The sequence below is a fragment of the Phoenix dactylifera genome, chromosome 2 (assembly GCF_009389715.1).
Source record: "Phoenix dactylifera cultivar Barhee BC4 chromosome 2, palm_55x_up_171113_PBpolish2nd_filt_p, whole genome shotgun sequence".
Taxonomy (NCBI): Eukaryota; Viridiplantae; Streptophyta; class Magnoliopsida; order Arecales; family Arecaceae; genus Phoenix; species Phoenix dactylifera.
Window position 1 is genome coordinate 20824917 of NC_052393.1, and position 144179 is coordinate 20969095.

General features: G+C 39.8%; 7 protein-coding genes across 20 annotated transcripts; 5 read left to right on the plus strand and 2 right to left on the minus strand.

Annotated features, from left to right (window-relative positions):
- The first annotated feature begins 9398 nt into the window (after positions 1-9398).
- LOC103718564 (ABC transporter G family member 14-like) lies at positions 9399-13989 on the plus strand. The gene is made up of 5 exons (XM_008807451.4): positions 9399-9643; positions 9783-10620; positions 12385-12576; positions 12690-12868; positions 13152-13989. Exons 1-5 carry the CDS (start codon positions 9503-9505, stop codon positions 13800-13802), a joined length of 2001 nt encoding a protein of 666 aa, XP_008805673.2. The 5' UTR covers positions 9399-9502; the 3' UTR covers positions 13803-13989.
- A 169-nt stretch (positions 13990-14158) lies between these two features.
- On the minus strand, positions 14159-20709 carry LOC103718565 (RNA polymerase sigma factor sigB). Its single transcript, XM_008807452.4, has 7 exons — positions 20330-20709; positions 19813-19973; positions 18093-18689; positions 16923-17153; positions 16695-16835; positions 14836-15036; positions 14159-14725 (listed from the first exon to the last, which is right to left on the minus strand). The coding sequence occupies exons 1-7, from the start codon at positions 20415-20417 to the stop codon at positions 14444-14446; spliced, it is 1701 nt and encodes a 566-aa protein (XP_008805674.2). The 5' UTR covers positions 20418-20709; the 3' UTR covers positions 14159-14443.
- A 178-nt stretch (positions 20710-20887) lies between these two features.
- On the plus strand, positions 20888-34352 carry LOC103718562 (uncharacterized zinc finger CCHC domain-containing protein At4g19190). The gene is made up of 7 exons (XM_026809072.2): positions 20888-21208; positions 21351-21413; positions 23068-23219; positions 23372-23491; positions 24444-24645; positions 32458-32572; positions 32652-34352. Exons 1-7 carry the CDS (start codon positions 20987-20989, stop codon positions 33677-33679), a joined length of 1902 nt encoding a protein of 633 aa, XP_026664873.2. The 5' UTR covers positions 20888-20986; the 3' UTR covers positions 33680-34352.
- Positions 34353-36600: 2248 nt separating this feature from the next.
- Positions 36601-41634, plus strand: LOC103718563 (upstream activation factor subunit UAF30-like). Of its 2 annotated transcripts, XM_039123653.1 has the most exons (3): positions 36611-36990; positions 40998-41115; positions 41318-41634. In XM_039123653.1, the coding sequence occupies exons 1-3, from the start codon at positions 36757-36759 to the stop codon at positions 41326-41328; spliced, it is 363 nt and encodes a 120-aa protein (XP_038979581.1). In that variant the 5' UTR covers positions 36611-36756; the 3' UTR covers positions 41329-41634. The 2 variants fall into 2 exon arrangements, with proteins under 2 accessions (XP_008805671.1, XP_038979581.1); XM_008807449.4 differs by lacking the exon at positions 40998-41115 and having other exon boundaries at positions 36601-36990.
- A 4105-nt stretch (positions 41635-45739) lies between these two features.
- On the plus strand, positions 45740-52053 carry LOC103718560 (F-box protein SKIP31-like). 2 transcript variants are annotated; one of them, XM_008807444.4, is made up of 9 exons: positions 45740-45919; positions 46020-46190; positions 46284-46357; positions 46458-46533; positions 49461-49571; positions 49769-49943; positions 50031-50155; positions 51230-51290; positions 51542-52053. In XM_008807444.4, exons 1-9 carry the CDS (start codon positions 45839-45841, stop codon positions 51610-51612), a joined length of 945 nt encoding a protein of 314 aa, XP_008805666.1. In that variant the 5' UTR covers positions 45740-45838; the 3' UTR covers positions 51613-52053. The 2 variants fall into 2 exon arrangements, with proteins under 2 accessions (XP_008805666.1, XP_008805668.1); XM_008807446.4 differs by having other exon boundaries at positions 46023-46190.
- A 3226-nt stretch (positions 52054-55279) lies between these two features.
- On the plus strand, positions 55280-69825 carry LOC103718559. Its single transcript, XM_008807443.4, has 3 exons — positions 55280-55587; positions 61304-62218; positions 67378-69825. The coding sequence occupies exons 2-3, from the start codon at positions 61304-61306 to the stop codon at positions 69256-69258; spliced, it is 2796 nt and encodes a 931-aa protein (XP_008805665.1). The 5' UTR covers positions 55280-55587; the 3' UTR covers positions 69259-69825.
- Positions 69826-80901: 11076 nt separating this feature from the next.
- Positions 80902-119116, minus strand: LOC103718558 (protein PTST homolog 3, chloroplastic). Of its 12 annotated transcripts, none has more exons than XM_008807434.4 (14): positions 118876-119115; positions 118634-118765; positions 116063-116208; positions 115767-115976; positions 114399-114482; positions 114244-114295; positions 109706-109760; positions 109558-109608; positions 109378-109479; positions 108155-108274; positions 107026-107150; positions 98428-98479; positions 81472-81604; positions 80902-81299 (listed from the first exon to the last, which is right to left on the minus strand). In XM_008807434.4, the coding sequence occupies exons 1-13, from the start codon at positions 119034-119036 to the stop codon at positions 81506-81508; spliced, it is 1389 nt and encodes a 462-aa protein (XP_008805656.2). In that variant the 5' UTR covers positions 119037-119115; the 3' UTR covers positions 80902-81299; positions 81472-81505. The 12 variants fall into 12 exon arrangements, 10 of the variants coding, with proteins under 10 accessions (XP_008805656.2, XP_026664870.2, XP_026664865.2 ...); XR_003387803.2 differs by having other exon boundaries at positions 80952-81335; positions 98428-99944; positions 118876-119116; XM_026809069.2 differs by having other exon boundaries at positions 80952-81335; positions 116063-116139; positions 118876-119116.
- Positions 119117-144179: the final 25063 nt, after the last annotated feature.

The following is a 144179-nucleotide window of genomic DNA, read 5'->3' on the forward strand; positions in this document are numbered from 1 at the left end:
CTCACTGGAATTACCCTGGTCAAGATTTTGCTAAATTAATCACAAGACATTATCTCCTGTTTTCAGGAGGGGTCAATTCCATCTTGACTCACAACTGACTACGTAAGTACTTGACTGCACCCAGTGACCTTCTGTCACTGAATTAGAAATTCAAGTAGTCCAGTACCAAAGTACAGTAAGTTGCTTGCTAGTCACAAGTTGCGGTCTCAGGTCAGAGGGCCAAACTTATACCCATATCCACTCGGAACATCTCTTGACAGTAGAGCGTTCCGGAATTGGTCACGTTCAGTGAAATGTACTCCTACACTTCACCTGTGTGGCATACCAGTGTCTCCACACTCCTTGGTTAAGAGGACAACCAACGTATATGTCACACAACGACCTAATCTCGATAATGCTGTCATCCTAGTAACAACATATCATTTGGTCGTGAACTGGTTTAAGGACTTGAAGATAAATCCTCCTTTATCATTAATAAGTCCTAAGGACTTCATCATATAAGAGTTCATTTGAAGATGTAAAATGATGAATAATGCCAAATAACACTTTATTTAATTTGTCAATTCATTTATAAAACTCAATCATCAACATACTGACGATTGACATTTAGGATATAATTTCCAACATTTTCTTCATGCAGACTTAAATCATGGACCTTTGATAGCTCAGGACACCTGGAGCCCCTACTTTGCTCCAGCAGCGACTTATAGGGTGTTTTTTTCCCTAAGAGCCCCATCCCTCGAGTTTCCTCAAGATCAATTTTGACGGTTCTGTCTTGGATGGAGGTAGGAGGAGAGCGCTGGATTTGTCATCAGGGACCCGAGCACCAAGGTGGTGGTCGCAAGTGGCCGACAGATCTTCGATACTTCGATTCCTGAAGCTGAGCTGAGGGCGGCCTAGGCGGGTCTGTGCTATGCGCGGCGAGTGCTTCAGATTAGCTCGATCATTCAGAAGGAAGCCTCGTCTACCGTGATCAACTGGATCCGAGGAGGGCCGCATGATAGGGGCATACCCCTTGTTCTGAGACATTTGGGCTATGGTGAGTGATGTTGTAGCTTTTTAGGCCAAGCATGTGTACCGAGAGGCTAATGAAGCAGCTAACTGGATGGCAGCATATGTGGTTAACCACTCAGGAGGCACCTTGTGGGCGGGGGAGAGGTTATGCCTCGGCACTTCGTGATTTGTTGTTTGCTGACTCCATTAGGTGTATGTGTACTCATGAAGTATGAAATACCTGTTTTAGCCGCACAAAAAAAAATGAAGGATTTCCATGTGCCGGTCTTAACTTACATACAATATCTATATTATGTTCATCATAGCTTCTTGCAGCAAAATTCATCACCAACCTGCTGATCACTTTACGTCAATGTTTATCATACTTTTACCTTTTTTGAAAAACATCTATTTAAGAAAGAAACAGAGAAAAAAATGAATTCCCTTTTAGATTTAAAAATAGGAATCTAGTAGGAAACCAAACAACTGTTAATTTACAAATTACATTCCCTTTTAAATATTTAAAAATACTAAAACAGGATTTTAAAAACTTCTTTAGAAAGAAGTAGTATACTGAAATTCCTGGGAGGAAGGAGGGGCGACCTTCTGAAGACTTATGGTGCCACCATCTTGTATATAGAGCCATCTTATCTGATAGCCGTCCATTTCTTGATCCATGGGTGGCAGCTTTTTTGGCATTCCTCGTGCTCCTGGCTGTAGTTGAACAGATATATATAGCCTAATGTACATAATGGGACGATCTAGTCTTTCCTCTGCTCACTTTCCAACTACGATGAGTAGATTGGTGGATATCCATTTGATTAAATTTCCCTTTCTTTCACCGAGTAAAAAGAGGGACCGGAATCCTATATTCATACTTGTTATGGACCCTTCCATTGTAAGTCATAGTTCTACCAAGGTCCTTGTCTCCTTCCATATATAATTAGGAATAGTATCCTAACATGATTAGAAAACTTTTAGAATGACTCAGAGTTCTTTGAACATGAAGTCGAACTAAATTTTTAACTGATGATAATTTAAGTCAAATAAATTAAGAAAACAAATCTGTCCTTTTTTTTGGAGATATCTTGTAGAGGCAGCTCTAATAGAAGCATTGGTATCAATCCAGCTTGAGCGCACAAACTAAAGGATTCAACAATGATCATATTTTGTCTATGATTACTGGAGTGCTAGCTCAAGGACGAGTCTCAAAATGTGAAACTGAGGAGAGGTTGGAATTGAGGTGGTAGGTAGTTCATATTGGGGGGATGGGAAATTCAATATAACAAGCCTTGATATACATGTAGGAATCCAATTCAATGTAAATGCTCTAGATGTGTATCATTTATGTCACCTTTCTCTCTCTCATTATTTATTTTATGTGGGACTGAACTTCATATATACTTGATTCTCAACATTATCCTACTCCATATGTAAGGCAGCTCAACTTCTCCTCAATTCCGATCTACTACTTTCCAATTAAATCCATGCTCAATCATTCTTTTGAGTGCACCAAGTGTTAGTACTTCAATCCTACAAACTTGCTCTCTAAAGGACATGCTTCTCCAAGATGCCATATTTTATTGTACTCTTACAAGAATTTGCTCGCTTAAGAACCATGTTCTGGTCACTGCGACTCGACACCAAGGTCGAGTTCTCGGAGAGTTGCTAAGGATGTTCATCTAACTCGATTCCATTTGTTGGAGAGACAAGCAATCCAAAATCTATAGTAGGCTTTGATATGCATATGTTGGAACCTAATTTAATTTAGAATGATAAAACTGTTAACTTTAGGTTCAATCATCTATGCCAATCCATCCCCCTCCCACTAAAAATTGTCGACGTAGAACTAAATTATCCCTAATATTTATTGCCAGACTCTGATTGTATAAAAATGATCATGTGTGAGTGATTTGGTGAGAGTAAAATACAAAGGGCATTTGCAGGATTAGCCTTGGCTTTGCAAAGGGCTGTGTTATTCTTTCCCTAACGTACATGTGGTTGCCAAGAATGATGCAATCGGATGACCAAACAAAACCTTAATTAACACAAGAGTTGTGATTGATTGGAGTAATGAATTTGAGACCTTAAAACTCTAGTCCTAGCTTGTATTGTCACAACTCAAGACCTCGTCCGAGAAGGCTAGTCGAAAAGTATTATTTGTGTTCCTTAATTCTGTATAAGTACCCAAGATCTACGCAACGAATAACTAACGTAAGACTAAACATACAGCCACCCGGAACCTCACATACTCTCACTAAGCTCTAGCGTCATCGCTAGGCTAAGGATCCAAATCTATTCAAATCCAATCGCAAATACCACGATCAGCTCATAGTTAGCTCATACATACTCGTGCTATAGTGTTCCGTAATCCACATAGGTCATAAATCGGATTGGCTCTGATATTATTTATTATAACTCACAATCTCATCTAAAAAGACTAGCCGAAAGATATTATTTAGATTTTTTAATTTTATATAAATATATCCAAAATCTATACAGTGAATAATTAATATGCTTATATAGTTCTCGACCTGTGCTACGAGGATTAAAAAAAAATGGGATGAGTCGGCCGCTACATGCCAAAAGACAAACTAAAGTGCAAAACAAAGGCTAAAGGGAAAGAAGTGGTAGGGCTGAGTTCGCGGGACCCTCCACGTCGGACTGCTCCTGCTAATGATTTTGTGGCAGGCTCGGTCGACGTCACGGTGGAGCATAAGTGGGTGGCCATGAGAACGCCCACAGGGCCAGCCACGTGTCATCATATCAACTGAGCGAATGAACAAAGGAAATGGAAAAACAAATGGCAGCCACTTCGATCTCCAATTGGGGCCTGGCGCCCAAGGCCCCGCCAGTGGAGAGCATTCAGTCTCCTCATCGCTTTCCTTTCCATGTCTTCCACAATGTGGTGCTTTAACAAGTTAACTCATGGCATTCCATATCTCACTGCATAATTTTTTCTGCCATAAACTTCACCCATATCATCCATCAACAACAATCACAACTTTCTAAGAAAAAAAACAGATTTGCTTGCACCTTTTCTTGGAACAATACTTCTACTTTTTTTTCCTTCATTATTAAAAAAAGAATGAAGAATTTTTAATTCAACATATATATATATATATATGCACCTATGCGTATCATTTAACTTGCTAGTTGTAGTAGGTTTCTCACAGCTTTGATAGGAGACAATTTAGCAGGCTCAAGTTCAACCAAATGGATGGTAGGTTTGCATTATGTGTGTTATTCGATAAATTATATCTTACTTTATGTGAACCACATAGTCGTGCATGTAAAAAATCACAGCTATTCGTTTCTGCAATCGTGCACTGAGATGAGTGCTTGATGAATGAGGCTCACAGCAATACGCGGCTATGATTAGTTACGTGCACGATTACGTGATACACACTGTATATGATATAGTTTTTCGTATTATTCTTCTAAAACCACAAAAATCTCAAAATGATAAATAATCAATATATATATATATATATATATATATATATATATATATATATATATATATATATATATATGCGCGCGTGCGTATCATTTAACTTGCTAGTTGTAGCAGGTTTCTCATAGGTGACAACTTAGCAGGCTCAAGTTCAGCCAAATGGATGGTAGGTTCGCATAACGTGTGAACCATATGGCTGTGCATGTAAATAATCACAGCTATTCGTTTTTGTACTGATGCATCAAGATGAGTGTTTGATGAATGAGGCTCACAGAAATATGTGGCTATGATTGGCTGAGTACACGACCACATGATGCACACAGTATATGATATAGTATTTTGTATTATTCTTTCAAAACCACAAAAATCTCAAAACAGTGCACCGGCCTGCGAGGTGGCCCCATGCTCCCAAGTGCGCCAGGTTTTTATAGTATGAATGTTAATAAATGAATCCATGATGCCCGTTGGAGTCGACTATTTGTGCCTTTAATCATTTCTAAATCCAAATACGAGATCTGGTGGGCAACCTATGATCTCATATTCTAGAATGGCTAACCGGGTAGGGCCATCTGTTGAAGATGATTTTTCTTTTCACTTTTCTATGGAAAAGAAAGGCTATTGTAATGCTGAACCACTCTTAGATATTATCAGGCACTTGAGAATCAATTGTCAGTTTTTTTGGCAAAAACTGTTTGCTTTGTCTTTATTCTTTCCAATCTCTCTCTTCCACTTGCTTTTTCTTATGCACAGGAAAAGAACAATTCTCCCAAGGTATGAGCACATAGCTTGAGTTCTTTAGCACATAAATACTCCTCCGAGTTGCCTTTTGAAATGATCACTTACTGTTTATGATCTCCAAAAGATTCATATCAAAAAAACAAAAATCCTTCAAAGATTTTTTTGAGTACAAGCATCTCTCTCCTCCACTGAAGAGAGCTCTCATTACTTGTTTTATTTGCACCACAAGCGTCTCCTCCCTCTATCTAGATGCATGCCTCTTAAGACTTTTCACCAAGAGAAGCTTTTTGAGATTATATTCTTTGGAAAAAGTTACAATGTGGGTCATGTGCAAACTTCTAGATATTGGATCATCTATGCTCATAATCTATCACTTTCAACATAGAAGAGCAGAGGCTCCATTATTTCACACCCTCCACGCTACATGGGGCCATTTGGTTGGGTAGCCGAAACTAAAAAGTAACTTTACCCTAATTAGCTGAAATGATTAAAGAGATGCAGGCCTTGCAATCCAAGAACATAAAGTGCACTTAAAAGGAAAATAAGTTTCTTCCAAGATCTAGCAAATATATCGTAATTAAAAGGTTGGAAATGTAGCTGGAATTATTCAGCAATTTTGCCTGAAATAATTCTCAAAAAACTTCACCAGCTGATTAATAACCCCCTACTCCTGGAAAGACAAACCTAGATACCGGCATTCCCCAACATATTTCTCAAAAAAAAAACAACAACAAAAAAACAGTTAATATAATAATATGAGAGCAACATAACATCTTAAGCAATAAAGACAAACTAAAAGACTGAATGGTCATGCTTATTGGTAAGTACTTATGCTGCATTCCTTAACCAGTTATGTAAAAGAATGAACAAAATTGTGAGAAGGCTTGCTAGCCCCAAGTGTTGATAATATAACAAAATAAATATTTAAATTTACATATTTTACATGTGGTTGTATATATGCATTTCTTTTTTTTTAAGGAAGAAAAATGGGTTTTTTCATGATTCATTTCATGAGTTAAGGAACAAATATTAAAGCAATTAAAGTGTTCATTATAACAACAGAAATCTGAAAGGAAAAGGATTCTTAAATTACATTAGCTTTTGGAACATTTTGAAGGAAGCAGTAGCATGCCACTTGAAATAGCAGTGCTTGATGCCAGAGACCGTTCCTTGCCAACTAGATAATAAAATCAACCTTTCACTAATGAGCTTGGAGCAAAGAGATCAATCCATGAAGTCCAAACGAGAATATGTTTTGAGGAAGAATCCCATAAAACCTTTGAAAATGTGCAGTCCAAAAGAAGATAGGAAGCATGTCATGTTCGCATTAACAAAGAAAACTAATGGATGAAGGCCAGCCCCTCTTGGCTAGATTATCAGTTGTCAAATCTTGTTATTGATAGCACCACTCCATTCCCCGCACATAGCACTAGCATAAGGTGATCGGCAGGTTGGTACCTAGGAATCGAGTGGTTATTGGTTTGACCAGGTCCACCTTCCAGCTGGTAAACTAGTTCAATCACGAAGCAACATGTACAGTGACGAACGAAAAAGAAAAGAGTGTGATATATGTCCGTTTGTGCATGTTGCTCATGGTTGGACTGGTCCACCAACTCAACAGTGGAATTGGTCCAACTAACATTACACCTGAGAATCACCTAGCACGTATTTGACCCTTGTTTACAGCACCAATTCCCAATTGCCACAGGGGACTGGTGCTATGAGTGGTGAATGGAGTGTTGCTGCCAAGTAGCACTCAACAGAAAATTGTGGCTTTATCAGGAGCACTAGAGATCTAGAAGTGATCAGTACCTAAATTAGAGACTCTATTAGAGTTTACAAATTTGTAAAATGAGTGTACTGAGAGAACTATAGAGCAATTTAACTTCCAAAAAGTCTTATTAGAGGAGGTAGAAGGTGAGAAAGGATCAAAAGTATCCAATATTAGAGATAGAAATCATGAAAGAAATTGAATGTCCATTTTCCTTCTGAAGTTCAAAATCTATCTTTCCTGAGTTCCAAATAACTCAGACTAAACATGAATTAATTTATCATGATATAACTTAAAAATATTAGGGGAAAAAGGTCCATGAGATGAAAAGAATCTACCCACCTGCCAATCCAGAATCTAATCAAATTACCATTGCCAAGAGACAAGTGATACAACATTTAAAAGCATCTCTAATGTTAAGAATTCCACTCCAAAACGTAGAAGCATTTTGAGGTTCAGCATAATTATCCAGTGGCTTCCTCCTTATGTAATCTACAGCTCAAATAATATCTTTCTATATTATATTATTAGCAGATAAAATTCTCCAATCCAAGACAGGTATTGTTAAAATCATGTAAGTTTAGCACAAGTATATGTATATATGTGTGTACATGTATGTGTACGCTCGTGTGTGGGGAGAGGGTGATAGACTACACACAACAAGGGAGAAAAGGGCATCTACTTCTCTTAACTCCAAAATCAATAACGAGACATTCAAATCAGAGATCTATATGATTGATCATGATCTATATCAGTAAATACCAAAAAATAAAAAAAATCACGTATTTGGTAGTCTCAAATCTATACATCACTTGGACATAAAAACAAAGTTTTTTCATTGTGCTGGTATGCTAAAAGATATAATAAAATATTTAAATTGAAATTTCACATTATTGATCATGATCTACACATGCTAAAATATATATATAAAGTGAAAATCAATTGATTTTGTTATTCAATTCATAACAAACCATAGTCTCATATCATTTTAACATTCATTTTTATATCTATTTGATGTATAGGTTAGATAACACAAAGATACGTGATTTTTAGTTTCTAAGTATTTTTAATGGTATAAATAACGATCCATAGTGTGACTTTTTGATATAAATGTCTTGCTATTGTTTTTGGAGTCTATACGAATTGATAATCTCTCCTCAAGAGAGGAGAAAAATCCATCTTATATAAATATTATTTTAAAAAAAATGGATATAATATATGTAACTAGTATATTGTTGGTAGTAAATAGCCGTGCCCATGATGGTACGAATTAAAATCCTCAACAATAAGTAGCAGAAAGCACATAGAACTAGGGGCTCCAATACCTTTTCTCAAAGAACTATGATAATCTACATCAGCAAGAAATATCTTTTTAAATGTTAAAAATTATTCATGACCAAAGGTTTTGCGGTTTAGTAGATAAAAATCTCAAAATATTTACACCTCCAATTATTACCCATCAAGTTGTGTGAAGTTGAAAATCAGGAGATCAATATGGTACAATCATTGGTTAGCATAGGAGGGAACAATGAGTTGAATAAGATTGGGTTCACGTAAGTTTAGTAAGAAAAACAATATACCAAATCTTGAGCGATACCTAACCAGACCCGACATCAGGTGAAGACCTCTCAACCCATAACCATGGGTCATTTCTTGTCACCAGTTTGATGCTAAACTAGTATATTTTGTAGGACTCAATCATTAATAAATATAAGTCAACACATCAAATCTAATATTTATAATTCTTATCAGCTAATTTTGAAATTATTTTGAATAATTGATACCCGAAAAAATCAATCTCGCAACCTATACTATATTGTTTCAAATAAAACTCTACCTTCAAGACTTGAGTCGGATGACCCATGCTTGACTCATTTAAAATTCGAGTCAGAAAATCCGGCCAATACCCAACCCTAACTAAAAAGATCTTGATCCAAACCCGAATATAGGATCAGGTTGGGTCGGGTTTCTTGGGGTCCGATCGATATTTGCCACCCATAAGTTAACATATAGTATCCCCACAATTGTTGGAACAAGGCCTGTTGATCATGATTATGACATATACGGATTTAACCCTTTCACTCTACACTTAATCATTGTTATTCTACCCCATTTGGGAGGTCAATTAATCACAGACAAGGTTGAAACATGGGCCATCCTTGCATAATCCTCACATCACAATACTCCCTCCAAGTGGCCCTGTCCTCACACACTCTTTCCAATTCATTAACCACACAGACCCACGCCAAGCCAACTCCCATATAACACGTATATTGTTGTACTTCATCATCTTCCATACATACCCAAAAAAAGTGTTGGCTAAGCATGCTTGCCTCCCTGATGCGAAAGTTAGTGCAACTAAGCAAATTGGTAGGTCCCCCTCTCTCCATCTCTCCCATGTATATAAGAGATTGTATTATGCACTCTTCCCAGCTAAAAACTCCAGCTCCGAACCACCATATCCCACTAGAACAAGACCTGTTCCTCTTCCTCTTTCTCATCCACCACCACGGTATCGCCGGGCCACCGGAACTGACAGAACCATGCCACCTCACGAGCCCGAACGCGGCGGAGGCGATCCAAATGAGCCTGCAGTCAACACGACCGTCGTCGCATGTCCAACCCCTCATTCAAATCCTCGTCATCTCCCGCATGCCGGCGTGGTGTTCCCCGTCATCCTTAAGGTATTAAGAATATGCATGCATGCATGCATGCATCTGTGGTTTCGTATAGTTGCATAATATATTAAATGATAAGTTTATGATAAATTGTTTAACGGTTCATAATCAATGATGAATTATTTCTACTGATAACTGTTATCAGTTTGAGGAGGTGGTGTACAAGGTCAAGGTGGGTCGCCACAGCAGCAAAGGTCCAGGGCTGTGCTGTTGCTGCGGCAGAGGCGGCGGCGGCGGCGGAGGTGGCCCGGCGGAGAAGATGATATTGAACGGCATCACGGGGGTGGTGTGCCCGGGGGAGATCCTCGCCATGCTGGGACCCTCTGGCAGCGGCAAGACCACGCTGCTCACCGCCTTCGGGGGCCGCCGCCTCTCCGGCAAGCTCTCCGGCAAGATCACCTACAACGGTCTCCCCTTCTCCGGCCCCATGAAGCGCCGCACCGGCTTCGTGGCTCAGGACGACGTGCTGTACCCGCACCTCACCGTGGCCGAGACGCTGGCCTTCACGGCTCTGCTCCGCCTCCCCCGCTCGCTGGACCGGGCGGAGAAAGTCCGCCAGGCCCACCAGGTCATGTCCGAGCTGGGCCTGGCCCGGGTGGCCCACACCATGATCGGCGGGCCCCTCGTCCGGGGCGTCTCCGGCGGCGAGCGCCGGCGGGTCAGCATCGGCCAGGAGATGCTCATCAACCCGAGCCTGTTGCTTCTCGACGAGCCGACATCAGGGCTCGACTCGACGACGGCGGCGAGGATCGTGACGACGCTGAAGCGGCTAGCGACGGAGGGCGGGAGGACGGTGGTGACGACGATCCATCAGCCATCAAGCCGGCTGTACCACATGTTCGACAAGGTGGTGGTGCTGTCGGCGGAGGGAAGCCCAATTTACTACGGCCGCGCCGCGGCGGCGCTGGAGTACTTCGTCTCCATCGGCTTCTCGTCGCCGCTCACCCTCAACCCCGCCGACCTCCTCCTCGACCTCGCCAACGGTACGCTACGCTTCCTTCATTGCTCGTTACTTGTATCATCTTTCCACCACCGTCGGACCGGTAGGGGCTCGCTAGAGTTCTAGAGTGAGTGAAAGAGAGGGAGTATGCATACTTTCCAGCGTGGGGGCCCACGGGAGCACCCAAGGAGGGGGGCCCAGCGGGAGCACCACGAGCAGCCCACTAGGGGAATGCTCGTTGAACTGGGGACGGGTGGGGACCCGGCTCAGGTTGATAGCTGACCTTGAGCCCCTCATGCACTTCCAACATCGTCGTTGGTTTGACCTGGCGGATTAGTTCATGCTCGCTTCTTACCATGCCATCTGAGCTCAAGAGATGGAGATTCTCTTCTCTTTGGGTAGAATCGATTTGGTTCTATCAACCACCACAAGTGAATATTAGTGGAGATCGAATGCGTAATTGACCATGACAGGACATCGATGCACAAACAACAATAAGAGATTGAACAGACCCTGCACAAAAATGGAGAGGATTAATCCAGCCTTGTGAACTAATGATAAAGATTGAATAGAGCAAAAGAACCGAGAGGAACAGATGAGGAGAGTCAAAGATTTTTAGGTTAGCGAAATATTCCATCAAGAAGATTACGATATCTCATAAAATATAATTGTAAGACTAACATCAGTAGAAGATAACCTTCTTCTTTTATCTTAAGTGAAAGTGATAAGATGTCTAACTTTTCTCGGGAAAAAATATCAATAGCTACCACGCACCTAGGTTAGGGCAGGATGGGAGAGTTAATTAGGCACTGCCAAGATGGACCACAAGAGAAAGAGATGCTTTCAGATGCATGCATAAGAATTTCCTTTTTTGGCCACCATATCCGTCATCCGTTGCGCACTTGTAAAGCCGCACCTTCTCTCAGTAAGCGAACATGGCGTCACATCCCAAGAAAAGCAAGGATTGGGTGCGATGTTGTTGCTTTAGGCGCAAAGCTGACAGCGGATACGAATCCCAGTAGGTAGGCTTGAAATGCACGACATCAAAATGATGACCGTGCCCCCCTAATAATACATGTTCTCACTTCTATGCGGGAACAAACAAGACGAATAAAATGCGGGCTCACATGCGAGGAATTATACGGGCATATATTTAATTCCATATCAACTGTATATTAGATAGATCTTAAATACTTGTCCTGGGCAAGAAACTCTAATAACATCTTTTAGCTAGCTTTTTTAGATGAGATTCTGAATTGTGACAAATAGTGTCAAATCAAATTCAGCCTAGTTTATATGAACTAAAAGGTACAACGGCACATGTTCATTTAGGTTAATCATAAGCTAATCATAGTAGTTATGATTAGATTTGAATGAATTTAATCTCTTTTTTTTTTGTGCTGGAGCGGGTGCATCATGCTTGGCAAGTACGAATATACTCAAAAAAGTCAAAAAATAACAAGACTCGGAGTGCTTCGGATAGGTCCTCCGCTTCCAGCCATAGGGTCTCACCAGAGTGGTTAGCCACATATGAGCCTATCCAGTCGGCTGCCCCGTTGGCCTTTCGGTACACATGCTTAGCCTGAATGGCCAACCCCCCACACACTATAGCCCAATTTAGACCGACTTAAACAAGAAAAATATGTGAGACCCATATTCATTATATTATCTTCTATGAGAGTTGGTGTGACACATCACACATGGTTACACAGTGAATTGTTGGACCAACTGCATGGGTCTAAAGAACTATTCATTTTACTTGATCTAATGCTAACTGAATGACAATGTATGGTGATACATGGTTCAGGGATTGCACCACCTGATTCCCAGCAAGCGATTGAGGGTGGAGAAGCTCTTGGTAGCATGGAACGGGAGCCGAAGGCCGTGAGGGAGGAGCTCATCTCCGCCTACGACCGCAACATCGCCACCCGATTGAAAGCTGAGCTCTATAGTGTGGATCCAACCAACTACGGCTACACCAGAGATGCAGCCACTGCTGGTGAGCTTTCCAAGTAAAATTCTTGTTTTGCCACTGAACTCATGCGTAGTAGAACCATGATATCCCATCGTCTACATGCTTAATTATATGATTGGGGTGGCTGATGCATGCAGCCAAGAGGGAGCAATGGTGCACAAGTTGGTGCGAGCAGTTCAGGGTGCTGCTGAGGAGGGGGCTCAGGGAGAGAAGGTTCGAGGCCTTCAACAAGCTAAGGATCTTCCAGGTCCTGAGTGTGGCCACCCTCGGAGGGCTCCTTTGGTGGCACACCCCACCATCACATATCCAGGATAAGGTAACCAACCCACATCTCTTCCTCATTTTCTTCTTATACAAGATACTTATACAGGATCAAGAAACCCAAATAATACCTTCCGACTAGCTTTGTTGGATGAACTCCTAAGTTGCGACTAATAGTATCAGAGCATATTTGGCCCATAATCTATATGGACTAGTGGATACTGCCGCACAGATTCACTTGGACTGACCACGAGCCGTGTGCTTATGATTAGATTTAAATAGATTTGAATTCTTAGCCCGACAAAGTACCCACCATGTTGCATGTATTTGTCCGACAGACGGCACTGCTCTTCTTCTTCTCGGTGTTTTGGGGCTTCTTCCCCCTCTACAATGCTGTGTTCACCTTTCCCCAAGAGCGGCCCATACTGATCAAGGAGCGGTCCTCCGGCATGTACCACCTCTCCTCCTACTTTTTGGCTCGAACTGCCGGCGACCTTCCCATGGAGCTCGCCCTCCCCATCGCCTTCGTTCTCATAATTTACTGGATGGGTGGCCTCAAGCCACATCCCGCATCCTTCATCCTCTCCCTCCTGATCGTCCTCTTCAGCGTCCTCGTCTCCCAGAGCCTCGGCCTGGCCATGGGTGCGCTCCTCATGAATGTTAAGCAGGCCACCACCCTTGCCTCCGTCACCACCTTGGTCTTCCTCATCGCCGGCGGTTACTACGTCCAACAGATACCCCCCTTCATCGTCTGGCTCAAGTACTTGAGTTACAGCTTCTACTGCTACAAGCTCCTCATCGGTGTGCAGTTCAGCGAGGAGGACTACTACGAGTGCTCGCCGGGAGTCCTGTGCCCGGTGGTGGAGTTCCCTGCAATCAAGTCAGTGGGACTCAACCACATGTGGGTGGACGTGTGCATCATGGCGCTCATGCTCCTGGGCTACCGGCTGGTCGCTTACCTGGCTTTGCACCGCCTGCAGCACGGGTGAGGAAGAGGAAGTCGCCATGGCCAACTCGCATGCTCTCCACATTGCCCTTTCAGCTACCAGACTCGAGAAAGAGATACACCACAAGATGAGCCAATGAGCAAAGGTTCGTTTTCTTTTTTCCAACTGATGAATAACACTGAGCCAGAGGCCCTCAGTGATGACGAATAAATCAAATGTTTTGAGCTTCCTCCTATGAGAGAATTGCCTAAGAGTAAAATCTACCAGCAAGCAATAAATTTGGAGGAAAATACATGCAGAACTACGTTCAAATTTTGATATTGTAATCGATAAATAGAGGAAGTATGAAGGTAATCTGATATCAGAAATCATGGCACAAGAAATGCTGGATGACTAGCTTTTAAGGAAGAAATGTTTCTGTTGCTTCCGGCAGGCATAATAATAGAGTTTTTGTTGGTAATAAAATCCACTCGATAGAAATGATTCGAAACAGAAATAGAAGTCTGAAGGTACTTTTGACTTTTGAAATTGGTGAATCGCTATGAATTCTTGAAATTTCGCAAAAGAATTACAGTTCTCTGAACAACAGATTCTACATGTTCGAAATCTACCAAATATTGGACATACAAAATGTGGAGGAGAAAAGAACTAGGCAGCTGAGAATTTGGGGGCTGAATGGAACCTTATGAGATTACATACTGCTGCAAATGTCTTGTCCTCTTCTTGTTCTTCAATTTTCTGAAGGCACTGGACTCAATCTGCCGAATCCTTTCTCTGCTCACACCCATCAACTCCCCAATTTCTTGCAGTGTCTTCGTCATCCCATCCTCCAGCCCGAACCTCCATCTGACCACTTGCTTTTCCCTTGGATTTAGAGTATCCAGCACCTTATTCAGATCCTGCTTCCTAAATTGCTTTATGAGTATTTCTTCTGATGTTTCAGCCTCGGGATCTGCTATAACTTCCTGGAAGAAAAAAAGCAGGACACATCAGTCAAAACCTGGAGCAGAAGATCAGAAAAAGAATGATCTTCAAAAATATACAAGAGGATGAGGAAAAAGGATGATGCACAGACCGAAGGCTTTAGGCTTTGGTTGATACCAATCTTCTGGTCCAAAGATCTTGGGGCTTTAGGGGTTAGCATAACTGCATTAAGCCTCTTCATTGACAGCCCTGTTGCCTCTGCAACTTCTTGATAATCAGGATACCTTCCATTCTCACTGTAAAGCTGCTTTTTAGCCTCCCGTACTCGATATGTAGCTTCAACCATGTGGAACTGTTCAAAACAGAATATCAAGAGAGAGAAAAAGAAATGCATACATGAAGAACCAATTGACAATCAACTCTATAACATACAACTTGTTGTCCAATTTAAACATGATTGAGGGAAAACAAATTCAAATTTTAGCACACAATTCAATCTCTAGATTTATGTAACTGAATAGTTTTATTGGGTCTTATTCTATTTGATCTTTTAAAGGATACCGTTTGACTAGCTTTGCCTTGCATCTTTAAGAGGATAAATTATTAGCTTGCCAAGGAACATGGGGAATTTGGAATATTATGAAGATCTGGACTGCTGATAGTGACTCAAATAATTTGAACTTAGCCCCCCACCCCCCACCCCCCCAAAAAAATCACAGCAAAGATTTGTAACAACTCGGTCCAGATTATTGTTATCTCTCCAGCATTTTCTTAAATCGCCTTCAATCCTGGAAGGGCCCTACAACTCAAGAACTCAATCAGGATAACTCTAATCCCACTCAGGGGAGGGGGTTGAGGATTGAGACTTACATGGCTAAATCATGAAACTCTGGTAAGAAACAGATCTCTTTCCTTTTAATAGCCTAAATAAAATTGGTAAAAACAAAGAAAAGAAAACCAACCTTCTACTTTTTGTTCTACTTTTTCAGTTGTAACATCTCATGCTGCACTATCATCTTCATGTGGGCCAACAATTGCTTACATGCTGAAACATGACAAAATAGTAAAGACAGCAGTCACAACTCCCATACATCCTACGTATTTCGCAATCCAAGGCTAATGAGATGCAACATCCTTATAGCACTTAATGCTCCATAAAAGTAGCAAACTGTGTTCAAGCATCATGCGATGCCTCAAGTTGCTCTAATGATGATGCATACAGGTCTGCAAGTCCTTTGCTGTTATCCTCAGCGAGTTTCAACAGAGGTATATCTAACCAAAAGTGAACCATGGACCTAAATATACTTCCTTTGTACATTGCCTAGTGCCTCAGAGGTCTCACTATATTATTTCTACTCATTCCAAAAGCCCACTTCCTCTTATCATACAGAATTAGATGCTGAATGTAAAAAGAGCCTGCAGTTTTCCCAACTTTGTTTTTGAAAGAAATCCCAGGACAGCTCCAAATAACACTTTGCTGCCTACAAAGCACAAACAGCTGTAACAGAATCGCTTCCTTATGATCCTTCTTGCTGTTTTTTTCAGAACCCAATGAAGATATATCTAATAAAATGAAAGATAAAAACAAGGTGACAAGCCTCTATCCCAGGATGAAGGAGGCATATCCTTTTCTCATTTTGGATAGATAAATACATAGGGATTTATCAGAAGAGTGGAAGGAGAACAACATTGTTCATCCAGATTCCAAATGGCAACAACCAAGATACAAAACAGCTGATTGAAATCTTCAAGAAACCATAAAGATCTTCGTCCTACCATTCCAGATGATCTTTTGACTTGTCAGAATAGTAGATTCATATTTGTTCTCTATTTAACTTTTGAGGATACAAACATTTCCCCTTTCTTTTACTCCTTTTTTCCATTTTTAAGTGCATGGTATGCAGAAGTTATCAAATTTTTAATATGAATTATCTACATTCATCCAACTTCAAGAACAATGTGTAATGGTAATGCTGCAATCCATGTGAATAATGTCAGAGGAGAACTTACTGGCAAGCGAATTGTCCTAGATTGCTCTGAAAGAGATCTGCGAACTGCTTGTTTTATCCACCAATGTGCATACGTGGAAAACTTAAACCCCTTTGAAGCATCAAACTTTTCAGCACCCTTTACGAGGCCTCGGCATCCTTCCTGTAAAACAATTGCTCAAAATTGACATACTGAAGCTGGACACAACCATAAAGTTTGCAATCATTCCCAGGCAGAATACACAAGCACCTGAACAAGATCCTGAAGGTTCATTCCTGCACCCTGATAGTTTTTTGCAATAGATATAACAAGTCGTATGTTACTCTTGATCATTTTGTCCTTGCAAAATCTTCCATAACTTAAGCGCTTCCTTAGTGTCCTTTGATCAACTCCGGCTGCTGCCGCCCATTGAGCAAAGGTTGGTTGGCCACCATGTCGTTCTGCAAGCTCCTGTTGGAGTCTTTCCAGCTTTAACATGTCCTGTTCACATTCAGTCCCAAAAGAAAGCATGAATTGGATCCAAAATGCAGCTTGATTGGCAAATATGACATGATAGGATATGGTCCTCCAGGAACAGACCAATATGGAATGTTAGTTGAAATGTTGAGTAAGAGGAGAACTTGAGCATAAGACAAGCATAATAAAGATGAGAATATTATGCAAACGTCCATCATAATTAAATATCTAGAAATGAGAACATAGGAAAGAGATTAAGAGCAACAAAGAATATAGAAGAATGAAAGAGGTAAATAAATGTATATGATGATCAACATGTTCACTTTATCACATTATGTAATATGGACAAGTCCAATTAGCAGGGGCTCTCTATTTGAGGTTAACCAGTTATAAAACAGGAGGAGAAGAGAAACAAAGTCTTGGCTGAAAGTGGGACGAAGGAATTTGGAGGAAACTTTGGTTATGGAGGACTTAGGAAATGAAATGGTGTAGAATCCATAACTAAAAATTGATGGAAGGAGGATCATGTTAATAATTTTAAATTTAGAACTACGATTCTGGTCCATCTATTGCTTAGATCTCTCGATGCACTCAATCTTTCTTACTTCATGGGAATGAATTCTGCTACCACCCTCTAGATACTATTGACGGACAGAGTGATGCATGTTAGTACAAGGAAATAAAAAAAAAAAGAGAAAATCCAAGGCTTTAAGTGATGTGTGCTGATGCTGTGCCAGCCTGGCATTGACACCACACATGACATGAGATCTAGTTCCATGCCAACACTTGGCTTGCACTGGCACCGAACAGTTCTGGATGCTGGTCCAGGCTTGGAATGGTATGTGCTGGTCCATGATGATCAGAATGATGGCACTATAATCGTTTCTTTAGTCATTAAAAATTCCTCAAGAAATGAGGAATACCAGATATGCACTATAAACCTATTAATGTACTAGTGCTTACTTGAATTGCTTCTGACAACTCTAGCTCTTCAGCTGCTGTGAGAAGCTTTGATGTGCTTGTTGTACCCCTCAAGTAACGCAAAGGATCTGAATAATCAACCTCCTGAAAAGTTGAGCGCTTTTTCTTGCTAGTTGATCCAGACTTGACAGGGATAACACTAACAGCAGCCTTCTCTGCCGCCCTTGTTCTTCTAGCTTTTCTGTCAGTTTGACGTCCAGATCTCACAGCTATGCTTTCAGGGTACTGCATTTGTTGGGACTCAAGTTCTTTATGTGTTAAATTGGAAACATCTGTGCCTTGAGATGGATCTTTGGCCTCATGGGGCTCAGTGTCAGTTGGAGTATAATTGTTGGTGGTGCGAATCAATTCCATTTCAGTAAGTCTGACCCTCTCGAGTCGGAGGGCATCAGCTTCAGATGAAAAATCCTCTGACTTTTCCAATTTTACAGATGGATCATTTCCGATAATCTGAGCTGCATCTTTGGCAACTTCAACGGCCGCTCTAGCAAGGGCAACTGCCTCCGCAGCAGCTGCAGCTATAACTGCCTCTTCACCTGTGAGAAGTGTTTCTGTGGCTAGGGTTGCTTCAATACTGGTCTGCACAAATTGAACGAGGAAAAATGAATAAATAAAGAAAAAAGTGTACACATTGTACCTAAATGAGCTGAAGATAGGTTGTTTTCCAAACCCAATAACCTCAAGTTAGAGTTTAAATAAGAGGGTCAAACAAAACATGGGCAGAGAAAAAATATGCTGGTCTTTTGACATGCGAAGAATAGAGCAAAGAAAATATGTTTCTTATAGTGTTTGGCACTGTTATTTGTATAGTTTTGTTACTTAATCACTTTTGGTTAACAGGAAAGCACACACATGCTTAGTTAGGCAATGCTTTACAAAAAAAAGGTGCATAAACTTATATATATATGTGTATGTGTGTGTGTGTGTATATATGAAAGCAATCTAGCAATAATTCTGTCTTGCTACTATCTTTGTAAATAATAAATTTCAGAACCAGGCTGTGGACACCTAATTAATCTATTATTGTGGAGATAGAGTTTTAAACTCTAAATTTGCTTAAAAAATGTACATGCCTTTGATGATATTATCTACAATACAAGATTGAGTCAAAGAGAATTGTTATTCATTGAAGAAATAAATGAGAAAAACTTCTGTCAATATTGAACACTGAAGAGAATTTTCTCCCCCCACATCAGGCTACTTAAATTTTCCATCTTGGAATTCTTCTCGGATTTTGAATTTTACTTCCTTCACACTGGTTTATTTTCCCATTCAAACTACTTACATATTATGGCCAAGTAATTTACAATTTTTCCACTGAACATTGCATAATACAAACCCTCACTAGCATGTCTTTCACATATCATTTTCTCAACCACTATTGACTTTATTAATCAATTCAAATGAGTGAATTTATCCACCACAAACCAAAACGAAAACTCAACCTTGTGAAAAAAACCATCCATTCTCTGCAATACAAGGTTTGCTATCTCAGTACCGAATCTCGTACCGGTGCCACACTAGCATAGTGTTGGTATAGTACGGAGTTTTTTTGGCGTACCGAGTATTTGTACGCCATCCGTACTAGATACCGGTACTGAATCGGTACAATACGTACTATCTGATTCGGACCGATACGGCATACCATATTTGCATACATAAAAACATTTTACAATACTTAAAAGACAAAGTCAACTCAAACCTTCATTGGTGGACCAACGGCTCCTACATATGTCAAGGGTCTTGTAGCATCTAAGGAGGTTGAATGAGCTTCCAAAGAAGGTATACGCTGAATGTCAATCACCGCTGCAGTCAGGGTTGAAACACATGGACTTCGAAAACAAACAGAATCTCTGGCCTTTGCTGCAGAAACAGAAATTCAACATAGACAGAAAATGGTCATCGTCCCTCAATTCTTTGAACGATTGATAGAATGCACAAATTAAAAACCATCATGCATTTAAATCTCCATCAATCTTTTTCTTTCTTCTTTTTTTACAAAAATGCCAATTGTAGATAAACTTAGAGCATGATTCAGAAATTTAATCAGACTCCAAGAGGATATCATGTCATGCTTTCCACCCAACTCACATGAATAATGCGACAAAGAAAGAGCCATTCTGAATTTTCTATTCATCCCTTCTTTTTTTTCTTTAGGAAAAAAAATAAATAAAAGCGCTGGGAATTAGCAAGAGATCAGCTTTCGGAAGACGACTTACAGTTCAGGGAGGGGTGGTGGGAGAGTGGTCTGAAATGGGCGTCGGGGGAAATGGAGGGGCACTTGAACTGCGGCACCAGGCACGCCATCCCCCCGACTCTTCTCTCCTCCTCCTCCTTTCTCTCTCTCCCTTTTCGGATCGCCTTACTGACTGCGGGAGATGATACGAGGAAAAGGAAGACAAAATGATGCTCTGCAAAACTTCATCCTCCGTTCTTATTCCTTCGCTTTTTATTTCGTTGACGTGCGAGAGAGAGAGAGAGAGAGAGAGAGAGAGAGAGAGAGAGAGCGCGCGCCGGGGTGAGGGTGAGAGGCGGAAGGATTAGGAAACGGATAAGGAACAGGGCGAGAAGGCCTGGTTCCAAGACGACGCCGATTTCCCTTGGGCGAGCGCTAGATAGTGGAGGAGATAAGAAACGGGAAACCAAAAAAATTGACCGGCCTCGCCACAACGACCCGACCCGACCGGTTCACGTCGACCAACCTCCACTTAACTCAACCCGGTCCAATCAATGTAAAAATAAAATCCGAGTCGAGAAGGTTTCTCAGCTCCGTGGCTCCGTCGTCTCTTCTTCCTCGCTATCCCCATCTAGGGAAAGAAGAGAGAAGAGAGAAGAGAGAAGAGAGAAGGGAGAAGGGAAGAGAGGGATAGGGAGAGATGGAGGAGGAGGTGACGGGGGGAGGGATGAGGCTGGGAAAGAAGCCGATGGAGAAGGAAGGGGAGGTGGACTACAAGATCAAGGCTGGGACGGCTTGGAGCCACTCCTACCTCAACCAGAAGCCATGGCACCCTTTGTCCTACCCAAACCAGCGCCGCAAGTGGATCGCCGAGCAGACACACTCCAACCGCATGCGCCGCGCCGAGGAGGTCTCCCGCGAGGTAATACATTTGATATTGCCCGTCCCATCTCATCATCTCCATCATGATTTCTCTTCTTCTTCTTCCTTGCCTTCTCTTTATTGTTCTTCTCGTGATATATAATGCTAATCCTGTCTGCTGGCTCTCCTTCCATTTGATACAGTTTGCTCAGGAGCAGGAGTTTTTCCGTCAGACGGCGCTCTTCTCCAAGAAAGAGAAGGAGAAGGTAACAAAGTTTGAATCCATGATTGCTGGACTCCGGGTTATGGTATGCTGGCGTATTAATTGTGAGGGAAATAACTTGCACTTGAAATGAATGACAAAATTACTTTATCAGAGAGGAACATGGATACCCGATCTTTTCTCTTCCTTTATTTCTTTCTTATCTTCCCCCTTAATTATGTTGGGTCCAGGTGGGGTTGGTGAAGATGTTGTGAGGAGGATAAGGAAAAATCAGGCTCTTGTGTTAGGTAAGTGTTGTTTTGGAGATAGGAATGGTGCGCTGCAGGGGTTGCATGATTACAGTAACATGAAATTAGGGTTTAAACTGTCTTATGCAAAATAGGTTTACTGTTTCTAGAAATGAGCAGTTTGGTGGTCTGGGAACCTTTGAATTGTAGGTTAAGTTTAAAATATGAAGGGAACAGGTTAAAGTCTAAGAAGATCCAGGCTGTAGCTCTACGTCTTCTGGAGTTTGATTTCCCGAGCTCCTTTGCAGTTTCTCTTGAATTTTGAGGATGTTGTTCCAGATTTCTTCCTTTCACATGATTTGTCTTCTAGATATTGCCTTGGGAATCATATGTTTTATCACAAGTTCAAGAGCAGTCTTTTTTATTATTATTGTTGTTCTGGGAAAAGCTCTGGCCTATCATGGCTGCAGGAAAAGGCGACCTTCACTGTGTTTTTCTTCCAAAACCAAGTGGGAGAACATTTGGCTATACGACTTTTGTGGTTCACTATTACGTCTATTTGTGGTTCACCAATGAAGGAGATAAGTTAAGGATAATACCAGCGCAATGTGGTCAAACATGCAGGGAAAGGATATGAGGACTGTGAAGAAAAGTGTTAAAAGGTCGTAGGTAGTAAGCTTGCTAGTGAACTTACAGGAGGAAAATCAATTTGATTGGTAATTTACATATGTTCCTTTTTGCTTTCTCTAGTGGTCAAGTTCATCCTCTGATTAAAGAATAGAAATATATCTTAGCCTGGAGGAATTTGGTTGTTTTTTTTGCTTTCCTCGCTACACCACCTTGATATGGAGGTTCTGCTCTTGTTACCTTCTTGTCCTTTTTTCCTATGTAATTAAATCTTTCTTATTGCCATTTGAAAAAAGGAAATAAGAATACATGCACACACACATATGTATGTATGTACATACAGATCTCAAAGATTCTACCTGCTAGCTGTATCCCTTTTTATGCTTTGAAGCTCATAATTTCACTGACAAAATTGAACATGCTTATCCATGAAGGCTTGATAATAACCATACTGGTATCGTGCTTCCCAGTGATTGATCAAACTTCCATGTGTTAATCATCTGATACTGCATCTGTTTCCCTTACTGACACATGCCACATTTTCCTTAGGCAAAGCAGTGAATGCAAGACCATTCTACGGATCTCATTAAAAATTGATTTTTCTTCTATACATTTTATGTATGGTGCTTGCTTCACACGTATTTGAGAAAATTTTTGTTGCTTTTGTGTTCTAAATCCATGCAATCATAAAATTTGATTTGTTATCTTTTGCATTATTAGTGGTCTCTGGATTCTATCAACTTGTTCTAAATAGTCGTGTTACATCTGTGATATTTTGCTCATTAAGGCCATTGGATGCTCCATGATTTTGCATTTATGCTTCAATTTTTTTCTTTACTCCAGCTGGAGACGATAAAAGCTGTGAGTTTTATGTATGTCCGCCCACCTGGTTATAATGCGGAGAGTGCCAAAGCTGCAGAGATTGCAGATGGAAAGAAGACGTCGGATCAAAGTAACAGCACTCAAGATCCAACAAGTGGAACCACCTCTACAATGTATCTTCATGTTTTTCAAAGTTTTATTTTCTGAGATTAGTTTGAAAATTTTCATACTTTATCTAAGACATGCAATAGTGATTTACCAGTTAGGGTATGGATAATGTTCCTTTGCTTCGATTTTCTGCTGAACGTAATATGTGTTCCTCTAGGCCTGAAACAAGATCCGACAAGAATCAGATTGGTGGAGACAGGAAGGCCAGGCCAAAAGATGTTTTCGGTCGGCCTTTACCAACAGAACAAGAATTTGAAGTGTTGAAAAATGCTCCAAGGTATGCTTTAAACGTTCTATTTTTAGTTACCTACAGGACAGAGAATAGCAATCACTATGGGCCTTTTAAACATGGAGTAATACTGCATTAACATCTACGGGTTCTTGAGAAAAATTAGACATAACATAAGCATGAGAAATAAGGATTTCTGAATACAGAAATCAAAAGGTCACATTTTAATTGGAGACCACATGAAAGCTTCTCTAGTGTATGCATAAACTGGTCTAAAGCATAAGAGGCTCAATATCTGAAGCTCCAACTGCAAGTATTGTTTATTCAAACCTCGTGACGGTATTTAACAGCCTGACAGATGCGTGTAGCTGATCTTATGTTGAAATGCACCAAATCTATCAGACGTTTGTTTTGTTCCTAAAATAGACTGTTAAAGAACTTTAAAATTAGTTTCAATGAGGGATAGAGTGAGGAATTAGCAATTGATGAACTACTGATTAGTATGCTTTCATCCAAGAACTACAAATATGCATGGACATCATAGGTTGGTTCCCAGGTTAGATGTACAGTATGCTATTCAAGGATCAAGAATATCTCTAGTGCTGTAACTATCTTGTTTTGTATGATCCCTTCTCATTTCCACTGTGTCTGAATTCCTTCTGCAGGTTATCCAAAAGATATGTGTTTTATCTGCCCCAAAAACTGAAAGGGAATCGTGGAAGAATAGAAAATCATAAAAAATAAAAGATATCATTTATACATGCATGTGTGCTTGTTTATTTAGCTTTCTTCCATGCATTTTTTAAAAACAAATCAGATCTTCTTGGCATTGACCAGTATATCACTACTCCATTTAAAATTCTAATATCCTTTATTTTTTGGAATCAAAAGCCTGCCATCCTTAAGTTTGTTGTTTACTAACCTGTTGCCATGATGTGTATAGCCAGTTGCCTTCTGTATCTCCTTATATGGAGTGCTTGAATTGATGTCTCTTATGCAGGCTAGATACCGGTGCGCCTGCAAGGGTAAAGCCATTTGGAGTTGAAATTCGCAATGTAAGATGTGTAAGATGTGGAACGTATGGCCACCAAAGTGGCGACCGTGAATGCCCCTTGAAAGATGCAATAATGCCCAATGATGAGAGTCGGCTGAAGAGGGATGATCCACTAACAGCTATAATGGCGCACACAGACTCTGGCGAGGCAAGTATCACTATAGTTTTCTTCTCATGGCAAACTTTGTAGCAGATGATTTTCAAAAGAATATAAACCGTAATTTTGGATTGAACATTTCTGCAGAAATTCATTTCCACTAGTGTATTGCCATTGCAAAGAAGTTCCTTTTTTCTTCTTTTTTACATTACTTATCGCCGGGTAGCAATTCCATTGAAATTTCACGTGTCCGTGTCCTCGATTATCGATGGCTTTTAATAAATTATGAAATGTTGCTCCAGTATTGACAGTAAAATGATCTTAGTTACATATATTTTTGCCCGTACATGATTAGCACAGAAAACAAGAGAAACGACATAGGAAGCAGAGGATTTTAAATCTGCCTTTTTGTGATGTGATTTGCAGAAATGTTTGTATGCATTTTTATGACAAATAACGAATCTTTATAAAATGAACTTTAACAAAGATAACTGAAAATCAAAATACAATTTGAAGTCCCTACCCATAAATGTCAAATAATGTTTAGTATCAGGTTAAAAAAGAAAAAAAGAAAAAGAAAAAGATTCCACATAGCTAAAATGCAAAAAGTGGAATATCATGAGTGACTTCATTTTTCTAGTAGTCAAGCAAAATAGTTATGAACAAGAAATCATTTGTATTGCTCTCCTACCGCCGAGTTGGATGTTTAAGGAGGGTTTACCCATGATCACCTTTGTTTAGGACAATGTACTTGTGTTGCACCTGGCGACATGCATCTTCCTCTATGTCTGGTCACATGCCCCTATGCATTTTAACCTGGAAACTTGTCATGGGTGTGAAATATTGATGCAGTCCAATAGATCGAGGGCTGCAAATTGTATAGATATAAGCAGAAACAAATTACGGATCTGATGAAATACGAGTATTTATCTTTTTCCACAGCAAAAACAGCGAGAAAGTAGAAGGAAAGAGAAGATGAAGGGGTCGGATAGAGGAGAAGAAGGTTAGAGGGAAAAGATCATATAATAGAGGGTGAATCTCTACAAAGGAGTTTCTTCATTTATTATAATTCATAGATCATCCATAATTCGTTGCTCCATATGGACCCATATTTATAAAGACTCAGACAACATTAAACAACATTCCCTGATCATAGAAGGAATCTCAACTCATCTAGTATGGATCTTGGATTCTAACTTATATTATTTGACCCAAGATCTGACTCATATTCAACCACAAGCTCCATTGGGTCCCACATAAAAAGGTCATCAAAGACTTTCCAAATCACAATCCTAAAGAGTTTAAAACCTTTCTAACTTAACCTGGACCAAAGGTAGTTCCTTTAGATGATAATTCTACTCACAGTAGCTCTCAAAACCCACTGGAAAATAGTTTTAAAAATTAGTCGGAAAATTGCAAGACAAATACAAATACTTAAACTACTCCTTAAGACTCGATAATACTAGAAAATTAACTAAATCTAATTTAGACCTAAAGACATCAAATGTTTATGTGTCCTCAAGCATCAAACATTGCATCCTCTTAAAAATCGAGGCACGAGGTCACAAGACATATATATGTATATCTGTATATCTATATATACATATATATGTATATCTATATATATATATATATATGTATATCTATACATATGTATATATGTATGTATATGTGTGTACAAATGTATGTCTGTATGTATGTATACATACATATATACACGCATGCATGCATGCATGCATGCGCACACACATATATAGGATTTGAGTACATGCATACTACACCATACTAGTAAGGTGCAGGTACTTGTATGCCGCTTGGAAGTATTAGGTGTTGACATATGTTGGAGCACCTCATTTTGCCATGTTGGAACCAAGAGCCATACCATGTGTTAGTATGGTACCATGTCAATCCATGCTAGACAAGGTCTCGCAATCTTGGTATCGGGTATCATATCGGTACATTACTAGTTTGATACAGTATGGGTCGGTATAGTACGGTATGCACTTGTATAGAGATGGCTCTCAAGCTATTTTTCTCATCTTTATCTCGATGCGGGTCAGTGTGCATCCTGGCTTATCTTGAAACGGCTCAGTACAGATTTGTACGGGTCGATATGACGCTCGTGCTGACCCGAATATGATTTTCATATCAGTTCCGACCTAGTACAGTATAGCACAATCGGAACTGGGTGATTTGGGGCATTACGACAGTCCATGATGCTACATGTGTAAGGTACTTGCAGGGGTATGTACTGCTACTAGTACTTTGACACTCATATATGGCATAATATAAGCTATTGTTTCAATGCCTTTCAAAAAAAGGAAAACTAAAAAGGAAAGGGGGGGAGAGAGATACATATACTGCCTCACGAACAAAATAATATAATAATCATAAGTTTGTAGGTTATTTTAGTCATTCCTTAGGTATATTTGAGGTTACTTAAGATGCGTTAAGATACTTGAGTATGTAGATTATTATGATAAATTTATATTGGAAATATAATGAAACTTTGCTTAAAGTGTCTTGCACTTGAAACTAAGAATCTGTACAGCAACAAAGTATTGGCCCTTTTTGCTGACATGAGCAGGGCCCTTCAATGTAGATTGCCTAATTGTGTCATGTTGTGTCCTGTCATGTCCAAATGTCCAAAAATGCTGACACTTTCAGATATAAAGAAATAGGTAGATTTGTCCAGGTAATTAATCCCCTACTATCCATCAACGATATGCTTTTTCAGCTTGGCAGGCTACCACCCTTTGACATGCGAAAGTAGTAAGAGGAATGCTGTATCATCGAAGGGTCATAGATGTATAGGTCCTGCATATGTAAAATATCTATTGATGTTTGTACTTATGTATGTATATGTTTTTGTAGTTTTGGGAATAACTGGCAAATGAGCATTCATAGAGCTAACCCTTAAGTGTTGATGGTCTTGGTCATGTGTGCTTTTGTATGTATTTCATCTATAGATGTAGTATAAATGAAAAATATAATTGATATACTTTTAGGCTTTTGGCCAGGCTTAGACCAGAACAGCAGCTCAAGATCTTGAAATTTGAGCCCAGCCTACCCAAAATCTGAATTGCAATAGCATAAACAAGGCCCTGCCTAGGCCTGCTAGTTTTGGGATCTTTTTTCATTGTCATTGTTAACTATGGTAGTGATTTTCATCAACTTAGAAAGGTTGCACCTATAGATAAACTAGTACCCTTTACTAAGTGAAACCCAATCTCAAATAAGCAGACAGTTTTGTCTATCACTAATGAACCTTTTTTAGGTGGCAATGAATGTTGGCATATCAAATCAATTGATCATCAATCATTCTTCAAGAAATCAAATTTGGATAGGTTTAAATGGTGTAAGTTTGATTTTATTTTAATAAATTATTATTGACCACTTCTAATATAATTTGGGAATGGCCACGTTCACATGGACTAATTATTCTGATAGTAGTTTGATTAATTTATAATGAAACAAGAGTAATGGATTTTGCAACAGATCTAAACAAATCCCTTGCTTGAATTCTTGATTCAACTTTGTCATAATTTTATGTTGTGCTATCCATGCATTGCACTCAAAAATCTTGAAACTTGGAGCTTCTACCAGCAGTATAGTGCCAAAGAAGACAGTGAAGATGCCATGCCTATGTGAGCTTTTGATGCTCAATTGTCAGCACTTCATTCTATTGTCGTCCTGGCACCAAACTTCAGCAGAAAGGCCATTTTAGATTGTGTTAAATCATCCCCTAGTCATTAAAAGTAATGGCATAATTTGTACTCAATTTATTGCTGTCTTACTTTAAGAAACCAACTTACATAAACTTTTATTTATCAGAAGTGAAGAATAGTTCAGATTAAGTATGCTTCTTTTATGTGATTGTCGTAGCAAATATATAGATGCTCATGTGAATGGAATGCAAAATAGGAAGTCAAAGACAAGTTTGATCCATTAAACATAGCTAAGGAATATACCCTAATTAGAAGATGATTAAGAAAACAATTGAAGTACTTGGAAAAGTAAAACACAAGCTTGAGCCTTAGCCATCAACAAGAGCACCCAGAATCTTGTTTGAGTGTGTGAAAATGTACAAAAAAAGTCTTGGGACCTGGCATGCGTAGAAGGGTAAAGAAGGGTTTGGTAATTCTTGTTATAACTGAGGGCAAATTAATAAATCCAATCTTGAATGCTGTAATAGGTCTTGTTCATAGTTGTGGTCAGACTAATTAAAAGATGATATATCTTGAAATTAAATTGCTGTGCTCCATATTAGACATTAGAAAACGTTCTTGAATCATGATAGTCAAGAATAAGACAATGCATGTCCAATGTTTCTTTCTTTCTATCTCAAATCTATATTGCTGTCATTCGATGGTATCAAAAACACGGCCTACAGAAGAAATCTCAAAACTTCATTTGTTATTTGAAGGCACTTATATTCTTTACCTGAATCTTGAAGTTCTTCGAAACAATTATCTTTTGCTATAGACCTATATTCTTTTGGTTTACCTGAAAGCTGGCCTAAAAACAAATCTATTAGCATGTATTTGTAGTCTTTTTGATATTTATAAGGGGATCTTTTTCCCTGCATTCTTCAGCAGCATTCAGCAATAAGTAGACGTGATTTTAGGTTGTTGCTATCACTAGACAGTAGGTTAACCTCCAGAAATTTATGGAGTTGTGTGAGAGGGTTTCATGTATTTTCCTGCTGGAATGACTGACTAAAAATGTGTTTGGCGATCATGTGTCTGGCAAGTATCTGCTCATATAGGAACTAAACATATACGGGCTGTAATGATCGTAATGAAAACCACTGGTTCAACCTTCTTTGTTACTCTTCTTGGAGAAAATTAAAAGAATAGCTAATCATCTGCTCGTTTGTTGTTTGTTCATTATAGTCAGTTTTCGTGCCTTTTTACCTCTACTGTGTACTACTTGTCTTGTCATAAATCAGCTATATACTTCTTAAATGATTTAATAGGACATTCAAGTTATTAGACCCCAGAAGAAAAAGAATCAGTTTGAGAAAAGAATGTAATAAATATTGGAAATTAAACTAAATTTGCTTTAGTGTATTAGAAGTATTAATTCCTTATATGTATTAAATTAGTACATTAATATATCTTCTAGAGTTTCTGAGATAATATTTCTTAGCGTTCATGTAAGTATTGGGTACCTGTGTTTTTTTGGCTGTTGCGGTGCATTTACATAATGGATATTTGAAGAGCCATTATCTATATAGACCCTTGCCATGACTCATTTTGTAAGGAAGAACAATAAATGAAATGAAAAATATGATAAAATATTTTGTCCTCTCCCCGTCTACATTCATTGTCTAAACAAGGTGATACTAGAGCTTCTTGCCTCCGTTGTCTTAATATAGTGATATCAGAGCCACAACATGCCAGAAAGGTGATCAACAAAAGAAGAGTTATTTGAGAGTAAGGAGGCTTGAAGTGTAGGGACATGACAAAGATGAAGGCAAGAGTGGTTAGGAGAAGCAAAATCAAATTTGTCAAAAAAAAGTGAGGTATGGAAAACAAGAGAGAATAGAAAGGAGGGGAGACAAAAAAAGAAAGGAGAGTGAGAGAGATGATTTTATTAGTAGAAATATTAGTATTTTTTTAACTGCAAAAAATGGAGCATTCAAACTTGTACCTATTTTCACGCTTGTGACCTATAGGATATTATTGAAAAAGTGAAAAGTTGCATGTCAAAGAAAATTTGAGAAAAGAAAGAAGTCGAAGCACTAGAAATTTTGCAAAGGGCAATGAATAATACAAAAGCATGTCAAATATATACAATCTCCGGATCTCCATGCGTTGGAAAAGCTTAAATTCACTTTTTATCATAAGAGTCGAGCATTACTTAATATTGACTAATAAATTTAGATGGAATTTTTTTGGGAAGAAAATCTTGATGAAGATGAGATTGAAAACGAAAAAATTATTAATAATGTAGAATTTAGTAAAAGGATGAGAAAGAAGTAGAAGAAGAAGAAGAATTCAAGAAAAAAACTGAAAAGTTATGTTTATAGATTGAAAAGTTTAAAGAAATCAAAAAAATCAAGGAAGTGAAAACTCAAAAGCTAGAAGAGTTTGAAAATGCAAGAGATGGAGAAACCAAAGAGAGAACATAAAGAAGCAGAAAAGAATTGAATGGGAAAAAGACAATATAGAAATTGAAAAAGCAATATTCAGAATATAGAAATTCAAGAAAAAGGTCAATTTTCATATAAAGACAAAAATTTGAAAATTTGAAAAATCAAAGTTATGTTTTGGAGTGGAGAATTTTTCAATGATATAGGTTGGATAAACATGAGGGCAGGCCTTGGCGTAACAATAAATTTGCTCTATTATGACTTGGGTGTCATGAGTTCAAAATATGGAAATAGCCTCTCCACACATGGGGTAAGGCTGCATACATCTAACCCTTGCCAAACCCCACAATGGTAGGAACATTGTGCACTGTGATGCCCTTTTTTACATATTGGGGTAGCACAAAACCATTTTTTGATCATGAGGAGATAGAGCATGCAAAGATCAAGGAGTATGAAGACCAAGGGTACACATGTACAAAGGGGAAAGTATTTATTCAAGTGAAGATTCTGCTTTGGAGAACAAAGATGCCCCACAAGCCCTTCACATCAAAATTATGCATTTAAAACTATTGGATCTTTTCCAATAGTTGAGGACCTGTAGGTTTCCAAACCCTATTATATTCTTGTCTTCAAGTTGCTGTTACCATGCTTGATGGAGGAAAAATTGGTCTAATGTGCTTCCTCCAGGGGGTATGTTCTTTGAAATTAATGCAATTTTAGGAAATATTTAGATTAGTTTCATAAATGTTTTAATTAGTACAATTTTCATGAATATGTCTTCTGGAGTTTGGAAAACAATATCTTAGACTAAATATAAATATTTGATAGTTGTGTCTAAAGGGTGTGTGAAGAGTCAAAATGTATCTAAGGAAACCTATAAAGTGAGCTATTTTGAAAGAAGAACAAGTGAAATTGGAGAAAAGGTGGAGGGAGGTGTCTTAGTTGTGTCAAGGGCGTGTGAAGAGTCAAAATGTATCTAAATTAACCTATAAAGTGAGCTATTATTTAGGGAAGAACAAGTGATTTTTTTTTTTTTTTTTTTTGGGGGGGGGGGGGGGGGGGGGGTGTGGGCCCTGTGCATCCATATCTGAATAAAATGATATTAGAGCTTTTGGTTAGCCTTAACAATAACCATCTAGCCTGATTCTAGCTATTTGTGACCAGCTTTCTAGAGTGATTAAGAGATCAAGTAAACTATATTGATGATGAAAACTGAGTCTGTTTGATGCTAGGGGAGTGGACCATATCTAGATCCCCAAATATCTTGTGCTAAGTTTTTTTTTGATGAAAATTTTGTGATAAGTTTTAAGTGTACTCAGTTGATGGTTCTGAGCTTGCTCACATCTAACATGCTTGCATGAAAGACATGCATGTCACATAGAGAAAGGAGCCACTTGGTGGAATGGGAATTCGTAAGAGTATTAGAATAGTATATGGTTTGTGGCAGCCATTATTATCCAGCACATTGTTCTCATGAAAATTAATCTACCATCTTCTGGAAGTGAATAAAAGAAACCTTAGATATACTCGTTACTAAATGTAGGCGTTTGCTGTTTGTCAGACAACTGCAGGACTTGTGAATTATGAATGCAGCATTTCATCATGTGTGAATCATAAATATCAGCATATAACCGACATTTTTGTAATGTTGCAGCATAATAAAAGTGCACCTGTAGTTATTTAGAATTTTATTTTATCTCTTTGCACATATGCATGCTTTGGACTTGTACATCTCTTCTCATAGTGAGTGGTTCTCTTGTTTGCAGCCTTTGAAGTGGGAACTGAAGCAGAAACCAGGAATGAGCCCTCCCCGTGGTGGGTTCCAACCAGATGATCCTAACCAGCAGATAGTAGCAGATGACATATTTGATGAATATGGAGGTATAAAAGAATATATATAACACAACGCATATCCAGATCTGTGGCTCAGGCTTTAACATTGCCTTAACTTGATTTACAGGATTTCTGGGTGGTGGAGACATCCCTGCTTTGCTTTCCAACTTCTCAGCAAGCAAATCTAAGCAGCATTCCAAACATAAGAGAAGGCACAAGGACCGATCACCAGTAGGTTATACTGGATCCAAGGGAAATCATGTTAATCATCAACCTGCATCATCTTCTGATTCTGAAATTGACAAGGAAAGCAGGAGGTGGTCAAAGAGCAAACACAAGAAGCGGCAGTATTCAGAATTATCATCACCTTCTGACTCTGAAATTGAAGTTCTGAAAGAAGACAGGAGGAAACTGAAGAGCAAGCATAGGCAGCAACATCATTCAGAGTCTTCTTCTACTGACTCTGAATTTTATGAAGAAAACAGGAGGTGGTCAAAGGGCAAGCATAAGAAGCAGCATAATTTAGAGTATTCAGCACCTTCTTACGCTGAAGTTGAAAAGGAAAGCAGGAGGCATTCAGAGAGAAGGCAAAAGCAGCGACATCATTCAGAGTCTCCATCATCTGACTCCATATTTGACAAGGAAAGCAGGAGACACTCAAAGAGCAGGCAAAAGCAGCGATACCACTCAGAGTCTTGTAACTCCGTATATGACAAGGAAAGCAGGAGGCACTCGAAGAGCAGGCAAAAACAGCGATACCGCTCAGAATCTCCATCTTCTGACTCTGTATTTGACAGGAAAAGCAGGAGGCATTTGAAGAGCAGGCAAAAGCAGCGACGCCACTCGGAATCTCCATCGTCTGACTCCATATTTGACAAGGAAAGCAGGAGGCACTTGAAGAGCAGGTCAAAGCAGCGACATCGTTCAGAGTCTCCATCTTCTGACTCTGTAGTTGACAAGGAAAGCAGGAAGCACTCAAGGAGCAAGCAAAAGCAGCGACATTATTCGGATTCTCTAGATTCTGACTCCAAAATTGACAAGAAAAGGAGGCATTCAAATAGCAAGCAGAAGCAGCAACATTTTTCTGAGTCTCCTTCAGACCCCAGACTTGACAAGGAAAGCAGGTGGCATTCAAATAGCAAGCAACAACAATGACATCATTTGGAGTCTCTATGTTCTAACTCTGAATCTGAGAAGGAAACCAAAAGAGAGCAAGCACAAGAAGCAAAACTTTTCAGATGCAGGTGCTGGCAATAATTCGGACCCAGATTATCTGCGGTAATGAGTAGAAAACCTTTCAGATTGAGGTACTTATGATAGTTTCGAATTGGGTTACTGTTCTCACCAGCACCACACCGACAAACCGATTCAGCATCTCAATCAATTTACTCAGTATCAATATGATGAGTAGGAAATCCAATATTATGTTTTCAGAGAGGATCAGAGGTGAAATGTATTTGCACAGAGAAGTTTTTCTTTCAATTATGTTTGTCAGAGTTTGAATAATTATTGGAGCCAGTCTGCAGTCTGGTGAGTCTTCCAACAATCTATGTTTGCGATCTACTAGACTTCATGCATTTCCAGATCAATATAGATCATATATCCATCAAGAGTTCAAGACTCAGGGACTTGAAGCTGAATGAAAGCGTGCTATTTGTTTCCAAATATGTAAGCCGTCCCAGTAAATTTCCCCTTGTAGTTTCCTCTTGAGAAAAAAAAATCCTCAAGTAGTTTGGCTTGGTGCTTATAGCTGTTCAGGGTGGGCATTGTTAAAACAAAAGATCTAAGCAAAAATCTTCTTTGTTCTCTCTCGCTATTCAATGCTTCAGTTGATCTGGTTCAAATGATTGTTTTTCAAGCTTGAACATGCACTGCCTCGTTTTTTTGTGCATAGCTTCTATGAAGACTTTTCTGTAACTATTGTTTTCCAAGAAAATCATTAGGGGCTCGTTTGGTTTGCGGGAAGCATTTTTTCTTCTAAGAATATGATTCTTGGGAAGAAGATTTCTAGGAAGAGAATACCTGGGAATGTACTTTTGGCATGTTTGGTTAAACATGGAAAAGTGACAGATTTTCAGAGTACTTATGTTTGGTTGACCATCCACTTTTTTAGAAAAGTTATGTGTAATTCCTATTATACCCTTAATAAAAATTAGATCTTTAATGCCTCTTTAATACTGAAGGGTCTTTTGGGGAAAAAATAAAGATGGAGTGATTTCCGCCTCATGGGAAAGTAATTTTTTCATGTTTCTCATGGAAAAAACTTTTCCATAAAATGTGAGAATCATATTTCCATGGAAATACAACTTTCTCATCTCTCTTCTTTGAAAACTCCAACCAAATAAGAGGCATCTCATTACTTTTTCGTTGACTACACTTTCCCTCCTTTTTCCACGAACCAAACGAGCCTTAGGGAGCTAAGGCTTTGAATATCAGTGATCTTTTTAGGTAGAGGGTCTCCAAGAAAAAGAAAAAAAAATCATCCTCCATTAACAATGAACAGGAAATATTTTGTTAATTTTTACATGATTTACGTTTTTAATTATCTATATGGACGGAAAGAAACCAAGATAGCCAGGTTATAAACTGTGCATACGCACGCCTCTGCGCACATACATATACACGCACGTTCATAAACCAAGATGACCAGCCTTTGTTTTTTATAAAAGGTGCAGTCCCCAGAGACATAAACATAATACTTTTCCTTTTTCTCTTTCCTTTCATGTGGGTTTTTTTTATTTTTGGTAACAAATGGAGCTGAAAGCTTGTATTAAAAAGCAAAACAGTTCACTTCGGTTCAAACGGTCTTAGATTCCTGCACCCTATAGATTAAAGCAAACAAACAGATTGAACTATAGTTTCATAAGACCTATTTAAACCAGCTGAAACACCAGAGCTAGAGAATGGACTTAAGTATGAAACATATGTAGAAGGGCAATCCATCATAACAGCATATCTTCAGAATATCTTGAGTATGAAACACCAGAGATAGTAGAAAAGCATAAATATCTTCAGACTATGGATACACTTCATGCGGTACGTAGGCTTGTAGCACTGCGCCTTTTGAACTTCCATCCATGTTCACATTTCGGGTCTAATACGTGCTTGACTCCGAGACTCTACTATAATGGAACATGTTGGAAAAATTTCTAACTAGTTGAGTTGATAAAATCATCAATTATCAATATTATTCACTTGCATTCCATCATGCCCTCCTTAAATTTTGGCCAGGAAGGCTTTGTGTGATCTAGTTCTCCAAAATTCCAGGTATGATTTAAAATAATTATTCATGTTGATCGTAACTTAATTTTTTCTATACAAATTACTGATTAATACACTACATTTGTTATCAGTTTTGATTTGGGTTATTGTAAAATCACCATTCAGTAATAACTTCACGGGCTAATAAATAGCCTACGAAGAATGGCCCAGACCATTCTAGTCTTTTGAGAGCTCCCACCCCTTGATTTTCCTCGAGATTAACTCTAATGGCAGTATTGCTGACGACAGAGATAGAAGTGGAATGGGCTTTGTGATCAGGAATCATGAGTTTAGGCTTATTGCAGCCGGGGGATGGTGCATCTTCGATGAGTCAGACAGTAGTCGAAGTTGAGAGCTGCATGAGAGGGCATTATCTTTGACAAATTGGTCCCAAGGGCGATCTATATTCAGCTTGAGGGCGATGTAGCCATGGAGATTGTCTAAATTCAGGATTGACTAAATTTAGGAGAGTGCTGACAATCACAGATATTCGGATAGGCATTCGTTTTTGTGGGATATATGTTAGACTGTGGGTGGGCTTGCGATTTTTTCAGACTATATATATCTATTGAAAGGCGAACAGACGATCCACTAAGGATTTCGTTGGGAGGGCACAAAGTCTGCTGTCTTGCCTCTTGGTCGACTTTTGCTTTTTTAACTCTTACGAGTACACTTATATGCATACAGTGTGAGACGCCGTGTCGCCGTTGTATAAAAATTAAAATAATAAAAAAAAATTGGCCCGGACCCGACAAGACCAGACTCGAGCCGAAGAAAGGGTAGGTTAAAAATTATAAACACCGAAGAGAAAAACCCTACCAAAGCCCAACCACCGCCCATAATGCCTCCGGGCACCAAAACATCGGATTCGTCCATTCGGATTCCTTTATTTAAACTCCGCGTCGGCAGGAAACCCTTGTCCCGCTTCTCTCATCATTTTGCCTCGATTCTGTCGTTCGCGAGGAGGAGCGATGTCTAGGGTTTTTGGAGGTTGCCGGGCTCTGATGGGGGCGGCCAGGGCCGGGACGAAGGCGGCGGCCGCCCCTTCGGCGGGCACGTCGGCGGCGAAGCCCAGGAACACCACGGGCATCCTGAAGCCGCTGCCTGTCTCCCCGGCCATGAGGAAGTTCGTCGGCGCCCCGGAGATCTCCCGTGCCGAGGCCGTCAAGAAGATATGGGATCACATCAAGCTCAACCAGCTCCAGGTACTCTACTCCGCTTCCCTCTCTCTCGTCCTTTTCCCTCCTTTGTTAGGGTTTTTATCCAACATCTTTCTTGCTGTTTTATTTCTTATTTCTTGATTCTGGCCTTGCATCCTAGGCAATATGTTTGTGAACTAAAATCGCTAAAATGCCGTGCTTTTTGTACTGTTTGGAAGATCTAATCAGGTCATACGTTGTCACGTTTCTTGGTACACTATGAACAGAGTGGCGGATGACATCAAAAAGTCATATTGAAATTGTGGACATGATTCTATTTTTAGCTGTCTTTTTTCTATTTTTAGTTTGCTTGATTGTGTATGACTTGATTGATTTGGGTTACCAAATTTCTGGGTGACCATCGGATGCTAGTTTCTCCTATATGTTAGCGATTTAACTTTGAAGAAGAAAAAGAATACGAGAGAGAGAGAGAGAGAGAGAGAGAGAGAGAATGCAAAATAACCTGAGTTTCAGTATGTCAATGAAACTTAAAGATTTCATCTTTTGAAGCTTCATATTGTTAATGGAGGTGAAATTGCGTGAGAAGAACATAGCAAGATTTAATTCGTTCATAAGGTGATGTGTGATGGGTGAGGTCTTCGGCCTGTGTCATTCTGAGCTTTTCTATGAGATATGTGGACATCTTTTTAGATATTAGGACCATCTCGCTCATTGGAATCTTAAAGTGGAGGTTTTTGTGGTATCCTGAGGACAAGAGACCTTGACCAACCTGTTGTTTCTAACATCCACCTCTGCTTTAGTGCCAACTTTAAATTCTTGTCATGGTGGCAAATATTGGTGGGGAAAAGGGGATTTGATAGATGGATGATCAGGTAGCATTGGGAACAGATCAGATATTGGTAAATACATTGCATCCATTTTATTCAGAAAATATGAATACTGATACAAATAATGATTAGATGAATTATGTTACATTGATATTTGAACCTTGTGTGAAGGGTGCTATTTCACTTTGTGTGTTATTAACTAAATTCAAGTATACAAGCATCCCAACTTTCTTTCATTAAAATGGATAAATGGCTGTACAAAGAACAAAAACAAATATTATCACCCACTTAATTACATGATTCTTTTATAGTATTCTAGTAACTTGGTTAAAGTTACCTCAAGGTTAACTTGTCAGTTTGTTAACACATTTAAGTTTTATCTTGATAATAATACCAGTAAGATCGAGGTTCACTATTTTGATATCGGATTCTGTACCAGTACCATCATGTTATTGTGTCCGTATGCTCAGAATGGGAGTCGGTGTGGCATATCGATATTCGGTACACCTCCTGTGCTACATACCGATTCCATACTGATATGGTACGGTATGGTCAATATACATCGGTAACAAGCGGTATGGCAACTCATGAGTACGATTTTAGCTAGTGATGTTTTAGAAAAGGGAATTAGTTTTTTGCATTCATCAGGTGAAGTATGGTTTTATATATTAATTTCACAATGTAGTTTTCCCAGTCTCACCTATCTGACACTACAGAGAATAATTACTTCTTGAAGATTGACTATTTATAGTTAGCTTTTCAAAAGATGAGACAAGGAAAGATTCATAAAAAAGACTAAACTGTATCACTTTGCAACTTAGGAGGAATTTTAAGTGAAACAAGCTTCCTCTTTAGGAAAACGAATGAGAGTTTTGTTTTCCACGTGCATAGAGATGTGTATTGCAAATTTGTAATTAGATTTGGGGCATAAATTGATATTCAGTTGTCATTAGGCCCCTATATGTGATTTTACCATTTTGTCCATCTGATTTCCATTTCTATACCATCTTAGGATGAACCATACCCGTTGTTCTTATTTTATTTTCCACTTGTACTCTTCACCTCTTTTGTCGATGTAATTCTTTTAAACATTGGTAGACTGCATGTTTTTGGTATGAGTTACTTCTTTTAATGTCCACATTTTGCTTGTCTGGTATGTTGTTTGGTTGAGGAGTTTGTGCTTGCAGATATAATGGATTGTATATCTAGAATTTCTTACTATTTTTTTTTGTTTCTGAAGAAAATGGCTATATTCAAGGTTCAACAAGCTGATACCAAAGGGCATATCGGCTAACAATCGATTCAACATGGCATGGGATTGCATCGTGCTATTCCAGGGTGTGTCGAAACAGGGAGAGCCAAAGAGGGACGAGAGAGAGAGGAAAAGATAGAGAGAGGGAGGGAGAGGGAGGGAGGGAGAGAAAACCCTCACTATAACCTGAATCATATGAAACCAAGGTCGGAGATGGGGAGAGGGAGGAGAGGAGAGAGAGGGAGAGAAAGATTGAGAGACAGACGGAGATGGAGAGAAACTCACTAGTCGAGTGGGTGGAGGAGACGTCAATGTGAGGAAGGTCGTTGCTGATGTCGGCCAGCTGCGGACTAAGAGGGGGGGAGAGAGATAGAGCTCCAAAGGCTCTCGAAGCATCGATTGTTGAATCACGAGTGGGGTTGGGGGAAGGGTTATTAATAATAACAACACTGTGAACTGAACCATTGAAGAAAACCTGCGAACCACGTGGGGGGTGTCGATCGTCCAAGCCTTGAATCAAAGGCAGTCTTGTGAACGGCATGGGGAAAGGGGCCTAACACCTATGAACCGAACCGACCTTGTGAACCGTTCTGACTTACTGTCAGTTCGGTTCAATACGGGCTGAACTGTCCGGTTGGGATGGCAATCCATGATTATATCTACTACTCATATATTACTTATATTTATACTTTCATACACTTGCACTTTGCATTTTGTCTTGACTCAATCATCATAATTGTTTTAGAATTGTCAAATTTATATTCTATATATAAGTAGTTGTTTTTGGCAGTCTTTTAGGAATAAATCTGAAGTTTTGCTTTGGTTTGGGTTGTCATTTTTATCTATATTGATTCATCAATTTGTGTCATTGCATGTTTCCTCCTCTTTTTCGTTATGGAATAAAATGAGTATGAGGTTAGTGCTCTTTTTTAGAGCTGAATATTGTGAAATGAATTTCATAGAATGTTGAGAATAGAATCAATTAATTTTTAAGGAGAATATAATGAGATGATATGATCGTATGCTATAAAATTAAGAGGATGCAATTGAATGAGGTATGCAATTTTTTTTGTGAATAGGAAATGTGGACCTGACCAAAATTTGGTTGTGAACTATGGACTTATACTGATAAAGCTTGAGCTAATCAGACTTTTAAATCTCAACTTAAATAAATGGTGTTAGGTTTGTTGGTTGTGATAATCTGCAGATATGACATGGTATGATGTTTAACAGCTGTAACAACAATTGTCATATAGATTATTTTGCAATACGATATTCTTTCACTTTTTTCTTTTTTTCTGAACTTCTTTGCTAAAACTTCATAATGCGTGTTGATGAAGATTTGACATAATCCATGACTTATTTTATTTGTTATGCTTCTGGTTTCTTACATTAGGTTAGCATGTTTGTAAGCACATGATTGGCTTTTCAATTTTGTAAAAATTATTGAAAGCAACAGTCCTTGGCCTTGATGGAAGTCAAATTTGGGGTATGTGTGGCATTGTTTTTTTTATAGACTTATTCTCAAGCAGCACTTCATGCATCCCATATATTAGAAGAACCTATTCATAAATTTCTTTCCTAATTTGATTAGAAACCACAGTGAAGTTATTCAAGTTGGAGTGGGTGTGGGAGTGAAACAGGTTGGGAGAAGAAGAATGCAGAAATTTGAGCCTGGAAATGCTTTATTAATGTCTTAAGGAACCTGCATGCCTAGACAGATCATGCATGTGCCTCATATTTGAATATTGAAGGTGAGGTAGATGTATGAACTAGTATTGATTATTGAATGTTGCTTGGTGCGTCCTGCTGACTTACTAGATTTTATTAGATATGTGATATGATTATTATTTAAATGCCTCCTTATATTTATTTTTTAAAATTTTGTAATCTAATGGCTGCTTCGACTCCTGGACACCCTTGGGGGCGCTACATGGCTGCTTGCCGCTTGTTTACTGCTTACAATCTTTAAGCACGCTACCTTTGGAGTAGTGAGATTCCGGAGAGATTTTGAAGTTGGTGCAGCACCCTGCATGGACCCTGCATGGCACCTTAGATTGAAAACTTGGCCAGTAGGAATGGATTCAAGGGGTGAGCATTAATTCGTGGAAAGCTAATAGTGATGAATGGGACCACTAGTATTTGGTCGTCTGGGTTGGAGGCTTTGGCTTTTTCCCCTGAAATAAATTGGTTATATCTGGTCTGAAGCACTTATGTAGTATGTGTTCAATATGATTTGAATTAAATACTTTTAATTAATCATGCATTAATCAGATGCATTTTTCAATTGCAGAACCCAACTAACAAAAGGGAGATTCACTGTGATGAGAAACTGAAGATCATATTTGATGGGAGAGACAAAGTGGGGATGTTGGAGATTGCAAAATTGATTGCCCCCCATTTTCTGAAATCTAGCTGAACTATCAGAAACAATGTGTAGTTGTTCTTTTGTGATCTATGTCCAGGCCGTTCCAACAGTCAATGCGGTCTTATAAAATTTGGACTTCTTGTAACCAGGATTTAGTTGAATTCACTACCATTTATGTACAAATTTGGCATCTTATGTGTGTCTTTTCTCTGTCTAAATATTATGATTCCAACTTTGGTTTATATTGCTATACTTGCACAGCAAATTTCTTTGGATGGTGTATCATGTTGCACCACCTAGCTTAGATCGTCACCGTTGCACTCTACACTTGGAGGGGAAATGGTGGATGGTAAACAGGGTGTCAGCATGGAACAACCAAACCAAGCATTGGGATTTTACAGGCGAATCAGGAAAGCTGTCTGATGGCTTCATGCCAGAATAGTCAGGTGAACCGCCTGAGATGGAGTTTCTTGAGAAAAAAGATACAGCATTGTCTGCATTTTTAGTTATATACATGCATTAGATTGGATTTTGTGATGAAAATTCTGTCAGTAGCTCTAAGCTATCAATTTTGACAAGTGCTTATCTTTTTTGTCAGCCATTGGTAGAGTTTTGGGGAGCTGTTTCCAACTTGTATAGTTATATTCACAAGCTTCTGTGCGTGTTACCAGCCCCAAAGGTACTACAGGTTTTGAAATGTCTCCATGATAATGATACTATTAGGGCTTATATTTTTGTGGTCTCAAGAGCTTTTCTACTCTATATGCATGTATACGTGTATTTATAGAGGATAAGCGATGATCCTCTTGAGATGGAGAGAAAAATGTATCTATTCCTTTTGAGTCCAAAATCAAAAATGTCTATAAACCAAATATTGCATGTTATGGAAGTCTCTAACCTAACATTATAAAGATAAAAAAATGGATGGTTTTCATATTGTTAAAGCACTAAAATAAATGATAGAGGAGATCCTATCTTATTGATCATAATCAGATTGAAAATCAAAAAGAATTTAATGCTTAGATCATAATAAAATATGGTCTCGTATAATTTTAATCTTTTATTTTGGAATTAGTTTGATGTATATGTTAGAGGCTATCAATATATGTGATTTTGGTTCCTTGGCATTTTTAATAGTATAGGTTATAATCAACAATTTAGTATGGATGCTTTATTATTAATTTTGTACACAAGTAGATAGCTGCTCCTTATGTGCAAAGCAAGTCCATATCTCTCTATATACGATGTCTAATATGCTCTCAATAGGATAACTAAGATAGTCTTTCGGTCTTTCCCGTCAATGATAATCCAACCAACTTCTAAATTCAAGATGCAACATGATTTGTATTATTGAAAAAAAAATCTAGAAACCAGCCTTCATATATTTTCAGGGGTTCTTAACCTAATTATCAAGTAGATATCGAAATGGATGATTTTAATAAGAGGATACTATATTTTACAATGTTCTAGTCATCAAAATCTAGTGAATTTAAATCTACCAATCTTTTATCATAGATTGTAAAGTGGATTTCAAATTTATATGCTATATCATATATTTTAATGTATTAATATAATTGATATTATTCAGTTTTGCCCCATCTTGATGTATATATTAGAGACTATTAAAATATATATTATGGTTTTACATACTTTTTATACTGTATTATCATGTTTAATAGTTTGGATCTTCGATTTGAATGATCTATCATTGATTTTGAAAGTAAAATTACCATTTAAGCTATCCTCTTGAGAGTCTCTTAACTCTCTCTCTCTACACACAGACATACATACATGGATTTATATGTTTTGTATACACACACTCACACACACATATATATATATATATATATATACACACACATACGCATATATGTACATATATAAATATAAACTCTTACACATATTTGTATATTTATATCTGATAGGAGGCAAAATGGATCGTCCTACTCCAGCATGAAGTTGCCTAATTTCGGCTGAGCAGACCTTAGAGCCAGGCCGATCTCAGCCCGCCAAAAGCTGAGCCGACCTCAGCTAGAGGTCAAGTAGACCTCGGCCCCGCCAAGAGCCAGGCAAACTTTGGCTCTGCCAAAGGCCGAGTCGACCTCAAGAGGGAGGTTGAGCCAACCTCGGCCCTATCTACCTTGATCCCATCGAAGATCCCACCGAGCGGCCAGATCGTGCCACATGGCAGATCCAGAAGTTGGTGTTAAAGGCCGGTTATTATGACAGCTGCCTTGGGAGGCAAGACATTGATGACTTGCCCCTCGCATACCACCAGGTAATGCTTCGAAGTGAGTGTGCACACGACGCATTTAAGAGCTCCCTCGACCACTTCCGTTTGGAATGACATGGCGGACCCTCAAAATAGATCCGGAAAGATATCTTTCGAATTCTCTGCTCGCAGGATGGATCTCCGTGCTGTATGCCGCCTCCAATTGATAGCCAGTTGATCACGAATCAACTCGAAATTTCAGGTAACGGCTGAGACCCTTACCCTATAAAAAGGACGTAGGGAAAGGCCCTCGGTAAGCCAAGATAAGCTATTTTGAGCTACAAGAGGCCATCGAAGGCGTTCAGAAACTCTCCAAAAAGCTCGGCTAACTTAGCCATCGAAGGACCTTCGCCGGAATTCGATGGCCTTCGCCGGAATTTCCGACTAAGGCTTTGTGCAGGTACCCCGGAGCGTAGGAGGTGGCCTTCTTTCTCCATCCCGATCGGTGTCTCCTCGGCTTCTTCCGACATGGTCACCCTCAGGCCAAATTTCAACCACAACAATATCTATGCATGTATCTATATATTATGTGTTTATGCATATTTAACGATAAAATAGAAGAAACAAAAATAGAAGAAACAAACAGAACTTATAAAGTAAAATATAAAAAAAATTATTTCATCCATTCCCATAAATGATCAAAAGATTAAAATACAAATATATAATAAGTCCACATAGATAATTATCATAGAAATGATACACACTTTGTATGCACAACAATTTATCAATACTCCACTTCATTTGACTTTTCTTGGAACTTAAGTGTTACGATACTTAGTGAAACTTTATAAGATATATTTTCATAGTTTTCTTGAAATATTTTAACATGACAAAAATTCATCCTACAAATTATAGTGATTTTGCATGTCTATAGCACTCATGCTGTTCTATATAACCAAATATATAGACTGCTTTTGCTAAGTAACTAAAAACTTATCCATTTTTTTATTTTATATATATTAGCTTTGGTCTTTCAAGAGCATAATCTGTAGATTCCATATATGCTAATAGAAACTTTGGACCATCCATCATTGGTTCAACAATTTCTTGTAATAACATTTAAGAAAAAATAAGGATTAAATGTTTAGTTAGAGTGTTGTAAGCGAAAGGCTATCCAACCAATGTTTTATGAAAGAAGTCCATGAAAAAAAAATATTTTTATTATTTAAAAATAGTTTAAATATATTAATAAAAAATTAACAATAATATATTTTTTGTGTGCATCATCGTATGTGTTAAACATTAGTCAAAATCTAAAACATAAAGAGGTAGTTTTTGCCTTCCTTTACGAAGCACATAGAGGTGCTAGCATTTAACATTAAGGGTTTGTTCTTTAAGAGTTATAAAACTTATCTAGAAATTTGTATTTTTTTGCATAAGTATTTTTAAGGTAACATTTAGACGGAAAATAGTTTATGCATGCTCTTTTATGTATTAGAAAGGGGCTCCAGAAGTTATTATCCATGTTTTTTTATATTACTACTTTTCTAGGTAAGTTGCTATGATTCATCTATATTTTCTATAATATCCTATATATATTTATAATAATAAATATATAATATAAAATAATATAAATATTAGGATGAAGAGTATTTAGGAATAAAAAAAGTATTTTAAAGACTGATGGAAAAATGACTTTTCCATCTTCTAGATGGGTAAGAATTTCTTTTTATTTTATAAATAAATATTACTCAAGAAAAAATAACTTATCCATCTAGAAAAGCACGTGAATATAGATAAGTTGGTCACCAATTTTACTATAATATTTACCCGCCAAAAACCTACCCTAATTGGCTCCAATAGCCGCATTTGTCTCTTTCTATGCTATAAGATCAACATCAAATATCTCTTTTGCAATGGAAAGGATGTGCAAAGACTTCTATCAGTAATTAATATTCACTTTTTCAAAATAATAATGAAAGAATCACAAATCACAAAGGACGATCTAGTGGATGAACGGTGTATGATTGAAAATTTCCTGTACGCAGCGCGCCACCAAAGCGTATCAGCGTTGCCGCCTTGCTGCCACGAGCGACGCACGCGACGGGGCGGTATTCTCACCGCACACCCTCGTCTCACCCTCGCCCCCGGGTTTACGACTCTCTTTGCCCTCTCTCTCTCTCTAGCGCGCCGCGCGATCCCTCTTCGCCCCGATCGGAGGGCTTGCTCCGATCATGGTGGGTCCCGACGACGACGAAGACGAAGTGCTCGCCCACTTCCTTGAATCCGAGATCCTTTCCGGCGTCCCCGACCAGGTCCGTCCCGGTCTTCTCTCCACCTCCTCGCGATTACAGGGTTTGGATTAGGGTTAGGGTTTCTTTATGATTATGGAATTGATGGATGGATGGATCTCAGCAGGAGGAGACAGCAGCGGGGAGGCCGTCGAAGAGGACGCGGATCGAGGGGGAGAGCTCGCTGCAGGGTGGCCGAAGCAGGCCTCCGCTGCCCAGGCCGATCGAGAGCGGCGTCTTCGGCAGGATACCGCCCGAGCTTTTCCACCACGTCTTCAAGTTTCTCTCTTCCGAGGTAGGTGCTTATTAGAAAGAAATTCCCAGTTTGAGCGGAATTTTGGACGGGGGTTTGGTTTTATCTAATGATGGGGTTTGGGTGCGATGGCAGGATCTCATCGCGTGTTCTATGGTCTGTAAGTTCATGAACTTTGCGGCGTCCGATGAGAGCCTCTGGCGCCGCCTGTGAGCAAAAAACTCCTCCCTTTTATGCTCAAGCGTTCTTATTTGAAGAAGAAAAGGGAAAAACAATCTTTTTTGTTTAATTATTTATTTTCAATTGCAGGTATTGCATGCGATGGGGACTGGCTCCTCCTAATGGGAAGTTGCGAGCATGTGCTTGGAAGAAGCTTTATATCCAGGTTTGCTGTTCAGATATCCCTGTATGCAAGAATGGATTTTGTATTGTTTGCTAGAATATAGTCTACATGATCAAATAATTTCTGGTATGAAGCAGAGTTACTTTGTTTCAAGGCATTAGGGTACTTGGTGGAACTTATAATCTTCCGACTTTTTAATAATTCTGTAGGAATATTTTATTGATGCCAGCTCCCATTTTACTTTAGTGTCAGATGTTCTTATACATTCACAAATGAAGGCATTAAATTCTAAGTTATGGGTGTGACATGGCATTGCTATCTCTTTGAGATACATGATGGAGCCTATGGTATGTAAAGTCCTTTTCTTTTATAGTTTTGTCCTTAAAGGAAAAATCTGTCATTCTAGTGCAAATCTTATAGGGACTAAGAAGCAGCTTTACCGTAAACAGTGGAGACCTAGCAGAATAAAATAATAATGTAGGTTGCAAGGGAGGAAGGAGGAAGTTTAGGGAGAAAAATTGAGGAAGAGGGAAAGAAATCAGTAAACTTGAAAACCATCCTAGGTATGTGCTTAGTGTTACTTTAAGAAATCAATAAACTTGAAAAACCATTGAGGAATAATTATTTTCATGTGCAAGAAGTGCTTCAGATGTTCGGTGTATGAGAACTAGATGTTGGAAAAACACTTTATTGGGTGCAATCAGGTTTTTCTCGGGCCTTATCTCGAGCTGATTTAATTTTAGTTCAGATTTGGTGAAAGATATCAAAGAACATTGAGTCCATGATCCTTAAATTTTGGTTGATCAAGATGATGTTGGAGCCCTAGCAATTTTTGGCTATGATAAAGTTGGATACGTGAATGTTGGTTGCTTTGGATGATTGACACAAGGGCTTGAGCTCCCCTACTGATGCTCTGTGCTATGTTAGGATTGCTGGTTCTTAAGATGCCATAGTATATCAAACTTATGTTGCAACAACACAAAATATAGATAAATTAGAAAATAGATTGCATCTGTAATATCTAAGTGGACCACTGCACCAATGATAAAATGAAATCAAGAAGGTTAAATGCAAGACGAGATTGCTTTTGGAATGATTTTTTATACCCTTTGGTTATATAGTGGATCATTTGATGACTCGCAAAGCATCATTGTGTACTACACACCACCATTTAGTCTTGTAACAAAGGATGTATGAGAAATAAATAGACTACATAAGCTTGTTTTATAAAGATCTGACTTTGAAATATAAAGAAAAAGTGATTTTTCCCCCATGTACTCCATGATGGTTGTTAGAGGATCTTTTCTTCACTTCTTTTTTTACAATACATAGAAGCTTGGGGTCGAGATCTACCAGACTGGTATCAGAGCTCGTATTAACTGGTGACTGGTTTAGTACGGTATCAGTATGTACCTACCAAGTCAGGGCATATTGGATCATGAGGAGGGAGAGGGAAGAGAAGGAAAAAGAGAGAGAGGAGGGAGAGGGGGGGGGGGGAGAGAGAGAGAGGGAAAGAGGCTTACCTCGAGGGTGGTTGATGCCGTTGTGGCACCGAAAAGGGGGGAGATCAAGCGAGTGTTCGGTGGAGAGGGGAGGGGGAAGAGGTGGAGGCTTACCTCATAGGCGGTCGATGGTGTCGCAACATTTGAAGAGGTGGGGAGAGAGGGAGAGAGTGAGCGAGCATTTGATGGAGAGAGGGAGGGGGCGGCTTACCTCGAGAGCGGCCGACAACATCATGATATTGAAGAGAGAGGAAAGAGAGTGATCAAGCGAGCATCCAACGAGGAGAGAGCAAACAAGAACACTCTTAAAAGATCTCAAACAATCGAACCATCGAACTAAGAGGGTGGTTATAAACTGAATCGGCCTGATTAATTGAACTGTCCTGATTTGCTGTCGAGTTGGTTTGGTATTGACCGAACCACCAGGTTCAAGTCGGTTTGGCGAAGACTACTTGGGGTGACTCAAATTTTGAAAATCTAGTAGATATAGGGACAACATCATCGTAAGTATAGTGAAAGCATATACTCTGAAGTGAATTTTAATGATCTTGTCGGCAAAGTGAAGAAGGCAAAGGAGAAAACTATTTACGTTTGTTCTCTACTAATTCTTGAGAGGAAAAAAATTGTTAGGCAACATAAAAATCCATCAGTCTAGGTCCTTTATCCACTAGAATATCTGCTTATATAAGAGTGCTCCCTTCAACAAACTGTGTTAAGTATGTTGCTGGTCCAAATTCAGGATGCCCCATGGATATCATAGTCGAGCATCTAAAGACCTCTAAAACTAAATTGCATTAAATAATCAATCAAACATAACTTCTTTTTTTGTTTCTCTTTAGATAGACCAAATTAATTCTAGGAACTATAAGCTCAAGTTTTGCAACCAAAGACTGGGATCCCTTCAACCTTTCAGCACAGAGGTAGATCCTTTTAAACTTAACGCTTATATGGATTGACTACTTGGAAATGACAGTTAATTGTTAAAGCCCCTACCATACTCAAACAAGTAATGTCTTGCCTAATCATGTGATAGGACTAGGGGCACTAAGTCAGCGAGGTGCTTTCATTAGTTGCCCAAAAATGCATTAACTCTTTTTTTTTTCCTTTTGGATTCATGTAAAATATCATATTCTCATCAAGTTCAACTATGCTTATGAGGTGGAAAAGCCTACTTCTACATTTGCTTTTCAAAATGAAATTCCCACACTTGTAATAGCAAAAATTCCACACACACTGTAAAAAGAATGTAAGAGATTTATGAACTTGTCTATTTTGCTTAGTTATGATGAAGATGGAGGATTGTCTGGTCAAATATATTCAATTTTATTATACAATCTAGTAATGGATAAGTCAATTGTGGAAGATATTATTAGAGTATCAATGGAAACATTTGTTTTCTGTTATTATAAATCACTGCATTCACTAAACAGCACTGCTGATCTTTTTACCTTCTTTTTTTTTGGCCAGCGTGATAAAGAGGATATGGTTGAATTTGTGAGAAACACTCCGGCAGAGTTTAAGGAGTACTATATACAAATGCAGGCAGCAAAGAGAAGTCAAGCACCTCTTCTGTCACAAGTAAAAATACACTAACTGTTATTTATGTTTTTTTCATGTTTCAGAGATCTCATTGTTATTTTGCTTGTGAATACGAATATTAATCTATGGCTTTGTACCTCTCTCCAACTGGTTTGGTCCAGTTATAGAGATTGCCATCCCGTCGTTAGAGGTTGGGTTTAATTAAAAGAACTAATTGTAGCCTTGAAATTGTGAAGGTCAATGATGATCAAGTAATACTTGATAGAACGGTGGCTGATCAAGTGTCTATTTGGAAAAGCAGCAGAGGCTTAACTGATGAAGCAGTGGCAGGCCATGCATGTTCGGGAAACACATGCTTGTACTCCCAAATCGGAGATGCTTTTATTTGTGAGAAGACTGGTCGTGTGCATGGTAGGTCACTCCCCTCTATGACATCACTAAAGAATGACGTCCATGGCTAAATTTGGTTTTGTTTTTTGTTTTTTTTTGCATCTGCAGTTTGTGATGATCCTTGCAGAGAAGCTGTCCTTGATCAATCTAGTGGGCTTCTGGTCTGCACCATTTCTGGTCATTGTTTTGATAGATGGCTCTCTCCTGATGAGGAAGCAGATCCTTCAGACATTGTAAGTTGGGAACATATCATACTTTTTCATACACATGTATGTATGTATGTATAAATACATGTATGAATGTGTGTGTATATAATACTTTTGATAAAATTTTGTAGTCCTCCTGAACGATAAGTCAGTAATTACCCATATTTATGTTACAAAAATCAGATCTGCATGGTGGATAGGGACACTTTAAGCACGATCTAATGACTTTAGACTTCTCAACCAATGTTTAACTAATCTAGGTCTTCAATACATGGACCGTGCTTAGAAAGCTTGTTAAGATAGTCTGACAACACCTCACTAGTTGCTTGTCCCCTTTTACTCTTTTTATGTAAAATGGGATACCTCGAAAATTGTATTTCAATAACCCTCCTGGCCTACTCTTTTACGCTAGGAATTTTTTCTTTTTTTAAACCTCGACCTATCTAACTTATGCGTGGTACCTTTATTCTTTGAATTGGACCTTCCTCTTCAAGTATCATGAATGTTAAGACATCTAAATATTTACCAACATGTCCCTTACACATAATTTTAAAGTTTTTATATCTGATGTTAGTCTCGAAAACTAATTGATTCTAAGTGATGAAAAATGATGAAAGTAATGTGCATGTATATATGCGCACATTTGGACTTGGAAGTTGCGCCATGTGCTATCTTTTGTAGTGGCACAATATCATTTTGTCACTAACACTCCAACCTGCAGCATCCTATTACTATTGAGTGAGATCTATGTAGCAGGACCCAAATTGCTTTGCAACTGGTTTGTCTAGTGAGTCTAAAACTGCAAAGAGACCATGTCTCGTGATTCCATCTTGAGTTATTTTAATCTAATATATTTCAACCAACAAACAAATTCAATATTCTTTTTTTGAACAGCTTGCTGTATTAGGTCTTATAGGAATTAAAACCCTATCCTCCAAACTTACTAGCTGATGGTATGGTACTTAATATGTGGAAAAGGTGAAAAGTCTATAAAGCCAACAACATGTCGCTGGGTCAAGGCTTACTAGCTTTCATTCTCTCTAAAGTCCAATCTTATCATATAATTGCTCTTTGCTGACCTTCAGTTTCTTCAAATTTCAGGAGCAGCAACTAGGTGGTGTTACAGATGAAGCAGAGCCTTTTATGGGATCTGGACGTTTTGGTACGAGTTCAACTCTCTTTTTTTTTATTATATATACATACATACATATATATATATATATATATATATATATATATATATATATATATATATATATAGCTTAAAATCTTAATAATGACTAGTTGAGCTGCATAGCGTTTTGTGGCAAAAGCAAAGCACAGTTTTTTCTTCTAATGCTTCATAAAAAAATATAACGATCTGTGGGCATTCATGTCTCATGTTTTTTTTTTCTTTTGGGTCTTTTTTGACAGCACGAGCCTATTTGTTGGGTTACAACTGTGCTGATGAGAAGGAACTTGAAAAGGCATTAAGGTTTTGCTGAAATATTATGAATCCCTGCTTTCCTGATCATTGCAGCAATCAATTTTTATGACGAGGTTGCAAAGTGAGATAAAAGCATAGAATATCATTGTGACAGGACCATCCAGTATATAGCAAATTTATGAGTCCATTTAAGCTAAGCCTCTCTTCCAAAGTGTTTCTTCAAATCAGCGGCTTGATGATAATTGCTGTTACCAGGTGGGATGATTGCATAGAATGCCTTGTAGAATCCTCAAGCATCAGTCGTTAAAGCATGAAAGATAGCACTTGTTTTCATTATCTAATATTATTTGCATGTGCATACTGCTAGTTTTTAGTTAATCTTAACTGCAGAAGCACTGGGGCCTTGTTATGTAAATATTTTTAGGATCAATTATAGTACCATCGGCATATCTGTCAAAAATTAAGCATACCTAATGCAAGCAGGTTTCTTCGGTGGTAATCTGACCTAATCTATTCTGAAGCGAGAAATTACACTGGTGCAGTGTACTAACAGAAATCTCAACTAATGCTTAGCTAGGCTTCTTCCTAGTTGAATGATGAACTAGATATTTTTCGCGGGGCTGGCTCTCCGGTCTAAAGAGGCGTAGTTGATGACTTGAAAGTGCCTTTGGAACCACCAAGGTGGTAGCACGGTTGGAATGGGGCTAAGATTCCACTGGAGTGGCGCAGGTTCGAAACGCGCGGGTGTCGATTAAATGTGGAAACTGGATGCCCTTTGTCTGGTTTGTCCGGTGAAGTCGTCATCTGGTCTGCCGGTACTTAGGTGGTGCTGGTATGACGTATTCACACATGGAAGGAGCTGCCATGGTGTGGCTTTCCTGTGAGTGGGGAGGATATGGATAAAACTTGTCTATCCGTATCGAATATTCTCCAGTGGGAAGAGGGCTCAGTGGGAGTTGCTCGCGGGTGAGTAGTGCCTTTGGAAGTTCTCAAGCTTGTTGTCCGTATCATAAGGTTAGCCAGATGAAAAACACCTAATCTTGCTGCAATTCCTTTAATAACTTATGTTTGCCGTATGTACTAACATTACAGGCGACATCTATGGACTTATCGGACTCATGCAAATCGATTGTCCGAGGAGGGTTTTCAAGAATTTTTGATTTGATTTTCCTGTGAGTTATATAAGCTTTGAGTCGGATGAGAAATATGAATGTAATTTGGAAGGGTATTTATCTAAATTCTAATATCTAGCAGGATATGTATGTAATTTTATTTTTCTATATCAACATATACAGTGGTTCCCTGACCAATTTAGTGCGTAGGGAGAGATCTAGGAACAAAAGATGTTGGAGTTAAATTCTAAGTTCTTGATCATAAATTAAAAAAAAGCTGCATTCTCATGTTTCCCTTTTTCCATGAGACCATCAGAACAGAATAATAAAGCAGCGCAAAAGACCAAATCAAAGAAATTCGGGATAACTCTGTAATAAATAACTCAAACAGAGTTGTTAATCAATCTCCTGTGACGTATTGGAAAAAAAAAATCAATTTACAATTTTGTTTCTCCACCTAATTTCGTATATTGAATACACGAAGGCATTTGACTTTCAGCAAACGCTTCAATCCCCTCCTGAAGCTTTGCCTGCATGTTTCAAAGAAAGAGTACTCAACTAGTAGCGTCGGTGGGTTGGGTCTGTCAACTAAATTAACCAAGATGACTCTGATGAGTGAAACGTGCGTCCTAATTTATTCATTAACAATTCCTGATTGATCTTCAAATTTTGACAGATTCAAAGAATCAGAGCGATGCCATGCCAATTGACAGAATACCATACTATTACCGTTGCCTGTAAATTGTTGAATTAGAGGATGAATCGAATGGGATATCTTCTATTAAAGCAATCTATATATTTTTATTTCCATAAATTTCACAAGCTAATTTGGAATGCTAGGTAAAGGAAGGAGACATTGGTGAAACATTTCTGGTAGGAGACCCAACCACACTATGCATACAATGTTTATTGAACCTATTTAGAACATTTCTATGAGAATTTTTTTGCCTTATATGGCAGTCGGCCCTTAATATATCAAGGGCTTTTTAGTAGAGTCGGCATATTTTGGCGTGCGAGTCAAATTATTGATGCTTTTATCTAGCATCAGCATATCAAAATCGGCAATTTCTATTCTGTAATGGAAGTGATGCCAATTAGACCGTTGAATGGGTTAGGCTGGTGAATCATACCCAAATGTTCCTGCATCTACCCCGTTGGCCGCCATATTTTTCCCCAAAACTATATATAACCAATCGATCTCTCTCATGAATTGCAGGGAGCACAACTTGGAAATTAGTACTGGTGCAGCGACCATGAAGGGGTGAAGTATGATGCTCCTATCTTGGTGCTTGCTACCGTGTTATAGCATCTATAATGGTTGCAAAAGAAAATAATTAATTGATCCACGAAGCCAGCCCTGCTAGTGGTTGTAAAAGCTCTCTCTTACGTAGCTTTTGCAGTAACCATTGGCTGCCCTGGCTTGGCTTATTTGGTGCTAGAGGCAAAAGGAGAATTACAAGACATGCTGCTGTTGGTTGAAGAGGAGACCCTCACAACAATATATGACAGGATTTTGCGAAAGGAACTGCAGGAAGTTTTATAGGAAGACCTCTGTTTTAATGCCATGTGGAAATTATCACTTATCCCAAAAATTTAAGTTGATAGGATAAGGTAGATTTATTTATATATTTTATATTTTCTTACAATAATTTAACTCAACTTTTTAATATTGTACAAATCCGAGATTGCTGAAAATCATGAGTGTGTTAAGAAGGAGGCTAGAATTTGATAAATATTATAAAGATTGTTTACATACTTATAAAAGAAAAATAGAAATGAAAACCAAGGGAAAGAGAAGTGGCCTGGGATCAAGATACCCTACGTACCATCCTGAGAACAAATTCGCTCTACATATACATGCATGCAGGTGAAAAAGCAAAACAGTTTCAGGTTGCCCACTAAATATAGGTGAAAAACAAAGCAAAACAGTGAAAGAAAGAAGGAAAAAAAAAAAGGGAACGAGAGTAAGGAGAGAGAGCTTCTTTGTTGGTGGTTTACGATACATTTTTTTATGATTTTGAATCAGCAAATCAAGATAGCATATTTAGCGGGAAAGTCATAAAGCTTCTTGCCACTCTTTTTAATCTTTATTCATCCTCTTGCAAAAGATGCTTCATGATTAGAAATGAATGAGCAGTTAACTCATCTTTTAATGTCCCAACACCCTCAAACATAATATAATCTAGTTAACTTTATTTTGAGGAGAAAAGAGAGTAATATAAAATTATTTCAGGGAGAAAATGTAATATAAAGTTGGCCACTAAAACTATTTTCTTTTGTTAAGGAGGCAACGAATGGCCAACTACCCTAGGGATACTCTTTGGATGGAAGAAAGAAGTTTACTCAGTATATATATTTTTTTAATTTTTTTAGTTGTATACATATTTATAACTAATAATGCATCCATTTTAATTAAAAAATTATTTTATTATTATTATTATTTTTATGAGTTATCATAATTCTATCGCACCAACTCATCATTATCCGTTCAACGGTTAAATGTTTTTACCCCAGATCACTCATTCGGCGTCTAACCGCAACCGCAGGTGTGAAGTCAAAACCATATGTACGTATTAAGGGGAAAAAACCCATATGTACGTAAAATGCCGAGAGGCACATAGACGAGTCTCTCTCGGGCCATTCTTGAAGTCGTTTCCCGACCCCCAAGCTCTCGACCTCGATCTCCTCCCCGCCCTACCATCTCTCTCGCCCTACTGTCCGCGGTCCCTCTACCTCGTCCTCGCCACCGACGCCGCTGCCGGCGTCGTCTACCTCGTCTTCCAAAGACCCCCAAGTCATCGCCGTCAAGGGCTTCAACCTCTCCTCCGCTGCCGCCGACATCGCCGCCATCTCGCCGTCCTCTACCTCGTCTTCCGAAGCTCCGCCGCCCTCCCGTCGCCGCCCGCGATCGTCCCCAGAGTGTAGCATTCCTTCCCTCCTCCTCTTTTGATTTGGTCTGAAATAGCGAGTTAGATGTTTAGTTTTGAGTTGAATGTGGTAACGGTTGTGCTCGAATTTGGCGAAAGAATTAGGGTTTATGTTTTCGTGATTTAGGGTTTCCGTTTTGCTTTTGGTTTCTTGAAATTAGGGTTTATGCGTTGGTAGATTTTGTTGATCACCAATGTCATCGTTGTGATGACTACTCTCGCCATCACGAAGACCTCGATCGCCTCTTGTAAACTTTTGCTTTCATGGAAATAAAGTAATCAGCCTTCATGTTCTTCCTCGTTATAACTAACAGGTCATAAAAGGGGCAGCCAACGTCCATGGCATTTGTGTTTATTCTAGTACTTAATTGGTGGGGTGGGGCTGCTTGGATTAGTAGACTAGTAGATTAATAGACAGCCTCTAAACAACTTATTTTAATGTCCGTCCAACAAAACTATCTCAAAATTTTCAAGAAACTTCATATTTGAAAGCATTGAGAATTACCTCATGGTTGGGGATCCTTGCATGAATAAAAAATGTTGATAGCATAGTTCTGACGGCCCTAGGGCACCACTAATACCCTCTTTTGCTTTTTCCACAAAATCATTACATATATAGTTCATAATCTGGAACATACAGATCTTGTGGTAAATAGTTGGACCTAAGATCTATATTCATTTCATGCTGAACTTTGGCATAAAACTGGCTAGCACAGGTAAAAACTAGGAATTTAGGATAAATCAGAATTCTGGCATTAAATTGTTAAGTGACCCTACTTTAAGAAGTAGTTTCTAAGGCATGTGATACTTGCTTATCATGTCTCGACATTCCTCTTCTAACTCCTTTTAGATTGCTGATAGAGATCCCTAGTAGGTTATTCATAAAATCATATGAATAAAGATTAGCCAGTCCCCATTTCTCATGATACTCATGCATATGTTCATTCAAGATCAATCTTTCATTACTTAAAATTATACTAGGCACGTGAAGGAAGTTTTTTTCTTTTGTTTCTTAACTAACTAAAATGCTTCCACTTTTTTTCTTTATATGACTAATGGGGCTGGAAGTGGGCCAGGCTGGGCCATGCCTCGACCCGAATCGGTCCTCTTTTTTTGGGGTTTCGGGCTAGGCGTAGGCCCGAAAATTTTTGGATAATCCAAGCCCGAGCTTGACTCGAGCCCAGGCCCGAACCTAGCTCGAACCTGATTGAGCCGGCTTGAATTATCGGTTTGGGCCAAAAATAGGTTTGGCCCGAACTTGATTGAAGTTTAATATTTCATAATATTGCTTCACAAATAAATGAGCTAGTTAAAATTAGGCTCTCCTATAACACAAGTAAATGATATATGATTCATTATTCTTAGCTAAACCCATTTCAATTTATCATTTAGTTCCTCATTTTTCTCTCTAAATAACAACATACAAAAATAAATTGATTCAGGCCTAAATTTAGGCTCTGTTTTGGGCCTTGTTCGGGCTTGGGCCGGGCTCGAGGCCAGGCCAATGACATACCTGAGCCTGGCCCAAAAAATAAATGGGCTTTATATTTAAGCCCAAATCTAGCATGAACATTTTTTCAGCCTAGCTCGAAGCTCGGCCTGAAGTCGGCCTGACCCAAGCCCATTTTCAACCCTAATTACTAATTAAATTATTGTGTCGGAGTGTCTTAAATAGGCATTGCAGATGGATCATGAAAAGGGCAATCTTTATATCCTAGATATGTGGATCAGGCTTGCTTCATTATTTCTTCTTCTCTAAAGCTACTTGATAAACTCAAAATTATCTAATCAAGTATTTAAATGCTGGGGAATGCTAATCTGTACTGACCAGCTGTATTGTGCTAAAACTGGCATACCCTTTGAAACAAAACCATGTGTATGGTACACCTCATTTTTGTTGTTCTGACAACTAGAGGCATTCCATTCGTTAGTACGGCATCGTACAATACTAACCATATCATATCGATAGGGTATCAAAATAGGTATTGGTACTAGTACTCCAAACAGTACAACCATGGTTCAGCACGTACCGGACCGGTCCGGTACTGCGGTGAAAAACGGTTAGGGGCCGAAATCAAGTGGTACAGAAGGTGTACCGGTGCTGACCAGAGTGGTTCCACCGGTACAAGCCTGGTACCAGTGCGAATCAGACCAGTTCGCATTGGTACGCCTTCAGTTTGCCACAATGCCACGCGCGGTAGCCGAAACTCGGCCAAACCAATGGTACCGGTTCGGTACAGCCCGAATCGGTCCGATAGGCCGCCGGTACGCCTACCGGTACTAGTTTGGCAGACATTGAGTACAACCAATAGTTCATGACTCAGTTTCATACAGAGCGTAAAATATTTTTTTAGGAATGAATTTTGTCTTGTACAGAATTTTGTACCTATATTTCTCCAATCTACGACAAACCTATGAAACCAATATTAGTGAAGAAAACTCATGCCAAAAGCTCCATAGTTGTAGAACATTTAGAAACTTTCCACCTTGAGTAAGATTAAAATCTAGAAGATGCAAAAGATACAATCAGAGATGGATGAGACTAAAACTCCTGTCAAAATAAGACTATGAAGAAAATTCATGACCAAAACCACAACAATTGCAGAGGCTAGAGCACTATGAAACTCATGCCAAATGTACATGACTATAATTACACTGCATGAGCATATACCAGCAAAAGCCAAAATGGAATGGAACAAGGCTTAAAATCAGCTAAAAATGATTAACTTTATTTCTCAATGGTTTTCAAGGCATTAACATCTCATTAGTTTTCTCTAGCAATATGAGGAAAAAAGGAAAAATAAAAAATAAATAGAAGATTCCAGCTGCTAAGATTTGTAATCGTTTTTCTCCTTTCGAAGTTGAATTGTTGCCGAACCATTATGATGGCCAAATTCTCATTTTATGACGACCTTTGAAACAGAGAGGTGATTGGATGAAAATTAATGTGGTGTTGTTAATGAGATTATCTACCGCCTCCTGGTCCTTTGCTAATGTTAAGGGGTGATGACTTCAGCATTTTGGTCGCCAACTTGATGACTTCATCATTTTGATTCTTGGACTATTAGTGATGATAATGGACAAGAGTTTTAATATGAACTCATTTTAAGATGAACCTTGGAAGCCTGTGTAGAGGGATCAAGATTCAGATGAGGCAATTATTAATTTTGTGCTTCAAATATTGCCTAGTGGCACAAATAGTGGGAGCAGGAACACTATGCAGGAACTGGCTTCACATCATAACATACTATCCGTGCTTTCACATGGTGGGCCAGGTAACTGCAAATGATGGCAAATATTTTGATATGCTGTTTGGTTAGAAGTTAGGACAAAAAGAAGTTGCCCATCTATGAGGTGTACCAAGTCGGTGAGGAGCATTGATATGTGGTATGTTGGAGCTTTTTTTGACTTGCATACCATATCTTGTGGTTACTTGTCATCTTTATGTTTGCTTTCTTACTCTATTGTCATAATCATTGTTTTAAAGTTGGCCACCATAGCAATTTCGACCTGAAAACACTATGCCAAGTATCATAGTGGCGCTATATGGCGCTTGGTTTTGAAGGACAATATATCAGGCGAAAGTCTGCTATTGCAGTCGCTACAATACTGGTTAAAAGTGAGTGGTTTATTCCATATTGGCTGGATTGACTTCCAATTAGATTGATCCAGTAATTTGTTGGTCCAATGGGATGGTTAAAGCATGGGACAAGCTAGCTATTTCATTCCTTAATCGAATGGAATTTAGGGGAAAAGGGAGAAAGGGAAGTGAATTATGTTATATGATTGTAGACATTTTTCTTTATGGTTGATGCTATATGATTGTGGACATGTTATGAGTGATGTTACTATGTTTGGTGGAGGATGATGTTTCTTATTACATTGTAGACCTTCACATTATTTGGATGTCAACATGATATTATGATGCTAGCTGGATCATATTTTATAGTTTTTCTTGATTTTTTTAATTTCTTGCATGAAGTTATGTAAATATTGTATGTTCATACTTGTAATAAAAAATATTGATATATTTTAGCAGTCTGCTATCCAGTATCTGCTACAAAACCCCAGGCTATTATGTACCTTCTATCCACTTTTTAACACACTGGTCATAATTGCCCATATATTATTATATATTTCTTTGTAATGCAAATGCTTCACGGTTTTTTCTTATAAAAGCGTTTACCTGTCTTCATTAAATGAAGTTGAATGAGCCAGAAAAACCATTAGAGTTCTAGGCCATTACTTAATTATATCATCTTGATGGAATTACCTCTCGCTGCCCTTTAGGAGTTAAGACTATGCTTGCTAAATAATAGAGATGATTCATGTGTTGATGACCTTTGTGGATTTTTTCCTTGTTCTACATGATGTGTACAGGACATTAGGTGCTCAAAAGAGAAAAAGAAGTGTAATCTGCTCTTGCTAAATAAAATTGTTCTAACTTATTATGTTTCAATTGTTGAATGCTTTACTTCCTTGTATCTGTCATTTTTCTCCTTACCTTCTTATTGAGTTATATTTATGATAGTGGAGCCTTAAACCACCAAGTCTTATTCTATCTGGTGGATGGATCCATGCTTCATTGATCAAAGCCTGATCCACCAGGATCCACTTTGATCAAATGTTAACTTGTTGTCAACCTTAACAGAATTAATGCAATTTCTTGATGACACAACTATGGGCATGAGAGGGGCCTAAATGAACCTAAAGGTCTAGTTGGTAGGTAGGAAGACCTGTCGTCTCATTAGTTATTATTTATGCAGTTCAAGCTTATGCAACTGGAAATCAGCTTTACAAAATTTATCATCTTAGAAACAGAGAAGAGGCAGGTTTTGAATGGGAAGGTACTTCCACATCTACATCATGAAGTACAGACTAAAAAGCAAAATTTGAACATATCCCAAATCTTTAACATAGGGAGTGGATTTATCATCAAAAGTCCTCAAGCATCAGAGAAATATAGCCTAATTTAAGAAAAATTAATCCGTTTCCGCATTGTCATCTGCCTTTATACCTTTCAAACTCTTCCTTTTTTCACCTCTTGTCTGATCTTTGGTAGTGTATTAGCATTGTAACTAAGTACATTAAATTGCATGGTCATTCACCTGTACACCTGTTTAAGCCTCCCTTCACCTCACATTTATCCCACTTTGGGTGGTTTGGTATAATTGGATTTGTAGGTAAAGTTATTATCATGTCAAGTACTACTATGTTGATTTGTGTCAATGGAACCCTCATAGGAAAATAGTTTTCGAAGGTTTTTGCCTATATCCTTCCAGGTATATCTTCTTGGACCTTCTGTTTGAATCCCTAAATTGCTTGCACATATTTAAACACAATTACAGTTTGTAAATTTGCTACATGTCTACCCTGGAATGTCTAATTATAGAAGACACCGTTGGCTTGAAAAATTTAACAGTAACATGCTTCAAATGCTCTACAGGCACATCAAAGATGTTCAAACAGAGCAGAAGCTGTTTTTCCATTTTGACTGTAACATAATACTAATAATATTCAACTTCTTGTTCCTTGGTTTGAATTTATCTATATCAGTGATTCATTCTCAGCAGCCCAGTTGCTGTTCTTATTATGCTGAATACAGTAGCTGTGTTTCACAATTACTTCTGCTCGATGGCTGATTTGTCCTTATGCCATTTTTGGATCTATGCAAAATGCAGACTTTTATCTTTTCCCTCTAATTTCGCAGATGAATTCTGTTGAACTAGAAAATGGTGAAGAAGAGACCGCGGAGACATTTTCTGACCAGTTACATTTTCTGGGTTCCCCTGGCATGGATGATGTCGATGATGAACCACCAGTGTGCCCTCGCATAGGGGATCAGTACCAGGTGGAAATCCCAACCATCGCGACAGAATTGGAACGCCTTCAACTAAGATCCCACCAGATTAATACTGAGAACATGCTTGATGACAACTATATTTTTGGACTAGGATTAGCCATTCCAATTATGTGGATTCACCATACAGGTGATCCCATAAAAAATGAACAGAATGAATTCCCTGCTTCCAAAATTGGTGGTAATGAAGCTGGGTTTGCGGACTTTGGAAGGGATAAAGAAAGTCAGATTGATGCTACATGCAGCATAGTGGGTGAACTTCCAGCAGAAGATTCAAGTTATCATGATATACATCCTCAAGGCTCGGCATGTAAAGTTGAGCTACTAAATGACTTGGCAGATCAGGGAAAAGAATCTGGAGGTTTCACAAGCCAGGAATGCAGGGCCGCAAATGATCAGATGCATACAGGTTCTCCGTGGCTCCATCAGAGTAAAGCCAAAGTTTTCAGTCCATTGCCTGGTTCACCGGCTCCCTCTTGGAGCAATGCTGAGGAACAGAGTTTTCTCCTTGGTCTTTACATTTTCGGAAAAAATCTTCTTCAGGTGAAGAAATTTATGGAGAATAAAAGGATGGGAGATATATTGTCCTACTACTATGGAAAGTTTTATAGGTCTGATGTGTATTGTAGATGGTCAGAATGTAAAAAGATACGAAGTAGGAAGTGCATACTTGGACAGCGCATTTTCACAGGTTGGAGACAACAGGAACTACTGTCACGTGTGCTACCAACAGTGTCAAAGGAAGGTCAAGATACTTTGCTGGAGGTTTGTTCCTGTGCCTTCGCTGAACATGCATTGCAAACTATGCAATTATTGCTTTGTGCCCATAAAATGCCAATTTTGCATTTTCCAGACAGTGTAATGTCCTGTAGTTTCATACATATACAGTTGGTGTGTTTTAATGATATTTTTGTCCAATACATATTCAAGGGTCATATATCATAGATTATGTGTATATTTCTGTACATGCACCTATTACTATTGTATCCATGTGGTATGTACTTCCAGAAGTTTCCACTATAGATATACAATAGATGAATCAGAACATATGCATAGATGCTAGTAGTGCTGCAATTCTTTTCTAAAACTATAGAATTTGGCTAAGTTGATTTTTTAATTAATTTCAAGAATGCCTATTGTAGAACACTACTAACAAATTACTAATCTCACAAATCTGTGCAGTAATGAACATTTAGTTCTTTTGATTTGGCATTGAGAATGTGTCTCCAGCTGATATATGGAAGTTGCTACTTCTAAACTCTGTTTTTATTTGTTGTCGATGGTGCCTTTGCACTTTATGGCATTGTCATGCTGATATGTTATTTCGAAAGTTATACTACAAAGTAATGTATACACTGCCAAGATTTGCCGTACCGGTCGGTACCGATGTGTACCATACCAGTACCGAATGGTACATAGTACAGAAGGCATGCCAAGTGTCAGTACGCTGAACTGGCCTCCATATCTAACGTACCGACACAGAAATAGGATGGTATCGGTATGGGGTCCGGTTTCGAAATGGCGAACCTTGTACATCGTAATAATAAAAAGCTTAGAAATCTATTATTCTATCAGTAAGATATAATTGATTATTATGTCAAATTAGAAAGAGAAATAGTTGAAGATTTTCTTCCTTCGGATATGGAAGAAAAACTAATAGTTAACACCCTAAATTTATTTTAGGAAAAAATATAGTTTCACCCCGTCTAATTTGATCGGTTCACATTGACACCCATTGGGGTTTAAAAATTTTTAATTGGGTCGTTCAAGTTAGCATACTAACCCAATGTGATCCTGTAGCCCGTCCATCACCCAACATCATTAGTGTGCTGTCCCAAATGATGAATTTATCCTCTCTAGGTTAACTCTTTGAATTACATCTTTGCGTATTTTTATTTTATTTTCTCTTAAGTTTGTGGTTGGGCATTTTCTTCTCTTAACATAGGTAGAGTTTAAATCTTGACCATCACAGAAGTTTGTTATTGTCGAAGTCTGTTTAGATTTTGTTGGATCAAAACTTGTGATGTTGTCTTTAAAGCTAGTGTTCACTTTGAATGCCATGTGCTCCATGGATTGTGCATGAGCATGAGGGTTTGAGTGCAATTCTTGAGCACGAACCCTCTCTTTACGAGGTCGGGCCACGCGCCTCCTTGCCCTGCATGGTCTTCTCTATAGTGGCATTGCCTAGTCAGATTTTTGACCGTCTTCTTGACCACTCCAAGCTAGCAGTGAATATCAATCGCATTCAATGGATGCCCAGGTAAAACCTGAACATATTGGCATAATGGTGTCCCATCCCAAGATACCCAATCAATGGAATCGACGGATATTTGCTCTACTGATTGTAGCAGAAAGACTCCAAGCAATCCCACAGCCGAGCACATTGCATGATTTTTAGTGCAAGCTTGCAAAACTAAAAGCAAACCTATAACTATTCTTGTTCTTGGAGACGTGGATCACCGAGTCTTGTTCCTAGGGAACCAAGAGATTAGCTCGACGACAACCATCGCAGTTCTCAAACTTATTATTACACTTGGAGAATTTGCAGGCTCACCACCTTTTGTCGCATCAAGGCCTTCCACTCCTATTGTAACAAGTAGCACGTTGACCACGGATCTTGACATGTCCCCTAAATCACTATTGTCGCCACCCAACACCATTGGTTTGAGCTTCTTGGTGCTCTTTCTTCCCTATGATTGTGGAGTCAACCAAATGCACAAGCTCCAAGGGAATATTCGGCATTGCTAGCTTCGCCCTAGGATTTGGCATGGGCCTACTGGGGATTGGTAGGAGTTGAAGCTACTGGACAAAGGCAACACAGCTTGAGCATTGGGCTGAAGGGATTGTAGGGCAGAGAGGTGTGCATGTCGACTGAGCACTGTGCCAATGGGAGAGGAATTGGAGGTGGCATTGGCATTGGAGAATTGATTCAAGTTGTTAGAGGTGGAGTGGATGGAGTTTCCGGGGGCATGGTCGGGGGCGGAGGGATCAAAGGTGGGGTGGTTGGGATCTCTAGGGGAGATAGGCTCGAAGAGGTCATTAGGTTGGGGGCCTACTATGTGCTGCAGATTGGGAGGTGGGGCTCGCTGGACACTTGCGTTTGCAACAAGATGGCCGACAAGGAGGCTTTGGTTGTTTGTGCAAAGGGGGATGGAGGAGGGGCTCGAAGGAGAGGCGAGGGATGGGTTGGAGGGGGACGAAGGAGGAGGTGGAGCTCTCGAAGGCAGTGGCCGGCGGGCTATCAAGGTTGGAGAGGACAGTGGAGAGAGAAGTGGTGGTGTTGTACTGAAATAGAAATAATTGTATGTAAATTTATCATTAAGGAAGTATTAGTATTCTATTTTCTAAATGGAGTTGTTATATAATCATTGCTGTAATGACTTTGAAGCATATATAATGGCACCATAACTTATAAGCTGATGGGTATATAAATGTATAACATTAGCTTTCCTTTATCCTCTGTTATATTCTTTGCAAGTTAATCAACTTTATTGAATACATGACGTCTTTAGATAATTGTTGCTGTTGCTTTATGGTTGCAGTGCTTTCTTAATAGTTATATAGGACCTCTTATTATCACAAATATCTTATTTCTTTTTCCCTTCTCCTTTCAACTTTCTTGGTTCTTTTTCGTCTTTCATGTTCTAAGTTTTAGGCTTGGTGTGTTGGCTTTCACACTTAATCAGTTATACTTGGTCCATCACACTTTGCTATGTCTACCTTTCTTTGGGTTGAGGTTTGTGTATAGGGTTTTATCATTGATATGTTGGCGTAAATGATAAGGTTGCTCCATTGTGACCTGGAGGTCACGGGTTTGAAACATAGAAGCAGCCTCTCCACATGCGAAGGTAAGGTTGTTTACATTTTCGATCTTCCTTGGACCGTACAATTGCAAGAGCCTCAACTCCTGTTTATGTTGGCCTGGAGTCACTTGGGTCCTTTGGTACTTAACGTCATGCTCTGTTCATGTCGTTTGGGCTTAGCAACAGTCTCCTAACTTCCACCATTCAAGTGTTGGATATGCTACAGATATATGTCAAGATTGCTCGGATGAAGCACACTTAGCAACAGCTATCCTCTTCTATGGCTACTTTTGTAGCCAGTATAGGTGCTGATGTTTCTTTTCAACAACAAACATCCATACAGATACTCTTTCTTTAGTTAAGTATTAATGTCGGGACAAGTTCTTCAGTGTTTTGCATAGTTGAGGCAGATTATTTGAGCCACCAACAGTGCCACCACGACCATTGCAGGCATTGTATTTTCTTGTCTTGGTCATTTATACTTCTTTGGTTGTATGTCGTTTTGCTTGGGCTCTTATTTTAGGTGTCTCAGTAAATGACTTTTACCATTAATGGTCTCTCGTATTGTTGGTATTCCACCATGGCTCTTACACTACACTAAAGGTTGTTTATGTATAATGTTAAAAATCTCCTCCTTCCACAACTAACCTTAGGCTGCATATTGAATAGTGGAACGCTGAACTAGCACTTTGAAGAACCAACACCAACAACGCCATTAACTTTATCAGAATTTGGGCTGCATTATGGAAAGTTGAAGTGAAATGCTCTAAAAATTTCAAGTCTTTCATTAGGATCCCTAACCCCACTTATGAGAAATTTAGGCAAATGGACTTTCTGGTGCAAGTGTTGCTTTAAACCTCCAGTCTGACAAGTTATTTTGAAGAAAAAGACAAGTCATTCCCATGTCAACATGTTAAAATACAAAAAATACCCTTAAGTATACCATCAAGCCATCCAACTATTTAGGATTGGCTTTATGCTTCCTCATTGACCAAGGTAACAGAAAAAAACCGAAACATGATATCTCGCCAGTTTACATATTAAATGCTTCTTGAGGTTCTCATTGCACAGATTAATCTATGTACAAAGGGTTTGCTACTTTGCTTAAACCCATTGATTTACACGTTTTCCTCAAATATTTAAACTTATGAATAGATGTTCAAATCCTGTTCAAAAACAATCAGAGGTTGGCAAATATATTTTTGGAAAGAGCCAGCATACAAGGAACCAAGGAAGATTTTTTTCCCCTGGCTTGAACCTCCTTTCCTGGTAGGCTTATGCTGTAATATGAACTGACACTTTTGGTCTTAGTTATTACTCCATTTCCCATCTCATTTTGATGAAAGGCCTTTTTAAGAGTATGATTTCTAGACTTTTTTAAGTCAACACCATCTTTAACATTCAATCAATGTAACAGAAATTCTTGACCTATTTATATTTTATCACTTTATAATGCATTTACTGTTAGCCTGTCCAAGACCTTTTTTAAAGCCAGAATCTTGTAGGTCATGTTTAGCGTAACGAAACTATGTGCTGTGGTTCTTAGGCTTGTGAAAATCATTTAAGAGAACATTTGTTAATCCAAGACACATGGTGAACTTTCTCTTTCCTTCAGCTCTATGCAATTAAGAGAACTATGATAAGGTATGATATTTAAAGACCATGTTTCTTGGACTACGAACAAAATGAAGGGATTCACTACCTGTGCCGGAAAAAGATCTTTGAACCAACAAAAACTATCTTTTTGAAAAAGAATCTGATGTCAATTTATTCAATGATGTAGTTCCTTTAAGAGTGTAAAACTTGAAGGTTTCTTGATTGATTAGTGGGTTTTTCCCCTCACTAGATGCTTTGCTGCTTATTTTTTTTTTCAGAAGTTGTGTATGACTTGTCCATCTTGCTCTTGGAGTTTATTCATTCAAACATGTTATTCCCGCATTTTAATTTTGCCCTTTTTGTTGTTTCTCATCCTGAAGTTATATTTGTACTGTTCCTGTTCATACCATGCACGCCTCCTGACTTGGAAGTTATAAACTCGATATTTTTTATGGTCCATATTTCTTATGGCATATTTATTATATAAGTATGCATTCTATTTATAAATTATAATTATTTTGGCAGGCCATTAAGACATTTAACGAGGGAACAGCTTCTCTTGAGGAATTTGTCGTCACTTTAAAAGCTATTGTTGGCATGGAAGTTCTTGTAGAAGCTATTGGAATCGGCAAAGGGAAGCATGACCTTACCGGCATTGTATTAGATCCAGTTAGAACAAACCATTCAGTTTCTATCCGGCCTGAACTTCCAATAGGCAAAGCATGCTCCTCTCTCTCATCTGGTGACATAATCAAGTTTCTGACAGGTGATTTCAGGTTAAGCAAAGCAAGGTCGAATGATCTCTTCTGGGAAGCTGTCTGGCCTCGTTTGCTAGCAAGGGGTTGGCATTCAGAGCAGCCTAAAGATTGCTCAGTTGTCTCTAAGCATGCATTAGTATTTCTCACCCCTGGTGTTAAGAAGTTCTCCAGAAAAAAACTTGTAAAAGGCCATCACTATTTTGATTCTGTAAGTGATGTCTTGAGCAAAGTCGCATCAGACCCAAGGCTTCTTGAGTTAGAGGTCGAAGGAGCTGAAGAAAGCAGCAGTATCAAGGATGAAAATGAATGGGCTGCAGATAACAAATCAGACCAAAATGGTCTGTCTGAGCATCGACGTCACTGCTATCTCCGTCCAAGGCTCCCAAATTGCAGTTCGCAACTCATGAAATTTACTGTTGTGGATACCAGTATGGTTCAAGGGGAAGGACCCTTAAGAGTAAGAGAACTGAGGAGTTTACCTTCCCCTTATGACCGTTCATCTTATTCAGGACAAACAGGAAGCAATAGCTCATCGGAGCAGTTGGACTCTGATGATAGCTCATCAGATGATCAAGGAGATTCTGATCTGAATAAGTCTCTTGACAAGAGAGTGGAACAAAGCCAGAGTTGCATAATTGATGAAGGAACACAATCTGGTCCATCGGATAATATGGTTACTGTTTCAAACAAAAGGCTACCAATAAATGGGCATGTTTCCAATGATCAATGTGCTAATCTGACCAGTGAAAAGCCACGAATGAAGGATACAAAGTGTCAATTCAGCCGCAGGGCAAAATCTGGCCAACAAGATTATTTAGCCCCCATGTCAAAACGGAAGAGGTTAACTGCCTGTAGGTGTGAACGAACTGGTCGCCGCACCTACTCTTTCCCAAAAGGCCATCAACTGAAGAAAGAGGAAATTCACCATGATTTGGATTCATTGAAAGCAAATGATACCACAAGTGCAGAGGTTGACCAGTCTCGAGGGAAGGTACCTATGAACACTACAACTAATCATAGCCCAGATGAGAACAGCAAGTATGCTTTTAGTGGGGAGCATTATGCTACTATTTCTGTAAGTGAGACCACAGTCAGTAAGGAAAAGCCTCAACCCCGCTCCTTCATTGACTTAAACCTACCACATATTCCAACAGATTATGAGATTGCTGAACCCTTCAGCACAGAGGTGGCGGGCAGCCAGGATTATCTGAACCCAGAGAAAGAGGGATGCCTGCCAGAAACAAAGCAGCAAGATAATGGTTCCCAAGTAGTTGGGACATCTAATGTACTGCTTGATGAGCAGCCTTCCAGGAACTCTAGGAGGCAAAGCACCAGGAACCGACCACCAACGACAAGAGCTTTAGAAGCTCTTGCATGTGGATTTCTAGGCACAAAGCGCAAGGGAAGGGACACAAGAGTCCCATTGTCAGGTAACCTGACAAGAAGGCCATCCCGGCGGGTACGCAGGACTGAAACCTCAGTACCTGTTCCTTCATCTGGTGTCAGTGCAGTTAGTTCTGACATCAAGGAGCCAAATGCTGGACCAAATGAATGGCATGGAAGCAATACAAACGATGAAATCATGCTTAATGGTTCATATGTTGAATCAGAAAGGAAAGCGACTCATGATTTGGTTGGGGTACCTTAAGCTGCCTACCTTTTGTTTCTTTGAAGAACTGGAAATGCAGCACTGTGGTTTTTCTGATGCTGTGCGGTCTCAAGGCACGAGATCTACATTCGTGGGGACCTGCACTTCACAGTGGCTGGGGATTTTCCAGTTGTCTTATGTTAACAAGGTCATTTGGTATGCTATACTAGCTTTGCTCGTCCAAGTTAATTGGAAGATGATTTCAGGGGGCATTCGCATGACACATAATCTCTGGACAGCAAAGGTCAGGGAGTTCGCAAATGCGGCTCATCATTTGACAGAAACTTCAGCATCCTCTTGGTCTGGTAACATTTGCTGTCCATATTGGTTTATTCATCATGAGATTGATAGAATAAATTGCATGGATGCAGTGGCTAATCTGTCTATACAAGGGAACGGCAGTACTCAGCTGATTTCAATTGATTATGTAGCATTAAATTCTTTTGGTTGTGCTTCTCACTGTACAAGTTTGTACTGAACTTATACAATCTTGTAGAATTTTAATGGCTATAATTGCTGATGTTCTATGGGGTCATTGTTATATGAGAGATGGATAATTTCTTTTTCTTTGAGGTTTCAATTTTTCTCTGCACACTCCGTTCGGCCTTGTAGGAGCAGAGGATTTTGACGGTTGTTTTAGTTTTCTTTTGAGAGATTCAGCTGTGCCGCTAATGAAGGCTCAACAAGTGAACCCATTCATTAAAGTGACATTCATGTTCTTTCAGTTGTCAATTTAGATCAGCAAAAAACCTTGATCTATTATGGTTCACCATAAAAAAAAAAAAGCCTTCATCTATTGTGCACTCGCTGGGGCCTCCTTCGCTGACACACAGACTGAGGGCATAATACAGAATGGCGTTTTCGTGTTGATGGCTGAGGGCAAAACTAAAATGACCAGAACTGGGGGTCATCGACGATGGATCACCTGCGTCCACTCCTTTTGATTCCTATATGAAGTAGGAACAAAGGAGGAGGAATTAAAAGATTTAAATATTTTTAAATAATTGGACATTTGAACTACTTAGCAAATACTACAAGATCTGACATTTCTCACGCTTTTGGTAGATTATCTAAGCATGCTTGGCAAGATAAGAGTCATTGGAGTGCACTTGAGAGATTGATGAGGGAGCTCAAAGAAATTGGTAATTATAGCCTTTATTATATAGGCTTCTTGGTTATGTTTGAGGGATTCAATTAGGCTATAAATGAGCCAAACAGCTCGCGAGCTGCTTGAGCTCAACTCGACTCAATTATTATCAAGCTTAAGTTGAGCTCGAGTAGCTTGAACAATTTTTCAACTCGAGCTTGAGAAGCAAAATACTTGGTTCGAAGACTTGTGAGACTCGAATATATATATATATATATATATATATATATATATATATATATATATATATATATATATATATATATATATATATTATTTTATTTATAATATATTATTAAGTTAATATTTTAAAATATAATGTTTTGTTATAGTTTGTTTTAACCATATTTTTTAATTATCACCGAGTTTCAAATTCAAGCTCGAACTCGATTGATAGAGTTGATCTTGGTATTGTTTTTGTTTTAATTGACTTGAGTTCAAACTTGGATATTAACGCTCGATCAATCTCGGATCGAGTTTTGAGCCCGAGTATTTTCAATTAAGTTGAGCTCAAGCCTCTAGCTATTTGACTCGGTTCAGCTCGATTGCGCCTCTAGATTCAATGATGCCAATTGGATCTCCGCTGGGACTGAGAACACAAGTTGATATGTGTTCACTCTAGGACGATGGTTGTCTCTAGAAATCCTCAAAGTAGGCACTTGTGACTTGCTCTACATGGAATCTGAGCTAGTGACTCTGAAATTGTTAGCAGAGAAGTGGAATAGCTAAAAAATCTTCTAATTGATCTATTTTTATTAAGAAAACCAATTCAAACGGTGTCTATTTATTTATTGTGATAACCAAGCTGCTATAGCCCAAGGTCAAGAAGGATAACTCCAAAGCTAGCAGATTTATTAGAAGACTCAGATGTAAATATGTCGAGGATCTCAGAAAGGCTAGCGTGGTCACTATACGCTATATTAAATCTGCTAAAAACCTGGTTGATCCATTTGCTAAGGGACTTTGAGGCTAATCCATGATTCATCGAAAGGGATGGCGTTAAAACCCATTAATTTGTCGTCTGCAGTGGCAACCCAACCTATCTAAATAGATATCCCATGGATTGGAATCTGTGGGTAATGATAAGCTGCAATTGTGAATGGGGGGAGCACTGACATTGGAGAATCCTCTCCTTATGCCCATCCTTATGACGTCAGTGCTCAACTACAATGATATGAACAAGAGCTTTTATTCTGAATGAGTTCAAGACCCAAAGGGGAGCGCGTGTTGCAGGACACGCATGGAGAGCATCTTATGAGTGTGGTTGTGAGGTTGCAACCTATGAGAGTTGGACTATGCTTCAGAGCATCATGAAATCCAAACCGGCACGACTGTGACATGCCACCCAAAAGATCCCGATTTTGCAACCTAGTACTATGAGCTTGGCTTGATAAAACTTGCACAGGGATTCAAGTTCAAGGTCATTTACTCATTTATGATCCCGTGATAGTTGAGACTTGCCAATGCTAGTTGGAGTTCGAAAGACACCTTTCATCAAAAACATAGTATAATGTCACCTAGTTCTTTTCCTTTCAAAATTTCAAAAACATGCGAAGGATTGTTAGAAACTTTTATTTATTTGGTGTATTTTAAGGTTTCTATAGGTTTTTTTAAAAAAATTTTGAATTTTTCAAGTGCTCTATGACATGCTTGTGCATGATACATCATGTGACATAACTTGGTAAGATTAGCCACATGCGGCAATGAGAACAGCATGCTATTGTGCATGCAGGATGCACTTTCTTCATGTCCTGGTTACCATATGCCTTATCTAACTTATCCTACATTTTATGATTTTAAGTATACTAAACTAATAAGATTTGACCTAATTTGATCACATGGTTTTATCTTCTTTTACTTCTATGAGATTATCATATTTTTGTGATGACTTGATTGGCTTAATTTACTAGGCATTTGTTCTAGTAAAGGATAGTTATTCCTTATTTGAGGAGCCTAAATCAAGGAACTTTTGTAGGAGCTTTGCTTTATAAATACGATTCTCCATAAGCCTTTTGAGCCTTCTCTTCTCCGAACTCACTAAAACTAACTGTTCAATTTATTTGGTTTTGAGTGACTGCCACCATGGAGTTCAGCTTTTGAGAACCACCGCTGCTGTCATAGTTCGTGGAAGGGTTTATTGTAATCTTGGAGAAAGCCGCCAAGCAACCCATGCACCTTATGGGAGCGAATCTCTCACTAAAAATAGTGCCTTAAAGCATGCCTCAATCGATATGCTCCTCTCCCTTTTTTTCCTACTACTCTCGCTAACCATTTTCCCCCCTATGTCTTTAATTTTTCCAGCATCAAATCACCAACATGCCATGGCGTGAAACTGGGATGAACCTGCATGTGAATTACTATTCGAAAGTAAGGCTGCTCATCTCATGTCCCATGGACAAAGATGCAATGGCTAAGATCCCAATAGCTGCAGCGGGCACAATCCACGCTAGGCATTGGGGATCCTTATCCAAAGAAAAACTTGATCAAAAAATGCTCGCTCTGGAGAGCGCTTGCTTTAATCTTCATGCGTAATTGGGCTTTTCAGCGAACACCTTGGGCGTGCGATATGGCTGACAGAGGGAGCAAAGAGGAGGGTGGCCCCTCCACCGGAGAGAGCTGGGGACCGCCTCCACCGGGCAAGGTGAAGGGGCTCAGCCATGTGAAGCCAAGGAGTGGAAGGCCCATCGGATCTTAGAGGAAAAGGTGAAAAATCTTCGAGGCACTTCATGACGGTCCTTGAACTGTCGAAGGATAGAATCAACGCTTCAAGGCTAGCATGGGAGAATGTGGAGGACGTTATATGGAGCTTGGGCCGCCTGGTTCTGGTGGAGTGGGAGGCTTGGGAGGTGGTGACGCGCAGGAAGCTTCAATAGGAGGTGGAGGTTTTCCCTCTTGATGATGATCACATGGCGGTGAGGTTCAAATTGGAGGCCAACTGGGACAATGCCCTCTCTGGCGACTCCTTGGTGGTGGCGAGGCAGTTGCTAGCAATGGAGCCTTTTGCTCCTGATTTCATCGCAGGCCTTGATGTTGTTAGCTCAGCAGTGGTTTGGCTTCGGATGCTGAAGCTTCCGGTGGAATATTGAGAGAAGGAGATGATTTTCCAGATCGCCTCTGCTGCTGGTCGCCTGTTGGCTGTGGACGGCATCACCAACTAGTAAAAAATGATGGCCTTCGTGAGGGTCGAGATGCCATCGATGCCACCAAGCCGTTGATTCTGGGCATTCAAATTAAAGAAAAAAATAAGATTTTGTGGTAGCCATTCATCTTCAAGAATGTCTCCAACTTCTGCTTTCATTGTGGGCACATTGGGCATGCAGGCGATGAGTGTAAGTTTCTGGCGCCGGTATTAGCGACGAAGGTTGGGGATCTGTAGGAGTAGTTGAGATCTTCGGTTCTAATGGGGGTAGAGGCGATCGGAGACCTGAGGGTCAGAGCCGAGCTTGACTCCAGCTCGGATGAGCTAGCCCAAAGGCTGGTTTTCGGCCCTTGGTTGGCGACGACAAAGATTTTGTCGTCGAGGGTGGCGGAGAGGCTACCGCGGTTGAGGAAGATGACCGAGTCAACTCCAGAATCGTCTAGGCCGGGTTCGTCGCCACCTTCATGGCTGAGTTTACCCCCCAACCGCCCGAACTTCACTTGATCACCGATGGACTCGGATGGTTGGTAGAAGCTGGTGAAGGTGGTGCATCAGTGTTTGCCCCCAAAGGACCGGATGGCCGGAGAGGGAGCTGACCTGGGCATTGGGTCAACTCAGGTGGGGCTCCAAACCAAGTTAGGGTTCAACCCACTCAGTGACTTGGGTGAATCGGTCGAGGAGGTTGGTGAGGCTGGGCCGGACGATGTGTGGGCTGGCTCAGAAGTGGCGATGACCAACGTGGGCCTGTGTCACTCGAACAAAAGGCCTAGGAGCCCAACGTCTGTGGGGGCAGGCACAATCCAGTGCGTGGGGGACCTGGACTGGCATAGTGGCGCGGACCGAGCCATTGTGGCTGCTAGGCCTTGTGCACCCATGGTGGCTGAATCTGCTAAGGATCATGGGCGGAGCTCTGATGGTGAGCGGGAGCCAGGTGGTGCTCCATCCTCTGCCCAGGCATTGAGTCGACTCTAAAGACCGAGCCTGTGGCTTCGGCAAACCCCAACACTTCTCCGGCATCGTTGGAAGTGTCTACACTAGTTGTTAAGGACTATCAGCAGTCAATCCCTTTCATGGATAGCGGAGCGACAATCCATGAGGTGGTGAAGCTGGATTAGTGGCCGGTCGCGGCTGCGGAGCAAGCCAGTGGGGAGGTCATTTGAGAAAGTGGGCCGGTTGGGGAGCAACCAGACTGTCCTTCTTCATCTGTGATGGGGGTCCACTCAACAGCCATGAGGCGGGCAAAGGAAGCATTGAATTTGGGGTGAAGAAGGGGGCTACCTACAGTGGGCCGACCTAGAATGAGAAGCTTAAGAAGGGCACTTTGAAGAATGAAGGTGTGGAATTATAGGAGGGCGGGCAAGCCCTCCTTTTCTACCTCATTTAGGAGGTTAATTCAGGTGCATAGCCGGGATATCTATTTTTTGTATGAGATGCAACTCTTTGGAGATAGCCTCCTCCGAACTTAGCGTCGATTTCTAGTGACCTGTGATTCCTATGCCATCGAATCATAGGGCTTGTCAGGAAGAATAATTGTACTATGGAAGTGGGGAATAGCCACGGTTGATATTTTCCATAATTGCCCCCAACTGGTTACAATAATAATCTTAGAACCCAATGAGCTTCCTTGGATTTTGTCGGGTGTGTATGCTAGTACTAACTATAGAGTAAGGAGAGCCCTTTGGGCGAGGTGACTAACCTTGTTGCACAGGGTATCCTGACCCTAGTTGCTGGTGAGAGGAGGCAAGGCCTATAATGATAAGGCAGAAAAAAGAGAGTTTCGTGACTTTTTGGTAGCTAATGAATTGGTGAATCTCAGATTCACCGAATCAAGGTTTACGTGGTGCAATAGCCGATTGGGTTGTGTTAGAGTGTGAGAGGGGATTGACAGGGCCATGGTTTTATTTAGTTGGATCTAACACTCTTCCATCTATCAGGTCTGTCACCTTCCTCGGATTGCATCCGGTCATTGCCCTATTCTGATTAGCACTGTCTCCAACACCTATCATCACAGCTCATTCAGGTTCGAGAAGTGGTTGGCGTATCCTTAGTCCTGGAACATTGTCCAGGGGTGTAGGGAGCTCCAGTGCAAGGGGATGCTATGTGGAGGGTCATCCAAAACTTGGAGCGTACCAAGCAGAGGCTGCGAAGATGGAATTGGAAGGCGGTGGGTGATATCTTCAGATGCCTGTAGGTGGTGGAAGCACCTATTGCCGATCTTCAGGGGAGAGAGAAGAGTAGTGGTGCCTCATCAAAGGAGCTAGCTGACCTCCGACAGAAGCTAACTATGCATCACTCTCTCTTGTGAAAATAGAAGGTATTCTGGTAACAGAAGTCCAGAGTCTAGTAGATCAGGAAAGAGGACAAGAACATCCGGTTCTTCCATCAGTCTACTATCATCAAGAGGTAGAGGAACCTGGCCCGGTCTTTGAAGGATGAAACTGGGCAAAGTGTGGAGGAGGAGAGCAAGGTTAGACAAGTGTTGTTTGAGTTCTTCAGATCTAGGTGGACTAAGGGCAGTGATCGGGAGATGGCTAACAACTTTCTTCCCCCAAATGTTGGAGTTGGGACGGTGGAGAGCGCTGGTCTTATTGAGCCGGTCTTGGAGGGTGAGGTATGGGGGGCGACTGGGCCTTGGCGATGGACAAGGCCCCGGGGCCTGACGAGAGGTGGTGGTGACTGTCCAACTATTTTTTAGTATGGCCTTAATATAGATGCTTGAAAGGCAACCTATATTACCTTGATCTCAAAGCGCCAAGATGCAACAGAGCCCAGCCATTTCAGACCGACCAGTCTTTGCACTATCTTGTGCAAGGTAGCAACAAAGAACATGGTGGGCAAGATGAAGTTGGTGCTGCCTAGACTTATCAACTATGAGCAAGGTATTTTTGTGGGGGGCAGAACATTATAGATAATGTCTTGATAGCCCATAAGATGATATGGGATCTGTAGCGGGTCTCATGTTAGCAGAGCTTTATGGGAGTAAAACTCGACATGGAGAGAGCCTACGATAGAGTCAGATGGAACTTTCTTCGGTATGCCCTAGAGAGCTTCGTGTTCCATAAGACCTAGATTACCTGGATTATAGGTTGTGTGCGGATGCCATCTTTCTCTATTCTGATCAATGGCACGCCAACACCTTTCTTGCATTCCACAATCGAGCTACGTCAAGGTTGTCCCCTATCCCCTTACCTATTTATTATTTGCGCTAACATGTTATTCTATACCTTACGGGCAGCCTATTAGAAACGAGCTATGGATGCCTACGAACCTACCCCTGGGGACCGATAGATCTCCCACCTACTTTTTGCAGACGATTGTCTCCTTTTAGCCAGGGCAAGGACAATGGACACAGTGGTTTTCATATGCATTTTGGAGGACTACTGTGCGGCCTATAGTCAAAAGGTGAACCTACTCAAGTCTACCATTTGTTTCAGTCCAAAGACCAAGCTGAAAGCAAGGTAGACCATCAAGGAGCTCCTCGGTATCAGGAAGCACGAGGGGCCATGGAGTTACTTGGGTGTACCCATCACCAGAAGGAGATTTCGGATGATGGAGTGCCTTAGTATGGTGCAATGCATCTAGGAGCGGCTAGAGGGTTGGAGCGCTACTTTGTTATCCATGATGGGCAGGCTGACCCTTATGGATCGGTCCTCGGCTCCATGCTGATCTACCTTATGTCCAATACGGTCGTTCCAAAATCGATGATGCTAAGGATTGAGCAGATGCTCTGGAGCTTCTTGTGGGGCTCGTATGTCGGCGAACACAAGGTGCACTTGCTTCTTTGGGGTCTTATTTGCCAGCCAACTAAGAAGGGGGGCTAGGTATTCAGTCTCTGCCTAGGAGGAGAGAGGCATCGGTCGCTAGACTTGCCGCAAAGCTATTCCTAAAGCCATAGAGCCTATGGAGTGAGGTGATGACAGCCCGATACGGCCCTGAGATTGTTGATGGGGTTCCTAGAGGGGTCGGAGGTGAGAGATTTGCAGGCGTGCTCCTACTATTTTGGCCAACATCAGATAATTGATTGGAGATGGACGCGGTGTGGATCTAGTGGAGGACCCTTGGATGGACACCCTCCTAGTGAGAATCTAGCTAATCATGGTCAACGTTGAGGCCGTGGGTGATTTGCATCTCCTTCACCCAGATGGGACTGGGTAGTCGGACTAGTCATCTATTTGGAGAGCACCTTGTAGAGAGCGTATATTCACTGGCAGTTTCTGGATGCGATGTCTCAGATGTAAGAGTCTGGAGTACTTCTTGCAGTTCGAGGGTCAGTGTCAAGGGTATCTATGACTTGTTCCAGAGTGAGCAGAGTCAGAGGCTGGACTGTGCCTGGATTTGGAGATTTAGTCTTCATCGAGGATTGCGTTATTCTTGTGGAAGGTGATTCAGGGACGTTTACTGGCTAGGGCTATCTTGAGCAGGCGTGGACTTAGTATTTTGCTAATTTGCCCTAGGTGTGAGATGGAGGAGTCCGTAAATCATGTATTCTAGTGTGATCAAGCTATGAGGGTATGGAGGATGTCTGATATCCCGTCGGAGGCACTACGCCAATCCAGTTCCTTTACCCAGACACTCAGGAGGTGGTCTGGTATGCCTCAAACTCGGTATGTGGCCATCAGGGTGACTTATGTTGCTTATCACATTTGGCTGACTAGAAATGTTTGGATATTAGGGAAGAGCAATGCAACACCTAGGGTTGTCATGGAGAGGGCCCGAGTGTAGGTTGCGGAGAACACCCATGCTTAGGGTTGCAAATGGGTCGGGTCCTGAGTGACCTTGATCCAACCTGATTTCTTATTCAGGTCCTAATTTTGGACTCAAACCCGACCCGGTTGAAAATCGGGTTGGATCGGGTTGGGTCCATGCCTACAAATTTTGACCCGACGGGTCATTCGGATCGAGTCGGATCCATGCCTACAAATTTTGACTTTGATTAGATCTCAACAAAAATGTGTAAACTAGGTTAACCCAAAAAAAAAGGATCGGGTCGGGTTCAGGTCGAGATTGGGTGGACCCGACCCGACCCGAAAAATAGAACGGGACCTGGCCTGGCCCGCAGGTCCTAAAATTTGGGTCGGATCGGGTCGGATCGGGTCACGGGTCGACTCGACCCATTTGTAGCCCTACCCATGCTGGTCCATCGGGCGAGCCGTTGATAGCTTGGGGCACCTTGGACTCTTCTTTTGCTCATGCAGCATCTCACACGGTATACATCACCTAGGAGCCCTCACCTCCGAGCTTCCTTAAGGTCAACTTTGATAGATATGTTTTAGATGGTGGCGGGAGGGGTGGTGCGGACTTTGTGATTAGAGGTCCGGACTCTAGAGTGGTAGCAGCTGGTGCGGACTTTGTAATTAGAGGCCCGGACTCTAGAGTGGTAGCAGCTGGTATGGACTTTGTAATTAGAGGCCCGGACTCTAGAGTAGTAGCAGCTGGTGTGGGCTTTGCAGCTAGAGGAAGCCCAATCTTCGACATCTCGATTCCTAGGACAGAGGTGAGAGTAGCTTGGGTCAGCTTGTGTCATGCTCAATGTGTTGTGGACCGCTGCCATCTTGGTCGAGGGTGACTCGGCTACTATGACTAGCTGAATCCGGAAGCATCATGGCATAGCTAGGAAACATTATCTTCAAGGCAAAGCATATTTTTAAGGAGGCCAACGGAGCTACAGACTGGGTGGCCTCCTTCGTTGCAAATTACTCTGGAAAAGTTCTTTGGACCGGCAAGGAAGAGCTATCTCGAACACTTCATGACTTATTTGTATTGACTTTTTTGGATATATTCATCCTAGACTGGTATGAGCCGTTTGGTGTAGCAAAATAATAATAATAATAATAAAAGGGGGAAAACTTACATCACTCCATGTAGATGCCTAGCATCATTTTCATGGGTTGCTAATTCACAGGAGGATCCAATCCAGATTTACAGACTCATATTTGCTTTAGAGCTGAGACCCTGCTCCCAGTTAATCAAGCAGGAAATCTCCTAGGACTTTACCCGAGTCTGGCCCTGTGATGTCTAACTTAATTGATTATCCAATAAGTGGCCCCTCATTAGGATGTAAACATGACATTCTCAAGATTCATATAACATCGAAAACTCTACCTGCTTATAACAAATACAATAGTATAACAAGTATGACAGTGTATGAATTTTGGATAAGTATAGCATACGATTTTTTTTTTTTTTATTCAAACTGGGCTGTCAGCGAATTGTATCAGAATATCGTGGATTTTGCAGAGTAAAGGTATGGTATTGATATCTAACAACGTAAAATAATTTGCAAAAGGTGCACACAAAATTTGCATGATGAATAATATTAATTCCCACTTTATCATTTTAGCTGCATTCTTACCTGTAAAGCAATGCATTTGTTATATTACTTGGTCAACTTAATTATATATTGAAAGAGCCTTCCTTTTTTCACTTTCACATCAATTTAAACAGAGCTTCTAGTTTAAACCATGTCTTATAATGATGGTCAGATTTGAACACCCGTAGAGTGAAATATTTATTTGGTATGTATAATAATGCATCAATTATACAGTTGGAGCAGCAAGGTACTGAGATTGAAAGGATACATGATGCAAGGGTCATATCCTCATTCAGAAAAAGATAAAATCAGTTAATTACCTAAGTAGCATTATGAGGTCGCTGTAATAATCAGTTAATTGTTTAAAATTCAAAACATTTTGATTAATATATATATAATCCAGATCTTCTCAAGTCACTAATATTTGCTTCTCTTTTTGGTAGATAGAAAGGCATCACCATTTGAAAGAGGTTGTTCCTTCTTCAATTTATTTCATCCGACAATTTCAAATTAATGTCATGAGCACCTAGCTTAAAGATTTTAATGCAAAATATTATGGATGAAATTCCTTGACATGTGATGATGAAGGCATCCTATCTCTGCAACAGAATTATAAATGTCAAAGAATAGAGCTAAACAGACTGAAATTAGAGCCATCTAGTTGGCAAAATTCTTATATGTTGGCAAAATGAATCTTGTTCCACATGCCATTTGATGGAATAAATAGAGGTAATGAGCAGCATCTGTAGCTTGAGATCAGGGAATTTGCTAATCACGCCAAGTCCGTCATTTGATTGGTTTTGATCATACTAATAGAGTAGCTTTCCGGATATGAACATTATTATCATTCATAATCATCTGGCACAACTGAATTTCCTTATTCCACCATTGCTAATAGCCTACAATTTTGCATTAAAGTTAGAATTGCCTATAATAAATGTCAAGATAGTGATTGTTCATTCTAGTTTTAGAAACAGTTATTCTTCTGCATTTTATTGTCTACTCAGCTAGACAACAAAATTTAACTTAACCAGTTACAGACCAGAGTAACCAGAACCTCCTCATAAAAGATTTAAGGCTTCCTATGTACATGTATCTATGGACGAAGATTATATACATTGAAGAATACCTAGGAATTGTAATCACTTGACAGCAGAATCTCAAAAATTTTACATCTAAAAGAAAATTACCCATATATTTCCAAAAAAGCTTTTCAATCTTCAAAGATGAGGAATAGCTCCTTTTACCTTTACATGTACGGGCATTGCAAAAAAGAAAAAGTAATTGAGAGCTGAAATTTTTCCTAGAACCAGAAATTCCATCGATAGCTCAACCTCTGATCTGTGGGGCTTGTTGATCCACACATGGCACAAAAACCTGCTTTTGAATTACAACAGATCAATCGAGCCCTATCGGACTATCTTCATTTAAGATTTGAGCTTCAGCTACAGGAGAAAAGGAAGAATATGGAAAGTTGCAACCTGATCAGATAAACATCAGTTTCAAATAACAGGAATTCAGATATACATGCAGTTGGTGCCAACTTGTTCTGGCTGAAACATGATATTCTCAAGAAACAAATCCAAATTCTTCACATGAATGCAGGAATATGCATACCTCAGTGTAACAACTGTGAAATGCAAGGTCCACCCTATCTGTCTACCCTTAGAACATTGTTGGTTATGCTGCCACTGTTAATGGTCTCTCGTTGCGAATCAAATCTCCACTGACCATCAACAATAAATTTTATCTGATGGTAACAAAACCAAAACAAAAATGACCAAGTTTATCCACCTCCAGAATGAACTAGCTTTAAGTGGGCCTCAAGGCATTCCTAAACTGAATTAATATTTAAATAATAGAACATTGTGTGTGTGTGTGTGAGAGAGAGAGAGAGAGAGAGAGAGCGAGAGAGCGAGAGCCAACAGTTAATATCACAGCCAACAAAATATAAATGACATATATATTGTACAAGAGCCAATAAAGCAAACTTTTTACTGAAGAAGTTAAAATGTTATGAGTTGTATTCCTAGAGGTAAATAAGCGCTTTGCAATTATAAGTACAGAACCTATCCTAAGAGATGATTCTTTTTGCCAGGATCTAACTCCCAAGATACACAGTTATCTCTTATCATCACCCTGTTGCACTCTAGTGTAGCTTGGTACGTAAGTATATTAAGGCTCATAATCTCCCAACAAAACAGTAGTTGACATATAACTGCTGCTAAAACTGATGCTTTTGTCATATAACAGTAGTACATATCATCTAGCAGCATTTTTCTTTACTGCATCAGCAATAAATAATTAGCAACTAGTGGCATTTTTAGTAGCTATTGCAAGATACTTCCACTGAGTTAATTGCCGGGTACACAAATTTTCCAAGTCTCTTGATTAAGCCCTTCTGCTTTCTCTTCTTCCCGTCCTTCCAACCCCATCACCTCTCCCTCAGACCATCTCCATGCCTCCATCTTTGTCACTTACCTCCAGCTCTGCTATTATGCAACACCACCTTGTAATGGCTCCACAGTCTCTGCAACTCGACCACCGTTTTCTGGCCAGAGGGGAACCCCAGGAATCAGCTTCAGCATGTTAACCAATACGCTCATCTTCTCTATTGCAGCTGGCCTCCCCAGAGCCATCCTTTTCCTATTGGCTTAGTAAAGAAGTTTATTTATTTATTTATTTATTTATTTTTTATTTTTTTAATCATCCCAGGAAAATGGGTCCAGAATCCAGATACTCAGTATCAGTGAAAATGGGAGAATGACCGACCTGGGCCATCACTCTTTGGAATAAGAAAAGCTGGAAGTTGTGGCAATGGAAGAGTATTAGATGTCAAATACAGCAATCCTTAATCCAATGAGCATTTGCAAACTTTGCTAGTGGCACAATTGAGTCAAATTTCTCTATATTTCGTTATTTCAGAAAATCTTTTTTGTTAGTTTTGTAGTGGGTAATTATATATAGTCTTTTTTGGCATACAGAGGTTATCAAGGGTCTAATTTATCTTGCTATTATAGGAGTCAATTACTACTTAATCTAGCAGTCAATAATCAGTTTGCTTCCCTTTTTTGTGCCCTTAAGAGCCTATATATTGTAAGTTCAATTGTCAATTCAGAAGAGAAATGTATTTGGAGTTCATCTGTTTTCAAAATGGTGATCAGGTAGTCCTAAACCCCGACTTGGGGGCTGAAATGAGCAAATAATGGCATATCCATATTTGCATTCATATTTATTCACCATAAACAAATACAGGTTATGAGACTAAACCAACACTAAATTTGTATCTATGTGAAAACCATTCACATACCAATCTGAATTGGATGTTATTTATATCATATTCATTTAAAACAGATAAAAATATAACTTGTGTACTATTTCAGATATAAATGGAATTGTTGAGTGAAGTTCTATAACAAAAAAACATTAAAGACATAATCATAAAAGATGAGAACATCTAAGGAGCTGATCTTTAATTACTTGACTACAATTTCAGCAAGCACATATGTGAAAACATGAATTAGGTTATGAAAATCTAGACATATAGATGTTCTACTGAAATGTTCATTCTCTGGATATCCAGATCCAGATATGGGGGAAGAAAACTTAGTCAACTCCGTATCCCAAAGATTTTCTATCTCCATATCCAAATCATATCTAAATTGATTGGATAAAAATTTTCTATCCAAATCTAACCCAAGTTGGCTAGAAATTTGGATCCGGTAAGATTTTTGTCCAACAACCTACCAGCCCTTCCTTGAAGTGATCAATCCCCTCAATCTCTCTATGCTTATTTTCTTATATTAAAATACAGTACATCATGTTCTCTGTGATGATTCAGATATTACGCTTACTATCCCACATTGGCAATCATATTCTAAATATTGGAGGTCAGAGTTATAATTTGACAACCAGGTTTCTAAACTTTACTTGGATCTCTTCCTATTGATCTTTCTCAAAGTTCTGCTAGTTACATAACCATTATTGCAAATTTTGGGGGTTTGCTTTATTGAATATCTAAAAGGTTGGGCATTTGATCTTGAATCTTATATCATGAAACCAGTAGCTTCTGCCATGATACTATCCGTACGAGATTTTCTAAATGAATGTCAATTACTGTCAATTGGATTGTAGTAAAATACCTAAAACAAGAGGCAATATGTGAGTGTGCGGTGCAAATTATATTTTGAAACAAATATTGCATTAAGGGGGTGTTTGGTTTTACAGTTTTGCTAAAACCAATTTACGCAAACATAAGATGAAGCAAGCTTTGTACAGCCTTCTCAGAATTTTGACCTTGTAAAAAGATTTAATTGACCAGGAAATCCACCAAGACTCAAAATCGGGGAAATCACTCTTTCCTCTTTTTTCTCCTAGTTTTTTCCCCTTTTCTTTTGTCTCTTCCTCCTCAAAATTGGAAATTCTCAATTCTGGTTCTCTGTTGACCGAATTCTTAAGAATTCTTAGGAATTATTATGAAGTAGCCCATGGATCTTAGTTACCCGAAGTCTTTTTATTGAATCTTCCATAAAAGGGATTACAATCATTATTGCCCTATGACATGGTCTGTTAAATAAAGAATCATATGTTTTGGTCAAGCATTCATGTTCATTCTCAAGATTGCAAAATCTGGTCTTTTTCCGAGTATACTAATAGAAAGAAATCCCTTTTCTTTTTTTCTTTTTCTAGAGTTTTTATTCAACTTATCAATTCATTGCTCAAGTTGTATTTTCTTAGTTCATTGGTATAAATCCAAAAGTTATATACATGTCATATCTCGAAAAAGAGGATCCATCCATCCTTTAAATGTCAATAACCCTAAAGGATCAACTACGGTGATGCAAGGTCTACTATCTTGCATTTAACAAAGGAAATATTTATTGAAGGTGTTGCCCAGATAGACAACCCAAGAGGGGGGATGAATTGGGTTTTAAAATAATTTAGCTATTTAAAACGTTGTGAAGGACTAATTAAAACTATTGCAAGTAGTTTAATTAAATGCTATGTGCTGTGAGTGATATGAGAGGAAGAAGAAGAGAGACAATCAATCACAAACACCAAGTTTTATAGTGGTTCGGAGCTAACCCTTGCTCCTACGTCCACTCCCCAAGTCTCACTTGGGAATTCACTATAACCCCCTTGGATTACAGCCGGTTGTTTTCCAAGCTCACAACCAAACTTGTTGTTTTACGAGCTCACAACGAACTCGGTCGGTTTTCCCAGGCTCACCGACTAGAACCACCCCGATTGTTTTCTCGGGATCACAATCGAACCCTTACACACGTTGGTTTTACACTCGGCTCACCAACCAACCTCAATACCCTTGATTCAATCCTCCGATTGAACCAAGCAGATACAAGTTGTAAATAAAATAGACAAACAGAAAACTAAGCTTCTCAAAAGCAGATGGAAAACAATATAATCTGAAAAGAGTTTAGAAGCCCTCAAACGCTTTTAAGTTGGAGAAGAGGAATTGCTTCTTAAACTTCGGGTCTCCTCTTGAATGTGTAGTCGACTTGAATGCAGGAGGAGGATTCTTTAATTGCTGGGAAGATGTAGGTGGATGCAGTTAATGCAGCTCTTCCCACTTGTTTCGTTGAAGAACAGGTTGCAGAGATTGAATGCTTGAATACTTGGAGTGGAATGGTTGTTCTCTACTTTGCTACAGTCTTCTGTGGCTATTTAAACCAACCCCCACGGAAACTAGCCGTTAGACACCTTTTTCTGCCCGTTCTGCACACTCTGCACAGCCTGACAATGTGTCCGTTGGTGGGTTGGAGTCGACTCGCGCGATCAGGAGTCGACTCGTCTGTAGCGGGAGTCGACTCATACTTTTTCGGAGTCGACTCGGCAACTGTTCCAGATTTGAATTAAAGTTGCCTTCGCGACTGGGAGTCGACTCGTCTTGACCCAGAGTCGACTCGCCAACTTCTGGAGCTGACTTGGCTTTCTCGGAGTCGGCTCATCCCATGGAGTCCGTGGATTTATTTTTGAATTTGGTCCACTCGAGTCGACTCGTCAATCCTGGGAGTCGACTCGGCGCTCAGAGCCCGAACTCCCTATCTTCTGTCTTTTTGGCTCGTCCAGTCTTGGAGTCGACTCGAACTTCCTCGGAGTCGACTCGGCTCTCAGTTTCCGAAACTTGGTCTTCTGCCTTTTTGATGTGAAGCTGCCTTGGAGTCGACTCTAGCTGTCTGGGAGTCGACTCGAATCTCAGAGGCAGTAACTTGGTCTTCTGTCTTCTTTGTGGTCGCGGAGTCTCGGAGTCGACTCGCGTATTGCGGGAGTCGACTCGAATCTCAGAGTTCGAAAAATGCTTTCTGTCTTTTTCCTTGTGTTCCTCTGAGAGTCGACTCTCACTTTCTTTGGAGTCGACTTGCCAACCATCGGAGTCGACTCGCGTTCCACTGGAGTCGACTCGAATCTCAGACCCGAAAACTGCTCTCTGACTTTTCTGCCTGTGACTCCTTGGAGTCGACTCATACTTCTCCGGAGTCGACTCGGTAAACATTGGAGTCGACTCGCGCACTTCGGGAGTCGACTCGCTGACAGGTTTTGAATTGAAGCTTTCTGTTCGTCTGTCTGTTCTCAGTCGGAGTCGACTCGTACCGATCCGGAGTCGACTCGAGCCCGTGCCAGTAAACTTGATACGCTTGGAGTCGACTCGTGATACTCTGGAGTCGACTCGAGTCTCAGACTTTGGTTCAAGCTGACTTCTTAACTTATCCAAAATACTATGAACCAAGTCTAGAGACACTTAGAGAAGATTTTCACTGAAAACACTTAATTGAATTCATTAGTAAACAAGAAATATACTCAAATGCTTTGAGCTCATCAAAATCAAATAGGGTTTTAATCAATCACTCCACAATCTCCCCCTTTTTGATGATGACAAAACATTGAGTATATGTAAAGTGAATTGCACCATAAACAATGAAATAAAATCCATAAATGAATTCAAATGTCTGGTAATTCAATTTATCCAAGCTTGAAAGGAGTGAAACAGTAAATTTCGGAGTTAAAGCTCCCCCTTTCATTTGGAATTATATAAGCCTTCATATTATGCAATCAATTGTTTGGCTTATATATCTTTAATGATTTAGCTTTGTTAAAATTTCAGATTCTCCCCCTCAACATATGCATTCTACTTTGTTTTGATTCTTTGAATTTCCTTTTAATGCTTTGAAGTTTTTGAACTGAAATTTTGGTTTTTAGAGGGAAAATCTGTCAATTTGTTCTTGAGTAGGATTCAGCTAATCTCCGAATATCCCTTGAATAGATTCTGGAGATTACTCCATTAGGAGCCCCAAAAGAGAGATAATGAGCCTCGAGGTACCGAATCCACTTAGAACAAATTTGTGTGTTTTAAGAGTTTATTTTTTTATTGATTTCCATTGATTCCTTTTACATATTTTATGCATATTTCTCCCCCTCAACATATTTTATACATATTTCTCCCCCTTTTTGTCATCATATCAAAAAGGAGGTAATCAGAACACACAATCAAACATAGATCAAAAGGCACAGTATTGAAGAAAAATGCGGCTACTCATTGTATTAATTTGTATGTAAGTACATTTCAGAATACAATAAGTAAAGCAAAACAATACATGTCAAAACAAAACACAAAAAGTAGCTATGGTCTCCTCGAGAATGTAGCTCCTCCTCTCGAGGATGTGGCTCCTCCTCTCGAGGATGTGGCTACTCGAGGCATGCGCTCCACGAGTGATTGGACCGCATTGGTGACGTTCTCGAGCTGGCGAATGATGGCCTGGATGGCCCTGCTCTGTGTCGTATCCAGCTCGAGCACCGACTTCTGCAGTCCGTCCAGCTTGTCGATGAGCACATTCGACAAGCGCTCGGCCCCCGCGGTAGTGGTGGACATGTCACGGCCGATGTCATCCCGCATCTGTCGAGTGGTGCTCGTGACCTCACCCATGCTATGGAACTGGGCCTGCATCAAGGTCCTCATGTTGTATATCTCTTGCCGCACCTCAGCCGTCATGTCAGTCACGGCTGTCAGGGAAGGAACCAACGCGGAAGATGTGGGCGCAGGAGAGGGAGTAGGCATCGAACCTCGGAGCTCCCGAAGCAACTCATCCCTCAGATCTCGGACTATCTCCTGCCGCAGCTCCCAGAGCTGCTCAGGATCAATGCGGACCTCCATGGGTGGTGGAGCCGAGGAGGAGGGTCCGGCGGAAGTGGGAGGAGCAGAAGTGGGTGGAAAGTCTGGTACGTCAGGAAAGTCAGAATCGGGCTCAGGACTGGGGGAAGGTCTGGTGGTCTGTGTGGTGATGGATGACTTCCTAACCCAAATCCCCTCTATCTTCCGAAACCCCATCCTGTGTAGGGTCCCTGCACGCATGCGATCAGTCTATCGCAATGCGCGAAAGGGTTCCCCCTCAGGGATAGGAATCTCGTACTCCCTAAATAATAATATGAAGACCATGCCGTAGGGTAGGGTGAGCCTAGGTCTGTCTAGTGGCTCACACATGTATCGATATATGAGTTTGGGAAAGTTGATTGGGGTGTCATGAAGCATATAGAACATGAGAGCTAGGTCTCTCTCAGATACAAAGTCAAATCTCCCGGTCTTAGGGAAGATGGACCTAGACAATATACTCAAGAGGATCCGCATCTCAATCGGTAGTGAGCTAGCGGATACCTCGTCTATGGGTGACTGGGGTGGATGCCCTAGAACGGCCGTAAGGGCCTCAACCCTGTCCTCAGGGTGTGTGGGAGCCACCCCTACTAGTGGAAGGTGGAGGATGTGGGCAATAAGATCCTCCGTAACGAACAGAGGGACACCGGCTACTGTGCCCTCGATACCCCCATCTCCCCGATGGACGGTACCGTAGAACTCTCTAATGAGCCCTGGATATGTGGGGAGATCTAAGGTGAGGAAGTACTCTAATCCCTGGGCCCTGAGTCTATCACCTATAGTGAACCCTTCCCGGGAGAGATAGTCGAAGTCGACATATCTCCCGGTGGTGACGGCCTTCCCGGCTAATGGCCTCGCGGGAACCGCCCTAGGCGGGGAACGAGCCGGAGGTTGTGGCCTCGCGGGATCGTGCCGAGCCTTGGAGCGCCGCTCGGGACCGGCCTCGGGTCGGGACCTCTTCCGGACTACGGTCTTACGCGGCATAATGACCTAAAATGGGAGGAAAACCTAATGAACGGTGAAGAACCGACGGGAAAGTCTTGGGGACGACCGGGGACGACCTAGAAAGGGAGGAAAAACCCTAGGGGACGGTGAAGGGTCGACGGAAAAAGCCTTGTGGACGACCTAGGAGTCGGCTCTAGGGCTTGTGAACAGTGGCGGCTTGAGAAAGAAGTGTTTTCGAAACGACAAAGTTAGGGTTAAAAAGTCGGATCCCGACTGCGAGTCGACTCCACTGAGTCGCGAGTCGACTCGACCTCGAGTCGACTCCAGAATATGCGCGAGTCGACTCTCCTTATGCGCCTGTAGACCTCGAGTCGACTCCCGACTATATGTGAGTCGACTCCCCCTCAGCTGCCATCTCTGCGAGTCGACTCCCGAAAATGCGCGAGTCGACTCTCCCTCAGGAGCCGACTCTGAAACTTACTCGAGTCGTCTCTAACTTTGGCACGCACCTAAAAATCATGCTACATTCGTGCCAAATGAGGGAAAAACACTAAAGTATGATCTGATTTGATGATCAGTGAAAAGAAACTCTATTTTAACCACAATCTAATCATCAAAATCAATGAATCTAGTGGAAACTACCACTAGGATGGATCAATCACTCCTAATCCCCTCCTAAGCACACTAAACCTCTCTTCACTTAGGGGTTTTGTAAAAATATCTGCTAATTGATCATCAGTACAAACAAAATGGAGTGTCACATCACCATTCAATACATGATCTCTTATGAAGTGATGTCTTATCTCAATGTGTTTAGTTCTTGAATGCTGAATTGGATTTTTAGTTAGATTAATGGCACTTGTATTATCACAATTAATGGAAATTTTATCTTGTTTAATGCCATAATCTTCTAGTTGTTGTTTAATCCACAAGATTTGAGCACAACAACTTCCGGCTGCAACATATTCAGCTTCAGCAGTAGACAATGCAACCGAGTTTTATTTCTTGCTAAACCATGAGATAAAGTTTTCTCCTAGAAACTGACAAGACCCGCTGGTACTTTTTCTATCAAGCTTACATCCAGCGAAGTCTGAATCTGTGTATCCTATTAAGTTTAGGCTAGATTCTTTAGAGTACCATAATCCTATATTCATAGTTCCTATTAAGTATTTAAAAATTCTCTTAACTGCAACTAGATGTGATTCTTTAGGATTAGCCTGATATCTAGCACACATGCAAACGCTAAACATAATATCAGGTCTACTTGCAGTAAGATACAATAAGGATCCTATCATACCTCTATACAGTTTCTGATCTACAGATTTACCTGATTCATCTTGGTCTAATTTGCATGATGAGCTCATGGGGGTGCTGATTGACTTGTTTCCCTCCATATCAAACTTCTTGAGCATCTCCTTGATATATTTGGCTTGATTGATGAAGATGCCTCCTTCAGACTGTTTGATTTGAAGCCCGAGGAAGTAGTTCAGCTCTCCCATCATGCTCATCTCAAATTCACTCTGCATTAAATCAGCAAATTCTTCGCAGAGGCGATTGTTAGTAGCACCGAAAATGATATCATCAACATAAATCTGTACTAATAACATATCTTTGTTTTGCTTTTTCAGAAACAGTGTTGTATCTACATTTCCCCTAGAGAATTTATGTTCTAATAGAAATTTGCTAAGCCTCTCATACCATGCTCTAGGTGCTTGTTTTAAACCATAAAGTGCTTTGTTCAGTTTATATACATGATTAGGGTATTGATGATTTTCAAAACCAGGAGGTTGTTCTACATATACCTCCTCATTAATATACCCATTTAAAAATGCACTTTTTACATCCATTTGAAATAGTTTGAAGTCCTTAGAGCATGCATACGCTAATAATAATCTAATGGCCTCAAGTCTAGCTACTGGAGCAAAGGTTTCATCAAAATCTATACCTTCTTCTTGATTATAACCCTTTGCTACTAGTCTAGCCTTATTCCTTATAACAATTCCATTTTCATCAAGTTTATTTTTATAAATCCATTTAGTACCTATAATTGGATATTCAGAAGGTCTCTCTACTAGATTCCATACCTTATTTCTAGTAAATTGGTTTAATTCTTCTTGCATTGCATTTATCCAATTTACATCATTTTCGGCTTCTTCTCTATGTTTGGGCTCAAAGTGTGAGACAAAAGCTAGATGGTTATTTAGATTTCTAAGGGATGCTCTAGTCCTAACCGGTTGAGATGGATCATCTAGAATTAGTTCCTTAGGATGCCCGTGAGCATACCTCCAAGCTTTAGTTAGCCCATGATCCACAATAGCCTCTTGGCTTGATGATGCTCCTTCACTCAACTTTTGATTATCATCTTGTAATACCATTTCATCTATCTTTTCTTCAAGAATTTCAACATCATCATCAAAATTAACTTTCTTACTAGAGGAAAAATCACTAGAGTCATCAAATACAACATGTATAGATTCTTCTATAACTAACGTTCTTTTATTAAAGACTCTATAGGCTTTACTAGTTGTAGAGTAACCTAAGAATATTCCCTCATCAGATTTAGAGTCAAATTTACCTAGATTATCTTTCCCATTATTATGAACAAAACACCTACATCCAAAAACATGAAGGTAATTGACTTTTGGTTTTCTGTTTTTCCAAAGTTCATAAGGTGTTTTCTTTATGATGGGTCTCAATAGAACTCTATTTAATATATGACAAGAGGTATTAATGGCTTCTCCCCAAAAGTACTTAGGGAGGTTACTTTCACATAACATAGTTCTAGCCATTTCCTCTAGAGTTCTATTTTTCCTCTCCACAACTCCATTTTGTTGTGGTGTCCTAGGTGCAGAAAAATTATGGGTTATCCCCTTTTTACTACAAAACTCATCAAATGACAGATTTTCGAATTCGGTACCATGGTCACTTCTTATAGCTATTACAGAGGTATCTCTAGCATTGGTTACTTCTTTATGGAATTTCTTAAAAATAGAAAATGCTTGATCCTTATGTGCTAGGAACATGACCCATGTGTACCTAGAATAATCATCTACAATAACTAGACCATATTTATTTCCACCTAGGCTTGTTGTTCTAGTTGGTCCGAATAGGTCCATGTGTAATAATTCTAGAGGCCTAGAGGTAGAGACACATTTTATGGATTTAAATGAGTTCCTAGATTGTTTGCCAAATTGACATGCTTCACATATTTTGTTCTTTTCAAATTTTAATTTTGGCAAACCTATCACGGAATCTCTTTTAACTAGTTTAGTTATTGTGTCCATGCTTGCATGACCTAACTTGCGGTGCCATAACCAACTAGCATCATTATCTTTAGTTTCATTAACAACTAAACATTGGTTATGTTTTGCAAGATCTTCAAGGTCTACAACATATACATTTCCACGTCTAATTCCTTTAAAAACTAAACTATTGTCATTAGGGTTTGTTATAATGCATAGTGATGGTTTAAACATAACATCATACCCTTTATCACATAGTTGACTAATGCTTAATAAGTTATGCTTTAGACCATCAACATATCTAACATTATCAATAAAAGTAGAAGGGGTGATTTGAACTTTACCAATACCAATGATGTGACCTTGGTTGTTGTCTCCAAAAGTCACAGCACCTCCCTTCTTAGCTTCAAGGGTGAAAAATTGATCCTTGTCACCCGTCATGTGCCTTGAGCAGCCACTATCCAAATACCAGCAGTTTTTGTTGACCTTGGCTGCAAGACACTCCTACACAAGCAGATTATATAATTTTAGGTACCCAAGTTTTCTTGGGTCCTTCATGGTTAGTCATGTTGGTTCCTTTTGGAACCCATACCCTTTTAATTTTCCTTTTTGTTTTACCTTTCCTAAAATTACACACATTTGCTTTATGACCTATAGTTCCACAACAAAAGCATGTTATTTTCTTAGTTTTACTTTCCCCAGCTTTAACAAAGAAGTTACTAAGAAGTTTTTGTTTATTTCTTGGTTTATACCCTAAACCCGCTTTATTAAATACTGCTCGTTGACTATTGAGTATCATATTTAACTTTTCAGAACTACATGTAAATTTTTCAACCAAAGGTTTGTATTTGTTAAGTTCTTTGGTTAGTGTTTGATTTTCTGCCTTTAGATCATTTAGTTCTTTTGTGAGATCCTTGGTTAAGATTTGTTTATGGTTTTTAAGTTCTGAAAGTTCCTTAGTTAGTTTTTCATTATCCTTAGTTAAGGTATTAGTCTTTTGAGTTAAAAGTTGGTTGCTTGTCTTAAGGTCTATATTTTCTTTGGTGATTAAATCCTTATCCTTAACTAATGAATCATACTTACGGATATAAGTTTGGTTAGATACTTTTAATTCTCTGTTTTTAACATTTATAGCCTTATATTCAATCATTAGTTCATTAAAAGCATCATAAAGCTCATCAAAAGTAAAATCTAAAGGCGATTCGAGCGTTACCTCATTTCCATTGGCCATGAAGCAGAAATTGGCCTTTTCCTCTTGTTCCTCATCCGATGAAGAGGATGATGAGTCCGAGTCGGATAGTGTCGTGACAAGAGCCTTCTTCTTCTTGTACTTGCTCCTCTTCTTCAGTAAAGGGCACTCAGCTCTTATGTGACCCGACTTCTTGCATTCGTAACACCCAATCCCCTCATTTTCCCTTTCCTTACCTTTGTCCTTGCGGTAGGAATTTGAGGGGCCTCTCCTTTGATGATAGGACTTCTTGTGGTTGATGAATTTTCTGAATTTGCGCACAAGAAGTGCCTCACCATCATCTTCCTCATGTTCTTCTTCTTCACTGCTGCTACTGCAAGATAAGTCCTTGTTAGATGAAGTAGATTTTAGAGCTATTACCTTTTTCTTATGGGAGGACTCTTCCTCGTTGTGTTGTTTCATGGTTAGCTCGTGCGTCATTAGGGATCCAAGAAGCTCCTCAAGTGGTAACTTGTTCAAGTCCTTGGCTTCTTGGATTGCCGTCACTTTAGCTTCCCATGACCTTGGTAGACACCGAAGGATTTTTCTGACAAGCTCACTGTTAGTATAGTTCCTGCCAAGATTTTTTAGGCCATTGACAATATCAGTAAACCTAGTGAACATGCATGTGATTGTTTCATTAGAATCCATTTTAAATAGTTCATATTTATGAACCAAAATATTTATTTTGGATTCTTTGACTTGATTCGTGCCCTCATGGGTCACTTCAAGTCTGTCCCAAATCTCTTTTGCAGAATTGCAAGTTGAGACCCTATTGAATTCATTTCTATCTAAGGCACAATAAAGCACATTCATAGCTTTAGAATTTAGTTGTGCCTTTCTCATGTCATGTTTATCCCAATCCTTTTCTAGTTTGGGTACCGTGACACCTTCTACATATATGGATGGGATGTATGGGCCATTTACTATAATGGTCCACATCTCATAGTCTTGGGCTTGGATGAATATTCTCATCCTAGCCTTCCAATATAAGTAGTCGGATCCATTAAAGAATGGGGGTCTTTGGGTGGACTGACCCTCAATGTGAGAAGATCCAAATGGAGTTGTCATTTCGATCTTTTACTCTTGGGTGGAAGAGTTTAGGCTCTGATACCACTTGTTGCCCAGATAGACAACCCAAGAGGGGGGGTGAATTGGGTTTTAAAATAATTTAGCTATTTAAAACGTTGTGAAGGACTAATTAAAACTATTGCAAGTTGTTTAATTAAATGCTATGTGCTGTGAGTGATATGAGAGGAAGAAGAAGAGAGACAATCAATCACAAACACCAAGTTTTATAGTGGTTCGGAGCTAACCCTTGCTCCTACGTCCACTCCCCAAGTCTCACTTGGGAATTCACTATAACCCCCTTGGATTACAGCCGGTTGTTTTCCAAGCTCACAACCAAACTTGTTGTTTTACGAGCTCACAACGAACTTGGTCGGTTTTCCCAGGCTCACCGACTAGAACCACCCCGATTGTTTTTCCGGGATCACAATCGAACCCTTACACACGTTGGTTTTACACTCGGCTCACCAACCAACCTCAATACCCTTGATTCAATCCCCCGATTGAACCAAGCAGATACAAGTTGTAAATAAAATAGACAACCAGAAAACTAAGCTTCTCAAAAGCAGATGGAAAACAATATAATCTGAAAAGAGTTTAGAAGCCCTCAAACGCTTTTAAGTTGGAGAAGAGGAATGGCTTCTTAAACTTTGGGTCTCCTCTTGAATGTGTAGTCGACTTGAATGCAGGAGGAGGATTCTTTAATTGCTGGGAAGATGTAGGTGGATGCAGTTAATGCAGCTCTTCCCACTTGTTTCGTTGAAGAACAGGTTGCAGAGATTGAATGCTTGAATACTTGGAGTGGAATGGTTGTTCTCTACTTTGCTACAGTCTTCTGTGGCTATTTAAACCAACCCCCACGGAAACTAGCCGTTAGACACCTTTTTCTGCCCGTTCTGCACACTCTGCACAGCCTGACAATGTGTCCGTTGGTGGGTTGGAGTCGACTCGCGCGATCAGGAGTCGACTCGTCTGTAGCGGGAGTCGACTCATACTTTTCCGGAGTCGACTCGGCAACTGTTCCAGATTTGAATTAAAGTTGCCTTCGCGACTGGGAGTCGACTCGTCTTGACCCAGAGTCGACTCGCCAACTTCTGGAGCTGACTTGGCTTTCTCGGAGTCGGCTCATCCCATGGAGTCCGTGGATTTATTTTTGAATTTGGTCCACTCGAGTCGACTCGTCAATCCTGGGAGTCGACTCGGCGCTCAGAGCCCGAACTCCCTATCTTCTGTCTTTTTGGCTCGTCCAGTCTTGGAGTCGACTCGAACTTCCTCGGAGTCGACTCGGCTCTCAGTTTCCGAAACTTGGTCTTCTGCCTTTTTGATGTGAAGCTGCCTTGGAGTCGACTCTAGCTGTCTGGGAGTCGACTCGAATCTCAGAGGCAGTAACTTGGTCTTCTGTCTTCTTTGTGGTCGCGGAGTCTCGGAGTCGACTCGCGTATTGCGGGAGTCGACTCGAATCTCAGAGTCCGAAAAATGCTTTCTGTCTTTTTTCTTGTGTTCCTCTGAGAGTCGACTCTCACTTTCTTTGGAGTCGACTTGCCAACCATCGGAGTCGACTCGCGTTCCACTGGAGTCGACTCGCGTTCCACTGGAGTCGACTCGAATCTCAGACCCGAAAACTGCTCTCTGACTTTTCTGCCTGTGACTCCTTGGAGTCGACTCATACTTCTCCGAAGTCGACTCGGTAAACATTGGAGTCGACTCGCGCACTTCGGGAGTCGACTCGCTGACAGGTTTTGAATTGAAGCTTTCTGTTCGTCTGTCTGTTCTCAGTCGGAGTCGACTCGTACCGATCCGGAGTCGACTCGAGCCCGTGCCAGTGAACTTGATACGCTTGGAGTCGACTCGTGATACTCTGGAGTCGACTCGAGTCTCAGACTTTGGTTCAAGCTGACTTCTTAACTTATCCAAAATACTATGAACCAAGTCTAGAGACACTTAGAGAAGATTTTCACTGAAAACACTTAATTGAATTCATTAGTAAACAAGAAATATACTCAAATGCTTTGAGCTCATCAAAATCAAATAGGATTTTAATCAATCACTCCACAGAAAGAAATCCTTATCTGTCTAGGTAGTATGCATATCCTCCTTGGCAACACATTGCTTCATTTTATACCATGTCTTTGTCTAATCTGGTAGGCACCCGGAAAATTATATAAGCCATATCTTCTCAATCTAATGAAGACTAAAATTAGTTCCAATGGAAGTGTGTTACATAATACAATACTCTATGATTAGTATTATTTCGTAAGGTTATCACCAAGGATTCAAATGTCAGTGCTGGTGGACATGTCAACCAATGGCTGACAAAAGATGTGCTATTCCATGCCAACAAATCACTATTTGCATATTTGCATATACAACCTTGCGAATATAGGTAATTGCATATTTGCCCTCTGAAAATCACTATTTGCAGAAATATTCCTCAAATCATCTTGTTTTTTCATGAATACCCCACCCATTAGATTTACTGGATGATGTTAATAACTAATACTTTAAGTATAAATAAACCTTATTAGACTTTGCATCAATACCCTTGAAAAAATTACATAAAAATATAGTTCTTTTCAACAAAAAGTGAATGTTAATCTTTTCAAGGGCATTAAAATAAACGGTAATAGTGTCAAATGATACTCAAACCAATTATTTATTGACATCATTAGAAAAAAAATATAGCTGAAGGGGCTTTCATGCAAAAATAGGATGATTTGAGGGGTATAAATGCAAATAATGATTCCCAAGGGCAAATATATAATAAGCCATTTTTGTAAGAGTATAGATGCAAAGAACCAAAAAAAGGTTCCATGTCGAGTGATACCTAGCCATATCTAGCTATAAAGCAACCTTGTGTTGACTCCTACAATATGCATATTGTGTCACACATGCACCTAGTGCCGACACCAGCTAAAAACGCCTAGCATAGTCGGCATGGACCAACACCCAAATCATAGGTTTTCAACATGAAACAGAAGCAAGTACTTCGTAGGTGTGAATACTAATATCAGCCTGTACCACCATGTATCACAATGATATACTACAAAACAGGTCAAGGCTGATCAGCAATTTTAACATGAAATTTTGAGTATCAAAGTTAAATTTTTAATTAAAAGGTACCGAAATAGGAAGATCTATTTTTTTACAATTTTAATATTTGAGATCCTTATCATGTACAATACTAGTTAGCGTTAGTCGGAAAGCCAGACTTCCATAAACTGGTGTCCTGAACAGTTACATGCATTGTAATGTGTTTATAAGCCTGAGCATGTATTCAATAATTTAATTTGTGAGGGCACATGGAAAATATTAACATGGATACCTCCCAGTAAAGGGAATTTGAAAGTAGTCTAAATGGTAAAATAGTGCTTTTCCTAGTGTAACAAAGTGTTGGCATAATACAGTTAAAATACAAATCATTGAGTTGCACAAGCACAATAGTATTACACTTCAATCCTCTTTCATGTCTATCTACAATCCAAAAAACAATAGCCTCATTTGAGTAAATAGTTTATCTTGAATACCCAGAAATATTGCGGAGAAAATCATTGCAAATTTGCAATGCGGGTCGTGGTCTACAAAGGTGGCTTCTTTGTTTCAAGAGAGACTTGATGAGACTATAGTTATTGTATATATGTCATTCATTTTCTTTACATTCAAAATGGACCTCTTATAACTCTTATGTTATCTTGTTGAACTTTTCAACTGTGAAATTGTAAAAAAAAAAAAATCTTTTAGAATCAAGAATAAAAGAGAGGATAGAAGAATAAAAGAAGTACCCAACTGAATGTACAAGATAAGTCAATAAGAGTGTGAATTGAACTAGTTTAGCATATGCTCATTTATTTAATTTTCTATTCAATCAAATTTTACTAATCTAACATATAAAATCTTACATCACAGGAGATCAGTCCTGCAGATTTACATACCTCATAAACTCCAGGATAAAGCCATAACACTGTTGACCAGAGTAATGGTTTCCTGCATGGTATATTATCAGAAAGAGCTAGGCAGTACTCATGTAGCTCCTTTAAGAGAGCATAAAGAGCTATTGGATCAAAACAGCATGAAGTAATTGAAGGAAGATCATAAATTTAAGGGCAAAAATGGTTTTGTTGAATTTTGAGGAACGACTTAAAATTAATTTGCTTCCTGTCAGCCTGGAAGCTGTGAGCTAGTCATTGCCGTAAATTCTGCAATTACAGACCTGTGATATGTTCCAAATTCCACTTTGATTGACAGAACCCTCCAAATTTTGGCTTCAACCAATGGTGAAGAGCTTCTATGTTTTCACAGATATTAACATCCAGAGTACCTCATGCTACAATTTTTCCTTATCTAATAATAGAAGGAAGAAAGGCAAAAACTGAGCAGTCCAATTGGCACCAAACACAAGCTAAGGTTTGATAATAAGCTTTTCATGGGTGATCTGACCTGGATTATGTTTTGTATATGCATGTACTGCTGAATCATCATACCAGGTTAAATGTTTTTTTAAGGCTGAATGGACATATTTTTTTCACGAAGTAAAAAATGAATGGTCTAAAGATACATATGGATGCTGATTGATAATAAGCTAGGTAACTGAAATGTAATCTTCTCTCAAATATCTTCTGGGTAGTGTGATCAGAAACTACATAACCTTAGAAATATAGCATAATTTAAAGTAAAAACTATATATTCAGTCAATCATTATGGAAAACTAGATACTTGATTCGTCACCTTATTCTTAAGCAGGGTATCAATGGAGTAACAGCAAGAAGCAAATTGGAACTCTTGGGGTGCAGGACAATATTGGATCTTTACTAACCAAATTAATGGTGTTTCAATGATGGATAGCATTTTTATGGATAGACAAACATTAAGAGCAAGCACTGCTGGTCAAGGCTGCTAACAAGAAGTCAGATTGCAATAAGAGATTTACAGCTCTATTGCTAGGAAGCTATTGAAAATTCCAAACTTCATGTTCTACCACCATAATTAGTTTAATCACAAAAGAACTGTTTTTGCAATTTTAGGTCGGTTTCAGGCCTATTATCACCAAAGTCACTCGTAGTAGCATCACCCAACTCTAAAAGCACTAGCCTTTGTTTCACATGAAATTCAAGTTGTCACGCCCCAGATCCGGAGCATGACATGGTCGTGCTACCGAAGGGTACAACCCACGATAATACGAAGCCAATATTATATTTATCTTCCAAATTCATCTCAAATATAATAGAATAAATAGGAATCCAATTTCATTATCCATTAAATGCAACCAATACTAGTTTGGAGCATCTAAATCCAAACATAAATACCAAACCCATAATCCTCAATACTTAGAAAATCATTGACTACAAATTTATAGTCAATTTAAAATACTAAAATCCTTCTACAAAATCGCCAAGCTTGCTAGCACGAACTTCAAGCCTGGACCAACCTTCACCCTACTGATCCTATTCGCCTGAAGAGAGAAAAAAATAAAAATAGAGGTATATGAGTGGCACATCACAGTAAGTAAACATTTCACTACCTTATCGAATGAAACAAAAGTTTTTCCATGTTAATGCATTATTTAAGAAAAATAACAGATATTCCAAAATAAGCATTTCATAATACAGTATATTAAGAACAAATCAAAAGCAAACCATGCATAAACAAATAATCCATTTTTTATAAACATAGTACCAAGTTCATTATTGCAAATAAATTTGTAAATCGTTTTTCATGTCATGTAATCCTATCATGGATCAAAATATTACTCATAGATATTCGTGCTATGATCACTATAACCTATGATAGGGTCATCTTCGTAATCGACAAGATATCATAGTTCATATTTGTTACCAAAATGAATCCACTTAAGATTTGTCATAGACAAACCAAAATGAATCCACCATTTAGCTGCAAAAATATTGACGAAAATTACATATAAGATAGTATCATATTAGTAACCATCTAACATCAGGTAATAGTTATCATTGATATATAATATACCTAGATTCATACTTTTTTTACGACGGCTACTGGGCCTCCAAAGTTGTCAGTGCCTTCTCTAAATATTTTCGTTTGTGAAATTAACCTTGTTGTAATATGTTAATCATTGAAGACACGAGTTAACTTACACATGCTATTTAAGTTTACTTATCTCTTCTAAACATAAGGACGTGACCTCTGGATCAAGCTCCATATTGTAAATCACATTGCATAGAGCGACCAGAAATTCGTCATCTATATCGATTCTAGATACAGTGTATTGAAACCTCAGATTCAGGCAGTAAGCTGCACATAGAGTTCGTAATTTCTTTAATGAAATTGTACTAATAAAAGAGTAGTCTAATTTTAAATATTCTTGCTTACCTGGTAGATGCAAGTCCCTACCCACCTGATTATCCTGCCACCGCTCAAAGATGTTGATGTACTCCTAGACATGCATTGGACCTGCCTCTTCCCTGATCTGATTCTTTACCCTCTCCATCATATGATATAAGAAACCCATATAGGAATACCTTTTGTTGTCCACATCCAAAATACTTCATACAATGGCTTGATAGCCTTCACTATCTTTTTTGCCCGCTGCCAAAATGCTACCTCATCACCAAGTCCTCGACAGTGTTTCCTTCAGTGTCAGCCCTCACAAATCTGCTTTTCTGCCACTTGGAACTGACAAATCTAATGTAGGACTATTTTTCTCTCAAGAAGGCTATCAAGTGCAACATCTGACATAGTTGCTTTTCTGAACTCTAGAAGCCTGCTGCTTGCAGAACCAAAGTCCGACTCGTAGTATGAGGGCCCAAATCGAGCCCTATGTCTAGCCACCTCATCCTGCTACCACTGATCATCCAGACTCGCCTGCATGGCAGCCTGGATCTATGCATCATCTGGAGCGGACACCTCCTCTGGCTCTCTGAAGTATAGAAAGGTGGCTTTACCGCTCGACGGTCCACCTCCGCCTTCTTTGCAATCCTCTCCTTCGCTACTCTAAAATCAGCGTAATGCTTCTTCATCATCTGCCAAACCTTCTATGTGTAGTTCTGGCACATAGATACATCAGGATAACTACCAAGTAAGTGCTTCATCAACCTGGTTGCCCTCCTCCTATGAACTCTGTGTTGCGCCAGTTGCACTTCAAATGGTGCCGGCCCAAGAGTATTTACTCATGATCCCAGCCAATGTTACGCTCTGAGTCCTTTTTTTCTTGATGGCTTCATTTGTGCAGGTTTATCAAAAACATCAGTTTATCAATTATTAAAAAATAGCAAAATTAATTTACGATGAAGATATTTTTATCTTAATAAATATATCAAATTTATCTAATATTTTACCCTAATTTTATTTTTTTATATATTTTTAATAATTTTATAATTTAAAAATATGTTAAAAAATTATAAATTTAAAAAATATGATTTCTACCTCAAAAATTACTATTAAATTATGTAATATGTACTACTAATTTTTCATAATTTTTGGTATTAGTTGTATGTTTTTAATTATTTTTTGAATTTAGAAATAATTTTTAAATATTAATATTTTACAAAATTAATTTCATCACAGATCTATGTAGAACTCAAGAATGGATATTACATATATTTTTCTAGACCCTCGAGCATGCATCAGAGGCTACTTATTTTTTAATTTTTTTCAAATTTAGGCCTTAGCCACTATGCGCATGATTGCATCAAAACTTGAATGAATGGACACCAAATTTTTTATGGAGAGTAGCTTGCATGTCCCTAAATACATTTCTGATTTTACAATTTTTTAATTTTTATTTATTTTAAAAATATTTATTTTTTAATCTGAAAATATATTTTTAATTTTTAAAAATTATATATAACTAAAAATAAAAAAAAATTATGTCAGCATGTTGATCGTCCATAGATCTAAAACATATAAAAAAATAAGCCCAAATCAAAAATTTTGACATGATCTTTCCTTATTTTGCAATTTTTGAGCTATTTTTTCAAGCCGCCCCCTCCAAAAAAAAAAGGAGGGAATGAGGTAAGGGATAGGAAGCACACAGCACACCTTATTGAACCTTTGATCTTCCTTCTAATAGCCTATAGCGGTTTTATTTTTGGAGTATTTAGAAAGAAAAAGCGGTGGAGCTGCTTTCATATGTTGTTAGGAAGGAATTCTCGGGCCTTCCCAATGGCCACCTAAAAGCATCAGGTGGCAATCATTTAAGGAGGAATAGTATCAACTAGATTCATAACCAGGTTGACTTGGTGAAAGCCGGTCAGTTCGCACCGAGTCTGCACCGAACCAACAGATTCCTGCCGGTTTCAGCCAGTTCTGATCCGTAAAGGACCGGTTTCGGCCGGTTCGGTAGGGGTTTCGGCTGGTACAGGGCCGAAACTGAAAATATTAGTCAACCCGACTTGGTTTCGCACCTAGTCGGCTTGGCACTATCCCAACGATGGAATTTTAAAATGAAAAGGAGAGGGAGAGAACCGGTTCGGACCGATCCGTGCGGTTTAGGACCGGAGCCGACCAGTTTGGGACCGGCTCCAACTCGCACAGGTGAACCAACCCAATCTCCCACCGGGTTGGCTCAGTACAGGCCGAACCGCTCACCAACCCAATCTCCCACCGGGTTGGCTCAGTACAGGCCGAACCGAGCGGTTCGGCCCGATTCGGCAGTCTTTGGTGACGGTTCATATACAAGAAGCAACATTCTAAAAGTGCAAGTCCCTTAAATGCATTAGAGAAAATCAGTTCTGATGCTTATCATGGAGAGGACTTTCCAAAAACCTTAGGTGTTATTCCTATATTTAATGTAGAGGACCTTCCAGCTTATCATGGATCACATGATAGCTCAACAGTTCAACCAAGAGCTCCACATCTACCTTTGCCCCCCAAAGAAGTTGAAGTTATTGAGGATGTGTTGGACAGCCAGCATCTCTACTTGAAGTAGATGCTACCAAAACTTCCTTGTAAAGTGGAAAGATTGTCCAATCTCGGATTGTACTTGGATTACTGCAATGGAGTTCCAAAAGATCCATCCAAAAATGTAGGAGAGGTACATTGCCTTTCACAAGTGCTGTCAACTGGGGAGTGAATGATAGAGACGCTTCACAGCATATGTAATTTTATATTACGAAAAAATCTGCACTTATATGGCAAGAAACTAGAGCAAATCCAATTTGGGACCTTTACTAGCCCAAGACTTTGACACTAAAGCCCACCGGCCTAGCCAAGATCCAAGCCCATTAGCTAGAAGATTCTAGCATGTACTTTACAACTCATTGCCAACCCATGGACAACTACGCTTAGCTAATCGCCAACTAAGTGCTAGTTGGAACCTTCGTAATGACAACTCAATGCCAACCTATTCACAACCATTGCTCAGTTGCTTTTGTGATATTTTAATTATGAACCTCCTCTATAAGAGGAGGGCAGATATCCTTTGCAAAAGTATGTTAGGTTCTAAATAAAGTTTCTAGTTCCTAAATTTGGTGCAATGCCATGATTCTGAAGGAGTGATTCCTTTCTTTACTGGGTGTGATTCCTAGTAGTCCCAAGCCAATTGCTGCATCACTATTCCACAAAGACATGCAAGTAGACTCTCTCTACCCAGAGTGGGAGAAGATGATACAAATCCATTGGGGAATATCTCTGTCCATAAAGGTTAGTGAGGAAAGCCTCATTTTTCTCATGAACATTCTCATAAAGCCTCAACATCATAATTATTGCCATCACTTTTTCTCAATCACACCCTGAGAGATTCCTTATCCTGAAAACCTACCTTTCCAATTCTCAACTTTCCATCTTCCAATCGCATGTGCTTTAGGGATAGGTCAAACCTATTTATTTCTTTCCTTTTTTTTCAACACTAGGCAAGTGATAAAATTGGTCCATAGCAAGGTTCGCCGTCTCAGTACCGGACTCCGTATCGGTGCCACACTAGCACAGTATCGGTACAGAGTTTTTTTAGTGTACCGAGTGTCGGTACGCCACCCGTACCAGATACCGGGACCCCATCTGTACTGAGTACAGGTATCGAACTGGTATGGTACGGTACACCCCGTACTATCCGATTCGGGCCGATACGGCATACCATAGTCCATAGGCTTGCTTCTTCACACCATGCAACTTGGCAGAGCATAAGCGAGACCAAATTTGTTATATCTTCGGATAAGGTAGCCAAAACCTATGGAAGGGGTGAGTACTTTTAGAATAACATCAAAAACAAGCTCCAATACAATTTTTTACCCCTTCCTTGAATTTGTTTAGTTATTTAGATTTCTTTGATATTTGTTTCTAGTAGATCCTCAAAAATTTTGAGAAAAATTTAAACTGTTGCCTACCCAAATTCACTTAATATACCCATCATCACGCCTTTCTTCATGCACAGACATCCACTTCAATTGACATACCCTTCAAATGCATTTAAAAGTGAGTCTGGCAAAAAAACAAAATAAGCTCTCTAATGCATCAAACTGTTGAAAGTAGAAAATGAATGAGAAAGCTAGACCCTTCTATGATAAGTTGTCCAAACTGCCAAAAGATGCATGTTTACTGCTGAATAGCCCTAGTATCAACATCTTTGGGAAACTTGTTTTTCTTACATTTTCATAATCACTTGGGACACATTATTACCAAACCACTTGTAGCAGCATCTCCACAAGTTGAACATGATCTGCAATATCTGTATGCACAGATGCCAAAATGAAATTTGGGAACATATAGCTTTCTTATGTAGTTTATAAGCAACAGAGTCGGTTAAATTTGTTTTTTAAAGTTTTAAGATGTCGCAATAAATATTCTTTTACAAATTCACAATTTTCAATTTACTTTTCAAGTATATTAAATAGTGAAGGTCAAGAGCAATGGTTTGGGTACTTTGTTTTTTGTTCTTAGGTATTTTCATTAGTGTAACTAATGACCAACAATCATAAGATCCATCAATGGTCTTGCATTGATAGGATCCAGTCTTCAGTGCTTGCAGTGGATTTTAGCTCAGCCCTCCATATAAAGGCCCAGCAAGCCCTTCTAGAAATATTTATGTGCATGTGTAATACCTAAATATGAACCTTTCTCTTTAAGTGGTGTGTACAGATTAGCGCTATACTAGGTGAAAATGGTCCAGAAACCAAGTTATAAAGCTAATATAGTGTTACTAGGATGATACAACTACCAAAAGTGTTAATAGTGGTGGAGTGTCACGACTGACAACTTCAGGGTTTCACTTAGGAGACAAAAGTTTAACCACTGCATCTAGAACGCAAGAAATGAAGCTGGCAAATATTTTTCCTCCTCTAGTCGGGATGTTAGAGCAAGGAGGAGGGGAAGGAAGTTTGCTTACAAGAACTACCTAAGGCACTATAAGGGGCATGAAGGCTATCTCAGAGGGCCTAGAGATGATCTGAATGAGGATTAGATGCATAGATGCTAAGCAGCCAGCAGCCAACAAAAGTCCTTTCTTCCACATCTCCACCTTCATGTCTGCAAAGCTTTTGTCATTGCATATGTGGCATTTCCATGAAAATGGTTCATTTCTATTCCTCAAATGATCAAGCCAAATCTAAGCCACTGCATACACGACTTTCAGTGGGACTGTCAAATCCTCATGACTGACATATTGCCTATAAAATCATAGAAGCCTTCTCCCACCATGGCCAACCCTACTCATACCACCCTCACATAGTCAGTGTTGCATTTTCGATACCTATGCATGTTCAGATTCATATACATCAAGATCTCATAGTAATATATACAGTACATAAGAAGGCATCCTGAATGTTACTACTATTATACAAGCACCTCAGAATACCTATACAACTTCAATGTGAACCAGGTGAACAAGTCTCCTCCACATTCGATATGCAGTTTAGAGATATGAAATTTCGTATTGTTTGCTTAGCTGGTGCATTACCAGTTTTTTTGGTGGTATGCTTATTTCTAGCACCTGTCTTGGTGGTTATTACAAGTTTAAATATCTTAAACCAATTTTTATTGGCACAACATGGTTAGGTTATACATTATTACTTTAAAAAATGGAATGCACATGCAAGAGCGAAAGAGACTAATCAAACGACATACATGGGATGAATAATTCTAGGATCTTATAATTGCTTTTAACAACTTTTAACCCTGCAGAAAGAGATCAGAAACTAAGAATTAGTTAAACTTAGGAGTAAAGAGGAATCTAAGATGTCACAGCCATTTGTACCAAACAAATCCCACAGCACTGTATGTCAGTCCAATGTGAGCTTGATATCAAGAATAATTTGAAAAACTAAAAATGTAACAACTGGATAACTAGTTTTTCTATGAGCTTCTCATTCAATATAGAAATGTCTTTTAAATTTCCAATCTAAAAGAATGCACTTAATTTACATGCCGACAAAGCTTAGGCCATGATTTTCCATTAATAATTAAAGAAAAAGAAATAACTAGGTTCACCATTCAGTAAGCAAATCATAAACAAAAATGGAACGTTATAGAATTTAGAAGAGACATCCTTATCCAAGAGATGGAACTTCCTACAAATCAAGAAAGGGAAACTTTAAGAAAGACATTGTAGAATGGCAAATGAAAACCTGGCACCAGGTCGTTCTATAGGTTCAGATGAAGGATTTCGATCCATTTTTATGCGATGAAGCCAACCATTGAAGTTACCAGCAACTTCCACAATATCAGCATTTGCCCAATAGTCGATATGGACCTATATCAACCATACCAAATAACAATGCCATTTTTAGTGTATATCTGATAATGAAAAAAAATATGCTGAATATACATTTAAGGCTGCCAAAGAAAAACTAATACTCTTCACATATCCTGCATATTGCCGATCCAAGATGGAGTATAGATGGAAGTTGTGATCCCACCAATTGTTGAAATGTTGATTATTTTTTTCCACCATAAGGTCTTCTACTTATACCAAGGATTAAAGTCTCCATACCGTACCCAACCTAGTATGGTCCCAGATCCAGGCAGTACCGAGACAAGTCAGCATGAATAGGAACATGGCAATTAATAAAAATAATGAAGAGGGAAAAAATTTGAGTCCTGAGAGGCATTATTATCCTAAGTTTCATGACATAACCATCCTAGCTCATCTCGGTTGGTGCCAAGTTGAACAATTGGTACGTCCTGATACGTGAGCAAACTGGTGTCTCCAGAGCATCCTACAGATTGTTTTCTTGTCAGAACAATACTGTACTAGAGGGAGGTGCCGGGGTGCATCGGCATGTGAAACTTTGATTTGTACAAAAGGAATGACAAACACATTCCATTCTGGATGTACTTCTCTTGTTCTGAATATTTCAATAGTGTCATCTAGAGAGAGCCCATGGTAATGCATTTACCAAAGCAAAAAAACATATCTACATGGATGGCCTCTAGAACTCAACACAGATGTCTAGCCACAATGAAAATTGCATGATCTCTATTATTATAGTGCAAAGTCCCAGAGCCACCCATCCATGAGACAAATCATAAAATCCCCATTTCTTCAACAAATATATTCCTCTTGACACCGCTAGCTATCCACAGAGGTAGAAAGGAAAATATATTAATAAAAGGTAACAGTGGGATGTATCAATTCCTATTATAGCATGCAAGTCAGCCGCGTGCCTTGCATGTACTGCATACTACACTGTATATGCACAGAATTGGACATAGCTGGTGCACATGATATACCTAAACAAAGTGCAGAATAGTTACCTCTTGTAATCCATGAAGCTTTTCTTGAGTCAGATGAAGTTCCACATCTTTCTCTGCTATATTTCTCTGTACATCACCAATCTCAGAATTGGTCTTAGCTTGCAAATTGAATAACACAAGCTAAGACCAGAACAAAAGTTAGTTTCTTTTAAAACTCGACCAAATACAACAGCCATTCTACACTAAAATTAATCCATATAAATACAGTTTGGTTGAATTTTCAATACAATAAAAAATATGTACTTGATGAACCATTTATATAATTAGGAAACACTGTCCATATTGCTCTCTTCTCCTGTTCCTTCACAGACCAATACATTGGCATCAGGAAGACATTTTCTCAGTCTGCAATGCCACAGGTTTTAATCTGATGTGATGCAAAGCACTATGTAAGAAGGTTTGCATTAGTTGACTTATCTCCATTGTTCAAGGAAAAGTAGAGCCTGTTAACACTGTTGCAGTACTTATACTCGTGAACCATATTATTACATTATAATGCACACAAGCTTAACATAATTATTATGGTATTAATTTACTCTGCTATAAGGTTTTACTAAATTTATGAAGTATAAATCGCTCATAAATTTATAATATAGATTATACAAATATTATTAGTTAGTGTTGCTAGTATTTGGCTTTGTGACACAAATGTGCTTATGACAATAAATATAATCGCCAAATAAGTATTCTGTTAAATAAGTAACCTCCAAAGATAATGTCAATTTCAACAATCAGGGGAGTGGAGAAGATGTGCAAGGCAAAATCATAAGGACATTAATCATCAGCAATGTTAATTATCATAAGATATTTAGATTTTGGCATATAGCACTCATTTATTTGTGACCAGGGCTTGGAACTACCAAGTAATGAAAATGATATAGTAGCTAAGTATTAACTCTATTATGAAATATAATGAGAAAATCATCCAGCAACTAATGGCATATTGGTAATTAAAAAACTAAAGAATTCCTTTTCCATATTTTTCCCCTTTAATTCCCGCCAGGAGTTTCTCATTTGTGAATGCCTGAGGCAGAGGATGTAGGTCCTATTACTTGGAATAAATTTTAACATAACCAAAATCCTCACAACTGTATTTTATCTGAATATAACATTTTTTCACTAACTGCAGTCTGCACATAATAAGAGAATGTACTGTCTAGTCTTACTCTAGAACAGGCTTAAATTGAAAGATGGATGATGCCAAAACATGAAGGATTCAGTACCTTTTCTTCTTCAATCTGGATGATGCCAAAGCATGAAAGATTCAGTACCTTTTCTTCTTCAATCTGAAGCCTTAATTGGAAAAGTTCCATCTCCTTTTGATGCTAAACACATTCAGAGCACCTTTTGTTAACATTTTATTTAGCACCAACACAACAGGAAATAGGAGTAAATAATCATACCAGCAAGGCTTTTAGATGATTGATCTCAGTCTGGTCATCACTTTCATTAGCCTATAGGATGAAACAGCCAAAAAGGATATTAATATTTAGAACAAAGAGCAGTCATATACAAGTAAAGAAAAGCTAAATTTTCATTGTATGAAGCAACCTCAGAAGAAAAATCCTCATCAAGATTGGTCCATTCACCTGATGAATGATCGTCCCTATATATCAAATCCAAAAACCATGGATGTGACAGTTAGTCTAACCTTAACATCATAAAAAGTAGAAACAGTGTTAGTTATGGGGTTTCATATCCAATAGGAGAAACATGAATTGAGAATTTATACAAAAAAAAGGTCAGCCATGGACTTTGAATTAGAAAATATCTTAGAACAACACAAAAAAAGAGTTTTGAAGGACATTATTCAGTCATCAAAGACCCCACATCCTACCAATTTTTTTGTCAGAGGTTGTCATTCATATCCTGTTGCCATTGTAAGTTTTGCCTCATAAATAGCTATAATGATCATTTGTGTATGTATCTTCCTCAAAGAGAAGAGCACCAGTATTTGTGCATTTGCATTTCCTACTCAATATACCACTTCCAGCCAAAGCTTTGAATTTTGGACAGATTATAGCAATATTAGTTTTGGAACTGAATTAACTAGCGTAAAAGTTCAAAGTTTTAAGTCAAGATTCATATCTTCATGCTTTTGTAGCTAATAATTATTCTCAGCTTGATGGAAGACACATACAGAGTACTGCAAGATAAACAAGATGAAATTAGAACTAAAACAGGCAAGAAAAGAAACAAGTGAAGAACTTAGAATGGTATTAGATTCAGGGGCATGATAAGGGTCTGTAATATATAGTGAAAAACTCAAGAATAAATTCCTAAACGACACTCATAGTGATAGCTACCCAGTGATGATAGATAGTCCAGAGTTGGAAATTTCTGAATGAAAACCATCAGTAAGGATGCACCTAATGTACAGTTATCTAAGTTGCCACCAGACCTGAAAAAAGTTAAAATAGAAGGTGAGGGGGAAAAAAGGAAAGAAAATATAATTTAGTACAGCAGGTGGTGGCCTTTCATGGGAAGCAATGGTTTGTTCATTCACCAGATTAAATCCCATGGTGATCGTTATGGGGGACTTCATAGTTCTCTACTTGAGGTAAATGCTCAGTAAGATAGAGGAATCAGGTTGCCTAAAACATATAAGGATATGCCTACTGCAATAGAATGTTCAAAAAAAAATAGAAAGAAATTCATTTTCCAGCAACAGGTCAAGGGCTTTCCTTATGATCAAATACACAGGTGGCTATTATCAGAAATGTCTAAAGGGCATGTTTGGTTGCAAGGAAATCCATGAAAAAGGAAAAGGAAAAGTAGGACTTTTCCACAGTAAAGGAAAAGTTTTGTGGAAAATAGTTATAAACCTTCCAAATTTATTTTTCTAATGAAACAAGCAAACAGAAAACTAGATTTTCCAAGGAAAATAAATTTTCCAAGGAAAATAAATCTTCCAGGCAATTTCAGACATTATTGTACCCAATTACCCATTAGGCCTGAATATCCCGAAGGCATACCCGACATCCAGATGCTAAAACATGATACTGCACATACAATTTGTGGATACTACTCAGCCACATGCTTGATGAAATGTACAACCAAATATTCTGAGCAACTTTTGTATATATGACCATTATTGTCATTAGGATAATCTGTCTGTATATGAACTCAATATGATCTACATTTGCAAATCAAGCTAAATGCATGAAAACCTTCTATATTTCAGTATGTTATATGTAGCACACCAATGTGTTTCTATAGGACAACAAATTATTATCCATGTAACAGACTTGAAGAAGGTGGAGTTGAATCTTTGAAGCCAGTGTCAAACTCCATATCAATGTTGCTACATGGGTATGATATAATATAAACTATCACATTATTCAGAACTACCAACTACCAATGGCTTATACTTCAGTATTAAGTTTCAAATCCTTTTGTGCCTATAAAATAAGTAAGAAATTTATGGTTCATGCATCAAGAAAATTATGATTTTAAGGATGAATTCCTCAAGAATTTGTTTGTGTGACCAAGTTAGAATGTTAGTTAGAGTCAAAAAAAAATTCTCATTAATTGTTAAATAAGAATTTAACATCACATTTTACTAAACTAAGGCCATAGTCTGTTCAATGAAGGTTCCAACTCTACTTTAAGCTGGGATTCATTAGGACAGTTAAAATCAAGGTCCGCCGAATCAGTACCGAAACCCGTACCGGTCGGCGCCCGGTACGATTCGGTACCGTATCAAACCAGTACGAGTAAGGCATGCCGGTTCATGGACCGGCACGCCCATTTTTTTTAGAGTTTTCAAAAAAAGTTAATTAGTAATCTGAAATTTTTCAATGAATTTAAGTCTAATTTGATGCTTTTTTGATATTTTCTTGATGTTTTTTTAATAGAGCGGCAGGGCCATATATTTTCTGGCCCCCATATGCTGCACATTGTATCAACCTCATATTGATGGACATTGCGAAGATTCGTATGGTGCAACAGACAGTGGAAACAACCCAAACCATCACCAGGTATATTTATAATTATACGTGGGTCCTTTCATTGATGAGGAGGTATGCAGATAGAAAAATCTTGAGACCAGGAGTCACACAGTTTACTACCAATTACGTTGCACTTGATGGCCTTTGGATCGTAGACAACGAGAGGTATCCAGATGGGCTTCATGTATCATATGATAGAGAGGACAAATCCTCAGATCATCGAAGTAGATCCGACGCATATCTAGTAGTACATCGACATCATTGAGTGGCGGTAGGACTACTAGATGGGTAGAAACTTGCATCTAGCAGATAAGCAAGAACATTGAAAATTAGACTACTCTTGTACTTATAAAATTTTACTAAGGCAGGAGCTGGAGCTTGAGGAGCAAGGGTTGCCTCCACGATTGGCCAATTTTGTAACCAGCGAGGCTAGGGTCGATGCAGGGCAATAGATTGAGTGCAATAATTCATGCATTCTTTCAGTTGATCAGCCACAACCATAGAAGAATCGATCACCACATGACTTCTTGTCCGAGATATCCTCTCAGAGATATGATTGAAAGATGCTTAGATGAGGCCACTACACTACCAAGTCGACTCGGTCAGGAGGACGATATATATTCCAGCAAGCTAGGCAGAAAGGGGCAGGAAGAGTAAGAAGACAGTTGCCTAGCACACTAAAAGAAATAAAAGGCACCTGCAACCTCAATGAAGAGTGTCGAGGAGAAGTCAGTGCACTCAAATTCAGAAATCAGGAGCAGCAGTTCTGATGGTCATGGATCTACTGGCCAGAGAAGGAGCGGAGGACAGAAGACCACCGTTTATGAGACAACCACCGAATGATCTTCTATTCATCGATGAGTCTCAGTTTACGCATGATACATAGGATAGAGACCATGGAGCACGATCTGGTAGAGCCCACGAGGATATGATGGCATATAGAGAATGGGCTCCTTGAGGTCATTCAAGAGGACACGATGCACCTGCAGATGGTCTCGCACATGGAGTAAGATCCATAGGCGTATCAGATTCTAAGTCATACTGAATCCTATTACCCGCAGCCACGGATAGCCTATGACTCATACGTTTATGGATACGGATATGATGCGTTTGAGGCATCTTCCGGTGGCTACTACCCTACATAGCCCGGCGCATTTCACAGGTCGGATTTTGCTGCTAGCATATTCGGATAGACCTCTCCAAAATCATATTATTAACTAGAGGATACCTCTTAGAGCCAGAACTTCAGCGAAAGATCCAAGAGTGCTATAACCCGACGCGCGTTTCTTATAGGATGAATGTACAAGACTACAACGTCGTTTGTAGAGGGATGGGCTGATGTATCTCCTAACTATACTGATGATCCGGATATCTACGAGAAGCATTGTCACTCGATCCGATTTTAAATATTAGCATGTATATTGCACTTTAAATATATTTAATTGATTGTATTATTTTAATATTTTTACGTCATTACTTGATTTGAGGATATTTTATGTTGTTCCTTGTAGCATGCAACATCTCACTAATCATTTTATCATTTATATCATTTTAAAATAACAAGATACATCATTTAGGTTAAACCAAGATTATAAGAACATCAAAAAATATCAAAAAAAATCAAATTAGACTTAAAATCATTGAAAAAGTTCAAAAGGAGTGATTACCAATTATATATTCTTGAAAACTCCAAAAAAAATTGGATGTGCCGGTACGGAAGGCATGCCCTACCCGTACCGGCCACGGTACGGTACCAAACCATACCACCGCTAACCGGTATGGGTTCTGTGAACGGTTTGGCGGACCTTGGTTCCACCCTCATCTTCATACAGTCATTCCTCAATATGCACCAAATATGCTCACTATTTCTCAAATTGGCATCTAATAAACCTATATTTAAATATATCTGCACATCAATGACCTGAAAGATCTTTAGATGACAAAGTTTCCTCAATACAGTCAATTTAATTGATAGAAATAACAACTCTTGAAGCACATCTACATACAAAATTCTAAAAGTGACCCTTAATTAATACTAAGGAGATCTTGCTAATTTTAGGGACAAAAAAATATAATGCTTAACCAAAGAAAAACTAAAATGATCCACAAGACCAATTGATTGTTCTCCTGAAAAATTACCTTTTTAGGGGTTGTTCTTTATATGGAGCTTCTTGTTGAGAGGCCAAAGAATCTGGAAGAAAATTAAACTTGCATCACATTTAATATTGTTATATATCAAAAATATATATTTGTTTTACAGCTAATATCAACTATCATACTAATCAACCATTTACCTGTGTCAGGACCACTGGAATTCAGAATGCAAGAACCAAACTCCGGGCTATATTGTGTATCGGAATTTTCTGCTTCAAGATAATCTAGTGAATAAACATTGAAATTCTTAATTCAAAATAATCATACAGGAGATGGTATACTATACTCAGGATAAATTAACTTTACTAAAGGAAAATGCAAACAATGCACTTTAGCACATTTTTAAAATATGACATCATTAGACACCTTTCATCAACATACATTCAAACAAAATGGTGTTTTTAAAAAGAAATGCCATGATGTAACCAAGATGGACCTAACTCTTTTGATTCATTGTAAAGCACCATCCAATTTATGAACCAACATGATCCATACCAGTTTATCTAATGAATCATCCAACTACTCTTGCATGTAGTATCTATTTTTGAAGTTCTACAAGATCATGTCAATTGTCATCTGTGTGCCTTTTGTCCATTTCATATCTGACTATGGCCACCAATAAATTCTTTTGCAAAAGTTATCAGTGCTGGAGACCACTAGAGAGTTGCATACTCATCTCCCAACATGTATTCTTTGTGTAAAAGTTTCCCCTGGTAGAATTGAATCAACTTCGACTAATCAGACTTTAAACCTTCAATACATTCATTTCTTACCAACCCACCACCTCTTCTGACACCTTGTTCACTAAATATACTAATACCACTGTCAACATTGGATAATGTATCAAGATTTCCAATTCTGTATCCACCATAGCTCCTAGAACCAATTCTATCAATCCCTTAAAAGCATATCATCACATGGTAATACAAATTTCAGTAGTGCACTTAACCTTAAATTTCTCCCTTCACAATATCTAATATCAAGACATTGCTCTTCCATCAGTCAATTAATGCTACCTTCATGAATTCATTGTTAGTTTCTCTGTAGATCCCACATGGCATTTATCTATGGTCAAAAATTCAATAAACTTTGTAAGAATCATCTATAGCCATTAATTTCACCAATTTCACATGATAAAATTACTAGATGCAAATGTCTCTACAAGGTCAACAGAAATATAATGGAACAGTTGAACGCTCCAACAGTTACACAATATCCAAAAGTTACCATCAAACAAGCAGATAATGATTTTAATGAGATACATTCAACCCATTAATTGAGTCCAAACCATGTACAGTGCCATGCTGTGTCAGTGTCATACATGTGTTGTGCTAGCTAGGAATAAGTACGGCATAGGGGGGATAATAAGCATTGTGTGCATCCATCTTCATCCCCGTCTTGGTCCATGCTCATGTGTGTTAGTTAGCATAGACTAGGACTTAGAAGCAATTACAAGTGAAAATGGGTGAAAAGAGAAGGAAATGAATATGGAAGTTTTCTGAAGTTACCTTCCAGTGTATCCAACTCCCCAGTTTTAATAAAATTTGCTGCCTTGAGATGAAAAGACTCCACTGAAGATTCTGAAGGTCCGTAAATTTCGGAATCGACGGGGGTCAACCTTGCACCATTTGAGTTAACAATGTACTCATCCTTTAGACTAGAGTCACTTGATGAGGAGATGCATTCAAGAGACACATATATCTTCCTCTCTTGGCCTTCTAGAAAAGTTGAAAGCTATCATATATAGCATCAGTCTCCTTGAAGAAAGAGAGAAAATAAATACAATAACAAGAAAATTTTAGACCTTCGGTTTCATCTTTGGAAGCATTAGTATGATGTTGATTTCCATCAGGAATTTCCTCCAAAGGGCTATTGCTTTTACTGGAATTTATCAGAAGCTCTTTAATTGCCTTGTATCCTCTCCGCCGAACAATATTTGCAAGGTCTTTCCTATTAGAATTGCAAGAAAAACATTTATTTGGACTGAGAAGATTTAAGCAATATTCATGCTCTAGAAACTTCTATATAATAGGAAATGAGAAGAAGCTACAATATAGGTACACGATGCACCAGCCACAGCCATTGCTATGAATTGGCGGAAAAAATGCATTAGTTTGTTTCAAGATCATAAGCCTTTTTACTGGACCAATATGGTTTTGCAACAAATTTTTCAGAAAAATATTGCTGATGCCTACAGAAGATTGGAAGTTTTTTTTTTCTCAATATAATAAGTTTCTAGTAGAGACAGTTGTGTGGAAATGTTGGAATTGTTTCACCAGGTAAAAAATATGGTTACTAACCATATGCTTCTGCTGAATCTTTAATAATCAGAGGCAGTGAAAAGTTTAATGAACTGGCAAGCACTAAGCCCTGATTGGGGAAAGCTTACAAGTTGTGGGAATTAACAGAATAGTAAGTTATTCTATCAAGATGAAGGTGCCTAGTGGCCAACAAAGGGCTTTGTTAGAAAGAAGACCATACCTGCCTAGTATGACTTGCACTTTTTCAATTAAATTTGGAAGTGTTTGGCTTTATTACAAAATAATACAATCAGGATACATTCAATGTTACCCTTTTAAAAGTAGTCTCATCATAACAGCACTCATTTGACCAATTACAACAATATAGTGTTGTTACTAAAAGAAAAGATAGTGTTAACACTGCATTTATTGTTTGGTCTTGCACAAGACAAAACCATGTCGCTACTTGTGTCGTACTGGCCCCAATACAGTTGTGAGTAATCACATTGTATAAGGTCCTGCATGGCCCAGAACTAAACATAAAAATAATTTCTAACCAAAGTCTGGACCCATCCTAAACCATCTACTGGATAAAGTCTCGGTCAAGTTGGCAGCACTATTTGGAAGTTGCAGTTGCATTTGAAGTTTATAGGCTAGACCCAGCATTAGAATAAGTCAGTCTGGTCAGATCGAATTTTACGACAGCCATAACCAAGTCTGTAGGAGAAAGCAATGTATATTTGGACACAATGAACTCAAAATACAGACTATGGGTTGCCACTTGGAACCCTAGCACCAAACCAAACACATTGGACAATGGTAATACCATCAAGCATTACTATATCCTCTAGTAGTAACTCGGGGAGTGTTTTCTTTAAAACATGAAGCAAATATATTTAAGCAACTCACAAATATCAGAATTCTTGGATAACAATAAGAGAGTTACCAACCTTGTTCTAGAATGCATAAAAGAAAAGAGCACAATCCACATTTCTCCAGTCACATAAGTTCCTACTTCCTTATAGTAATCAAAGGCAGGCATTGACTTAGAATCTACTATAAGTGAGTTTGTCTTGTTGGCATATTTTAATAACTATATACTAATAGTAGTTTCAACTTAACTACCCATGCAACCCATATCTAGCACAATGATTCGATATGTTATCCTGTAGTTTTGGCTAATAAAATCCAATATGTTTCATACACAACACTAGGACTCTAAACTTATCAGCATACATGCTGTAATATTCATTATGTATCTTTGCTTGGGGTTAGGAGATGGAGGAAAAAAAATATAACATTTCACATAAAAAAAAGGTTACTGAGATTAGGAAACTCAACGATGGAGGAAAACAATCTCTAAAATAACCCTACAGTTGAGTCTACAAATGGAAAGTAAATATAAAATAGAGAGTTTTTGGTGTCCCTTTGATGTGACCAAGATATCTTCTTGCTCTAGCTCTAGAATTATAAATGGTCGAGTTGTGCGAAGTTAAGCAAGAAAATGTGGAGATTGGTTCCTTTTGACTAAATCTGGTTAGTCTGAATAGAGAAAATGGCTGATTCTTCTATAATTGGAGCACTTTAGATAACATTCGAAGGAATTTTTAGTTCTAGGATAGCAACACTTGTTTTCTTGCTTATGTCAAGATTACTCAAAACATTTTTAAGTGCAGGTAACCTATAGCTACACCATATTATTTGACTTGACTTTTGCTGATAGCTTTGCAACCAAGCCGTGACTTGAGCCCGCAAGAACATAATCATTCTTACACTATATCACTCTTTAGCCAACATACATTCCACATAAGAGAAAAAACAGCATGTCAATCTCCTGAGCATCATTAGCAATTTCCACAACGTCCTGATCGCAAGATTACAGACATCTACCGCAAGAAAATATTGCCTTCTCAATGAAATTAAACGTGTTACAAGTATTCATTTTTACAGTTTCAGTCGGTATCCGAACAAGATTCAAGAAACGAAACTCGAATTCAATGCGGTAGTAGAACATACAGTTTCAGTCGGCACTTAAAAAGACACAGAGATTCAACAGAGAATTCTAAAATCAACCCACAATGGATTCAAGAAAAAAAACACACGCCAAATCAAATAACAAGAATGACAAGACAAACCTCCCGTGCTTGGAAAGCTCCTTCGTCGAAGGCACGCAATCCTCTGGAAGCCCCATCGTCGACATAAACTCGCGAAGCTCACCGCAGATCTCCTCATTGCTCTTCAAAGCCCTCGACGCCCTTGCCTTCTTGCTGCAACCCGTGAATAACAAATAAAAAACAACCAAGTCGAAAGGAGGCTGCAAGATTAGGCACTCTCCCATCCAATGATCAAATCTTGCGAATTGGAGAATGGAGAATACCTGGATTTCTCTCCGGAGCAAGCTAGCGTGAGATCTCTTGGAGCTGGAATCGGGCGTGATCTCCATTGGAGATGGAATCCTTCTAATTTGGGGGAGGAAGAGAAGGGGAGGAGGTGACGCGAAGCCCAGGAGAGAGAAGAGAAAGGGCAGAGGGTAGCCATGGGATTTGCAGCGATGGCAGCATTGACAGAGAGAGTGAGAGAAACGGAAGGGGGGGGGGGTGGAACAGTGGAAGAAGAGGGGGGAATCTTGGGGTCTTGGGGGTAGTGGAAAGGCTGGGACCTGCGATCGGGTACGAATGGATCATGTCGGTTTTTAGCAGAAAGAATTTTGTCTTTTAAACTTTTTGTCGTCTTTCGACCTTTTCGCTCCTGCGAGGGCCGGGAACCGAGGCTGTGGATATGGCAATTGGAGCCCCTTGCCCTGGGCCTGAAGCCAGGTGTGTCACGCCATCAGGTCTAAATGCGGGGGCACGCACGCATAGACGCTCGGCCCAAGCTTCGGCCGGGCGTAGGTGGCACGGCAGGGCCGAGCGCGACGGAAGCTGTGCGCAGATAGCACAGCGGGCATAGATGTTCGGCTCATATTTTGGCCGCACGCAGGAGGGCGCGGCTGGGCCGGGCAAAAGCTGTGCGGAGGGCGCGCACAGCAGGCATGGGTGTTGCCATGTGCGCAGGACAGACGCCCGCCAAGGGCTGACCATGAGGAGACCAAATCGGACTTGGGAGCATCGGCGCGCGGGCTGGCGCGTCGAAGTCTGGCCGTGCCAAGGCTAGGCGCGCGCAGGGCGCGCACACAGAGTTGGCATGGGGCTGGCCTGGCGCGCAAGACGCGCGCACACAGGCCAGGCTGTGCACCCGCACGCGCACGGTTGGACGGCTTGGCCGGATGGCGCGCACGGGCCGGATGGCGCGCACGGGCCAGATGGCGCGCGCGGGCGACGCGCGCCGACGGGCCGAATGCGGCAAACCTCGCCGAGACCAAATGGGGCTGCGCGCGCGCCTGCGCGCAGCCGACCGCCGTGGCAATGATAAGCGCGCGCAGGCCAAATGTCGTGCGGTGCCTTGGTACGACAGCCGACTTGGCTAGGCGACAGCGGCCTGGACTGCAGCCAGACCGCAAGACACCCAGTCAGACTAAGCGACATGGGGCTGCCGGCTGGTCTGGACACGTGGGCGGACAAGGAACCAAGGTGCTGGGTGACTGGGCGGACAAGGCTATGGCTGGTTGGCTGACTTGGCTGATGACACATGGGCTGAGCTAAGAATCAAGAAATGGTTGCAACAGCTAACCGAAGTCAGTTGGGGGAGTTGCAACCGACTCAACTGAAACAGTTAGGTGGTTAATTGGTTAGGCGGTTGGATGGGCTCAACTACCTCGTAACTGCCTTTGTAATCGACCCAAGGGATGCCTACAAAAGGGCTTGGGTTCTGGCCGGTTGAAGGAAGGAAGGAAGGCTCTTAGGCTAGCTTGTGAAGGGCTTGGTTGAGAGCTGAAGTTGGAATTCCTATGGAGTCCGAGAGAGCTTAGGCTAAGGTGAGCTTGGGCACTTGGAGGATTTCTGGGTGCAGGCCGAGTGTGAGACTCCAAGAAAATGGGTTTGCCTTGAGGGATTCCATCGGCCAACACTTAGGCCGAGTGTGGCTAAGTGCAGGCCACGGCCAAGGGGTGTTTGGCCGAGCCAATTGTGTGGGCTGGAAGGGTTTTTCGGAGCGTCGGAAGCTAAGCTATTCCCTCGGCTTGTGAGGGAGGATTTTGCAATGATAAGTGGAAATGAAAGGCTCCTTTCCCTTCATCCTTGTGCATCTCTAAGATAGGGTGTGTGAGTGATTGGCTAAGTGTCCAAGGGTTGGGCCGAAGGCGTGCGGGGCTGATCCTAAGCTGTGAGCAAGTGTGGAAGGCTGACTGAGGCTTTGGCAGGGGCATTGCCTTAGTGCCGCACACCGAAAAGAGGGAGAACTCAAGAAAAATTTGGTTACTCCATTCCGACCTTTTTAAGGGTGTGATAGGTGGTATCAAAGCCTTGTGCACTGATTCGGTGAATTCTTGGAAGTTCTTGTGCCATGACATTGACCGAGAGGGTCGTGCGGCTGGAAGAAATAGTGGGCAACCCGGGTGAAGAAGAAATCCCAGATTTGGTTTCTATCTACATCGAGCATCATGAACGGTTAGTTTCCTTGGAAACTTCTCTTGATGATTTGGTCCAAGACGTGAGCGCACGGGCTGAGCACCAAAGGGCTGAGCATGCCAATTTGGTGACTCCGTTGACGGATCGGATGCGCGCCTTGGAGGAGGAAATCCTGCTGTTGAAGAGGGCTGTGCTGAATGCTCCTTCAACATCCTCCAACCCGGACCAAGGGGGAAGAGTTAGGGTCCCGAAGCCCAAGAGCTTTGGCGGATCAAGAAATGCCAAAGAGCTGGAAAATTTCATATGGGATCTTGAGAATTACTTCAAGGCAATGAAAGTGCCCGAGAGAGACCAAGTGGATATGGCCACTATGTACCTAAACTCGGATGCCAAACTGTGGTGGCGAACCTGAGTGGCTGATGACATGGGCGCGGGGCGTCCGCATATTGATTCTTGGGCAGCCTTGAAGAAAGAGTTGAGGGATCAATTTTTGCCTTGCAACACCTCGTGGATTGCAAGGGAGAACCTTAAAAAGCTTCGGATGACAGGGTCTACGAGGGAGTATGTCAAGGATTTCAGCTCCCTCATTTTGGATATCACCAATATGTCCAAAGAAGATAAGTTGTTCAATTTTCTGAGCGGCTTACAGCCTTGGGCACAGACCAAACTTCGACGCCAAGGAGTTCGGGATATTCCTTCGGCCATGGCAGCTGCTGAGGGGCTGGTGGACTACCGTGCCTCCAACTCGAACTGTGGGCTGAAGAAGGCAAAAGACACGGGTGCCAAACCGGCCAAGACATGGCCAAAACAGAAGAAGCCTTTTGCTGCCAAAAAGAATAAGGCACCTGCTGCTGGGCCGAACCGAAAGCAGCAGCAGGAGAAGGGCAAGGCTCCATGGGGCTGTTTCATATGTGGCGAGCCCCATCTTGCTAGAAATTGCCCAAAGAAAAAGACTGTCAATGCCTTGCCGGTGCAGGATTCTGCAGTGCCAGAGGAAGGCATGCCGAGAGTGAACCCACTGCAGGTGGTCAGTGCGCTCACTACTGAAAAGGTACCCCCTCTTTACTTAGGCTTGATGTATACCCAGGTGAAGATTAATGGGGTGAAGGTCCGAGCCATGCTGGACACCGGTGCGACAAACAATTTCATGTCGCAGCGGCAAGCGGAGTTGATGCGGCTGAAAGTGGCCGACAGTCCCAGCAAGATCAAAGCAATGAATTCGGGGGCTATGCCGGTCAAGGGGGTGGCCGAATGCACCCTCGAGCTTGGGTCTTGGAAGGGGGCATGTTCTCTGATGGTTGTCCTCCTTGACAACTTCGACTTGATACTTGGGATGGAATTTTTCCTGTCGGCTAAGGCATGCTTGATGCCTCACTTGAGGGGCGTCATGTTGGGCGACGAGAGGGCGCCATGCTTTGTCCCAACAGAAGCATGGGCGCCGGCTGAGAAAGGCAAAGGCACTATGATCACAGCCAAGCAAGCCAAGAAAGGCTTGAAGCAAGGCAAGAGCACCTTCCTTGCTGCCTTGCGGGAGGTGCAGATTGAGAAACCGCAGGAAATACCTGCAGCGGTCCAGAAAATACTGGGTGACTTCGTTGACATTATGCCAACGGAGCTGCCAAAGGAACTTCCACCGAGGCGGCCGGTGGATCATCAGATCGAGCTGATACTAGGGGCTGTGCCACCAGCTAAGGCCCCTTACCGAATGGCTCCCTTGGAGCTGGCGGAGCTGAGGAAGTAGCTTGATGAGCTGCTGGAGGCCGGACTGATTCAGCCGTCCAAAGCACCATTTGGGGCACCGGTGCTTTTCCAAAGAAAGAAGGACGGGTCCTTGAGGATGTGCATCGACTATCGGGCACTTAACAAGGTGACGGTAAAGAACCATTATCCCATCCCTAACGCAGCGGATCTTTTTGATAGGTTGGCAAAGGCATCCTATTTTACAAAGCTCGACCTACGATCCGGCTATTGGCAAGTGAGGATTGCCGAAGGGGATGAGGCCAAGACCACATGTGTCACGAGGTATGGAGCTTTTGAATTTTTGGTGATGCCCTTCGGGCTAACCAACGCACCGGCCACATTTTGCAATCTAATGAACGATGTGCTTTATCCCTTCTTAGATAAGTTTCTTGTAGTGTATCTAGATGACATTGTTATTTTTAGCAATTCTTTGGAAGAACATCTAGAACACTTGCATTATGTATTCAAAGCTTTGAGGGACAACAAGTTGTATCTCAAGAAGGAGAAGTGCCAATTCGGCCAAGAGGGGATTTCCTTCTTGGGACACCGAATTAGCAAGGGCCGGATTTACATGGAGGAAGGCAAGATCAAGGCCATTCAACAGTGGCCGGCTCCAACCAAAATTGGTGACTTGCGGGCCTTCTTGGGGCTTGCAAACTACTATCGGAAGTTTATCAAAGGATATTCCAAGATCGTGAGTCCCCTCATGGATCTCCTAAAGAAGGATGTGGCTTGGGCGTGGTCTACCCGATGCAATGAGGCCTTCGAGGAGCTAAAGGCCTCAATCTCACATGAACCGGTACTTGCACTCCCAGATTTTGAGAGGCCATTCGAGATAAGCATTGATTCTAATGTTGCAATTGAGGGTGTTTTGACACAGGATGGTCATCCGGTGGCATTTGAGAGCCGGAAGCTCAATGACACGGAACAAAGGTATTCGATGCATGAGAAGGAGATGACGGCAGTGATCCATTGCTTGAAAAAATGGCGTCATTACTTGTTGGGGACATGCTTCAAGATCATCACCGATAATGTGGCCAACACTTACTTTGCCACTCAAAAGAAGCTTACACCCAAGCAAGCCCGATGGCAAGAGTACCTTGCTGAGTTTTGTTTCGATTGGGTGCACCGATCGGGCAAGCAAAACCTTGTCGCCGACGCCTTGAGCAGAAAGCATGCAAAAGGGTATGTGGCTGCCCTCACTGCATTTCATAGCACTATCAGGGCTCAGCTGAAGGAGGCAGTGGCCAAGGATGCAGAGTATGCTAAGTTGCTGCAGGAAGTGCAGGCGGGCACAGTCCAAAAATTTTGGATTGAGGACGGGCTGCTATTGGCTCGTGGGAAGAGACTATTTGTGCCAAAGGGTGGCGGCTGTAGAAGGGCTTTGCTGAAGGAAAGCCATGACCCACAGTGGGCGGGTCATCCAGGAGCTGAGCGCATGATGGCGCTCTTGTCTTGGTCCTATTATTGGCCAAAGATGGAGGCCGATGTGGAGCACTTCGTGAAGACTTGCCATGTGTGCCAAATGGACAAGGTAGAGAGAAAAAGAAGTGTCGGACTGTTGCAGCCACTGCCTATTCCAGTGAAGCCGTGGGTGTCATTGTCCATGGATTTCATCACTGGGTTCCCGAAAGTGAGGGGAATGAGATCGGTCTTTGTGGTGGTCGACCGTTTCTCCAAATATGCAGTCTTTATGGCTGCGCCTTTTCCATGCCCAGCAGACATTGCAGCAAACTTGTTTTTCAATGGCGTGGTGAAGTACTTCGGTGTCCCGGGCGATGTGGTATGCGACCGTGACCCTAGGTTCACAGGGAAATTCTGGGTGCAACTCTTTAAAACCATGGGCACCGAGCTGCACTTTTCCACCGCATACCATCCTCAAACAAATGGCCAAACGGAGAGAATCAATGGGCTGTTAGAAGAATATTTGAGGCATTATGTGACAGCCAGCCAGAGGAATTGGGTGGATTTGTTGGAACCGGCATAATTCAGCTACAACATCAACCGGACCTCCTCCACGGAGATAAGCCCAGCCGAGTTGAGCATGGGTTTTTAGCCCATGTCCCCTTTGGATGTGGTGCTGCAAGATGAGACAAGCGAATGCCCAGCTGCTCATAGAATGGCACAAGACAAGGAGGAGTTGATTGAGAATGCCAAGGAAAGCCTTTCCAAGGCAATCTGGAGGATAAAAAAGTTTGCTGACCGGAAGAGGAGGCCATTGGAATTTCAAGTGGGTGATCTTGTGTTGTTGAAGATCACGCCACCGATTTGGAAGAAAATGGGCAAGGTTAAGCTTCACCGAGGATTTATGCCAAAGTATGATGGACCTTTCAGGGTGACGGCAAGAGTTGGGGCAGTGGCCTATAAGCTCAAATTGCCGGAAAGATTGAAGATTTACCCCACTTTTCATGTAAGTTTCTTGCGGCCTTACCATGTGAGTCATGATGAAGACCGGGTGGTTTCTAGGAAGGAGCCATTGACTATTGGCAAGGAGTACCCTAAGGCTATTGACAGGATACTTGAGCGCCGCAAGGTAGGGAAAGACACTGAATTTTTGGTGCAATGGCAAGGCGAAGGTGTGGCGGAGGCTACATGGGAGCAAGCGGCTAACTTGTGGCAATTTGAGGAGCAGATTTTCTCTTTCTTGTAGGAGGAGTCGACGAGGGCGTCGACCTCTTCGGCCGGGGGAGGATTGTCACGCCATCAGGTCTAGCGTGCAGGGGCACGCGCGCATGGACGCTCGGCCCAAGCTTCGGCCGGGCGCAGGTGGCACGGCAGGGCCGGGCGCGACGGAAGCTGTGCGCAGGTGGCACAGCAGGCATGAATGTTCGGCCCATGTTTTGGCCGCGCGTAGGAGGGCACGGCTGGGCCGGGCAAAAGCTGTGCGGAGGGCGCGCACAGCAGGCATGGGCGCTGCCCTGTGCGCAGGACAGACGTCCGCCAAGGACTGGCCATGAGGAGACCAAGTCGGGCTCGGGAGCATCGGCGCGCGGGCTGGCGCATCGAAGTCTGGCCGTGCCAAGGCTAGGCGTGCGCAGGGCACGCACACAGAGTTGGCATGGGGCTGGCCTGGCACGCAAGACGCGCGCACACAGGCCAGGCCGTGCGCCCGTGCGCGCACGGCTGGATGGCTTGGACGGATGGCGCATGCGGGCGACGCGCGCGGACGGGCCGAATGCGGCAAACCTCGCCGAGACCAAATGGGGCTGCGCGCAGGCGCGCGCACAGCCGACCGCCGTGGCAATGATGAGCGCGCGCGCAGCCGACCGCCGTGGCAATGATGAGCGCGCGCAGGGCGCGCGTGACGGAGCACGGGCGTGCGTAGTGGGGGGCGCGCAGGCCGAATGTCGTGCGGTGCCTTGGTGCGACAGCCGACTTGGCTGGGCGACAGCGGCCTGGACTGCAGCCAGACCGCAAGACACCCAGCCAGACCAAGCGACATGGGGCTGCCGGCTGGTCTGGACACGCGGGCGGACAAGGAACCAAGGTGCTGGGCGGCTGGGCGGACAAGGCTATGGCTGGTTGGCTGACTTGGCTGATGACACATGGGCTGAGCCAAGAATGAAGAAACGGTTGCAACAGCTAACCGAAGTCAGTTGGGGGAGTTGCAACCGACTCAACTGAAATAGTTAGGTGGTTAATTGGTTAGGCGGTTGGATGGGCTCAACTACCTTGTAACTGCCTTTGTAACCGACCCAAGGGATGCCTATAAAAGGGCTTGGGTTTTGGCCGGTTGAAGGAAGGAAGGAAGGCTCTTAGGCTAGCTTGTGAAGGGCTTGGTTGAGAGCTGAAGTTGGAATTCCTGTGGAGTCCGAGAGAGCTTAGGCTGAGGTGAGCTCGGGCACTTGGAGGATTTCTGGGTGCAGGCCGAGTGTGGGACTCCAAGAAAAAGGGTTTGCCTTGAGGGATTCCATCGGCCAATACTTAGGCCGAGTGTGGCTAAGTGCAGGCCACGGCCAAGGGGTGTTTAACCGAGCCAATTGTGTGGGCTGGAAGGGTTTTTCGGAGCGTCGGAAGCTAAGCTATTCCCTCGGCTTGTGAGGGAGGATTTTGCAATGATAAGTGGAAATGAAAGTCTCCTTTCCCTTCATCCTCGTGCATCTCTGAGATAGGGTGTATGAGTGATTGGCTAAGTGTCCAAGGGTTGGGCCGAAGGCGTGCGGGGCTGATCCTAAGCTGTGAGCAAGTGTGGAAGGCTGACTGAGGCTTTGGCAGGGGCATTGCCTTAGTGCCGCACACCGAAAAGAGGGAGAACTCAAGAAAAATTTGGTTACTCCATTCCGACCTTTTCAAGGGTGTGACAAGGTGGGCTTTAAGATTGGCCACATAGATTGAGCTGGGGTAGGATAGGAGCACCAATTATTTTTATCATGACTTGTGCTAAATACTTGAGAAAGAACATTATCAATATTTATACCCTAAGCCTTCTACATGAAGGAAGGTTGCAAATGTTAATATGCTTTAAAGTCAGGTTGGATTTGAATGGAAGACTTGGGAAATCCGACTTAATTAGCTCCCAACATGATTCGAAATTTCTAAGATGATTCTCATTTAGAAAGGCCAGAGTAAAATTTGGCTTGACAGTCTTTAAATCGACATAATCTTATTTAAAGCAAGTTGATATACCAAACCTAAACCTACTCGGTGCAACCCAATTCCAAACCGTTTTCCTCTATGCCAAGTAAGTCCAATATCGGCCCCAGTTTCTTCTAACTTAACACAATAACCCAAAGCAATCTGATGCACAGGGCTCAACCTAGTTTAATTCAACCCAAGTGACATTTGGGTTGGGCTCTTGGTTCTAAGTTGGGTCAAGTAGGAATTATATACAGGAACAAAATTTGGTATGGGCTAGCCCTTGATTAACGCACAAAGACTCCATAGATTAGTAAAACTTTCAGTATTATAACACTTTAAATATTTTTTTAAAAAGTAAAGAGTTGTGCAAATTTTTAAAAGAAGCTTAAGGTTGTGTCTGGATGTTGGCTAAGTTCTGGATAAGAAAGTGTTATTTATTTAACCAGCCAAATACCATCCAAAAAGTGGTGGAAACTTAACATATTAAGTCAAAGGTTCAAAAAGTTATTTTCTAGATAACTTATTATGGGGAGGATGAAATAAAGTTCAACACTCAAGCATTCTCTCCCGCTCTTTACTTTTTCTCTTTTTGCATAACTTTCCCATTAACCATGGGAGTACCAAGTCGAATAACCATATTTACTGGTTAGTTGGTTGAGGAAGGATACACTCATACACATGATTAAATCTATTCAGGGGGTGGTTAGCTTTTTGGCAACCAAGCATCACTAAAAATATTCATATAAGTTGGGTGGATTATATGTAGAATGAAGATGATCTTGGGTAGAGGCTTTGTAGGAATAGCTTTTATTATTCCATTTTTGCTTAATAGAGGCACCACTATTGAAAATTTCAGATATACATAGCTCGGACCAAGCACATTTTTTCCCCTAAATCACACCTATTGATGGTCTCTTGATGGTTGTCTTGGAGATAGTGAGTTCTAAATTTGCTTCATTTAGATTAAGAGGAATAAGGGTCATGTATTATAAACCCATTACTTATGAGCCTCTTTTTCCCCCAATGTAATAAAAAAAATAGAGAGGGAAAAAGGCTCAATCTTGATTATTTTTGCTATGATAGGATGTCTATTGCAATCAAGACTAGACCAATATGATTAAAAACTTTAACAATTCATGTTCTGAGAGATGTCTATAAATCTGAGATTGTGTTTTATTTGAATGACATCATATAAAATTTCACATTTATAATTTCTTAAATGTTTTAATATTGACTTAGGATGTGTTCAAGTTCTAAGGCAGGCACTCCTGCACATGAGTAGAAAAAGAGACTCAAAGAGAAGGTAATCTCTCTCTAGAAACCCAACTCGATGGTAGTTGGTCTTAAATGGTATTTGATTGCAGAATAAAGGGATGTCCCACTAAATAGGGGGATATCCTTGCTATACACCAAAAACAGGTCATAATATAAGGGCTTATATAGTTTGGCAATGTCACAGGCCAACAATATAAGTCTTTCACCAAAATGGTGGAAAAGACATAACATGTAATAAAATTGCCTTATCAACAGAGGTAGAGACGTAGAGTATCAGATTTCTCATCATCCCTTGATGACAGATCCTCGAAGACTCAAAGCAAATATCACCTCATAGTAAAATGTTATAAGAAATCAACCATTCACTTATTTATATTTAAATCTATTGCATGAAATGCATATACTTTATTATAATATAATGAGAATAAGATGTAATAATTGATGGATATATAATCATTGCTACATTATCTACAATTCCATAACTGACACTCCTGGGATGAATCCCCCCTCCTGTTTCCACTCCAATTCAGTACTCTGGGGGGTTTCATGTGATAAATGTGGGTTTTAGCGATCTAATTTGTTATTTGTGATTTAAGAACTTTTATTTTGAATGGTTCATTTCAGTGGTTTCTATCGTGACTTTCATATGGCTATTCACCCCCCACACACACACACACACTCCCCAACTTGGCCCACTCAATCCAATTTCATATTTGGGTCATGATTTTGGATTTGGATCCAATCTATCCTAATCGTGTCAGTTTTGATTCGGCTGGAGTCAAGTATGACCTAAATCCAACTTGAAATCGGATTCGAGTTAGAACTACGTCGAATTGAGTTTGCAGTCCAAGTCAAGCATCTAGCCATTTTTTTATAGCTAAAACATAATAATTAATAATTAAATATAAAGTTCCTAATAGTTTAAATGAAACTAAAAGATCCAACTTAAAATTGAATTTTTATTTACAAACTTTTACATTTATCCAAGTAATTAATCATTCTTAAGTTTATATATATATATATATATATATATATATATATATATATATAGATACTTGAGGGTGTACAATAAGAATCCACAAAAATAAAAAAAATGAAATATGAATGTTTAAACATATAATTAAGTGAAAAATAAATGAGAGGAGATGTGGTTTGTTGAGACCAAAAAAACAAACAAGAAGTAATTTAAATGAGAAATTATTCAATGAAGTGAAAGAGAAGAAGGTTTATTTGATTTGGGTTTTGGGTTGGGCCAAATCGTGTTCAGATCAAATCGGGCCTACTCTTTATGGATTTAAGTTAGACCCACACAACATACTAGCTATGTTGAGTTGAAAATACAAGAGCTAAACTCGACGTAGATTTTAGATTGGGTCTAATTTTTGAACTTGAAATAACCTACATATTTCACATAAGGAGCAGGTAGGTCTAATCGGGTCGAAATCGAGTCAGGTCAGGGTCGACCAAACTTATTTGTAGCTCTAATTATCTCTGATTGCTCGTTGTATCATGATTATCAGTTGCCACAACACTTGTATATTGGAAGACAATTGTGATCTAGAAAAAAGAGGTTTGAAAACCCTGCTTTATGCATACATATAGAAGACACATCATTTCTAGTAGCTCCTTGTATCTAGCTTGGAGTCAGTCTTCACATCACTTGCACGTGGGAAGATTATTACAATCTTAGGACTATGAGTACATGTCTTATCACGAAATAATGAATTGACTTTTTTTCCTTTTAATTTTATTTATTATTTGCTAATTTAAAATATTAAATAGTATATTTGTAAATTTGAGGCATGTTTTTTGTAACTGACTTTTGATATTAAATACAGGTATCATATTATGGTCTCCCACACAAATGGAATAACCCTATCCACACAATCCTAGTTCAAATTAAGATATGATTAAAAATGAAACAATTTAGAGGAATCACGACCAAAGGCCAGGTTGGCTTTATGTAGGACTGGATGATACAAATGCAGGGTTTTTATAATATAAATATGGCAGGACTGCCAAGTGTAAACATCTAGATTTAAAGACAATACATCCAAATCCATCTCCCTTCCCTTGATCAATAAATGTTATTGCATTCAAAAACCTCTGAATCTCGTTGTCTCAAGGGTGCATCAATTCCAAGTTCAGCAAAAGAAAAAAAATGGGGGCATTATTTTGGATATTGTAGGCACATATTTAGGTATAGCCGGTATGAGTCTTACCTTAAGGTATGTTCATGGTAAAAATGCTCTTTTAACAATTACAATCTAGCAACATGGGATGGGATTGACAACGCAATGTCATTGATCCTCTTTCTTTTTTTTGGTAAAATCAAATATATTAAACCAATATAGTAAAAGTACATCCGTGTGAATTAGAAAATAAAATATGCAAAAAAATCTATAAAAAAATTTGATGCAGCAATCCAGAAAGTTATTTTTTCGTATGATTAGCCATATATATTGTCATCTCATTAGCTGTACTATTCATCTCATCAGATAACAGAGAAGCAGACATACTCCAACAATCACATAGTATTGGATGGGGAAGTAATCTTAGCTGCTGACAGTGAGAAAGCCATCTAAGCACAATCATAGAGTTGCCTTCAAGTATAATACGGGTAGCCTTTAAATACATCATCACAAACTTGATTCCTTTCCAAGCAGCACGTAACTTAGCCATTGTTGTCATCTCAAACAAATGGACTTCTTTTGCAGCCACTAGTACACCACTTGTATTTCTAATAACAAAACTAGGACCACCAAACTCACCTTTATTGAAAGCATTACAATCAAAATTAACTTTGAGGAAACAAAGGGGTGGTGGCTCTCAAGAAACATAAATCATCCAAAGAGACATAGAGACTACATGAAAGAAGCTACAATTTTTCCATGCTAAGAATCCTTAGTAGCAGCTATATGAGTGAATTCCCGAGCTAAGGTGGATGCTTTCATCAAAACCAATGTATGGGTGATTCTCTTCTTTTTCAACTGATGGAATGCTCCTACTGTGCTGCGAATGTATGGGTGGACCAGCATTACACCATTTACTGTGATGTATAACCATTTATAATAATAATAATACTTGTAGTAATAATAATAATAAGTATAACTACCAGCTATCCTCCACAAAAGATCTATTATTGACATATGTCATCAAAACCTCTTGGTGTGATTTCAAGTATTGGTTAAGAGTTCGTTCAAAGTGGTTGTAGACTTGTACGTGAGCCACTTAGGTTGGCCCGGGTGCAACCAATATTACTTTGCACACCAATCGCAGAAGTTTGAGATCAAGACCCAAGCCATAAACTTAATTTTATATAGTTTTATATTAGGTCATCAGACTCGGTCTATTCAAAATTTTGAATATAATTTGTCCAAACCTGATATCCCTACAAACCGCTGCATAGTTTAATGTGCAACCTCGATCGTGGACCCTTAAATAACCAACACACTACCAACAAAATAACTCATAACAAAAGTGTCTCCAGTCAACAATTCAGGCTATCTTAAATTTCAAAAGTTGGTCATTAATTTAAGAGCATATCTTGGACCCATGCTTTCGACCGAGGACATACTTGGATAACCATAAATTGCTTCCAAACTTCAACACACACCAAACCACTAAAACAAGGACTGACAGTTGTCCGAATATCAAAGCAAACAGTCCTGCCAAGGAGGTTCCATGGGGTTGTTCTTACAACCCCAACAACCACTGACCTTTGGAAGGCATCAAATCTTATGATCGAATACGTAGGAAGCCAAGGATTTCTTCATTTAAATACTGCCACTCGACCATACAAAAAAGTTCCTTGTATCACAATATTTTGTACTTATTTTTGTGGCATGTGCTTTAAGTTGTGAAAGCGATGCACACTGTCGTAGCTTATGGGTACTGGTATCAGAGTCGTGGAAGTTGGTGTGATTGATGTGGATTGGTCGACATCAAGAAGTGCCACGCGATGACCTTTTCAGCAAAGGCAGCTTCCTGGGCAAATGGCGCGTATTCCATGGCATTTTCCTACTTGGAATGGCTGGTAACTACGCTCTCCTCCCCAAGCGGGAATATAATGACACTAATTTCATTGTCCTCGACTTATGATATTACTCTAGAATCAAACTTATCCTGCTTTAAATATTTGCATGATTGAAAGCACCTAGTGGATATTTTATATATCAAACTCAGTTGTACGGTATTATTTTTTTAATAGGATGGTTATTGCTTTGATCGATACAGCGTACCAATTTTGCTGAAGATAAAGTACAAACTTAGTGAAACTATAGTTAAAATTGGGACCAGAAGATAGAGGGCCCGTTCGCTCATATCGGTTTTAGATCACAAGCTTCTTTCAAGTGCTCTTTAAAAAAGGAGAGAGAAGCTTCAGATTTTACATATACATGCATGGAGACCATGGGACCTTTTCACTTTCCTTCTTGCCCTCCCTCTTCTCTTCCTACTTTTCTTCCTACTCTCCTAGCTTCTTTGATTTTGGTGTACTTGAGACAAGGATCATTTCATGGTTGTGATCACTCTAATTAAAATGCGGGATTCTAATGGATGGCCATTGTTATGCTCTGAATCCAACATCGGAGTCCGGCATGCGACATGGCCGCATTAGCCCTAGAGCAGTGCTCTAAAGATCAAGCAAGGCCTAAGATAACAAAAATCGTATAACACCACAATAAATCAATTTATCCAAATAGACAAAATCAATATATCCAATTAATCAAATTGGTTCAGTTATAAGATCTTTAAATGTTCATCGGCATCAAAGTAAGATGAACTAACTAGCTAGTTAATAACTTTGATATTCGCACTCCGTGCCCAACCCATCCGAAACTATGCATCCTGTGACGCTGTAAAAGAGAAAGGGGGCCAGTAAAAATCTCCACACATCCACGCCAACACAATAATAATATAAGTTTAAAAAGTATAAGAAAACGTTGCACACATCTTGAAATCACAAATAAGTTATCAATAATACTCGAATAATTAGTATAAAATTTACATATCAAATATCAATAGAAATTCAGCGACTCAAGGGTGATTTAGCATATGATATCTCATAAAACTTTATTAATGTTTTCAATGCTTTGCTTTTCTTTTCTTTTTAACTTGATCCGGATCAATTATCTTATCGACTTTAGGCCAAATCACGGTCATATTTTTCAGCCTGTGGTGGGGCTGCCAAAGTATCATATTTTCCAGCTGTAGCGGGGCCTGCCAATTACAGTTTCATATTTACAGCCTATGATGGGACCTGCTAAAATATCACATTTTTAGCCTGTAGCGGGGCCTGCCAATTTTTAGTTCCACATTTACAGCCTGTGATAGGGCTTGCCAAAGTACCACATTTTCAGCTAGTGACGGAGCCTACCATAATAACGAGATAACCCAAAAGTTCTTGTTCATTCAATCCACACATCAATTTTTATTTATTTATTTTTAGATTAGACTAACCACAGTCACGTTTCTAGCCGGTAACGGAGCAACCAATATGACATGGTTAATTAAGAGCACTACAGCCTTTAGTCTGATTATGCAAGTGTAAGTTATGTACATACATGCATCCATTATAATACCAAACACAAGCAAAGACGATCAAAATATAATTTAATATAAAACTATTATTATAACTATCATTGTTTCTTACTTATCAACCTCATAGCATATATATATATATATATATATATATATATATATATATATATATATATATATATATATATATATATATATATATATAAGTGCAAAAATATTTATATCATGCAGATCGGTGTACAAGGATTCTTACTACTTTACTGACAACTAGGCAAACTAATCACCTGCCCACACTGCGATCTATAAACGAGGGTGCGCAGAACCATTCTCAACGTTCTTTTGTCCAATAGATGGTTCTTCTACAAAACCAAGTCAATATTAAAAATTACCTAAGGCATCTGACAACTCAGAACCCTTTATGGATCCCATAAAGGATCCACCAACATCTAGCATCCCAAGACTATCCAACAATCCATGTTCTTCCTGGAACAAACTAGAAAGAGAAGACCTCAACTAGAGAGAGGAGAGAGAGAAGGACATGAAAAGAAAAGAGAATCGAGTGGCTCTCCCTCTCTCTCTTTCTAACTTTTACCCGAGGGCTTGCTTGGCGGCAGTAGCCGCCCGTGGCCGGTGACCCCCAATGGTCGATAGGCCGAGGCAGTGCCGGCCACGCGCCACGTCTGGCAACGGCCGGCCGAGCAAGAAGGACGCGCTAAAGAAATCAGGGGAGGCTTGGTTTTTCATCAATCCGGTGGCTTGCTGGCCGGATTCCAAGAGGACGGTGGCCCAAAAATAGGAAAGAAGAAGGAGCTAGAGCTCATCTTGCCTCCGGCGAGCTCCTCCGGCCTATCCGATGACGGAAGTTCCGAATTCCTTCTGTGGAAAGATTAGAGCTCCAAACCTCTAATGGAAGAACTCCTTGGTTGATGCCCAAGGAAGAGAGGGAAGGGGTTCTTTTATAGATGGAAAGCGGCTCAAATTAAGTAGGGTTTGATCACCCTAAGTTCCTCCTTCTAGTGGACTCGAGGAAGGAGTTAAAACAGGGGAGGAAGAAGACTGTGTTTGGGAGTCTCCCTCCCCTTTCACATGGGTTGGGTCGGTGCTGTAGCTCACGGGCCGGCCTAGGCCCAACAGAAAAATGTGGGCCCTTACATTCTCTCACCCTAAAAAAAATCGTCCTCGAAACTAACTTACTTAAGGCTTAAACTATGAAAGTACTCGAGCATCATGTCATCCTCAAGCTCCTAAACAATCTTCCTCTCAGAAAGACTGCTCACAAGATTTTGAATGTTTATTGGATTCTATTGATTTCTTCTAAAAGAAAACTAACATCCCAAGCTTGGACTTAGATGTCATACTTCTTTGCTCAAGAAATTAATTGCTCTTGATTAATTCCACACAAAGATCATAATTGACATAATAGAAATAGAAGAAAGCTTTAGCATCAAATGCTCTTCATAATCTATAATCCTCTTTCTTTCCTTAACTTTGCCCACGATTTAATGATCAACATTTATGTTAGAAAAACCTTAAATCTTTTCAAATAGATAGATTAACAATGTCAAAGATAGGAGTAGGAGAACCATGTTACAACATTTCAGGTCTAAGCCCAACCAAGGAACTATTAATTCATTAACACTAAATTTAAGATGCCTAAGACTCTTCCAAAAATTGTCAACAATATAAGAACCCATGGGTGAAAATTACATAATACCTCTAGATTATCCATATAATCAACAACATTCTCCTTCACTAGAAAACTAACTCAAGTCTTCCATCATAATAACTTTTGGATCAAAGTATTAATGTCCCTAACCTGTTTCAAAATAACTCAACCACCATATTTCTGCTGCACACTTTGATCTAACCCAGCAAATACTCTAAAACTACTAAATAATTTATGACTGAAATATCACTTTGCACTAGGACTAAGAAAATCCAAATTTCAAGTTTCCAAGTAAAACTAGAGCAAAACCTCTAAATCTCTTTATCCTCAATTTGTTTAGAATGTACTTACTATAACTAATCCTCAAGCCATTAGTCAAGTTTAAGGTTACTACATGATCTCCATAACCTTTTAAAATTTAAAGAGGGTAACCCCTGGATTTCCTTAGCAATTTGATTAGACAATCTATATTGATTTTTCTTCCTACAGAATTTACTTCAAATTCAATAGGTTAGAAATCTATGAGCTAATATCACCATGAGTAGGATATATCTTTATTAACCTTCAAATTTTTCTTCATCAAAATTTTTAATATCTATCATCAATGCTATGTATGATAACTCATATAAGCATCTCAAAATCAAAGCCTCCACTCAATGACAAAGATCCCCTATCAGATTACATACCTAGACTTGAGTTCAAGTTAACACACCCAATATTCTCCAACAATTAGAAGAAAAATTTAGTAGCCCAATCCAAACATAAGAATCCAATTTACTAGAATTTCCCACCAATTTGCATACTCCATGACCTTAAAAATAAAATTAACTCCATCAAAATAAATTCACCTTTTTGCAATATCCAAACATGCCAATTCCAAATACAATCCATATACAAATTTAACCTTGAAGAACATTCTGCTCTAATACTATGAAAAATCTTTCTTAGCCCACTCCAGTACTATGATAGATCCATGCACAACTTCACTTTAATAATTAGCAGCAAAACTAAAAGTACGATCACATCTAAACCCATATTAAGTTTAAACTTTTAAGCATTTAAACAATATATGGACCAAAAATATGGTACGGTATAACCAACTAATACGGTATGCCACAGTTAACCTTCCTACACTTGTCTTAGGTCAAACATCCCTCATCATGATCAAAGACAATTTATCCAGTCGTTCCATACTCATTATATATCGAACCCAATACTTACATTTTATCACAATGCCTAGTGACCTTACACCTAAGCATTGAATTATTTCTGCTACTTTTTGTCATGTCCAAAATTATCATAACTCAAAATCTGATACATTTCTATCACAATCTCTAGTGATTTTAAATCTATGTTCTGATAGTTTTTCTGTCACAATCCCCATGATCTAAACTCTGATATCATTTCTTTTATATCCCTAGAAATCACAACCTTTAGCTCTGATGCCACTTATTCCATAGTCCCTAGTGGTCTAAAATCTTAAGCTCCAATATCATTCCTGTCACAACCTCAAGTGATCTTAAAACTAGGCGCTGTTAGTTTTTCGATCATGATCTCCAATGATCTTAACCTAAGCTCTGGTACCGCTCTGTCACGCCCCAAACCCAATACTCGGGTTCGGCACGTGATACGGCCCATGAGCCCTAGAGCAGTGCCCTAAAATCACATAAGGCCTAAGATAACAAGAATCTTATAACACCACAATAAATCAATATATCCAAATAGATAAAGTCAACATATCCAATTAATCAAATTGGTTCGGTTACAAGATCTTCAAATGTTCATCAGCATCAAAGAAAGATAAACAAACTAACTATCTAATAACTCTAATATTCGCACTCCATGCCTAACTCATCCGGAACTATGCATCTATGACTCTATAAAAGAGAAAGAGGAAAGGGTGATATGCTTTACCGCCCAGTAGAAATCTCTACACATTCATACCAGCATAATGATTATATAATTTTAAAAACTGCAAGAAAATATTGCACACATCATGAAATCACAAACAAGTTATCAATAATACTCGAATAATCAGTATAAAATTTGTATATCAAATATCAATAGAAATCTAGCCACTTAAGAGTGATTTAGCATATGATATCTCATAAAGTTTCATTAATATTTTCAATGCTTCTCTTTTCATTTTTTTTAACTTGATCTAGATCAATTTTCTTATCGACTTTGGGCCAAATCTCGATCACATTTTCCAGCATGTGGTGGGGCTGCTAAAGTATCATATTTCTAGCCTGTAGCGGGGCATGCCAATTATAATTCCGCATTTACCGTTTGTGATGGGGCCTGCCAAAATATTATATTTTCAGCTTATGGTGGGGCCTACCAATTTTTAGTGCCACATTCACAACCTGTGATGGAGTCTACCAAAGTACTAAATTTTCAACCAGTGACGAAGCATGCCATAATAACGAGATAAGCCCAAAATCCTTATTCATCCAATCTGCACATCAATTTTTTTTATTTATTTTCAACTTTAGACAAACTACATTCACGTTTTCAGTTCGTAACGGAGCAACCAATATAACATGGTTAGTCTAGAACACCATACCCATTAGTTTGATTATGCAAGTATAGGTTATGTGCATACATACATTCATCATAATACTAAGCACAAGCAAATATGATCAAAATATAATTTAATATAAAACTATTCTTACAACTATCATTGTTTCTTACTTATCTACCTCATAGCATATATATATACACACACAAAAAAAAAAAATATTTATATCATATAGGTCGGTGTACAAGAAATCTTACTTTTTTGTTGACAACCAAGCAAACCAATCACCTGCCCACACCGCGATCTACGAACGGAGGTGCGCGGAACTCTGCTCAACATTTTTTTATCCAATAGATTGTTCTCCTATAAAACCAAGTCAATATTAAAAATTATCCAAAATATCTGACAACGCGGAATTCTCTATGGATCCTTTAAAGGATCCACCAGCATCTAGCACTTTGGGACTATCCAGCAATCCATGATCTCCCTGGATCAAACTAAGAAGAGAAAACCTCAACTAAAGAGAGAAACTAGAGAGAGGAGAGAGAGAAGGGCATGGAAAGAGGAGAGAACCGAGTGGCTCTCCCTCTCTCTCTACCTTCTGCCCGAGGGCTTGCTTAGTGGTAGTAGCCGCCAATGGTCGGCGACCCCCAGTGGTTGACGGCCCAAGGCAATGCCGGCCGCGTGCCATGCTCGGCGACAGTCGGCCTAGCGGGAAGGATGCTAAAGCAAACATGGAAGGCTCAATTTTCCATCAATCCGGCGGCTTGCCGGCCGGATTCCAATAGGACGGTAGCCCAAAGATAGGAAAGAAGGAGAGAGAGCTCACCTTGCCTCCGGAGAGCTCCTTCGGCCGGCCTAACGGTGGAAGTTCCGAATTCCTTCTGCGGAAAGATTAGAGTTCCAAACCTCTAATGGAAGAACTCCTTGGTTGATGCCCAAGGAAGAGGGGGAAGGGGTTCTTTTATAGATGGAGAGCGGCTCAAATTAAGTAGGGTTTGATCACCCTAGGTTCCTCCTTCCGGTGGACTCGGGGAAGGAATCGAAACAGGAGAGGGAGAAGACTCCATTTGGGAGTCTCCCTCCCCTTTCACACAGGTCGAGTCAGTGCTGTAGCTCGCGGGCCGGCCTAGGCCCTTACAACCATGATGCGCAACAGAAAAATGTGGGCCTTTACAACTATGATTACTACTGGGCATATTTTATCAACATAATTGGTGAGCAATCTCTTGTTACCTTCTTGGCAACTTAACTGATCATTGTTATTCTGTAGGTTTTTCTTTATTTTCTAATTATTGATATAACAAAATCTTTGAATATTTCTCTCCATAATTATGAATAAATTATAGCTTTTGTCAATCAATTATTGAATCAAGTATGCTTGGATTTAAAGTTATTATTGTACACATGGCTTTACTAATGGTTTGGACAAGAATAAGCATCATATATATTTAGAACTTGTTACACAATCAATTCGACTTGATGGCTTCCAGTGCTAATAGAAGTCGCTTACTCTCCATCTAGCAAAGGTGCCAGAGTAGAGCTTTTTTCATAGTTAAAGTGGGTGGGTTTCATGAGATCTAATCTATGCCGATCATCGGAATCAAAGGAAGGTTGAAGGACGCTTCTTAAAAGATGTCTTGCAAGATCTTCTTACTCCGGGGTATCAAATTCTTCCAATGGCTTCTCAAAGGGTTGGGACACATATTATACGCTTGTAAACATCATTTATTTGATTTAGTGTGAATCTTTTCCACTAGATATAAAGTCCTTTCTTATGGTACTTCAATAGTTTCAAATTTTTAGTGCTTACAAAAATAATAAGTCAAAATTTGATTAAATGACTTTAAAAATCTATTGGCAATATGTGAATTTTGCATGGTTTTTTATTATTAGATGACATCATTAATAAAAGAGAAAACATAATATCAAACAAGCCAATATCTGTAAGTTGTTAGCATGATGCTTTATTGACCTCCTATAGAAAAAAAAAAATTCTAGCTCCACCCATGCTAACTTCTATTTAAACAAGATATTCGAGGTTTAAGAATTTTGAGATAGGCTATGACAACCCAAGACCCTATCCAATATGGCCAGCTAGAAGGTATTATTTGAATTTTTTGATCTTGTATAAGTCTCTGAGATCTATCCAGCGAATAACCGATGTAGGACTAAATACACGTCCGCACGAGTTCTTATATACTCCCACTGTTCAAGCCCTGACATCCTTGTTAAGCTAAGGATTCAAATTTATTCAAATCTAATTACAAACACTACGATCGGTCTGTGGTCAGCCCTAATAAATTCGTGCTGCAGTGTCTTCTAGTCTACATAAGTTATGAGCCGGATCCGCTTTGATACCATTTGTAATAATCCAAGACCTCATCCAAAATGGCTAGCCGAAAGGTATTATTTGGATTTTTTGATTCTATATAAGTGCCCAAGATCTACCCAACGAATAATTGATGAGAGACTGAATACACGTTCATATGGGTCCTCACATAGGTAGTTATGCTTTTATGCTTAAAAAAAACATCACATGCTTTATAGATCTTATGTAGTGGCAACTTACTACGAGATGCATGCTGTTGCATTATTTCTTATATGCCTTGTTAGATTAACGTATCATGTCATATTTTCTTTTCCCTCCTCTTAGGGTGGATCTAGAACTACCTTATCTCTAACCCAAAACCCAACTTACCTAGGTTGAAAGTTGGGTTCTTAGGCAGATTGAACCTGTGCATGTGGAATTAGCACTTTTTAGACAAGGAACAAAATGAGGGCTGATTTCTCTCAAAATCAAATCCCTAACTCTTATCTAAGAGGCAAGTGATAAAACTATCCGATGTCATGTGGCTTATTCTAATAGTATAGTTAAGGTTGTGAATCCATCATTTTAATTTCGACACAAAAAGTCATGTTGATAGACCAATGCATTTATACAATTGATAAGTTGGATTGGTTTACATCAAATTATCAAATATCCCATTATTATTCGATTAATGTAGGGGTGGCAAAATATGACCCGACCCGCCAATCCGACCCATGTTCGACCCGCCATAAATAGGTTCGAATTTGGCCTAAATAGGTTCGAGTCATAAACAGGTTGACCCGTTTAACCTGTTTATTAATTGGATCGGATACATATTTTAGATGTCTGACCTGTTTAACCCTTTTAACCCATTTCATATATTGGTTGGGTTGGATCAGACAGGGCCGGCCCAAGTCTCGGCCTAAAGGAAAGCAATAGCTGCTTAGCTGCTCCAACGTAGGCTACCTAGTACCTACGTTGATTTAATGAGATGGGATGGAAACCCTCCTCATCTCTCTCTCCGTCGAACCCTCCAGGCCTCCATGGCTCTCTCTCTCTCTCTCTCCGTCGAACCCTCCTAGCCTCCCACCTCTCCCTCTCTTGTCGAAAGAAATCCCGAGTCCCGACCCCCACATCTCTCTCTTGCTAGAACCCCAACCCCCCACCTCTCTCTTGCTGTGGATGACACTGTGGGTGGCTGCCGAACGGGCGAGTGGAGGAGTGAGGTGGCGAGTGGCTCGGATAAGGTAGTGGAGCGTCCGATCGGGAAGGCGAGGGGGCGTTGTATCCGAGCGGCAGAAGCGATGGCGCTCGACAGAGGCAGTAGCGCTCAGCGGTGGCGGCTCGGTGCGGCACTGCAATGGCGGCACAATGGTGGTTGCGGTAGATCTCAAGGCGGTGGTTCGACCGGTGAAGCTTCGGCGGCGACGCAGCAAAGCGGAGGCCGCGGGCGGTGCGGGGTGGCGGCTCGAGCGCAGCCGCGGCAAGGAAGGCTGATCGGAGAAGATGAGCAGATAATCTTTTTTTTTTTTACCCTCCCACCTCTCTCTCTCTTGTCGAAAGAAATCCCGACCCCCACCTCTCTCTCTTACTAGAACCCCAACCCCCACCTCTCTCCACTCTCCCATCTCTCTCTCTCTCTTGTCGGAAGGAACCTCTCTCTCCATTTGGTCTGTCTTCTCGGCGTTCTCCAGTACTCGACTTCTCACAGGCGAGGTGGCAGCCGCGGCGTCGCACTTGTCCGACTTCGCCCTCGACTCCCTCCGCTCTCGAACATCCAGCCACGAGAAGCTTAACAAGTAGTCAAGTAGATATTTAGTTCTCCACCTCATCTTCCTCTCTCTCTCTCTCTCCTCCTCCTCTCTCTCTCTCGAGTCTCTTCCTCTCCCATCCCCCCCCCCCTCCACCCTTCTCTTTTCTTAAACGGGTGGGGTCGGATGACCTGTTTATTAAACAGGTCGGGTTCAGGTTGTAATTTCTGACCTGTTTAATAAATAGATCGGGTTCAGGTTTATAATTTTCTGATCCGACCTGTATCTGACCCAACCTGATTGCCACCCCTAAATTAATCCCGATTGACATCAACTAGATATGGACTAGCTAAAGTATAGTAGAGTATGAGTTAGATCTAAGGCTCCAAATAGTAGAGACGCAAGCAATACAGTTACTAACAAGCAAGCTAATCTCTGTAATGGCTTATTTACACTTAGAAAGGAAAATCAAATCAAGCCGATATAAGGCAAGCTTATAATTAGCTTTTGCTCATGGAAAAAGTGCTTTTATTTCAAGCTTGAACAATTATTTGGTGCAAAGCCAACAATCAAATTGAGCTCAAAGGATAATAAATCAAGCTTTAACGACTATATTTAAGCTTGAACATCACACTCTTTAGTATTGCCAAGCCAAGCTCAAGCAACTCTTTGGCTCGTTTGAAGCCTGATTATATTACCCATAAGCTCTCTTCACCTCTCATATCACAAATTATCTTTCCTAATGCAATGAACTAGAACTCTTTGTACTATGACAAAGCTGAGCTCAAGTACTCATTTGCAGCCTAATTAGATCACCCATAAACTCTCTTCATCTCTCGTCATGAACTATCGTTCCTGATCCAAACAGAACATCTTATCTCTTGTATTAATGACCTTCCTTAAACTTAAAAATGACTTGAGAGAAGTTGTTCGTGATTATTTTCCTAGAAGGGTGTAACGTGGATGTTGGCTATGATTTTCTTTTTTTTTTAAAAAAAAAGTAATGACCTTATTGTTGGTTCTAAAAATTTAGGCCATTAGACTTGAAGCCTAGTTATAGTCTATCCTTGTTCCTTATGCAATCTATTCTATATCAAACTAAGGCCTCATTTGGCAGAGCTTTTGGTGGACCAGAAATTACTTTCTGACTCTCTAAAAGTATTTTTGGATGAAATAGAGGTGTTTGGTAAAAAAAATTGAAAAAGTTGTTTTAGCTTTGCCATGGAAGAAGCTCCAAAATGAAGCTCTTCGAAAAAACACTTTTAACATGCATCAGAAAGTTGTTTTAATTTATTATTTTTTAGACCAAAATATCCATTATAAAATATTATAATTACAAAAAAATATTTTTTATATTACAAAAATATATAAAAGTTTCTAAAAATATTATATTAATAAAATATTAATACATACTCATAATAATTATAATATTTTATACTTTTATTATTATTTTATACTATAAATATAATATTATATTACATTATATCATAATACATTGATATGTTATGTTATATAATATCAAATTATATTAATACATATTATATTTTATTATGCTCTATTATATAATACTATGCAATATTTTTTATGATCATTTTGTCACACCAAAAGTACTTTTTCAGTTTGTTTACTAAATATATATTAAAGTTTTATAATACTTTACAAATATAGTTACCAAACAGTAAATAGCTTTTTATAAATAGGGCCTAAACAGTAAATAGGGCCTAAACCTCACATGTGATGCTTAATAGTAAGGACTAGCAATGACAATCAAAAGTGAAAATTATCCAAGAAAT

Bases quoted from the DNA above. Each gene is read 5' to 3' on its own strand.
- LOC103718564 (XM_008807451.4), top strand. From the start codon at position 9,503: ATGCCACCTCACGAGCCCGAACGCGGCGGAGGCGATCCAAATGAGCCT. The intron at 10,621-12,384 runs GTACGCTACGCT...TACATGGTTCAG, and splicing joins CCTCCTCGACCTCGCCAACG to GGATTGCACCACCTGATTCC. The intron at 12,577-12,689 runs GTGAGCTTTCCA...TGATGCATGCAG, and splicing joins CAGAGATGCAGCCACTGCTG to CCAAGAGGGAGCAATGGTGC.
- LOC103718565 (XM_008807452.4), bottom strand. From the start codon at position 20,417: ATGGCGTGCCTGGTGCCGCAGTTCAAGTGCCCCTCCATTTCCCCCGAC. The intron at 18,690-19,812 runs GTTTGAGTTGAC...CAATTTGTGCAG, and splicing joins CCGTTGGTCCACCAATGAAG to ACCAGTATTGAAGCAACCCT. The intron at 16,836-16,922 runs GTGCTTGTGTAT...ATTGTTTTACAG, and splicing joins ACCTTCAGGATCTTGTTCAG to GAAGGATGCCGAGGCCTCGT.
- LOC103718562 (XM_026809072.2), top strand. From the start codon at position 20,987: ATGGAGGAGGAGGTGACGGGGGGAGGGATGAGGCTGGGAAAGAAGCCG. The intron at 23,220-23,371 runs GTATCTTCATGT...GTGTTCCTCTAG, and splicing joins AGTGGAACCACCTCTACAAT to GCCTGAAACAAGATCCGACA. The intron at 32,573-32,651 runs GTATAAAAGAAT...CTTGATTTACAG, and splicing joins CATATTTGATGAATATGGAG to GATTTCTGGGTGGTGGAGAC.
- LOC103718563 (XM_039123653.1), top strand. From the start codon at position 36,757: ATGTCTAGGGTTTTTGGAGGTTGCCGGGCTCTGATGGGGGCGGCCAGG. The intron at 36,991-40,997 runs GTACTCTACTCC...ACAATCTTTAAG, and splicing joins TCAAGCTCAACCAGCTCCAG to CACGCTACCTTTGGAGTAGT.
- LOC103718560 (XM_008807444.4), top strand. From the start codon at position 45,839: ATGGTGGGTCCCGACGACGACGAAGACGAAGTGCTCGCCCACTTCCTT. The intron at 46,191-46,283 runs GTAGGTGCTTAT...GTGCGATGGCAG, and splicing joins TCAAGTTTCTCTCTTCCGAG to GATCTCATCGCGTGTTCTAT. The intron at 51,291-51,541 runs GTACGAGTTCAA...CTTTTTTGACAG, and splicing joins TATGGGATCTGGACGTTTTG to CACGAGCCTATTTGTTGGGT.
- LOC103718559 (XM_008807443.4), top strand. From the start codon at position 61,304: ATGAATTCTGTTGAACTAGAAAATGGTGAAGAAGAGACCGCGGAGACA. The intron at 62,219-67,377 runs GTTTGTTCCTGT...TTATTTTGGCAG, and splicing joins GTCAAGATACTTTGCTGGAG to GCCATTAAGACATTTAACGA.
- LOC103718558 (XM_008807434.4), bottom strand. From the start codon at position 119,036: ATGGCTACCCTCTGCCCTTTCTCTTCTCTCTCCTGGGCTTCGCGTCAC. The intron at 115,977-116,062 runs GTCTAAAATTTT...CAACTTTTCTAG, and splicing joins TTCCAAAGATGAAACCGAAG to AAGGCCAAGAGAGGAAGATA. The intron at 109,761-114,243 runs GTAATTTTTCAG...TTTGATATATAG, and splicing joins AAAGAACAACCCCTAAAAAG to GGACGATCATTCATCAGGTG.